The sequence below is a fragment of the Chiloscyllium punctatum genome, chromosome 23 (assembly GCF_047496795.1).
Source record: "Chiloscyllium punctatum isolate Juve2018m chromosome 23, sChiPun1.3, whole genome shotgun sequence".
Lineage (NCBI taxonomy): Eukaryota > Metazoa > Chordata > Chondrichthyes > Orectolobiformes > Hemiscylliidae > Chiloscyllium > Chiloscyllium punctatum.
In genome coordinates this window covers 92,476,852-92,621,030 of record NC_092761.1, presented here as the reverse complement: position 1 = coordinate 92,621,030, position 144,179 = coordinate 92,476,852, and the positions used below count along the sequence as shown (strand labels likewise).

Here is a 144,179-nt window from a genome sequence, read left to right as displayed (position 1 = left end):
TGCTGGGGATCAGAGTGGAGAGTGTGTTGCTGGAAAAGCCCAGCAGGTCAGGCAGCATCCCAGGAGCAGGAGAATCGACGTTTCGGGCATAAGCCCTTCATCAGGAATGAGGTTTGTGGGCTGGGGGGTGCTGAGAGATAAATGGGAGGGGGCTAGGATTGGGGGGAAGGTAGCTGAGAACACGATAGGTGGATGAAGGTGGGGGTGGGGGTGATAGGTCGGAGGGGAGGGTGGAGTGGACAGATGGGAAAGGTGATGGACAGGTCAAAAGGGTGGGGCTGAGTTGGAGGCTTGGGACTGGGATAAGGTGGGGCGAGGGGAAATGAGGAAACTAGTGGAATCCACATTAATTCTGTGCGGTTGCAGGGTCTCTCATATGTCAGTCATAGAGTCATAGAGATGTACAGCATGGAAACTGACCCTTCAGTCCAACCCATCCGTGCTGACCAGATATCCCAACCCAATCTAGTCCCACCTGCCAGCACCCGGCCCATATCCCTCCAAACCCTTCCTATTCATATACCCATCCAAATGTCTCTTAAATGTTGCAATTGTACCAGCCTCCACCTCTTCCTCTGGCAGCTCATTCCATACACGTACCACCCTCTGCATAAAAACATTGCCCCTTAGGTCTCTTTTATATCTTTCCCCTCTCAGGAATTAATTTGATAAATTTTTGCTGCCCTCTCTCTATGGCAAGAACAGCTTTCCTCAGATATGGATACCAAAGCCACACACAATATTCCAGGTGTGACCCCGCAAATGCCTTATATAATTGCAGCAAGGTATTCCCCATTGCTCTTGTTAGGAAGGCTAATGTACAGTTTGCTTTCTTTACTGCCCACTGCACCCACCCCCTTTTAGTAACTAGTGCATGAGGACACCCCAGTCTCATTACACATTCTCATCTCTCAATTTACAGCCATTCAAATAATAATCTGCCTTTATCACATTTATCTGTATTATAGTTCATCTCTCATGTATTTGCCCACTCACTCAGCCTGTCCAATTCACCCTGATGTATCTCTGCGTCTCCTCACAGCTCACCCTCCACGCTGCTTTGTGTCATTTGAAAATTTGAAGATATTACATTTCATTCCCTCATCCAAATCATTAACACGTTGTGAATAGCTGGGATCCTGGCACTGATTCTTCCAGTATCACACTCGTCACCAGCTGCCATTCACTAAAACAGACAGGCAGGAGCCTGGGAGAACACAGCAAGGCAGGCAGCATCAGGAGGGACAGGCAGGAGGCTGGGGGAACACAGCAAGGCAGGCAGCATCAGGAGGGACAGGCAGGAGGCTGGGGGAACACAGCAAGGCAGGCAGCATCAGGAGGGACAGGCAGGAGGCTGGGGGAACACAGCAAGGCAGGCAGCATCAGGAGGGACAGGCAGGAGGCTGGGGGAACACAGCAAGGCAGGCAGCATCAGGAGGGACAGGCAGGAGGCTGGGGGAACACAGCAAGGCAGGCAGCATCAGGAGGGACAGGCAGGAGGCTGGGAGAACACAGCAAGGCAGGCAGCATCAGGAGGGACAGGCAGGAGGCTGGAGGAACACAGCAAGGCAGGCAGCATCAGGAGGGACAGGCAGGAGGCTGGGAGAACACAGCAAGGCAGGCAGCATCAGGAGGGACAGGCAGGAGGCTGGGAGAACACAGCAAGGCAGGCAGCATCAGGAGGGACAGGCAGGAGGCTGGGGGAACACAGCAAGGCAGGCAGCATCAGGAGGGACAGGCAGGAGGCTGGGAGAACACAGCAAGGCAGGCAGCATCAGGAGGGACAGGCAGGAGGCTGGGAGAACACAGCAAGGCAGGCAGCATCAGGAGGGACAGGCAGGAGGCTGGGGGAACACAGCAAGGCAGGCAGCATCAGGAGGGACAGGCAGGAGGCTGGGGGAGCACAGCAAGGCAGGCAGCATCAGGAGGGACAGGCAGGAGGCTGGGAGAACACAGCAAGGCAGGCAGCATCAGGAGGGACAGGCAGGAGGCTGGGAGAACACAGCAAGGCAGGCAGCATCAGGAGGGACAGGCAGGAGGCTGGGGGAGCACAGCAAGGCAGGCAGCATCAGGAGGTGGAGAAGCCAATGTTTTGGGTGTAACCCTTCCTCAGGACTGGGGTGTGGGTGTGGGGGGGTGGGGAGCTGCAGATAAAGGGGGTGGTGGGGTCAGGTTAGTGAAGTGGCGATAGGTGGAGACAGGTAGAAGGTACGACCTGGTTGGTCAATGGGAGGAATGAATGCAGTTGGTGCCAGGGAGGAGTGGAAGGGAGGGGGTTGGGCTGGGAAGAGAGTTGAGGGATGGGAAGGGAGGTTATTTGAAATTGGAGAACTCAACGCTGAGTCCTCTGGGCTGCCCAGGCGGAAGATGAGGCATTATCCCTCCAACTTGCGCTGTGGTTCATTGTAGCAATGGAGAAGGCCAAGAATGGTCATGTCAGAAAGGGAATAGGAAGGGGAATTAAAATGGGCAGTGACTGAAAGGTCTGGTCAGCCCCCATGGACCCGGCTGAGATGCTCAGTGAGCCGTTCCCTAAGTTAACGTTCAGTTTCCCCAATGTAGAGACGACCACATAGGGAGCACTAGGTTGGAGGAGAGGCAGGTGAGTCTCTGTTTGGGGCCCTGGATGGAAGTGAGGGGAGTGGGGTACCAGCTGGTTTTGCATCTTTTCCAGATGCAGGGGAAGGTAGCTGGGAGGTCAGCTAGGTCGGTGGGGAGAGTGGCACAAACAAAGGAGTGTCAAAGGGAATGGTCCTTGAGGAAGGCAGGGAGGGGTGGGGAGGGGAAGGTGTTCTTGGTGGTTGCAGAGTTGGAGAAAGTGTGTAAGGAATGATGTGTTAGATGTGGAGACTGGTGGGGTGGCAGGTGAGGACGGGGGGGACTCTGTCTTTGTTGCATTTTGCTGGGGGGTTTAGAGCAGTGGAACAGGGAGTGGAGGTGGTGCAGTGGAGGGGTCTGGACGACAGAGGGAGGAAAAGCATGTTGTTCAAAATAGGTGGACATCTGGGATGCTTGGGAATGGAATGTCTCCTCATTCGAGCAGATGCTGCGGAGATGGAGGAATTGGGAGAATGGGATGGAGTTCCTGCAGGATACTGGGTGGGAGGAGGTGTAGTCCAGGTAGTTATAGGAGTCTGTGGGTTTGTAGTAAACATCCTTCTGGAGACTGTCACTGGAGATGGGAATGGTGAAATGGGAAAGGGGAGGGAGGTGTTCGAGATGAAACAAGTGAATTTGAGGGTGGGGTGGAAGTTGTGGGTGAAGTTGATGAACTGGGTGTAGGACACTGCACCGGTGCAGTCATCGATGTAATGACGGAAGAGCTGGGGCACGGTGCCTGTGTAGGGACTGAAGAGGGACTGTTCAATATCACCAACAAACAGGCAGGGGTAGGCGGGGCCCATCCGGGTGCCCATGGCCACCTCCTGGATTTGGAGGATATGGGAGGAGTTAAAGGGAAAGTTGAGGGTGAGGATTTGTTCAGCGAGGCAGAGGGAGGTACTGGTGGAGGGGGACTGGATGGGTCTGTTGGAGAGGAAGAAGCGGAGAGTCTGGAGGCCATCCTTGTGGGGTATGGATGTGTATAAGGACCTCACGTCCAGAGTGAAGATAAAGTGCTGGGGGCCGGGGAACTGGAAGATGCTGCAGAGGTGGATGATATGTTCGGTGTGGTGGGTGTAGGTGGGAAGGAGGAGAGGATGGAGTTGAGGTAGAATGAGGTGGGTTTGGTGGGGCAGGAGCATGCTGAGACGATGGGTCGGCCAGAGTAGATCTTGTGGATCTTGGGAGTAGGTAGAACCCAGGCAGAGCGGGACTATGAGTTTGGAGGCTGAGGAGGGGAGATCACCGGAGACAATGAGGGCACAGACAGTGCGGGAGATTTTGGCCAGATGGGTCATGGTGGGGTCATGGGTAAGGGGGAGGTAGGACAAGGTGTCGGAGAGTTGTCGTTCGGCCTCTGTGACATAGAGGTCCATTCTCCAGACTACAACCATCCCGCCTTTGTCAGCGGATTTGAGGGTTGTTGCACAGTGAGGGAGCACTGCACGTTCAGAGGGGAGGAGGTTGGAGTGGGTGAGGGGGTGTGGAGAAATTGAGGCGGCTGATGTTACATCAGCAGTCAGCAATGAAGAGGTCTAGAGCAAGTACAAGGCCTTCAGGGGGTGACCAGGTGGAGGAGGAAGGTTGGAGCTGGGAGAAGGGGTCATCGGAGAGAGGTTGGGAGTTTCTGTCAATGAACAAGGCACAGAGATGGAGGCAGTGGAAGAGCTTCACGGGGCGACAGATCCAGAATTCATTGAGGTGAGGCTGGAAGAAACAAATGTGAGCCTTTTCCTAAGGACAGACCGTTCGACCTCAGAGAGTTCAAGGTCAGGGATGGCTGATGGGCTAGAGGAGAGCGGAAGGATGATGACATGTGGTGGGGAGTGGGAGAGAAAGGAGATTGGGAGGGGGTTGGGCTGCGGAGTGGGATGGGGGTCTGAGAAGGAGTATGGGGGTGGTGAAGGGGGTGAGGTGAGGGAGAGATGGAGGGGTAGGGTACGTTGCTGGATGGGGGATGGGTGAGGAGGAAGAGCTGGTGTTTTGTGGGGGTGGATGGAGGATGGATGAGGAGGGGGAGCTGGTGTGTTGTGGGGGTACATGGAGGATGGGTGGGGGAGAGAGAGGTGGTGTGTTGTGAGGTTGGATGGGGGATGGGTGAGGAGGTAAGAGATTGCGCACCTTTGGAGATGATCTTTGTGTCCTCACCGTCCACTGGAGTACTGCCAGATGACTGGAGGGTGGCAAATGTTATTCCTTTGTTTGAGAAAAGGAATAGGGATATTCCTGGGAATTACAGACCAGTCTTACGTTGGTGGTGGGCAAATTATTGGAAAGGATCCTGAGAGACAGGATTTGTGAAGAAGCAGAGTTTGATTAGAGATAGTTAGCATGGCTTTGTGAGGGGCAGATCATGCCTCACAAGCATAATTGAATTCTTTGTGGATGTGACAAAATACATTGAAGGTAGAGCAGTAGATGTGCTGTACATGGATTTTACCAAGGCTTTTGATAAGGTTCCCCATGGTAGGCTCATGTGGAAAGTAAAGAGCCATGGGATACAGTGAAATCTGGCTGTCTGGATACAGAATTGGCTGGGTCATAGAAGACAGAGGGTGGTAGTAGATGGAAAGTATTCAGCCTGGAGCTCGGTGACCAGTGACTTTCCGCAGGGATCTGTTCTGGGACCTTTGCTCTTTGTGATTTTTATAAATGACTTGGATAAATGGAAGGGTGAGTTAGTAAAGTTTGTGGATGACACAAAGGTTGGTGGAGTGGTGGATAGTGTGGAGGGCCATTGTAGGTTGCAATGGGACATTGACAGGATGCAGAATTGAGCTGGTAAGTGGCAGATGGAGTTCAACCTGGAAAAGTGTGAAGCAATTCATTTTGGAAAGTTGAATTTGAATAAAGAATACAGGGTTAAAGGCAAGATTTTTGGCAGTGTGGAGGAACAGAGGGATCTTGGGGTCCACATCCATAGATCTCTTAAAGTTGCCACCCAGGTTGATGGGGTTGTTCAGGTGTATGGAATGTTGAGTTTCATTAGCAGATGGGTTGAGTTTAAGAGCCGCGAGGTTATGCTGCAGCCCTGGTTAGACCACACTTGGAATGTTGTGTTCAGTTCTGGTTACCTCATTATAGGAAGGATGTGGAAGCTTTAGAGAGAGTGCAGAGGAGATTTACCAGGATGCTGCCTGGACTGGAGGGCATGTCTTATGTAGAAAGGTTGAGGGAGCTAGGGCTTTTCTCATTGGAGCGAAGAAGGATGAGAGGTGACTTGATAGAAGATGATAAGAGGCATAGATAGAGTGGAAAGCCAGAGACTTTTTCCCAGGGTGGAAATGTCTCTCATGAGGGGGCATAATTTTATGGTGATTAGAGGAAGGTTTAGGGAAGATGTCAGAGGTTGGTTCTTTACACAGAGAGTGGTGGGTGTGTTAAGTGCACTGCCAGTGGTGGTGATAGAGTCAGAGACATTAGGGACTCTTGGATAGGCACATGGATGATAGTACAATGAAGAGTATATAGGTTAGTCTGATCTTAGAGTAGGAAAGAAGGTTGGCACAACATTGAAGACCGAAGGGCCTGCACTGTGTTGTACTGTTCTATGTTCTATGTTAACAGCAATCTGGGTTTGTCTAACACACTGCAACAGTTGTAATGACACTTTGATCTTTCACTTATAAATTCTGTTTCCTATGATCATGCCCAACAGCTACCTGATGAAGGAACAGCTCTCCAAAAGTTTGTACTTGTTGGACTGTAACCTGGTGTGTAATTTTTAACTTTGTACAGCCCAGTCCAACAGTGTATCTCAGAGCAGCAGGACAGACAATGTATACAGTAACTCCTGTCTCAGGCGAGTACTGAGTAAACTCCACCTACTCACTTGTTCAGCCAGGGTTTGGGTGTGGACTGATTCCAGTTTCACATGAAAATAATTGCCCAGCTTGGGGCAGACCTGTACCTTACAGAGTGCCATGGTTACAGCTGTACACTAACCCGAGCATGGGGATAGTGTGATCGAATACACACAGGAGGAGGCTGCCTCTGTAACACACTGAAAAGGATCTCTCCATTTCTGATTGTTTGTGAGAAATATTTTAAAACAAACTTATTGATTTAAAATGGCTCTGGAAGATTTGGAACATCTGGAAAAGCTGGAATTCCCTGTGTTTTCATGTCTTTGTGAGCTGTGTGACTGTGGGTAAGGATGGTTCTAAAATCCTCTTTGTTACATTGACAAGCTCACAAGGAGCATTCCTATATTCCCCTCATGTCTGAACTTACTGGCACTTCCCCCGCTATCCCCTTCCCTCCCCATTCCTACTCCCACATACCCAGTTATCCCAATTCAACTCTAAACCCCATCCCACCTGCTTTGTCACCAAAGCATTTTCCTAACTCTGCATCCTCCACACTGCATTGACCGCTAACCTTGGTTAACTGGTTACTGGTAACTAGTTAACTAGCTGATGCCATCACAATGTCAGTGACATCGCAGAACAATTACCCCCAACCCCTGACAGGGGCTGGGGTAAATTGAGCTGGGATTCCTGCTCCTGAGCAGCCAATGGTCTCGGCTGGAAAGTGCACACTGGTTTTAACGTTGACTGTGATCTCCCCCCACGGTTGAATGTCCTGCAGATCTCAGTTGAGTCGTCCTGCATTGGAACAATGGCTGTTTGAGTGAGTGTCAGACAGAATCCAAGCCAATTGCTTCAGGAGAGGAGGACTGAGAATTTGCAAACTGTAACACATTGGGACATCACTTTAGGTTATCCTGCAGGACGGGACAAGTGCTATATGAAGACAAGTTTTCATTATTTTAGGAATATTACCTCTGACTGTGGATTCCCAGACAAAAACAGCAATAATTCAGATCTGAAATCGGGGGAATACAGACTCTTCCTGGAGATGTTTGAAAACATTGCTGTTAAACTGTGGGAGAAGATTCTATAACAGTTTTCAGCCAATGTTATTTTGGAGGTCCAGCCTGACTTTTATGATGCTGGAGATTAAGGTTTGTGCTCTTGTATTTGAGATTTATAATTTTAAAAATCCTTTCCTGAGATGTTGTCTGGGCCAATATTGTTACCTGTCCCAGTTGCCCTGGTAGTGAGCTGTAGTCACGTGCTGTAAGTGGACCCAGTGGACCCATAAGGTGTCGTTAGGGAGAAAGTTCTAAACTTACAAACAGCTTTTAGAGTTTCCATTCAATGAGTCCCCTGCAGGGTTCCCATTCCCCCCCCTACCCCTCCCACCACCCCGCCTCTAACTCTCTCTCTCTGTCTTTGTCTCTCGCTAATAGAGGAACTAACAGATTATCTTTAATCTAAAACTCAAGGAAGTTGAATCATATGTCAGTTGAAAGCCTCTGACATCACCTGTGGATTAGATGAATTCAGGATCCATTATCCCTTCCATCTTGCATAGAAAGAGGGCACATTAAACTGTTGCTTCTGGGTAATCCAAGATGGAGGACAGGAAAAAATTCTGGCTGTAACAGGCTGCTCCTTTTTTGAGGTATTTTAGGTGTTGGAGGTGATTTCCTCAAATTCCAGGAGCAGCAATTACTGTTTTATATGCTGTTGCATTGTATTGGAACTTTGGGAAAAAAAGTCAAAACAACAGCAGTTTTAAAAGGGAAAAGAGCAGACAAAGGAAGCACATGGTGAGGACAGTGCAGGAGAGAGAGAGAGAGAGAGAGAGAGAGAGAGAGAGAGAGAGGGAACCTGCACAGGTACCGCCTTTGCTGTTTGAATTCGTGTATCGCTGGACATCGGAGTGTTGGGCAAAGTTCACAGCACAGAATCAGATAAGTTAATTGTTGTTTTAAATGTGATCTACAGAAAGTCTGCAGTAGTGAGTAGAGTGGGTTCTTTCTTGATTATATATTTTTGGAGATGTCTCTTGATTAAACTTAAAATATAAGCCATGACTATTAATTTAACTTGGGGCAGTGTTTGTAGAGGAATAAGGCGGTGTTATTTTCTGGGTCTGTAGATTGTGAAGGAGCAAAAATGGCTTTTAATAGAGTGATATGTATTTCTTGTCAGATGTGGGAGTTTAAAGAGAGTTTAAGGGTTACTCGGGATTATATCTGCCATAAATGCTGTTGGCTGTGAATCTTATCAGATCGAGTGGATCGGTTGGAGAGACAGATAGAAGCGATGAGGAATTTGCAACAGCAACAGTATGTGATGGATGGCAGTTATAGGAAGGGGGGAAAGTCTCAGATACAGTCACAGAGATGGGTTCACTCCAGGAAGGGTGAGAGAGGTCGGCACCTAGGGCAGGAGTCTTTTGTGGATATAGCCATTTCAAACAGGTATGCAGTTTTGGAAAATGTAGGGGGTGATGGATTCTCAGGGGAATGTAGCACAAACAGCCAAGTTTCTGGTATTGAGACTGGCTCTAATGCAACGAGGGGTACGTCGGCTTCCAAGAGATCAATTGTGTCAGTGGATTCTCCAGTCTGAGGAACAGACAGATGTTTCTGTGGCCAGCAGAGAAAAATCAGAATGGTGTGTTGCTTCCCTGGTGCCAGGATCAAGGATGTCTCAGAGAGGGTGCAGAATGTTCTCACGGGGGAGAGGGGCCAGCAAGAGGTCATTGTCCACATTGGAACCAACGACACAGGAAGGGAAAAGGTTGAGATTCTGAAGGGAGATTACAGAGAGTTAGGCAGAAATTTAAAAAGGAGGTCCTCGAGAGTAGTAATATCTGATTACTCCCGGTGCTACGAGCTAGTGAGGGCAGGAATAGGAGAATAGAGCAGATGAATGCATGGCTGAGGAGCTGGTGTATGGGAGAAGGATTCTCATTTTTGGATCATTTTGGGGTAGAAGTGACCTGTACAAGAAGGACGGATTGCACCTAAATTAGAAGGGGACTAATATACTGGCAGGGACATTTGCTGGAGCTGCTTGGGAGGATTTAAACTAGTAAGGTGGGGGGGGGGGGGACCCAGGGAGATAGTGAGGAAAGAGATCGATCTGAGACGGGTACAGTTGAGAACAGAAGAGAGTCAAACAGTCAGGGCAGGCAGGGACAAGGTAGGACTAATAAATTAAACTGCATTTATTTCAATGCAGGGGGCTAACAGAGAAGGCAGATGAACTCAGGGCATGGTTAGGAACATGGGACTGGGATATCATAGCAATTACGGAAACATGGCTCAGGGATGGGCAGGACTGGCAGCTTAATGTTCCAGGACACAAATGCTACAGGAAAGATAGAAAGGGAGGCAAGAGAGGAGAGGGAGTGGTATTTTTGATAAGGGATAGCATTACAGCTGTGCTAAGGGAGGATATTCCTGGAAATACATCCAGGGAAGTTATTTGGATGGAACTGAGAAATAAGAAAGGGATGATAACCTTATTGGGATTGTATTATAGACCCCCTAATAGTCAGAAGGAAATTGAGAACAAACTTGTAATGAGATCTCAGCTATCTGTAAGAATAATAGGGTAGTTATGGTAGGGGATTTTAACTTTCCAAACATCAACTGGGACTGCTTTAGTGTTAATGGTTTAGATGGAGAGGAATTTCTTAAGTGTGTACAAGACAATTTTCTGATTCAGTATGTGGATGTACCTACTAGAGAAGGTGCAAAACTTGACCTACTCTTGGGAAATAAGACAGGGCAGGTGACTGAGGTGTCAGTGGGGGAGCACTTTGGGGCCAGTGACCATAATTCTATTCATTTTAAAATAGTGATGGAAAAGGGTAGACCAGATCTAAAAGTTGAAGTTCTAAATTGGAGAAAGACAAGTTTTGACAGTATTAGGCAAGAATTTTCGAAAGCTGATTGGAGGCAGATGTTCACAGGTAAAGGAACGGCTGGAAAATGGGAAGCCTTCAGAACTGAGATAACAAGAATCCAGAGAAAGTATATTCCTGTCAGGGTGAAAGGGAAGGCTGGTAGGTATAGGGAATGCTGGGTGACTAAAGAAATTGAGGGTTTGGTTAAGAAAAAGAAGGAAGCATATGTCAGGTATAGACAGGATAGATCGAGTGAATCCTTAGAAGAGTATAAAGGAAGTAGGAGTATACTTAAGAGGGAAATCAGGAGGGCAAAACGGGGACATGAGATAGCTTTGGCAAATAGAATTAAGGAGAATCCAAAGGGGTTTTACAAATACATTAAGGACAAAAGGGTAACTAGGGAGAGAATAGGGCCCCTCAAAGATCAGTAAGGCGGCCTTTGTGTGGAGCCACAAAAAATGGGGGAGATACTAAACGAGTATTTTGCATCAGTATTTACTGCGGATAAGGATATGGAAGATCTCGACTGTAGGGAAATTGATGGTGACAGCTTGCAAAATGCCCATATTACAGAGGAGGAAGTGCTGGATGTCTTGAAATGGGTAAAGGTGGATAAATCCCCAGGACCTAATCAGGTGTATCCGAGAACTCTGTGGGAAGCTAGGGAAGTGATTGCTGGGCCTCTTGCTGAGATATTTGTATCATCGATAGTCACAGGTGAGGTGCTGGAAGACTGGAGGTTGGCTAACGTGGTGCCACTGTTTAAGAAGGGCGGTAAAGACAAACCAGAGAACTATAGACCGGTGAGCCTGACCTCGGTGGTGGGCAAGTTGTTGGAGGGAATCCTGAGGGACAGGATGTACATGTATTTGGAAAGGCAAGGACTGATTAGGGATAGTCAACATGGCTTTGTGTGTGGGAAATCATGTCTCACAAAACTGATTGAGTTTTTTGAAGAAGTAACAAAGAGGAGTGATGAGGGCAGAGCAGTAGATGTGATCTATATGGACTTCAGTAAGGCGTTCGACAAGGTTCCCCATGGGAGACTGATTAGCAAGGTTAGATCTCACGGAATACAGGGAGAACTAGCCGTTTGGATACAGAACTGGCTCAAAGGTGGAAGACAGAGGGTGGTGGTGGAGGGTTTTTTTTCAGACTGGAGGCCTGTGACCTGTGGAGTGCCACAAAGATCGGTGCTGGGCCCTCTACTTTTTGTCATTTACATAAATGATTTGGATGTGAGCATAAGAGGTACAGTTAGTAAGTTTGCAGATGACACCAAAATTGGAGGTGTAGTGGCTGTACAGGACATTGGTTAGGCCACTGTTGAAATATTGCATGTAATTCTGGTCTCCTTTCTATCGGAAAGATGTTGTGAAACTTGAAAGAGTTCAGAAAAACTTTACAAGGATGTTGCCAGGGTTGGAGGATTAGAGCTATAGGGAGAGGCTGTACAGGCTGGGGCTGTTTTCTCTGGAGCGTCGGAAGCTGAGGGGTGACCTTTATAGAGGTTTACAAAATTGAGGGGCATGGATAGGGTAAATAGGCAAGTCTTTTTCTTGGGGTCGGGGAGTCCAGAACTAGAGGGCATAGGTTTAGGGTGAGAGAGGAAAGATATAAAAGAGACCTAAGGGGCAACTTTTTCATGCAGAGGATGTTACATGTATGGAATGAGCTGCCAGAGGATGTGGTGGAGGCTGGTACAATTGCAACATTTAAGGGGTATTTGTATGGGTATATGAATAGGAAGGGTTTGGAGGGATATGGGCCGGGTGCTGGCAGGTGGGACTAGATTGGGTTGGGATATCTGGTCGGCATGGACTGGTTGGACCGAAGGGTCTGTTTCCATGCTGTACATCTCTATGACTCTATGTCTCTGACCTTAGCCCTGTACCAATCCCCAAACTCATCCCTGCTCTTCCCCCATAGCTCTATATCAATAAAATATTATAATTTTTATTTGAAAACGTACAATGGTCTTTGCTTCACTCACTGACTGCAAACCATGCAGAGAGATTTCTCCAATGAGCTGGTGCTGGGGTCTAATCAATGAATCTGATTGGCTGATAGTATGCCACTGATTTGACAACACCATATTGAATGACATGGTGTGGGGAAGTTGAAAGTGATTAAACCAAAAGAACACAGGATCAGTTCTAAAAAAACTATCCTTCACTCAAACACTTGCTGTCCCTCAGTTTAATCTGAGGTGATTTTAATGTGAGGAATTGGTTGCGAAGCTATTCCAATTAAAGAGGAACCTCGATTATCCGAATTATCAATAATCCGAATATTGGATTACCCGAAGGTCCTGATAGAAACGTTACATCAAAGATGTGTTTCCAACACTGATTGCACCTTTTGTTTACAGTGAACTCAGCTTACTGAAATGCTGCTGAGAACAGACCTGGACATCGATGGGAGATCAGACTCCATCTCCAAATGACTGACCTCCTGCTCTCTCTCTCTCTTTCTCTCTCTCACGCTTCCCCCCCAACACTTTCCCTGGAGTTCTACACAGGGGTGTACCCTGAACCCCCCTTCCCCAGATAATCTCTCCAACGTTGTCCAGGGCAAAGGTGGAACTTGACAAAAAGTTGCAGTAAAAAGTTGTGTGTGTGCGTGTGTGTGGGCGAGTGTGTGCGTGCATGTGTGTGTGTATGTGTGTGTGAGTATGTGTGTGAGTGAGTGTGTGTGTGTATGTGTGTGTTTTGGGTGTGTGAGTGTGTATGTGTGTGAGTGTGAGTGTGTATGTGTATGTGTGTGAGTGTGAGTGTGTATGTGTGTGTGTGAGTGTGTATGTGTGTGTGAGTGTGTGTGTGAGAGTGAGTGTGTTTGTGTGTGAGTGTGAATGTGTATGTGTGTGAGTGTGTGTATGTGCGTGTGTATGTAAGTGTGATTTTGTATGTGTGTGAGTGAGTGAGTGTGTGAGTAAGTGTGAGTATGTGTGTGTGAGTGACTGTGTGTGTGTGTGTGTGAGTGACTGTGTGTGTGTGTGTGTATGTGTGTGAGTGTGTATGTGTGTGTGAGTGAGTGTGAATGTGTGTGTGTGAGTGACTGTGTGTGTGTGTGAGTGTGAGTGTGTGTGTGTGTGAGTGTGTATGTGTGTGAGTGAGTGTGAATGTGTGTGTGTGAGTGACTGTGTGTGTGTGTGAGTGACTGTGTGTGTGAGTGTGTATGTGTGTGAGTGTGAATGTGTGTGTGAGTGACTCTGTGTGTGTGTGAGTGTGAGTGTGTATGTGTGTGAGTGTGTATGTGTGTGAGTGTGTATGTGAGTGTGTGTGCACACGCATCTGCCTTTGGAGACTCACCCCCCTAAGGCAGAAGCAGTCTTACTGTGGGTGTCCAGTTGGGGTGGGGGGAGTGGGGCGTTTGGGGGCACAGGGGGGCGGAATGTGGATGGGGCGGACGGGGGTGGGGTTGAACCGGCAGGATGGGGGGTCGGATGGGGGGTGGGGTCTCACGCATGGTGTGGTGCTGCCTAGTCTCCTAAATGGGAAGCGGACTTAGCAAGTGAACTAATTTGGTGGGGGAGTGAGGGGGGCTTCAGCAATGCTGCAGGTCCCTTACACACAACTGTGTATCTCTGCTCAGAAATACACCCTGAGACAGAGAGACGGAGCAAGGCAGGCAGAGCGAGGAAACAGGAAACTTCCCAAAACTCCAAGCCCCAGAGGAGAGGCACTGAATCAATTAACCGAATAATCAGTTATCCAAACGAAATAGTGCCCGCCCATCTCGTCCGGATAATTGAAGTTCCTCTGTAGTGAATTTTGAGAAGATTTGTAGCTCAGGTTGAGATTCTGGATGTTGGTTTGCTCGCTAAGCTGGAAAGTTTGTTTTCAGATATTTTGTCACCCTACGAGGTAACATCATCAGTGAGCCTCTGGATGAAGCACTGGTGGTCTGGCCCTCTTTCTATTTGTATGTTTAGGTTTCCTTGGGTTGGTGATGTCATTTCCTGTTATTTTTCTCAGGTTGTGGTAAATAGGATCCAAGTCAATGTGTTTGTTGACAGAGTTCCAGTTGGAGTGCCATGCTTCTAGGAATTCTCACACGTGTCTCTGTTTGGTTTGTCTTAGAATAGATGTGTTGTCCCAGTAGAAGTGTTGTCCTTCCTCATCTGTATGTAAAGATACTAGTGAGAGTGGGTCATGTCTTTTTGTGGCTAGTTGATGTTTATGTACTTTGGTGGCTAGTTTTACTGCCTGTTTGTCTGATGTAATGTTTGTTACAGTCCTTGCACAGTATTTTGTAAGATAACAGACTTCTCAGACCTCTTGGCATCATAGTAGCCCACAAACCCACCCACCTAAAACAGCAGCTAATGAACTTGAAAGATCCTATACAGACAACAAGCAAAACTATTGTCATTTACAAAATTAGTTGCAAGAAAAGTTAGCCAACAAGATACATGAACATCAATTAGCCACAAAAAGACATGACTCTCTCTCATTAGTATCCTTACATACAGATAAGGAAGGACACCACTTTGACTGCGACAACACATCCATCCTAGGACAAGCCAAAAAGATATAGCGAAAAGTGTTTTGTTGCCACAGTCCGATGCCATTTTGAGTTGCAAAAAGAATAGTAAGAAATTACATACATAGAGGTCATCTTCTGTACAAGTGTCTTCAAACCCAGCCCAGTAGGGTGTCCCAGGCTTCCAAAGTCCCCACTCCAGGTATAGCTACAATGACCCTGCCAAGAGTCCATGCCTCGGGCCTACTACAGTCAGGAGCCCTCATTCCAGGCCCCTGCCACTGCTGCAGGAAATGACCCACCCAGCACTGCTCTGCCTTCCCCAAGATGTCAGACAATGAAGAAAGAAAGAGAGGAAGAAAGAAAGAGAGGAAGAAAGAGAGGGAGAAAGAGAGGGAGAAAGAGAGAGAGAGAGAGAGAGAGGGAGAAAGAGAGAGCGAAAGAGAGAGAGAAAGAAAGAGAGAAAGAGAGAAAAAATGAAAGAGAGAAAGAAAGAAAGAGAGAAAGAGAGAAAGAAAGAGAGAAAGAAAGAAAGACCCCATTTGGAGTACTATGGTCAGATCTGGGCACCAAGCCATAGGAAGGACAGACTGGCCTTGTAGGTTTCCAAGAAATGAGACCTGGACTTCAGGGATGAAGTTGTGAAGAGCGATTATATAAATTATGTCTGCTTTCTCTATATTTTAGAAGGTTAAGGAGTGATCTGACGAAAATCTTCACGATATTAACAGGTGAAGACAGAGTAAAGATTTGGGGATTCCAGACTGAGGGCATCATCTGAGAATTAGGGCCAGACTGTTCAGGAGAGATGTTGGGAAGCACTTACACACACAAAGGTTGGGAGAGATTTTGAAATCTTTTCCATAAATGGCAGTGGATGCTGGATCACTTGTTAATTTTAAATCTGAGAGAGATAATTTGCTGTCAGCAGAGACATTAGGGGTATGGGCCAAAGGTAAGCACAGATCCGCAATAATCTCACTGAATGGTGGGACAGGCTCAAGAGGCTGAATGGTCTACTCCTGAACACAACTGTAGAGAACTCGGGTTAGACTCTGTCTTGATTCCTCTGTTCAGTTCTGGACTCCATATCTCAGGTGGAGTATATCTCCATATACTTCCCCAAATCAAATTCTGAAAGATTAATTGGACATAGAAATAAAAAAATTGAAGGAAAATACGTGAAAACAGATTTAGTGTGAAAGCTGGGTTCTGAGGAAGGGTTATTAGATCTGAAACATTCACGCTGATTTCTCTCCACAGATGCTGCCAGACTGGCTGAGCTTTTCCAGCAATTTCTATTTCTGTTAGCGTAAAAGCTGCCTGTTTTTGCTGGAAGGTAACTTTAATGGCCTTGTATTGGGAACAGGCTGTTTTGCAGTGACACCTGCATTTGCTTATGACCTACAAGCACTTAGGAATACTTGGGAAAAATACTCCGAGATGGCAATATCAGATTCAGAATGGTATTCATACGGGGGAGCTTTCACCCTCGGACTGACTCCCTGGAAACTGAGACAGAGCACCAATAGGCAGATGTCATGCAGGCTCCCTGGATGCCAGGAGGCAGCGAGGATTACTTGGTGAACATGTCTAAAGTAGTTCAAGGTGATAGATTCACTCATTCATTTGCTTTTATCCAAATTAGATTAAGCTAATAAATTTACTTTCTAGCAAAGCACACGTCTTGTTGTAATCATTCTGATCAGATCTTCAAAAACTCATTATGCACTTTCAGCCTGAGGATTCAGAGATGGTAATGCCATTGAATGTCAAAGGGCAATGGCTTGATTTTCTTGTCTTGGAGGTGGTCATTGCTTGGTGTGGGAAAAGTAAGAATGTTTTTGGGCACGTTTTGGCCGAAGCCTGTGTAACATCCAGATCTTGTTGCATCCGAACATGGACTGCTTCAGTAGCTAAGGACTCACGAATGTTGCTGAACATTGTGCAATCATCAGTGAACATCCCCACTTCTGACCTTATGATGGAGGGAAGGTCATTGCTGAAGCAGCTGAAGATGGTTGGGCCTAGGACACTACCCTGACAGACTCCTGCAGAGGTGTCCTGGAGCTGAGATAACTGACTTTCAACAACTACAACCATCTTCCTATGTGCTGGGTATGACTCCAGCTAATAGAGAGATCCCATCCCTTCCCTGATGTCAAAGGCAGTCACTCTCCCCTCCCCTCTATGTTCCAATCAGTGATAACCATGAGGAAGTAATGACATTATAGATCCACTTGCTTGGTTTTATGAGTCTTTGTTTTTGTTGGATTTATGAGTCTTTTGCGAGATGAATGATGATTTAACAATGTCAGGTGATTAGATAATGACAATACATCTCGAACAATGCACAGGATTACCGATTTGTACTGTATATATTCCTGGAGATTTTATTGCACGACCACTGGCTCATCCAGTCAAATAGCAATTTCCCAACTCCCCAATACTTTCATCAACAAATTGTTCAAACAAAGTGGAAAGATATTCCGTAATTTGTTGTTGATGTGATTTTCCTCTGAGTTGCAGAGTCCAGGAAATTAATCTTCAATTTGTGGACATTGCAGGAGATTCCAGAGGGTTGGTGCCAGGAATATAAAACCTGGGGACTATATGATGGAACTGTGCCTGGATAGCACTAGTTAAGGTATGTCCAAGTTACAGCTCACTAATTAACGCTTCCCTTTCTTCTGCAGTGAACACAAACACCATCAGAACTGTCGGAAGAACACATCAGCTGGAGTCACAGACCCTCTCCTGAGCCATTATCAGTCCACCTTCACTCAGCCTCTGAGTAAGAATCCTGATTTCCAACTGCTTCTAAACTATACCTGGTCTTGGGAAAATGACATCTGCTTTGTCTCTTGCCTTTAGCTTGATGTTGGGTGACAGTGGGAAGTGCAGTGAAGGAGGATCTTGGTGATGAGACTGTGATGGAGGGTGGGTGTTTTGGGGTCTCCACACACACACTATTTCTGGATTCAGCTCGATTGGATAAACATATAGAGGAAAATGGAACAGTGCAGGTTAGATGGGCTTCAGTTTGGTTTCACTGGTCAGTGCAACATCGAGGGCTGAAGGGCCTCTGCGCTGTAATGTTCTATGTCCTGCCAACACTGTCAGTGATCTCCAAGTCCAGTTCTTTTCACTTGAGATGAGAAGGCCGTAGTTCCTCTGCTGTGTCTGATCCACTCTGTCTGAGATTGGTAACTCTAGCACAGCATCCTCAGTAGCCAGTTAGTCTGAGAGGTACCAATTCTTTAGGACTCTACAGTTTAATCATTAATTATCTGGATACTGCAGGAGAGGGAGACAATAGGGAGAGTTGTGAGTTTCAAAATTTTCTTTAATCTAAGTAGTATTGTCAAAAGTCCCATGCATCATAGTAAACAATTTGATTCTAAAGGCCAGTTCACATTGCTGCTTTACAACTAAATACATTTAGGTAGCGCCACCCTTCAAGGCATTAGGCTGGAACATTGACAGAGTCATTGTAAGGTGTTATTGTGGCAGATATTGAAAATCTCAGAATATGAAGTAGGTTTTAAGGAGGGACAGAGGGTTAGGAAGGTGTTAATAGCCTTTAGTGCCTATGCAGTCAAAGATATAGCCACTGATAAAGCATCAAGAACCCAAAGAGCCCAGGGTTGGAGGACAGCTGATATAATGGCGAGCTTACAGGATTGAAGGAGTTTACAGAGAGAACTCCTGGTACCAGAACTGAGAGAGTCAGGTCTTTCTCCCTCCAACAACATTGTGAGGACTGCAGCAAGTTTATAACTTAACAGACTATCTGCTCATTATCATGTTCTTGTTTATGGAATTTTGTTTTGGACGAACTGCCTGCTATGTTTCCTGAAAAATGGGTCTTTGCTGTAAAATGCTTTGGAACATCCTGACGGTTAGATGCTACAGAATTGAAAGTCAAACTCCATTTCTGTCACCCCCATTAACTGGTGCAGAGCAGGATTTAATGAGTGACAATGGAGATTCAAGCCCTTTCTGATCCTTTTCAGATCCCCAACCGCGGAGCAGCAAGAGGCCATTACGCACACCCCCATACCAGAACCCACCCGCCATGCAGGTGGAAACCACACAGAGATCCGCTTTCAAACAGAAACCACTTGGACAACAAGGACAGCTCTGTGCCAAGGTCAGTCATTCCAGCAGCTCATTCAGTGCCTTCACTCTGCAGTCTGTTACCCAGGACAGGGGGCGGGGGAGGGTCAGTTCCCCAGGGTGGGGTAGGGGAGGAGGGACAGTTCCCCAGGACAGGGGGTGGGGGAGGGGGAGAGGGACAGTTCCCCAGGACAGGGGTTTGCGGAGGGGGAGGAGGGACAGTTCCCCAGGCAAGGAGGGGGGGAGGGACAGCTCCCCAGGGTGGGGTGGTGGATGGGAGTGGGGGGTACAATTCCCTAGGGCGGGGTGGGGGAGGGGGTGGTGGGACTGTTCCCCAGGGCGGGGTGGTGGGCGGGAGTGGGGGGGGTACAGTTCTGCAGGACGGGGTGGGGGAGGGGGGGGTGGTACAGTTCCCCAGGGCGGAGTGATGGGCGGGAGTGGGGGGGGTACAGTTCTGCAGGACGGGGTGGGGGAGGGGGGGGTGGTACAGTTCCCCAGGGCGGAGTGATGGGCGGGAGTGGGGGGGGTACAGTTCTGCAGGACGGGGTGGGGGAGGGGGGGGTGGTACAGTTCCCCAGGGCGGGGTGGGGCAGAAGCAGGTTTCCCTTTCTAAAGCGAACTGAAGAGTTTTCGATAACAATGCCCACGGGTTGCATTGTCGCCGTTAAAACCAGATCTTACCAAAGGCTAACACCTGCAACCTTGGGCAATGGTGCACGAGTGTTTCTTCAGGAAGACACACACACAGTTCATCGCCACCACCATCACCACAACCATCACCACCACCATCACCGCAACCATCACCACCACCATCACCGCAACCATCGCCACCACCATCACCACAACCACCATCACCACAACCACCATCACCACAACCATCACCACCACCATCGCCACCATCACCACCACCATCACCACCATCACAACCATTGCCACCACCATCGCCACTACCACCACCACAACCATTGCCACCACCATCGCCACCACCATCATCACCATCACCACCACCATCGCCACCATCATCACCACATCGCCACCACAATCACCACCACCATCGCCACAACCATCACCACCACCATTGCCACCATCGCCACCATCACCACAACCATCACGACAACCATCGCCACAACCATCACTGCCACAACCGTCACCACAACCATCACCACCACCATCACCACAACCATCGTGTAGAGTATAGTAATGGGGCTCAGCACTGGGGAGACACTGATCTCAAAACTCTGTGACCTTGGTCTCAGCTCCACCCTCTGTAACTGCATCCTCAGCTTCCTGACCCACAGACCGCAATCAGTGAAGAGAGATAACTGCACCTCCTCCATGATAACACTCAAAACTGGAGACCCCCAAGGATGCGTCCTCAGCCCCCTACTGTACTCCCTGTGTTGCCAAATTCCAAATGAACATCATCTACAAGTTCATTGATGAAACCACCGTGGTAAGACAGCTATCTAACAACAATGAGTCAAAACACAGAAAGGAGATAGAGGGCTTGGTGACATGGTGCAATGATAATAATTTCTCTCAATGCTGCCAAAACGAAAGAACTGATCAGTGACTTCAGAAAGAAAGGAGGAGAATACGTCCCCATCTACATCAATGGAGAGGAGGGTGAGAGGGTGGAGAGTGTCAGGTTACCAGGAGTGGTGCTAACTGGCAATCTGTCCTGCACTTCCCAAGTAGATGTGACGGTCAAGAAGGCACAACAACGTCTCTTCTTCCTCAGGCAGCGCAGGAAATTCAGCATGTCCATTAGGACCTTCACCAACTTTTACAGATGCACCATCGAGAGCATATTGTCTGGGTACGTTACGGCCTGGTGCGATAACTGCTCTGTCCAGGACCATAAGAAACTACAGAAGGTTGTGTGCACAGCCCAGACCATCCGGAAGCCAACCTCCGATCCACGGACCCCATTTACACGGCTCATTACCACAGAAAGGCAGCCAACATCATCAAATACCCATCTCACCCCAGTAACGATCTCCTACAACCTCTTCAATCAGGCAGGAGATACAGAAGTGTGAACATACACACCAACAGGTTCAGGGACAGCTTCTTCCTGGCCAATATTGGACTGATGAATGGACTCTCTAGCCTCAAATAATGCTGAGCTTGTTAACTTTGATCTTGTAAGCTGTCTGCCTCTGTCTAAGTCTCTTTGATCTGTACATCCTTGCTTACTATGATCTGCCCGTACGGGTCATAAACAAAGCTTTTCACTGTACTATAAGTGACAGTAAATCAATCACTGCCTAGGGTGTTGGTGAGATCCCCCAGTGGGGGTGGGGCAGGGGGAGGTGGGGATGGTAGGAGGGCCTAGGATCTGGGAGGCCCCCTCTCTCTCCCCACCCCCCTCTTTTGCCTTCCCCACACCAACTTCCTTTACCACCTCCCCACCCCCCTCCCCCCCACTTCCTGTACCCCTCCCGATTTCTCCCATACCCCAATCCTGGTGCCAGACATGATAGTAATGTTTAAGAGGCGTCTGGGTAGATTCATGAAAGGAAATAGAGGGATAGGGAAGCCTGGGAAGTGTAAGGCAACATGTAACAGCACATATTTAGTGGGCTGAAGGGCCTGTTCCTGAGCTGTACTGTTCCTTGCACAATTCTACAGAAATCTATTGTATTCTAAGTTAAACTTTGATAATGTTTCTTCCTGGTTTATTCTCTGCTGATTTGAGTTATTTTACAGAAGAAACATTCAGCGGTAGGGCAGGAATCCGCCCGCAGTAAAGCAGTAATGCAGAAATGTTCAAGAAGCAGCAGCGTCCACTCCAGCAGCTCTGCTTCCTGTCACAGCAACAAGAAAGCTGCATTTCCAACAAGGCCTCCTGCTACTGCAGGTGAACCTCTCCAATATTCCTTTAATGGTTCTCTCTCTCCTTTGCTGAAGAAGTCCTCTCCCCAGAAAGCCAAATGCACTCCGATCCTCACTCCCTGTGCACCTAGAGCTGAGGGTTGGACAATTCTGCAGAAACAGGTGACCTGATGTGTCAGGGCATGTACAGAACAGGAAGGGGTGAGAGATCAGGTTTAATGTAACACTGAAGCAGCATCAACTGATCAGAGACTAATAAGGCAGGTGAGGACTCTCTGTGTAAATGTGGACATCCAGAAGATTCTGCATCAGGATCATTCATAAAAATGAGATCACGTGGATTCAGGAAGTGGAGAGGACAGTGGGGTTGATGGGAACCTACTCTGATTGATGGGACGTGACAGCTGGATTATGGTTTGGATGAAAGATATGGGAGATTGGATGCCTTTGCCAATTGCATACATAATTGGTTGAACAGCAGGAGACAGAGAGTGCTGGTCGAGGTTAGTTTTCAAACTGGAGGTCTGTCACCAGCAATGTTCCACAGGGATCAGCTCTGGATCCTTTTTTGTTTGTCATTTATATTAATGATTTGGATGAGAATATAGAAGGCATGGTCAGTAAGTTTGTGGATGACACCAAAATTGGTGGCATAGCACACATTGAAGAAGGTTTTCTAAGATTACAAAAAGATCTTATTCAAATGGTCCAATGGGCTGAAAAATAGCAGATGGAATTCAATTTAGATAAATGCGAAGTATTGCATTTTGGTATAACAAAGGTGCAGGACTTAGACAATTAATGGTAGGACCTTAGGTAGTGTTGCAGAACAGAGGAATGTAGAGGTTCACGGACATGATCCCTTGAAGCTTGCGTCACATATGAACAGGGTGGTTAAAAAGGTGTTTAGTACGCTTGCCTTCATTGCTCAGTCCTTTGACGAGAGAAGTTGGGAATCATGTTGCGGTTGTACAGGACGTTGGTGAGGCCCCTCCCAGAATACTGTGTCCAGTTCTGGTCATCCAGTTATAGGAAGGATATTTTTAAGCTGGAGAGGATTCAGGAATGATTTACCAGGATGTTTTTGGGTATAGAAGGTTTGCATTATAAAGAAAGGCTGAATAGGCTGTGATTTTGTTGACTGGAGCGTAGGAGGTAGAGAGGTGAGCTTATAGCCGGTTATAAAATAATGAAAGGCATAGATTGCATTAATGGTGATTGACTTTTCCCGAGGGAGGTGGATTTCACGATGGGGGCACATTTTTAAGGTGAGAGGAGAGAGATTTGAAAAAGACATGGGGCGGGGGGGGGGCAAAGTTTTTTCACAACTGTTAGTTTGTGTGAGGAATGACCTTCGGGAGGAATAGTGGATGTGGGTATAATTACAGTATTTAAAAGATAGTTGGATAAGCGTATGGATAGGAAAGGTTTGAAGGGATATAGGCCAGGAGCAGGCAGGTGGGACTAGCTTAGTTTGGGATATGCTCGGTCTGGACTGATTGGACCGAAAGGTCTGTTTCTGTGCTGTATGACTCTATGATGCAAAATGAGGAGGTTACAATGGGGAATAATGACACAATAATGAAAGATGGAGAGATAAACCAAACTATAAAAATGAGGTTTGATGCAGGAAAATGTGAAACCATCACTTTGAAACTTAGTGAATATTTTAATAATAACGAGAGACCAGAAACCAAAAAGAAGTAGAGCTTTAGCAAGTGACTAACGGTGAGCAGGGAGAAGGTTAACAAAGGTCATTGGAATGTTAATCTCATTCCACAGGGGTTTGGTTCCAAAGTGAAACTGGTTGTGCACAGCCTTGATAAGAAACTCTCTGGAGACAGCAATATTCTATCCACTGTATATATTTGTAATAACTGCTTCAAAGTTACACACACAGCAAAGAACCAAGATCACAAACATACTAGAAAATAAGACTTTTAATGTTCTATTTCCATCCTCCAGGATCTCAATGTTCCAAATACCAGAAACAAAAGCAGCTAAGTACCACACCAGCGGAAATTGCTGAGAATTCATGCTACAGGGTAGAACGAGGAAAGGCCATGCCAGACAACTTAAAGTTTCAAGGTATGGTGACTCAGAGTCACCAAAAAGAGCAGGATGCCCTAGGGACCCTCGGGAAAGATTGTGAAGGTCAAGCTGCCAGAGTCTGTAATGAGTCAAGCTGAGAAATATCCAGGGGGAACATACACTGCATCAATTTTCATGTAACCTCATATAGTCACATCTGTCTGACTTCATGCAACTTTCATTCCAACACAGCCAATTATTGACTTAGTCCCTCAATTCTTCTCAACAATGAACCCATCCTCCTGAATGACAAAAGATTTTTCCAGGTCAGCTACACAGGGGGGTTTGATACAGAGTAAAACTCTCTTCACTCCTTTAAACTGAAGATAAAGCTTCCTCTACACTGTTCCCATCAAATAGTCCCAGGGCAGGTACAGTCCGCGGTTAGATACAGCGTAAAGCTCCCTCCCTAAAGCCAGGAGGTCAGAGAGAAATAGTTTGAGCACATTTTCTGGAGTTTGTGCCGTTGCTGTGCATCAAATGAATATTCACATTGTTTTACTCTGTTATTAAAGGTGTTCATGATCTGAATACCACTTACGAAATCACATATCAGCCTTTACCCATTGAGAAACAGAACCCTCCCAGCAAGAAACGAGCCAAGCCAAAGTCTGCTACCATTGAGTCGATGACCACCTATCGCAAAGACTATCCCATCTACACAGCTCAGGCTTTGAGACGCCGACCACTAATCTTCCAGGTCGACAACCTGCGCATCAACCGGCATTTACCGTAAGACATGTACTGTCCGTACTGGGTCACACAGTCACACACACGCACCTGAGTCCTCACTCTGGGGATCTGTCCCATCAGTAATTTTGTGACAAATTCTTGATGCTTTGATTCTTTAATTTCCTGTATTGTTCCTTGTCATTTTGATGATTTGTCTAGTGTCTGTTTTCCCCACTTCCCAAAAAACCTACCTGTGATCACTGCTTCCTCCTGGGAAGGCTCAGGAATGAGGCACGCCATGGTTGCATGGCTTGTTGACACTTTTCAGGGGATGAATATGATGTGGTTTTAATCGTCTGGGCTAATAATCCATAAGCCCAGTCTACTGCTGTAGGACTCACTATGGAGCTGGTAAACTTAAATTCCTTTCATAACTAAATGTCATGAAGGTGTAAAAGTGTACTGTACCTTTAAGCAAGTTCAAGTGTTCTGAACAAGGGAACAATGTAACCTCTTGGTCCAGCAGCCAGTGTAGCTGGTTGCCTGGAAACAAAAAAACAAGGTTGAATTGGGCCAACCAGTTTAAATTATCTCCCGAAAAATACTAAACTCTAATCAAGTTTGAATTTAGAATATTGACAATATTAAAAGCCAATGACACACTCTGATGCTTTGGGATGCTTTCCGACCGGGGAAAATTGAACAGTTGAGAGAGAACTGCCAAAAGACCAACAGTACCTGTCCAGAAGAGGAGTTTGAACAGGAAAAACATCAACATCAACCTGGAAGCAAATCTACAGAGGAAGATATAAAGAGAAGATTCGACAGTTGGCTGATTTTGAAATTTGGAAGTTTCAGTAAATCTTAATCAAGGGTTTTATTGGACTAGTTTTATAGAAGGGAAAGTAAAAGATAGGTTAGAGGAAGGAGTTGTAAATAGTTGTTAGTTAATTATTCTCTGTTATACTTTAAGAAATGAAGTTGTTAATTTTTAAGTCGTTCTTGGCCTCTCGAATTTTCACAGATTACTGCACAGGATAAATCTTTTCTGGGTTGCTTGTTTAAATTAAGCAGGAGGGTTTGCCATGTGATTTAACACTAAGTTGGAAATTGAAAGCTGTGACTGTGACTATTGTTTGTGGTTAAAAGCCCATCTGGTTCACTAATGCACTTCAGGGAATGAAATCTGCCTTCATTACCTTGTCTAGCTGACATACAGCTTTAACCCTACTGCCATGTGGGTGACTCCTGTTACCCTCCGACAGTGCTCAGAAAGCCCCTCAGTTCAGGGGCAGTTAGGGATGGGCTAAATGTGACTCTACCAGCAATGCACATATTCCATTCAGCTCTATGCTGTTAAGTCAGCAACGAAAGTGAGGTACTTCACTACCCCGCAGTGTGGTTACGGAGCTGGTGAATTCAATTATTTGGAGCCAGAAGTCTGAGGAACTGAATGGCGTCTGATTGTAAAGGCCAGGATCAGACCCTGTTTACAACAGAATCAAAAAGGTTAGCACCAATCTGTCCCAACATTATCATGTCAGAATATTAATTCAAAACCTGATCATATTCAGAAACGTGCTTCCTCCACAATACACAGTCATCCCAAACATCCTGATAGAATCCCAGTAATGTGGAAACAGCCCATTCAGCCCATTAATCCACACTGACCTTCCAAAGAACATCCCACCAAGCCCGCATTCTACCTTATCCCTGTAACCCTGCATTTCCCATGGCCAATCCACCTAACCTGCACATCCTTGGGCTGTGGGAGGAAGCTGGAATATCCAGAGGAAACCCACATAGACACAGAGAAACTGTAAACTCCACACAGAGAGTTGCCCAAAGGTGGAATTGAACTTGGGTCCCTGGCGCTGTGAGGCAGCAGTGCTAACCACTGAGCCACTATTCCTCCACCTTCCTAAGGCAAACACGCCATCCTCAACTCGCAGCTCTAAGCCAGCAATTCCAATCAACACAGATAGGTGTAATGAAAGTCTCACACTGCTGAGGAGTTTAGAGGTCTTCATACATGAATCTCATAAAGTAAGCTCCCAAATTCAGTGGGTAATAGAGAAGGAAAACAGAATTTAGGTCTTTGGTTCAAAAGGAATGGATTAAGATGTAAGGAGTAAAATAAAACAAAGAACTGCAGATTCTGGAGATCTGAAACAAAAGCAGAAATTGCTGGAGAAACTCAACAGCAGCTGTGAAAAGAAAGCAGAGGTAACATTTTGGGTCCAGTATCCCTTCTTCAGAACACTTCTCTGAGGTTGGCAATAGATTTTTATGTGTGCTCCCAAGGGTGCAGCAATACCGATGGTTCAGAAACACAAGGAAGACACAATGTTACTTCCTAAAATTTGTAAATGGGATGTGGGGGTCGTTGATGAGCCTGGTGTTTGTTACCCATCTGTCGTTGCTCTTTTGCTGCAGTCCATGGGCTGTGGGTTGACCCACAATGTCCTTAGAGAGGGACTTCCAGGACTTTGACCCAGTAACAGTGAAGGAACAGTGATACAGGTCGTTCTGCTAGAATGAGCGTTTTGTTAATGCAAATTCACTATAACACAATTGACAAATTGGGGACGGTATTTCTAAAGCACAAACTTTTAAAGCATGTATTGGTTAAACACGATTCTGGGCCCATTAGTTTCAATAGTGTCACGATTACACAATTTTCTTATAACACGGGATTGCACAAGATGGAACTATTGCATTATAGCAGAACCAATTGCATATTTCCAAGTTAGGATGCAGGGGAACTTGCAGATGATGGTGTTCCCATGTATCTGCTGTCCTGTCCTTTGAGATGGAAATGGTTTTGCTTTAGAAGATGCTATCTAAGGAGTTTTGGCGAATTTCTGCAGTGTATCTTGTAGATGGTACACACTGCTGCTACTGAGTGTCTGATGGGAGGGGGTGATGTGGAAGGTGGTGGATATGACCCCTGTCAAACCAGTGACCTTACATCTCTCTGTTAATTGATGTATTTCCAGTCTGAAGGTGCAATGTAAATGCAAGTTGTTGGTATAGAAAAGCAACAGACCTGACATCCTCAACTCCAATACGTCTTTTCCCTTCTCTCCTCAGTGTGGACTTCAACACGATTCAGCGAGATTCATTCATTGGCTGGGACACTAACAAATACCCCCGACGTGATCCAATCATATTAAAGAACCAGTTGAAACTGGAAGGGACCATTGATACCAACACAGTGACAAAAGTAATTATAAACCAATTATATCTGTACACAATTCACTGAAGAGAAATTCATAGAATTTGCAATAAGCAACGGTCACTCTGCCCATAAATCTCATGCATTCCATAATACGTACAAAATCTCTGAGGTCATGAACTCAATCCCATCCTTTTAATCCTGGTGGATAGATAGAAACATGGAAACTAGGAGCAGGAGTAGGTCATTCGTCCTTCAAGTCTTCTGCACCAGTTAATAGGACTGTGGAAGATCCCATGTTCCTATTTCTCCCCAAGCCCTTGATTCCTTTATATATAAAAATGTACCTACCTCTTTCTTGAAGATATTCAGTGACTGAGCCTCCAGAACCTTCTATGGTACGGAATTATCCAGGTTCACTATCATCTAAGTGAACAGATTTTCCCTCATCTTTGTCCTCAGTGGTCTAACCCATATTCTGAGGCTGTGTCCCTCAGATCTAGGCACACAACTAGGGGGAACAGGCTCCAGGATCTAGTCTGAAGTGTGTACTGCAGATGCTGGAGATTAGAGTCAAGATTAGAGTGGTGCTGGAAAGGCACAGCAGGTCAGGCAGCATCCTGATGAAGGGCTTTTGCCCAAAATGTTGGTTTTCCTGCTCCTCAAATGCTGCTTGACCTGTTGTGCTTTTCCAGCACCACTCTAACCTTGACTCCAGGATATAGTCTGTCCACCCGTTAAACTTTTATATCTTTCAATCCAATCCCCTCTCATCCTTCTAAACTCCATCAAAAACAGGCCCGGTCGATCCAATCTTGCCTCATTGGACAGTCCAGTATCAGTCTGGTGAACCTCCACAGAAAGCAAATATATCCTTTCTTCAACAGGGAGACCAAACCTGCACTCAATACTCCAGGAATAGTGGCAGATTCTTGTTAGGCAAAGGAATCAAATGTTATTGGAAAGGGGACATGAATGTGGATTCCAAAACACAAACAGATTGAATGTTGGATCCAAATGACTTTCTTCTGATCCTGTTCTGAGCATTTACACATTGATCCAAGATTCAACCCCGGTAATGAACATCCTGAACTCTCACTCCTTGCACATCGATGAAGATTAGTTCAATCAGTTCATTGTCACCTTCACTGCCTGGTCTCTACCCTGCTCCTCTTTAATCCTTCATTTGCAGTCCCTGACAATCTACTTCCCTCCCCACGTTTTAGTACAATGGTTTTGTGAATCCAACTATAACTGCTGATATTTATCTCTTCCTCAGCTAACATATACAGAGGAACCATTCAATGACGTGCAAGATCTGAACCGACCCATGACGATGCAGAGTGCTTGTGGTGGTAAATTCCATAGTGGAACAGCTTATACAAACTCCTTCAGGCCTTGGGAGATGCGCTCCAGGGTTCGCCATGGCGACCTTCATGATGGAGCCTATGTGCCTCCTCCAGTAAGCAGCCTCATGGTTTAATTATAGGATAAAGCTTTCTATATGCTGTCCAGCCAAATGTTCTGAAGGCATGTTCAGTCTGGATTAGGTACAAAGTACACAAGGAATTAATCCCCTAGTGGACTGACGGTACTCTTACATTTCCTACTGGGGATATACCTTTCTCTCGAGGGAAATTTCTGATCTTCACCAGTATCCTTTTCATACTGCTCTCTGTTCTGCTGTCACAAGATAATTTCCAGTCAGAAACAAAATCAGAAATTGCTGATAAAGCTCTGGCAGGGTCAGTGAAAAGAAATCAGAGTTACCATTTCAGGAGCAGGGAGCCTTCCTCAGAACTGATGGAAGCGAGGAAAATGTCCGTTTTTATGCAGAAGGTAGGGTAGGGGGACGGGGTATGGAGTAAACAATAGGTTGGCATAGAGCCCAAAGAGAGAGAAGCACAGTTGGACAGACAAGAAGGTGGATAACAATCAGGCCAGGAGCTGATAATGGCAACTGTTAGTGGCTAATAATGGGCATAACCTCCAATCAGACTTTGTCTTTGAGATGAACCTTGATGATTTTGAGCAAATAAATTTTGCTGTTCTTCTATTTCTTGATTTTAAAAGGATATTTAATGACTTCCAGCAGTGGGAAAGAAAAATTATTTGAGAAGCATGTATTAACTGTGATTAAATAGGGAAGCCATGGATTACCACAAAAATAGAGGGATAAAGCGGGGTAATGGAAATCTAGCTAATAATATAAAAAGACAAAAGAAATTTCTATAGAGAAAGAGTAATTGAAGCTAATGAGGGAGTTTGGGAATCTCCGATCGGAAAACAAAGGGATTATGAGGGCATCGAACAGGAATTTTGTGTCAGCCTTCACAGTTAACAAACTTTGAATACTTCCCAAAGATACTTCAAAATCATGAGGTAAACAAGAGAAAAGGATTTAAAATAAATACCTCTCACCAGGGAAAAGTTGCTGGAAAAGTTATTAGACTTAAAGACTGACAAATCCCAGAACCTGATGGCTTGCATCTGATGCTCAGACAACGAGAGGCTGCAGAGGTTGTTAAAGCATTGACATAATCTTATGTCCATTCTTTCATCCACATTACTCCCTGAACCACCCTGTGTCGCACAACCTTTGATAGACCACCTCATCAAATGTCTTCTTGAGATCTAAGCACATTAAATACACAGGCTCTCCTTTCTTCAACTTGTGTCACCTGACAGGCCGCAGTCACGCAAGGCTGACTCGATCATGCAACCCAGACCTTACACTTCTGCAAATCCCAGCATGTAGGGGAGATTTCAGACAATACACTCACTTTACTTTGTAGTTATTTACTCATATTTACCATACTTGCCGGTTAGTTTCACAAAACATTCTAATACATCAATGAAACACATCTTCCCTTTCATAAAGCCACGTTGACTCTGCCTCATTATGCTAGATTTTCTAAGAATCCGACACTAACCTTCTTAATAAGATTCCAACATTTCCCCTACAGTAGGGAGAAAAAGCACAAACTACATTCTGGTTACTGGAATATGGGATAGTTTCACAACAACTGTCGTAAAGGTAAGTGCTGGAATCTTATTAAGGAATTTATAGTTGGATTCTCGGAAATCATTGTATGATGAGGCACAGTCAACATGGCTTTATGAAAGGCAGAATGTGTTTGAGGTCTTGGCTACTTACAATCTATATAAATGACTTGGACAAGGAGAATAAATGTACGATAGGCAAATCAGGAGAGGGAGGAAAGGACGGAGGAGCTGGGGAGTCTGAAAAGGGACGTAGACAAGTTCAGTAAGTGGTGAAAGAATATAATGTGGTGAAAAAATATAATGTGGTAAATGTGAACTTGTCCACTTGGGCAGAAAGAACAGAAAAAGTGTATTAATTAAATGGAGAACTCAGTGATGTATAGAGAGATTTGAATATCGTGGTATTGTTTTTTCAGGCACATATGGGCCCAGCATTTATTGCCCACCTAGCTGACATTGAGGACTTGCTAGTGAGCTGCATGAAATACAAAATGTTAGTGCTCAGGTACAATAAATATTCCTGATGAAGGGCTTTTGCCCGAAACGTCGAATTTACTGCTCCTCAGATGCTGCCTGAACTGTTGTGCTCTTCCAGCACCACTAATCCAGAATCTGGTTTCTAGCATCTGCAGTCATTGTTTTTACCTACAATAAATTATTAGAAAGGCAAACAGAATACTGATGTGTATTCTAACGAGACTGGAATATAAAATGAGGGAAGTTTTACCGCAAATGTACAGGACCTCAGTGAGACCATATCTGGAAATCTGTGTACGGTTTTGGTCTATTTATTTGAAGAAAGATATAATTGTGTTTGTCATTCAGAGAATGTCCACTCACGGGATGAGAAGGTTACGCTGTGAGGAAGGGTTGACAGGCTGGGCCAGCAGAATTTGGAAGAACGAGAGGTAGTTTTATCAAAACTTTTAACATTTTGAAGTGACTTGATGGGATGGACCTCAGGAGGATGTTGCCACTTGAAGGGGTGGGCAGACCCTGAAGACTCAGTTTCAGATTAAGGGGGTCTCTCCCTTTTAAGATGGAGATGAAGAGGAACCTTTTCTTGGACAGTTGTTAGTGTGTGGAATTCTCTTCCCCAGACATTAGTGGAGACTATGTCACTGAATTTATTCAGGCAGAATTGGAGAGAGTTTTGATGGATAAGGGAGTCAAGGGATATGGGGAGTGGACAGGAATAAGATCACAAACAGATCAGCTAAGATCTTATCAAATGACAGGTCAGTCTCAAAGGACCAAATAGCCTAATCCTGTTCCTAAATCTGAGATTTATTTGTTCCTTTATGGTTATTATTGTGAAGACCACCCCGCTCTCCTTAGCTATTGCCCAAACCACCACCAAGAAGGTTGTGGTGAATAACCTTCTTGAACACAACGCAGTATCTTGCTCAGCCATTTCATGGATCAGTTCAGAGTCAACACCATCTGGGTCCAGAGTCACAAATATACCAGACCCTACTGGAAATTGGTGAATCAGATTTGGTTGTTACACACTCACCATTACTGATACTAACTGTCTTTTAATTCCAGATTTAATTAACTCATTGAATTTAAATTTCCCACCTATTATGATTTGTTTTGAATTTGTCTCCCTCGTTCATCAATCCTGCCCCAGTTTATGATTCTGCTAACATAACCACAATCTTACAGTCTGGACTTTACTCAAAATATCAATGCTTCTGCTAACAGGGAAAGATTGACAATACAACAATCACCAAACAAGACTTCACTCCAAAAAATGTCTGTGAGCCAAAGGACTCAACTGGCCAGAAAACCAACAGCTGGACTGTCCGGAAGGAGGCTTCCAGGTAACAAGGAGACACCAACCTCTTGCCATTTATCTGTGTCTTGCTTCAGTCTCACAGATGCACAGAGTTGTTTAAAGGAAGGTTGTGTCTCAATAATTTGTTTGAAACATTTGAGGAGGATTGATGAGATTCACACGTTTGATGTAGACCAAGTGGATTTTAATTAAGCTGTTAACATGGTCCGACACTTCAGACAGGGCCCGTGGCATCCAAATGAAAGTGGCAAATTGGACCTAAAACTGAATCAAGAAGCCAAGGAGAATGATGAATTAGATGTTTCCAGTAGGATTGTTTTTGTGGTGTGGAAAAATGATTTGGACTCAATTGTAGAGAACCTGATTACAATGTTTGCAGACAATTCAGAAAAAAGATCTATCAATGTGATTAAGAGTGAGATTAAAAAACAGCAGATTGCAGGAAGATATTGATGGACTCGTCAGGGCTTAAAACTGATAAAATGGAATGTAGTCCTGAGAAATGTGAGGGTTTGCATTTGGGAGGCGAAGAAGAGAACAGTGTACAGAGCATCAGAAGTGTATGTCCATTGGACCCTTGAAGATAGTAGGACACATGGTTAAGGAAGCGTGTAGCATACTTGTAATCACTGGCCAAGGCACAGAATATGAGAGATGGGTGGTTATGCTGTACTATTTAGGCTGCAGCTTGAGTACTGTCTACAGTAGTGGTTACTGCATTACGCTGGGTTCCCTATTATTCAGGACTGGCTTATTTGTGGAGCCTCCTCCTCCAGTGAGTTGTTTAATCATCCACCACCATTCACGACTGGATGTGGCTGGACTGCGGAGCTAGATCTGACCCATTGGCTGTGGGATTGCTTAGCTCCGTCTATCACTTGCTGCTTACCCTGTTTGGATGCAGCTAGTCCTGTTTGGTGTCTTTACCAGGTTAACACCTCATCTTCTGCTCCTGGCATGCCCTCCTGTAGTCTCCATTCAGATGGGGTTTAACCCGAACGGGAGATCATTGGGGGTGGGGATTCATTCCTTCTGAGAGTGGACACCAGGCCGTAAGGTTTCAGATTGTGGTTGAATATAATTTTATTGCTAATGGCCCATAGTGCCTCAGGGATGCCCAATGTGAGTATCCTCAATGCAAAGATGAGATTTTGTCTCCACAAGGATTTTGCAATGGTCACAGATTCAGTCATGGAAGGGTGCACCTGAGTCAGGTAAATTTAGATTAGATTTAGATTACCTACAGTGTGGAAACAGGCCCTTCGGCCCAACTAATCCACACCAACCCTCTGAAGATTAACCCACCCAGACCCATTCCCCTTAATAATGCACCTAACTCCAAGGGCAACTTAGCATAACCAATTCACTTAACCTGCACATTTTTGGACTGTGGGAAGAAACCGGAGCATCCGGAAGAAACCCACGCAGACACGGGGAGAATGTGCAAACTCCACACAGAGTTGCCTGAGGCAGGAATTGAACTCGGGTCCCGAGCACTGTGAGGTAGCGGTGCTAACCACTGAGTCACCGTGCTGTGGTAAGGGTGAGGACAAGTTGACATCTCCTTCTTGTTGGTTCTCTCTCTCACCACCTGCCATAGGCCCAGGCTAGCAGCTTTGTCCTTTAGACTTAACCAGCTTGGTCAGTGTGGAGCTGCCAAGTCACTCACGTGATGAACACTGAATCCCCCTTTGGTTCCTACTCCAAGTGTTGTTCAACTTGGGGTGATGGTGCCTGTGTGTGTGTGCATGTTGAAGATAGGTTACGTGATTGGACAAGAGCCTGGCCAATGAGATATAATGTGGGAAAATGTGAAATGGTTCATTTTGGCAGGAAGAATAAAAAAGATTAAACCGTGAAAGATTGCAGAGCTGAGATGCAGAGGGATCTGGGAGTCCTTGTATACAAATCACAAAAACTTAGTATGTGGGACAACAAGTGATCAGGAAAGTTAATACAATACAATATTCAATTCCTCCTGCACCAAATGATAACAATACACAGCATTAAGGGAGACCACACCTGGAATACCATGTGTGCAAGTCTCCTTCTTTAAGAGCAAAGTTTAATGCATTTTGATAGTTTAAGGATAAGAGAAAAATGAAAAGATGTAGCTTAAAGAGAAGACTATATACATGGAGTCAGCTCAGAACCACCATTGCCTGACCAGACCCAACTAACATCAGAGTCACTGATTCTCAGGCTCCCTCTTTCACCACAGGGTCTACCTTGTTGTCATCATCTCAGGCTCACCTTCCTCCCCACCAGACTCACTCCCTCTCCCCTATGCCAGGGCTCATTCTCCCCACTCCCTGCTCCCTTCCTCCATGCTGGGCTTACCGCTCACCCCCTCCCCACCAGGGCTCGGCTGCAATCCTCCCCCCCCCCCCCCCCCCAACCCCCCCCCCCAACCCCCCCCCCCCCCCCAGGCCCAGCCCGGCCTGGCCTGCTCTCGCCCTGCAGAAGATGCCGATAAAGTCTTTAAAAGGAAAAGGAGCAAAAGTAAAAAGATTAAAAAAAACACAAAGAGCAGTCAGCAGCAGGTGAGCCCCAGACCGGGAGCTGGAGCCCAGTGTTGTGAGAGGGTTGATAAACTGAGCAGTGATTTAATATAATGGCACAAACTAGGTTTGATGGGAATCCGTACTATCTGTTGATTTTTATCTACAATGTGTCCGTTAAAAGAGGTGTAAGTGGATTCAGTGAAAAGCTTCTAAACGTGGCTATAGTTAGAGTAGGGAAGGAGGACTAAAGACTTTCAGCATGGGACCATCTGATGGGCTGATTGGTCTTGTTTCACGTTCTTATAAAAATGCTTCATGATTTTGAATAATGCATCTCTTCTTCTTCTCCAGTCCAGCCCGTCTCCCCATGTGTCGACTTGAAGCCTACCTACTTTACCAGCGCCTCAAGGGTATGAAGATCTCACGACCCCCATCTGTCGCTATGCAATGACACCAAGACTAGCCCCCAATACCATGATATAGAGACATCCAGCACCAAAGCAGCTCTCGAGCCACCAAGGCATATTGAAACAAAAAATAAAAATGATGAAGAACCAAATGCCTTCAGTGTCATCACGAGTTGAGTCCAAGAACACTCTCCAGTTCTTGCACAGCGTTGATAGGGGAGCCTCACCTGCAGATTGCTGTAATCAGGCCAATAGCTCACAACACCACCTCAGGCTAACAGTGAGGTTCCCAGCTGAACCCCATTATTTCTTCCTGAGAGTAATGAAGGATGTTTATTTGGTGTTGACTTTTTCAATGTCCATTAGTGCTGCAAAGTTCCTTCAAAAGGCGTGGTGACTGTACCTGCTGATTTAGGGCCGATATTCTGTACATTTGATCTTTATCCAAAGACTAACAGCTCTGCTGTGATGCTGCAGAAGCTGAGCTCAGTGTGTTTTTGTCATATTGGCTCACTCTTTGATGTGTCATTAAAATAACTCATCAATTTGTGTCACTGAAAAACTCACTCTTTAGTTTTCTAGACCACTCTGTGAGTGAATCTGAAAACTACTCAGTGCCTCAATACTCAAGCACTGATCTGAACTTAATCTGTTCTGGGCTGGAACTGTAACAGCAGAACTGCTGAAATATTTTGTTAATCCTTGTCGTGTCCTCAGATAATAATACAAGATACAGTACCTTGGAGTTCAGGTGCATGGTTCTCTGAAAGTGGAGTCCCATGTGGACAGGGCAGTGAAGGTGGCCTTTTGGCACAGTGGCCTTCATCAGTCAGGGCATTGAGTGCAGAAGTTGGGAAGTTATGTTGCATTATACAGGACATTGGTGAGTCCACACTTGGAGTTTTGTGTGCAGTTTTGGTCACCTTGCTATTGGAAGTGTGTCATTAAACTGGAAAAAGTGCAGAGGAATTTACAAGAATGTTGTCAGGACTCAACAATGAATTACAGGGAGTAGTTGGACAAGCTAGGACATTTTTCTTTAGAACATAGGAGACTGAGGGGGCATCTTTTTCCAAGGGTTGGGGAATTGAGGACTAGAGGGCATCAGTTTAAGGTCAGAAGGAAAAGAATAAAAGAGAACCTGGAGAGCAACGTTTTTAAAACACAGAGGGTGGTACGCATATGGAATGAGCTGCCAGCGGAAGTGGTTGAGGTGGGTACATTAACATTTAAAAGGCACTTGGACAAATACATGGATAGGAAAGGATTAGAAGGAGATGGGCCAAGTGCAGGGAAAGGGGGTTAGTGTGGATGGACGTTTTGATCGGTATGGACCAGGTTGGGCCGAAGGGTCTGTCTCCTGCTATAAAACTCTGACTCGAGCACTCTAGAGGATGCTTGGATGGGGTAGTTGGGATTATTTGCACAATTTGACCCTTTGACTAATCTTGCTGGAAGAGAGACATTGAAACTACAGGAACTCGAGCCAAATATTTGGAAGAAAGCTTAAACTGTTTCACCCAATCAAATGGAATGTTGCTAAGTGCATGGCATGAAGTCACAGGGTCATAGAGCTGTACAGCACAGAAACAAACCCTTTGGTCGAACTCATCCATGCTGACCAGACATCCTACATAAGTCTAATCCCATTGGCAAGGATTTGGCCCATATCCCTCTAAATCCTCCCTACCCATCCAGATGCCTTTTAAATGTTGTAATCGTACCAGCCTCTACCATTTCCTCTGGTAGCTCATTCCATACATGCACCACCCTCTGCATAAAGAGTTGTGCCTCAAGTCTCTTTTGCATCTTTTCCCTCTCACCTTACATCGATGCCCTCTAATTCTGGACTCCACCATGCCAGGAAAAAGACTTTGTCTATTTATCCTATCCATGCCCCTGTATAAACTTCCAAAAGGTCATCCCGCAGCCTCCGACGCTCCAGGGAGAACAGCCCCAGCCCGTTCAGCCTCTCCCTATAGCTCAAATCCTCCAACCCTAGCAACATCCTTGTAAACCTTTTCTGAACCCTTTCAAATGTCACAACATCCTTCCTCTAGCAGGGAACCAGAACTGCACACAATAATCCAAAAGTAGGTGAATCAATGTCCTGTACAGCCGCAACTCCTGTACTCAATGCACTGACCAATAAAGGAAAACATACCAAACGCTTTCTTCACTATCCTATCTGCCTGTGACTCTACTTTCAAGGAGCTATGAACCTGCACTCAAAGGTCTCTGTTCAGCAACACTCCCCAGGACCTTAACAGTAAGTGAATAAGCCCTGCCCTGATTTGCTTTTCCAAAATGCAGCACATCATATTTATCTAAATTAAACTACATCTGCTACTCCTCAGCCCATAGATCCTGTTGTACTCTGATGTAACCTTCTTTACTGCCCAATTCACCTCAATTTTAGGGTCAATGCAAACTTACTTACCTCTTATGTACACATCCAAGTCATTTATATAAATGACAAAAAGCATGACCCAGCACCGATCCTTGTGACACACCACTGGTCACAGACCTGCAGTCTGAAAAGCAACCCTGCACCACCATCCTCTTATCTTCGAGCCAGTTCTGTAAATAAATGGCTCATTCTTCCTGTATTCTGTGTGATATAACCATAAGACATAGGTGTGGAAGTAAGGCCATTCGGCCCATCGAGTCCACTCCGCTAACCTTGCTAACCAGTCTCTCGAGTCTACCACTTGGAACTTTGTCCTATGACTTACAAGTCTTCTCAAGGGGGGGTATGTAAATGCTGACAGAGATGGTGGGCAGGTGGAGCTAATTTACTAAATCTGTTGGCGTTACCCTGAAGATTTTTTAAATGCCTTCTGTGTATTTAAGGATATGGGTAATTGTAAATAGTATACACTGCCTTCAATATGACTTGGAACATAGAACATAGAACATAGAAGATAGAACAATACAGCATAGAACAGGCCCTTCGGCCCACGATGTTGTACCAAACACTTGTCCTAGCTTAAGCACCTATCCATGTACCTATCCAATTGCCGCTTAAAGGTCACCAATGATTCTGACTCTGCCACTCCCACAGGCAGCACATTCCATGCCCCCACCACTCTCTGGGTAAAGAACCTACCCCTGACATCCCCCCTATACCTTCTACCCTTCACCTTAAATTTATGTCCCCTTGTAACACTCTGTTGTACCCGGGGAAAAAGTTTCTGACTGTCTACTCTATCTAATACCCTGATCATCTTATAAACCTCTATCAAGTCACCCCTCATCCTTCGCCGTTCCAATGAGAAAAGGCCTAGCACTCTCAACCTATCCTCGTACGACCTATTCTCCATTCCAGGCAACATCCTGATAAATCTCCTCTGCACCCTCTCCAAAGCTTCCACATCTTTCCTAAAATGAGGCGACTAGAACTGCACACAGTACTCCAAATGTGGCCTTACCAAGGTCCTGTACAGCTGCAACATCACCTCACGACTCTTGAATTCAATCCCTCTGCTAATGAACACTAATACACCATAGGCCTTCTTACAAGCTCTATCCACCTGAGTGGCAACTTTCAAAGATCTATGAACATAGACCCCAAGATCCCTCTGTTCATCCACCTTACTAAGAACCCTACCGTTAACCCTGTATTCCTCATTCTTATTTGTCCTTCCAAAATGGACAACCTCTCACTTGACAGGGTTGAACTCCATCTGCCACTCCTCAGCCCAGCTCTGCATCATATCTAAGTCCCTTTGCAGCCGACAACAGCCCTCCTCACTATCCACAACTCCAATCTTCATATCGTCTGTAAATTTACTGACCCACCCTTCGACTCCCTTTTCCAAGTCATTAATAAAAATTACAAACAGCAGAGGACCCAGAACTGATCCCTGTGGAACTCCACTTGTAACTGGGATCCAGGCTGAAGAGTTACCGTCTACCACCACTCTCTGACTTCGACCAGTGAGCCAGTTCTCTATCCAACTGGTCAAATTTCCCTCTATCCCATGCCTCCTGACTTTCCGCAGAAGCCTACCATGGGGAACCTTATCAAAAGCCTTACTAAAATCCATGTACACTACATCCACTGCTCTACCCTCATCCACATGCTTGGTCACCTCCTCAAAGAATTCAATAAGACTTGTTAAGGCAAGACCTACCCTTCATAAATCCGTGCTGGCTGTCCCTGATCAAGCAGGGTCTTTCCAGATACTCATAAATCCTTTCCCTCAGTACCCTTTCCATTACTTTGCTGACCACCGAAGTAAGACTAACTGGCCTGTAATTGCCAGGGTTATCCCTATTCCCTTTTTTGAACAGGGGCACAACATTCGCCACTCTCCAGCCCCCTGGCACCACCCCCGTTGACAGTGAAGACAAAAAGATCATTGCCAATGGCTCTGCAATTTCCTTTCTTGCTTCCCACATAATCCTAGGATATATCCTGTCAGGCCCGGGGGACTTGTCTATCCTCAAGTTTTTCAAAATGCCCAACATTTCTTCCTTCCTAACAAGTATCTCCTCTAGCTTAACAGTCCATTTCATACTCTCCTCTTCAACAATACGGTCCCTCTCATTTGTAAATACTGAAGAAAAGTACTCATTCAAGACCTCTCCTATCTCTTCCGACTCAATACACAGTCTCCCACTACTGTCCTTGATCGGACCTACCCTCGTTCGCGTCATTCTCATGTTTTTCACATATGCATAAAAGGTCTTGGGGTTATCCTTGATCCTACCCACCAAATATTTTTCATGCCCTCTCTTAGCTCTCCTAATCCCTTTCTTCAGCTCCCTCCTGGCTATCCTGTAACCTTCCAACGCTCTATCTGAACCTTGTTTCCTCAACCTTATGTAAGCCTCCTTCTTCCTCCTTACAAGACATTCAATCTCCCTCGTCAACCAAGGTTCCCTCACACGACCATCTCTTTCCTGCCTGACAGGTACATACATATCAAGGACACGTCGTATCTAATCCTTGAAAAAGTTCCACATTTCCACGACATCCTTCCCTGACAGCCTATGCTCCCAATTTATGCTCCTGAGATCCTGTCTTACAGCATCATATTTACCCATCCCCCATTTGTAAAACCTACCCTGTTGCATACATCTATCTCTCTCCATAACCAAGGTGAAAGTCACAGAATTGTGGACATCATCACCAAAATGTTCACCCACTAACAAGCCCACCACTTGTCCCGGTTCATTACCGAGTACCAAATCCAATATAGCCTCCCCTCTGGTCGGACAATCTACATACTGCGTTAGAAAAGCTCCGGGACACACTGCACAAACACCGCCCCATCCAATCTACTTGATCTAAAGAGCTTCCAATCAATATTTGGGAAGTTGAAGTCGCCCATGACTACGACCCTGTGGCTTCTGCACCTTTCCAAAATCTGTTTCCCAATCTGTTTCTCCACATCTCTGCTGCTATTGGGGGGCCTATAATAAACACCCAACAAGGTGACTGCACCTTTCCTATTTCTGACTTCAGCCCTTACTACCTCCAAAGGCAGATCTCCCTCAAACTGCCTTTCTGCAGCCATTATACCATTTCTAATTAGCAACGGCACTCCCCCTCCTTTTTTACCACCCTCCCTAATCTTACTGAAACATCTGTAACCAGGAACCTCCAACAGCCATTCCTGTCCCTCATCTATCCATGTTTCCGTGATGGCCACAACATCGTAGTCCCAGGTACCGATCCACGCCTTAAGTTCACCCACCTTATTTCTGATACTCCTTGCATTGAAGTATACGCACTTGAGCCCATCTCTGTGTCTGCAAGTATTCCCTGTCAGTGCTACCTTCTCCACAGCCTCCCCACAGTCTTGGACATCCTGAAAAACAGCTAACCTACTTGCTGGACTACAAGTCCGGATCCCATCCCCCTGGCAAATTAGTTTAAACCACCCCCCTCCCCCGAAGAGTGCTAGCAAACCTACCCCCCAGGATATTGGTGCCCTTCTGGTTCAGGTGCAACCCATCCTGTTTGTACAGGTCCCACCTTCCCCAGAATGCAGTCTAATTGTCCAACTACCTGAAGCCCTCCCTCCTACACTATCCTTGCAGCCACGTGTTCAACTGCACTCTCTCCCTATTCCTTGCCTCACTGTCACGTGGCACCGGCAACAACCCAGAGATGACGACTCTGTCTGTCCTAGCTTTTAGCTTCCAGCCTAACTCCCTGAGCTCCTGAATGACCTCCCCACCCCTCTTCCTACCTATATCGTTGGTGCCAATGTGCACCACGACTTCTGGCTGCACACCCTCCCCCTTAAGGATTCTGAAGACACGGTCCGAGACCTCTCAGACCCTGGCACCCAGGAGGCAACAAACCATCCGAGAGTCTCACCCATGTCCACAGAGCTGCCTGCCTGTCCCTCTAACTACAGAGTCTCCTATAACTAGCGCTCTCCTCCTCTCCCCCTTTCCCTTCTGGGCCTCAGAGCCGGACCTCGTGCCAGAGACCCAGTCACTGCAGCTTACGCCTGCTAGGCCGTCCCCCCTCACCCCCAACAGTATCCAAAGCGGTATACTTATTGTTGAGGGGAATGACCACAGGGGATCCCTGCACTGCCTGCTTCCTCCCCTTCCCACCTCTAACTGTTACCCAGCTCCCTCTGTTCTCTGGCGTAACTATGTCCCTGTAGCTTCTATCTATCACTCTCTCAGCCTCTCGAATAATCTTCAGTTCATCCAACTCCAGCTCCAGTTCCCTAACGCGGTCTGTGAGGAGCTGGAGTTGGCTGCACTTCCTGCAGGTGAAGTCGGCAGGAGCAATGGTAGTCACCCCTACCTCAAACATCCTGCAGGAGGAACATTCCACTACCTGCGCTGCCATAACCCTACACTTAGTCTCCAAAACAAGAACACTAAGTAACTTACCTGCTCAGCCGACTGAGTCCTTGTTTTTTAGGTTAGAGGAGGAGGGAGGGTGGGAGACACTACACGTGTAGTGTCTCGGGTTCCTTCTCCACTCAAACCTCTTACCTTCCCAGAAGCCTCTGTTGACAACTTCTGGGTTCCTGCTCCTAGTTGAAAAAAAAACAGACTGCGAAAAGAAAAACGTCTCCGCTTACCTTCCGGCTCCCCTCTCTGTGCGCCCGCTGTAGCACTTGGTAAGAGTTAGTTCCTGTCTAATTCCTCCGTTGAAGTGCATCAGTTGTTATTGGCAAAGTTGCTCCAAAACAGATTTGTTAAGAAATTTGTGCATCACTTAGATTACTCAACCCTCAAGAATTTAGGTTGATTTGACTCAGTCTCCCAAAGATACAATAAAAGTGTTTGTGCCTGGCACGTAGATCATTTATATCTTAGTGGCAAAAAAAAGGCTCGAGACGTTGAATGATTTCCTCCTGTAAACTGTTAAAACCTGTTGCTGCAGGCATTCAGGGCTCAGTCACCGCTGAGAGAACCTACCTGAGTCAACAGGAGAGGTCCAGTATTTGTACAGCCAGTTCAGTTCGATTTCTAGTCCACACAAGACCTGGAGTTTTGATGGTAGGGAATTCGGAAATAGTTATGCCATTGAAATTCAAAAGAACATGGTTACCTTCTCTCTTGCTAGAAATTATATTTCCCTGACACTTGTGACATAGTATTACCACCATACATCAGCCCAATATTGAAGGTCATCCAAGTCTTGAAGTATTACAGAGAACAAAGTAAATTACAGCACAGGAACAGGCCCCTCAGCACTCTAAGCCTGCGCTGATCCAGATCCTCTACCTAAACCTCTCACCTATTTTCTAAGGATCTGTATCGCTCTGTTCCCGGCCCATTCATGTATCTGCCTAGATATATCTTAAAATGACACTATCATGCCCACCACTATTACCTCCACTGGCAACACATTCCAGGCACCCACCACCCTCTGCATAAAGAACTTTCCATGCATATCTCCCTTAAACTTTTCCCCTTGAACTCATGACCCCAGTAATTGAATCCCCCACTCTGGGGAAAAAGCTTCTTGCAATCCACCCTGTCTATATGTCTCATGATTTTGTAGACCTCAATCAGGTTCCCCCCAACCTCTGTCTTTCTAATGTAAATAATCATAATCTACTCAACCTCTCTTCATAGCTAGCACCCTCCATACCAGGCAACTTCCTGGTGAACCTCCTCTGCACCCTCTCCAAAGCACCCACATCCTTTTGGTAATGTGGTGCCCAGAACTGTATAGTGTTCTAAATGTGACCGAACCGAAGTCCTATGTAATTGTAACATGTCCTGCCAATTCTTGTACTCAATACTCCATCCGATGAAAGAAAGCATGCTATATGCCTTCCTGACCATTCCATTGACCTATGTTGCCATCTTCAGGGTACAACTGACCAAAACCCAGATCTCTCTGTACATCAATTATCCCCAGGGCTTTTCCATTTGCTGTATGGTTTGCTCTTGAATTCAATCTTCCAAAATGCATCACCTCATATTTGCCCAGATTGAATTCATCTGCCATTTCTCTGCCCAACTCTCCAATCTATCTATATTCTGCTGCATTCTCTGACATTCCCTTTCACTATCTGCTACTCCACCAATCTTAGTATCATCTGCAAACTTGCTCATCAGACCACTTATACCTTCCTCCAAACCATTTATGTATATTGCTAACAACAGTGGTCCTCACACAGATCCCTGTGGACCACCACTGGTCACAGTTCTCCATTTTGAGAAACTCCCTTCCACTACTACTCTCAGTCTCCTGTTGTCCAGCCAGTTCTCTACCCACCTAGCTAATACACCCCAGACCCCATGTGACTTCACTTTCTCCATGGGGAACCTTATCAAATGCCTTACTGAAGTCCATTTATATGACATCCTCAGCCCTTGCCTCGTCAATCAACTTCGTCACTTCAAGTTGTTAAGACATGACCTTCCCTGCATAAAACCATGTTGCCTATCACTGATACGCCCGTTTTCTTCCAAATGGGAATAAATCCTATCCCTCAGTATCTTCTCCAGCAGCTGACATCAGGCTCACCAGTCTATAATTACCTGGCTTATCCCTGCTACTCTTCTTAAATAAGAGGAGACATGAGCAATTCTCCAGTCCTCTAGGACCTCACCAGTATTGAAAGATGCTGCAAAGATATCTGTTAAGGCCCCAGCTATTTCCTCTCTGCTTCCCTCAGTAACCTGGGATAGATCCCATCCGGACCTGGGGACTTGTCCACCTTAATGCCTTTTAGAATACCCAATACTTCCTCCCTCCTTATGCTGACTTGACCAAGAGTACTCAAACATCTATCCCTCACCTCAACATCCATCCTGTCCCTCTCCTTGGTGAATACCAATGCAAAGTACTGATTAAGAATCCCACCCATTCTTTCTGACTCTATGCATATCTTTCCTCCTTTGTCCTTGAGAGGGCCAACCCTTTCTCTAGTTACCCTCTTGCTCCTGATATATGAATAAAAGACTTTGGGGTTTTCTTTAACCCTGTTTACTCAAGGTATATGGTGTGTCAGGTTTTATTGGTAGACGGGTTGAGTTCCAGAGCCAACTCTCATTCATCCTGCCTATTATTTCATTCCTACTCTGACTAGCATGTGGCACTGGTCGCAATCCTGAGATTACTACCGGAGGTCCTACTTTTTAAACTTGACTCGGAATTCCCTAAATTCTGCTCGTCAGACCTCATCCCTATTTTTTTAACCTATATCACTGGTGCGTACATGCAGGGCGTCAGCTGGCTGTTCACCCTCCCCCTTCAGAATGTTCTGCAGTTGATCCGAGACATCCCTGACCAGTGCACATTGGAGGCAACATACCACATTTTGCACCCATAAGCAGCAGCAGAGGCACTATGAACAATACTACTGCAATCAATAAACAAGCATCCTCAATTCTGATAGAGGAAAGGTCATTGATGAAGCAGCTGGATGCGACATTTCCCTGAGGAGTTCCTGCAGATCGAAACTCAAACCCTGCCACATCCATTGGGTAGTGGAACATTAAACAGCTCACTGGAGGGAGGGAGGGAGAGCGCGAGTGAGGGAGAGCGCGAGTGAGAGAAAGAGAAGACAGATCCCAGGGCAGCAGGCAGAATGGGTGGAGCTTGGTGCAGAGCAGGGATAGTTGTTAGACTCGGGTCTGATACAGGTGGTCATACCTCCATGTGGAAACTCCTGGGCTGATCTACTGTAATGTTTAAATTTTTAAAAAAAATCTGACTGTAATATCAATCCTTTAACTATGTCTTCTAACTTATTCTTTAAACATTGCAAAGTAATGCAACTTTTCTTTTTATTTCTGTTTTGTATCTAAGATCTGTTCCTAGGTACTTGTACCTAAGATGGTGCCACAAGAGATGACATTGTTCCCTTTTCACTGTACTCCTGTACTTCAGTACCTGTACATGCGAATAAAGGACATTGAATATTAGTTATTTTTCAATCTAAAGGAACTTTTCCTGACTTTGCTAAGCATTAGAAAATTAAAACTAACACATCCACTATTTCTTTTAAGATCCTAGGATGAAGTCCATCAGGACCCAGGGACTTGTCAGCCTGCAGTTTCAACAGTGTACCCCCTGTACTCAGCACTCCTTCCAATTTTTAAGTTACTTGTTCACTTTCAATTTCTGATTTACAGCTGTTTCCAGTTGCTTGGATCCTCTCTAGTGAAGACCAACAAAATATTTGTTCATTTCATCTGCCACCTCTTAATGCTCCATTACCAATTCCTTAGACTCACTTTCTAGGGACCTACATTTACTTTAAATATCTGAAGAAAATTTTAACTTTTTTTCTCATTCTATACATTGTCGCTCATTAATCTTTTAGTAAGTTTTTGCTTTATGTTCCATCCAATCTCTGTCACCTGTCTTTGAACAATGATGTCTTCTTTGAATTTATAGAAGTCATACAACATGGAGACAGACCCTTTGGTCCAAATGGTCGAAACCGACCATAATCCCAACTCAGCTAATCCCACCTGCCTGCTCCTGACTCATATCCCTCCAAACATTTCCAATTCATGTATTTATCCAAATGTCTTTTAAATGTTGTAACTGTATCACATTCCCCACTTCCTTTGGCAGTTCATTTCATACACAGGAGTGTATATAATTACCCTCATGTCTTTAAAAAAGCTTTCTCCTCTCACCTTAAAACATGCCCGAATCTTGAAATCCCCACCGTAGGGAAAAGACATCTGCCACTCATCTTCTTTGCCCCTCATGATTTTATAAATTTCTGTATGGTCACCCCTCAACCTCCTACGTTCCAGTGATAAAAGTCCCAGCCCATCCAGCCTCCCTTTATAACTTGAATCCTCCATCCTAGTAAATCTCTTCTGAGCCCTCTCTAGTTTGATAATATCCTTTCCATAACAGGGTGACCAGAATTGGACACAGTATCCAGAAGAGGCCTTACCAACCTTGTGTACCAGCTCAACGTAACATCCCAACTCTCATACTCAGCGGCCTGAGCAGTGAAGGCTAGTGTGCTAAATGCTTTCTTAATCACCCAGTCCACCTGTGATGAAAATGTCAAAGAATTCTGGACCTGAACCCCTAGGTCTCTGTTCTATATCACTACCCAAGGCATTACTTTTAATTGAGTAAGTCCTGCCCTTGTTTATTTCACCAAAATACAACACTTCACATTTATCCAAATTAAACTCCATCTGCCACGCCTCAGCCCATTGACCTGATTGATAAGATTTTCAAAGTTTGGGAGAAGATTTGTAGCTCGGGTGCTCGTTGTTGTGGTTCTGTTCGCCGAGCTGGGAATTTGTCTTGCAAACGTTTCGTCCCCTGTCTAGGTGACATCCTCAGTGCATGGGAGCCTCCTGTGAAGCGCTTCTGTGCTGTTTCCTCCTGCATTTATAGTGGCCTGTCTCTGCCGCTTCCGGTTGTCAGTTCCAGCTGTCCGCTGTAATGGCCGGTATATTGGGTCCAGGTCGATGTTTGTTGATAGAGTCTGTGGATGAGTGCCATGCCTCTAGGAATTCCCTGGCTGTTCTCTGTTTGGCTTGCCCTATAATGGTAGTGTTGTCCCAGTCGAATTCATGTTGCTTGTTGTCTGTGCGTGTGGCTACTAAGGATAGTTGGTCGTGTCGTTTTGTGGCTAGTTGGTGTTCGTGCATACGGATCGTTAACTGTCTTCCTGTTTGTCTGATGTAGTGTTTTGTGCAGTCCTTGCATGGGATTTTGTACACTACATTGGTTTTGCTTATGTTGGGTATCGGGTCCTTTGTTCTGGTGAGTTGTTGTCTGAGAATGGCTGTTGGTTTGTGTGCTGTTATGAGTCCTAGTGGTTGCAGTAGTCTGGCTGTCAGTTCAGAAATGCTCCTGATGTATGGTAGTGTGGCTAGTCCTTTGGGTTGCAGCATGTCCTCGTTCCGTTGTCTCTCCCTTAGGTTTCTGTTGATGAAATTGCGAGGGTATCCGTTTTTGGCGAATACTTTGTATAGGTGTTCCTCTTCCTCTTTTTGTAGTTCTGGTGTGCTGCAGTGTGTTGTGGCCCTTTTGAATAGTGTCTTGATGCAACTTCGTTTGTCTGTGTTGGGGTGGTTGCTTTCATAGTTTAGGACTTGGTCTGTGTGTGTGGCTTTCCTGTAAACCTTTGTGGTGAATTCTCCGTTCGGTGTTCTCTGTACCATCACGTCCAGGAATGAGAGTTTTCTTCCTCTTTAGTGAATCGGATTCCTGTGAGTGTGGCGTTGATGATCTGGTGTGTGTTCTCTATTTCTGTTTTTAATGATTACAAAGTTGTTATCCACGTATCTGACCCAGAGTTTGGGTTGAAGTTGTGGTAAGACTGTTTGTTCTAACTTTTGCATTACTGCTTCTGCTATGAGTCCAGAGATCGGTGAGCCCATGGGTATTCCGTTGATTTGTTCGTATATTTGGTTATTGAATGTGAAGTGTGTTGTGAGGCACAAGTCCAGTAGTTTAAGTATACCGTTTTTGTTGATAGGTTCAACGTCCTGTTGTCTGTTATGTCTGTCCAGCAGGTTGGCTATTGTTTCTCTGGCTAGTGTTTTGTCGATGGAGGTGAACAGTACCGTTACATCGAATGAGACCATAGTTTCTTTCTTGTCTATGTGTATATTTCTGATGATGTCCAAGAATTCCTGTGTCGATTGTATAGATTGTTTGGATCCGCTGATCAGGTGTTTCAGTTTCTGCTGTAGTTCTTTGGCCAGTTTGTGTGATGGTGTCCCTGGTAGTGATACTATGGGTCTGAGTGGGATGTCTGGTTTGTGCACTTTAGGTAGTCCATAGAATCTGGGGGTGTTGTTGCTTTCAGGTTTCATTCTTTGTTGGTCAGACCTGGTTATCTGTCCGTTTTTTTGTAGATTCCTCAGTGTGTTGTTTATCCTGTTGGTGAGCTGTGGGGTGGGGTCAAACTCCCTCTTTTGGTAGGTGTTGGTATCTGCAAGTAGTTGTGCTTTTTGCATGTACTCTGTTTTGTCTGCTGGTAGTATAATTATGTTCTTATAATTATATTTCTTTGCAATCTTAGATAACCTCCTTCACTTTCAACCAATTTTGGTGTCATTCAGAAGCTTACTAACCATGCCTTCTACATTCTCATTTAAACCATTTATGTAAATGATAAACGTTGACCCAGAACCAACCCCTGTGGAACACCACTGGTCACTGGCCTCCTGTCCAAAAAACAACCATCCACCACCACCCTCTGTCTCCTGCTGCGAAGCCAGTTTTATATCCAACTGGCAAGCTCACCTTGAATCCGATATAATCCTAACATTAAAGTTTGATACCTACATCTTTTTTGTTAATTGACCACAGATGTACGCTCAACTTCCTTCCCAGGAGTCAATTTCTAAATCACAAAAAATCCAGGCAATAATAAAATGCATGGCAAGTATGGGGACTATCTTCCAGAAGAGGTGGGATGTGCACCTGCTGGATCGAGACGTTGATAATAATGGGTGCAGCACAGTAGCCTCTCAAACTGGGACACTTGGCTATGGTAAAGGTAATCTAAGTGCTATAAAACAAAATCCAAAACTGAATCACAAATGGATATACTGGGACAGATGGTCAGAGTGTGGTTACTGCACAAGACATTAGCCCATCATGACTATCCTCATCCACAAGATTAAGATGCACAGAATCCACAGTAATTTGGTTGCTTGGAGTCAGAATTGGCTTGCCCATAGAAGTCAGAGGGTAGAGATGGAAGGGAGTTTTTCTGACTGGAGGTCTGTGACTAGTAACATTCTGCAGGGATCAGTACTGGGACCTCTGCTGTTTGAGATTTACGTAAATGACTTGGATGAAAATATAGCTGGGTGGGTTAGTAGATTTGCAGACAATACAAAGATCGGTGGAGTTGTGAATAGTGTAGAAGGTTGTCAAAGGATGCAGTGGGATATAGATCAGCTGCAGATATGAGCAGAGAAGTAACAGATTTGAGGGGCAAGTCTTTTTACACAGAGTGGCAGGATTCAGCAATGTGCTGCTAGGGTGGAGGTGGAAGCAGATATTTTAAGACAAACACCTGACGATGTAAAGAATGGAGGGATATGGACCAAGGGCAGGCAGAAGAGATGAGTTTAATGTAGCGTCATAACAAGCATCAGCTCTCTGTAGGTACAATCCATCCCTTTCCCCAGTCTCCATCCTCTTCCTGTGGCTCTTCAGATAAACATCACACTCATTTGAAAGAGCCAGGACTGAATCTATCGCCTTCACTTTGAAGAGGGGCTTTTCCTCATGCTGCCAATCACCTTAACTCATTGGTCTCTGACTTTTAACCCTACCACCAAAGGAAAGTTTCCCCTCGTTTAGAACCCTCAACTTTGAGCGCTTCTGTCAAATCTCTCAAACAATAGCAGCTTCTCCAAACTATCAACATAACAAATTTCAACTCTGGAACTATTCACATTAATCTTTTCTACACCCTGTCCAACATCCTAATCCTTCCTGAAGTGTGATCTGCAGAACTGGATGCAAATTACTGACATTATAAAACGCTGGGTCAAACATTCAATAACTTCTTTCGTTCTGTACTCTCTCCTTATCTTTATAAAGCTAGGGCCCCAAAGCACCTTATGCATCAATTTCTCAACCTGTCCTGCTACTTTAAACCATTTCTACATTTGGTCCCTGAATTCGCACAATTCTCAATGAGAATTCCCTTGAGAATTGTACCCTTTGTTTGATAAAGCCTCTTCAAAATAAATCACTTAATTTTTCTCAAATTAAGTTTTATCTGCCACATTTCTACCCATCCCACCATACTGTCGATGCAGTTTTGAAATCTATCACTATCCCTCACAGTTCAAAATATTTCCAAGTTGTGTCATCTGCAAATTTTGAAACTATGCGCTGAACAACTCAGACTAGAACATCAGTATAGACCAGGAAAAGTAATGGCTACACTTAGCACTGGGGTCAATAAAGATTGTTTTGAGAAAAATCTTAAGTAGTGCAGAGAAAAGAAAGGTTTACAAAGGGAACTTCAGAGTGTAGGGCCCAGAGAGCTGATGATGCAGCCACAAATGAGGAGTAATAAAACCTGACAATGACCAAGGGATTATTCTGAGAAGTTGGGATCTTCCAGAGTTACTGGAGGACATTACAATGACACAAAGAGGTGAGGCAACGAATGGATATAGAAATAAGCATAAGGATTTCAACTGGGTGCCAACACAGGACAGTAAATAGAACCTGTTTAGTTAGGACACAGGCAGCAGACCTTTGGTTAATATTAAGTGAGCTGTCGGTATAGTCGAGTCTGGAGATAACAAAGACAATTACAGCAGCTAAGAGGAAGCGGGGAGCATGTTCTGGAAGTAGAATCAAGTGTCCTCACTGATAGTACAAGTCATCAAGTTATATCGAAACATGGCGAACAGTATAATGTCCTTGTTTTCAAACATACTTCCAAAAAACATTTTACTGATTTGCTTCCACTTGGCAGCAGAGAATCGAATGGGGTGTTGGTGACAGGGGAAGAAGAGAGAGCAAGCATCTGACATGAATTGCCTACACAATTAGAACCTCAGGTATTGGCTGTCTGAATGATAAATAATCAAAATGACAAATCTCAGAACAGATTTTACCCATACAGTACAAACTTTGTATTCAAAAAGAACAAAATGTTAACAAGAGTAAAAAGATTTTCATCATAATTGTTCCCAGATATTCAGACCCCACAGTTTCAGTGAAGGTTTTGTACATCTCATTCTGCAGAGAGCGTCAGGAGACCCTGAATCTCGATCAGCAGTTTACATGTCCTCCACACTCCATTTGTATGCAATTTCCTGCACAGCCTTCTTATCTGCCAATCTCGCATAACGTTTCTGTTCAAAGCCATTCGATCTGAAAGTTTAAAACAAATGTTCTTTTATGGGTGTAGTGTGAACAGGTACATTATAACGCATGACTAAATATAATTTTTCACACTAAAAGAACTGCAAATGCTATAAATTTGAAAAAAACAAATTGCTGCAGAAAGTCAGCAGGTCTGGCAGCATCTCCGGTGAGAGAAGCAGAGAATATTTTGGGTCCAGCTCTGAAGGGTCATTGGACCCGAAACACTAACTCTGCTTTCTCTCCATAGATACTGCCAGACCCATTGAGTTTCTCCAGCAATTCCAGTTTTTATGTATCATTTTTACAGTTAGGTTATTTAGATGCAAAGTCTGGACAAGTTCCTCTTGCCTAGAGAGACCTTGGCTGTGCGTGAGAATATTCACAGTTTACAGGATAGTCTTTCAACTGAACTCAATCAGCATGATCATTTTCAAGGATCCACAATACTCCTTACCAACAGTAAAGGTTTCTTGTGTTACTTTCCACACTCTGGATCACTTTTTGTATCTCTTGGCACCTGTTTTGTCAACCGCTGCTGCTCTTTAAATTTGTTCTATTTTCTAAAATCTACCTGTGCGTGTTTCTTTTTGGTTTTTGCTTTTTATTTGGTACGTAGTGCCCTTACCCTTGAGGGATATAAATTTGTTTCAATTGATTCAAACTGTATTTTGAACTCTTCCAACTGGTCTTTTTTTAAAAACCCATAAACAGATTTGCTCGGTTTATTGTGGACAAACTGTGTGATTATTACACTGACAGCAATTTTACCAACATCTGAATCAGTAGTTGCTTCACAATTCTCCTCGTTAAGCATACTGAACATGATCACACTTAGGTTACTATTTGATAAAAGGTCACTGCACACAATTAGGCTGTTAATTAAATTACACATTACAAAATCAGGAAACAACTGAAATTATAAATCATGCTGAACTAGAGACATTTCTTGTTGTAAGCTCATTACAAACTGAAATGAGATGAGCTAGAGATTTTAGCTCCTGATAAACATTGTCAACTGCTGTCCTGCCACCTGCCAATGTTTCAGATAGAGTCATTCCTACACCCTATAGGTCACTATAATGGGCTGTTAAGCTGGCTAAGACTACGGATCACCAGTGACAACTCCGTGATTTCATGTAAGTTTCCAATTGAAGTTATGTCTAGATCAAGATTAAAACAAGCTCATGCCATGGTTAACTAGGCTGCTGAATGAACAGTTAGTGTGTTTAAACCAAGCTTAAAGTGTAACCTGCAGGCAGGATCAGATGAATAACTACTCCCAACTTACACATTTTTGGCGGTACATTGAAATGAAATGTCTTAGTCACAGGTTCAACACTACCCAGCCGTGGCTGCTGATAATCCCCTTCAAAACTGAGATTGAATTTGAGCTCAGAGGTCACCTCGATGAACATGTCACAAGGCAGACATCTGCAACATGGTGAAGAATTGCAGCATGGGTACTGCACTCATGATGGCCTTATACAAGCCATAGCAGTCCCTGGGACTAGGTGCTGCAGAGGAACTGCCTGCTTCGTAGTTTACGGACACATACAAAACACTGACCCACTCTCTCCCACATTCTGAAAACACTGACCCACTCTCTCCCACATTCTGCTTTCCATTGTTCTCAACTTCCATGGGTGATCCAATCTGTTTACCACAAATGATGGTGCAATCAAGCTTAAATGAATTGAATTAGTGGAATGGAAAAATGGTAACCATGATAACTACTGATGATGACCATAAAAACCTATCTGGGTCACTAACATCCTCGAGAGGAAATTGTCAGTCTACATGCAACCCCAGACCCAAAGAAGGTAGTTAACTCTTTACTACCATTCAGTTCAAGGGCAGTAAGATGTGAGCAATGATTGCTGACCTTGTGAGCAACCTCCATCCTCCTGACATTTCCTGTCATTGTGTTGCATTCTGAGGTCTGTACACTGCAGCAGTGTCAGGAACCGGATGTCAGGGTATGGTCTGTCCATCACTGAGCACGGACAGGGCCACACAGCTTACAGTGAACAATACCATGACAGGCACGTCCTGTGGAAGGCTAAATCAAAACCTCGACTCTACTGACCTCCTCCGTGCCCGATTCCTTGCTATTTCAGTAGATCTTTCCCATTTTTATCATTACCCTTCTAATTCAGTAACTTCCAGTTACATTCTGTCCCTTCAACCCATCAGGCATTTCTGGAGCAATTCCTGCTGAACCTGTTCAGAAAGACTGACCACAACAATTTGTTTAATTTGGAATGATACAATTATTCCATCCTACATCTTACTGTACTTTTAAAAGTTGAAGTTGTACTGTTACCTGTCAACACCATCCCAGCGATATCCAGGTTGGAGATTAAACCTGTTTGGAGGGGGCGCAGGGCCACTATACACTGGTCTCGCTGTAAAGTAATTAGACTCATTTAGCAAGACAGTGTCCCAGCCCTGTACTCAGTAAAAGTATAATGCCTAAAATCCAGCCCCCCCCACCACCCTTGGACAGTACCATGTCTAACATCGCCAGTCTTCTCCATATCTGCAGACTGCATCACGTCTAGAACGCCCCTGGTGCTCACCTTCCACCCTACCAAACTTTGCATAAACCAAATCATCCGCCGACATTTCCGCCACCTCCAAACAGAACCCACTACCAGGAATATATTTCCCTTTCCGCCTTGCGCAAAGACCGTTCCCTCCGTGACTACCTGGTCAGGTCCACGCCCCCCAACAACCCACCCTCCCATCCTGGCACTTTCCCCTGCCACTGCAGGAACTGTAAAACCTGCGCCCACACCTCCTCCCTCACCTCTATCCAAGGCCCTAAAGGAACCTTCCACATCCAGCAAAGTTTCACCTGCACATCCACTAATATCATTTATTGTATCCGTTGCTCCCGATGCGGTCTCCTCTACATTGGGGAGACTGGGCGCCTCCTAGCACAGCGCTTTAGGGAACATCTCCGAGACACCCGCACCAATCAACCAAACCGCCCCGTGGCCCAACATTTCAACTCCCCCTCCCACTCTGCCGAGGACATGGAGGTCCTGGGCCTCCTTCACCGCCGCTCCTTCACCACCAGACGCCCGGAGGTAGAACGCCTCATCTTCCGCCTTGGAACACTTCAACCCCAGGGCATCAATGTGGACTTCAACAGTTTCCTCATTTCCCTTTCCCCCACCTCACCCTAGTTCCAAACTTCCATGACTTGTCCTACCTGCCTATCTCCTTTTCCACCTATCCACTCCACCTTCTCCTCCCTGACCTATCATCTTCATCCCCTCCCTCACTCACCCATTGTACACTATGCTACCTTCTCCCCAACCCCACCCTCCTCTAGCTTATCTCTCCACGCTTCAGGCCCTCTGCCTTTATTCCTGATGAAGGACTTTTGCCCGAAACGTCGATTTCAAAGCTCCTCGGATGCTGCCTGAACTGCTGTGCTCTTCCAGCACCACTAATCCAGAATCTGGTTTCCAGTATCTGCAGTCATTGTTTTTACCTTGCATCATGTCTAAACCTATCCCCCACTCCAACCCCAAGCCCTTGGACAGTACCATGTCTAAAACCCCCAGCCCTCCCTGCACTGTTAGACTGCACCATGTCCAAATCCACCCCACCCCACATGCTTGGACAATACCATGTCCAAAAGCCCACCTCTACACCCTTTGATTACACCACATCCTGCCCCACACCCTGAGACAGTACAATGTGGCAGCCATGTTGGCAATGTGTTTACCTGTCGACACCATCCTAGCGATAGGCAGATTGGAGATTAAATCTGTTTGGAGGGGTTGCAGGGCCATGATACAGTGGTCAGGGGAAGACAATGGCCTAGCAGTAGATTTACAGACCCGCGATAATAGAGAGGCAAACGTGAAGACTGCAGATACTGGAAATCAGGTCTTGATTAGAGTGGTGCTAGAAAAGACCTTCACCAGTGCTTTTGCTCGAAACATCGATTTTCCTACTCCTGATGCTGCCTGACCTGCTGTGCTTTTCCAGCACCACTCTAATCTAGACTCTGTTAATCCAGAGACCCAAGTAATGTTCTGGGGATCTGGGTTCAAATACCATCATGGTAGATGGTGTAATTTGAACTCAGTAAAATCTGGAATTAAGAATCTAATGATGACCGTGAATCCATTGATGATTGTTGGAAAAACCCATCTGGTTCACTAATGTCCTTGAGGAAGGAAAGTGTCATCCTTACCCAGTCTAGCCTACACACGAGACTCCAGACCCACAGCAATGTGGTTGACTCTTAACTGCCCCCTGGGCAACTAAGGATGGGCAATAAATGCTAGCCTGGCCAGTGATACCGCCATCCCATGAATGAATAACCAAAACACCTACGCACCATTTTTATTTTTGGCTTCTTTCTCCTTCTTCTTCGCGAGTAGGCCAGCCATTGGGTCTCCATCTCGCAGTTTTTCGCGGAGGAAGCGATCCAGGTCCTTGTCATCGATGTGCCGAGCAAGCGGTTTCTGCATCTCGTGAAGAGCATCCTGGACATTCTTTCTCTGCTGCTCTTCCTGAGCCACTCTGAAACAGAGATCAGAGAGTGAGGGAGGGAGGGGTGGGAGAACAGAGAGCAAAGGGGGAGGGGACAGAGAGCACGAGGTGGGGGAGGGGAGACAGAGCGAGCGAGGGGAACAGAACGAACGAGGGTGGGGAGGGGTCAGAGACAGCGAGGGTGGTGAGGGGGACAGAGAGCGCAAGAAGGGGGGATATTAGGGGAAAGATCAGGGCATTGCTCTTTGGCTGAGGTGGATAAACAGCAAAATGAAATGGTTTGAAAGGGGTTGGGGTGTGAATGAATTGGGAAGAGGGAGGATCCAGGAAGAAACCCAACATTACAAATTGTGAGTGTGTGACAGAGAATAAACCAGAGAGGAAAGTTGGGTAGAATGTTAAAATGTAGAATGGTGGAGAGAGTAAAGCAATTATTTTCCAGAGAAAGCTAAATAGAGCAAACAAAAATGAAAAATGGTGGCCAATGTAAAGTTTTAAAAACTGAAGGCATACAGACTCCTCGAAGAATAAAAAGCAAGCAAGAAACAAATTAAACAAGGAATTAGAGGAGCTAAAAGGGCCATGAATTGTCCTTGGCTAACCGGATTAAGGAAAATCCCAAAATGCCATATACATATGTAAAGAGCAAGAGGGTAGCTACAGAATGGATTAGCTCACCCAAGGACAAAAGTAAATGAATGATGGGAGCCAGAGAAAGAGGATGAGGTCCTTAATGAATATTTTGCATTGTAATTCACAAAGAGCATGGTGGATGGGGAATGCAGAGAGGGGTATGTTAATATTCTGGGACATGTTGATGTATTTAGAAAACAAAAATGGCAAGTGGGTAATTTGAAAAGTATTTAGGTAGGCAGGTCCCAAGAACCTGATGGGATCTATCCAGGGAGGGGAGGGAGGAAATTGATGGGGTCTTCTATAAAATCTTTGCATTCTCTTTTATCACGAGAGGTGCCAGAGGACTGGAGAACAACCAAGATTGTTCCTTTGTTTAAGTAGGGCAACAGGGATAATTCGAGTAATTTCAGACCAACGAGCCTTAAGTCAGTGGTAGAAGAATTATTGGAAAAGGTTCTTAGGAGACAGAATTTACTCACATTTGGAACAAAATGGACTTATTAGCAATACATAGCGTGGCTTTGTGTGGGGAAGGATGTATGCCACAGACTTGATTGAGTTTTTTAAGGACGTGACAAAGATAATTGATGAGAGCAGGGTGGCAGATGTTATCTATATAAACCTAAAGTCCTTTAACAAAGTTCCTCATGGTAGGCTGATACAAAAGGCAAAGTCACAGGGGATCCTCAGTGAGCTGTTCAGATGGATACAGAACTGGCTTGGTCAGAGAAGACAGAGTAGCAGTTGGCACTTCTCTGATTGGACCAGTGGTGCTCGGTCTGTAACAGAAAACTCTATCACAGTTAAATTTTCCCAGAGTTGCCCACAGCTCAGGTAGTGGCCATTGCTCAGATTACATGCTCTAACTCTCACCCTTTGCCCCACTGGGCATATTTTTCTTGCTTTGCTGCTTTCTCCTCTTCCTTCTTCTTACGCTGAATTCTCTCCTGGTCTAAATCCCTCTTTTTTCCTGATTTGTCTCGGAAGACAGTAGTAGCATGCCTAGAATCATCTTCAAAAGCAGAAGAAGAAAAGATTTCAGCATCATCAGACGGTGGCCCTGGCAAATATCCAAAACCCTCATTCCAAGGGACTTCACATTGTTAATCACTGTCATGCAGACAGCAGCAGTGAAACGGTTCAATGTGTGTAGGGAAAATATAGCCCAGGTTGTTCTGGGGTAACAGGGGTGGCAGCTGTCCATTGCTCCCCTTTTTAGGGGCATTACCAACACACACAATCACATTTTCCCACAGCAGCTAGTGTGAAGCAACAACGTAAAATCACGAGTAGACGGGACTGGTCAACTTCCAGCAAATACACACTTACTTCATTACCGCAAGTTTAACTTGCCTATGAAAATTTCAGGTCTTTTCCTGCAACCCTTGTGTAAAACAACTTTCAGATCTCACATTATTCACATTACTCCTGAACAGGTATTTGACTTCACTTAGCTAAAATGACCTCTCCAATTTTCTCATAAAAGACCCTGCCTCATTCTGTGAAATATTGAACGTTCCTGTGTATATAAATGTCTTACAACTTCCTTTTCATTCCTTTTTAAAAGCATAAAATGGATACAGAATAAGAGGCTGCCATTTGGCCTATCAAAACCTTGTCCAGCCATTCATAGTCCCAACCCAACCCTTTCCTCAAAATGGTGGACATTCTTTGTTTTTAGAAAATTATCCAATTCTCTCTTGAAAGCCATGATGAAATCTGCCTCCACTGAGGCTCAGTCAGTCCATTCCTGGGCCTAATTACTGGTTGCATTAAAAAGCTTTTCCCCTTTGGTGCTTTTATCAATTAGCTTTCATTGCTGTATCGTGGTTCACATTCTACCAATGGGAACTGTTTATCTCTATCTTCTCTGACAGAACCCTGATGATTTGGAATATCTCTATTTAATTTCCTCTTCTCTTATGTTCTCCATAGAGAACAGCTCCATGCTCACCAATCTAGCCACATGCTTCACTCCCCAAACTATTCTGGTGTATCCTTCCTTCACTAGTCAAAGTCTTGCCAAAACGCTGCGCCATAACTTTACATAATATTCAGGTAAGGTGAAAGTCATGCATTAAGAAGGTACTAAGTCATAAGCCCCTTGTTTTTTGTATTTAATTGCCTCTCTATTTCTAAAGCCCAGGATCCCATATACCTTATTAAACTCACAATCAACCCTCGCTACTGATTTCCCCCACCTGAGGAGAAACTTAATTTACTAATGCAACCCTCTTCAGTTTCATACCCTTTTTTAAATCTCCTCATTCCCCTGCTCCTGTGAGAACAGTCATCAGGGCTGCAAACAAACTGTATCCCATTCATGGTTTGTACAAGATTTTTTATTACCTCAATCTTCTTGAATATAAGGTACACATTGCATTGGCTTTTTGCAAGACTTCAAGCTGCATTCACACTTTCAAAAACATTACTGATTTAAATCAGTAAAGTTCTTTGTCCTTCCAATCCCTCAGCTTATTTCTTCCATGCACACATTCCTGTTCTCCCTCGCACACTTTTGCCACTTTAAATTGCAACTGCTTCCTCTCTGACCATTCCACAAACCTGGTCGTGTCCTTCTGATGTCTTTAAATAACAATTGTGAGAACAATTAATGTTTCAGTAAACTTCTAAAAACTGCTTAAACCCCTATGCAAGATTTGCCTAACCAATAGTGTTGTTGGGTTAGGCAAAATTACTGAGCTGTATACGAGGTGATATCGGCAGTCTCACCCAGTCTGTGCTGTCAGGGAAGGAAAATTATTGAACAGAAGAGCTGGAAAGGTCAGAAGAACAAACGGATTTTGGGATGCCTGTCCACAGGTCCCTGAAGGCAACAGGACAGGTTAATAGGGTACTTAAGAAGGTGTTTAAGACACTGTCATTACCAATCAGGGCACAGATCATAGATGCGTGGAGGTTGTAATGGAGCTGTACAAAACTTTGGTTTGGCCAACTTTGAAATACTGCATGCAGTTCTGGTCACTGTAGTGCAGGATGTGATTGCATTCAAAGTTTGGGAGAAGATTTGTAGCTCGGGTGCTCGTTGTTGTGGTTGTGTTTGCCGAGCTGGGAATTTGTCTTGCAAACGTTTCGTCCCCTGTCTAGGTGACATCCTCAGTGCTTGGGAGCCTCCTGTGAAGCGCTTCTGTGATCTTTCCTCCGGCATTTATAGTGGCCTGTCTCTGCCGCTTCTGGTTGTCAGTTCCAGCTGTCCGCTGTAGTGGCCGGTATATTGGGTCCAGGTTGATGCGTTTGTTGATTGAATCTGTGGATGAGTGCCATGCCTCTAGGAATTCCTTGGCTGTTCTCTGTTTGGCTTGCCCTATAATGGTAGTGTTGTCCCAGTCGAATTCATGTTGCTTGTCATCTGTGTGTGTGGCTACTAAGGATAGCTGATCGCGTCGTTTCGTGGCTATTTGGTGTTCATGGATACGGATCGTTAGCTGTCTTCCTGTTTGTCCGATGCAGTATTTTGTGCAGTCCTTTCATGGGATTTTGTACACTACATTAGTTTTGCTCATGTTGGGTATCGGGTCCTTCGTCCTGGTGAGTTGTTGTCTGAGCGTGGCTGTTGGCTTGTGTGCTGTTATGAGTCCTAGTGGTCACAGTAGTCTGTCAGTTCGGAAATGCTCCTGATGTATGGTAGTGTGGCTAGTCCTTTGGGTTGCGGCATGTCCTTGTTCCGTTGTCTTTCCCTTAGGTTTCTGTTGATGAAATTGCGAGGGTATCTGTTTTTGGCGTATACATTGTATAGGTGTTCCTCTTCCTCTTTTTGTAGTTCTGGTGTGCTGCAGTGTGTTGTGGCCCTTTTGAATAGTGTCTTGATGCAACTTCTTTTGTGTGTGTTGGGGTGGTTGCTTTCATAGTTTAGGACTTGGTCTGTGTGTGTGGCTTTCCTGTAAACCTTTGTGGTGAATTCTCCGTTCGGTGTTCTCTGTACCATCACGTCTAGGAATGGGAGTTGGTTGCCCTTTTCTTCCTCTTTAGTGAATCGGATTCCTGTGAGTGTGGCGTTGATGATCTGGTGTGTGTTCTCTATTTCTGTGTTTTTAATGATTACAAAGGTGTCATCCACATATCTGACCCAGAGTTTGGGTTGAATTTGCGGTAAGACTGTTTGTTCTAACTTTTGCATTACTGCTTCTGCTCTGAGTCCAGAGAGCCCATGGGTGTTCCGTTGATTTGTTCGTATACCTGGTTGTTGAATGTGAAGTGTGTTGTGAGGCACAAGTCCAGTAGTTTAAGTATACCGTTTTTGTTGATAGGTTCACCGTCCTGTTGTCTGTTATGTCTGTCCAGCAGGTTGGCAATTGTTTCTCTGGCTAGGGTTTTGTCGATAGAGGTGAACAGTGCCATTACATCGAATGAGACCATAGTTTCTTTCTTGTCTATGTGTGTATTCCTGATGATGTCCAAGAATTCCTGTGTCGATTGTATAGATTGTCTGGATCCGCTGATCAGGTGTTTCAGTTTCTGCTGTAGTTCTTTGGCCAGTTTGTGTGATGGTGTCCCTGGTAGTGATACTATGGGTCTGAGTGGGATGTCTGGTTTGTGCACTTTAGGTAGCCCATAGAATCTCGGGGTGTTGTTGCTTTCAGGTTTCATTCTTTGTAGGTCAAACCTGGTTATCTGTCCATTTTTTTGCAGGTTCCTCAGTGTGTTGTTTATCCTATTGGTGAGCTGTGGGGTGGGGTCAAACTCCCTCTTTTGGTAGGCGTTAGTATCTGCAAGTAGTTGTTGTGCTTTTTGGATGTAGTCAGCTTTGTCCAGGATGACCGTCATTCTGCCTTTGTCTGCTGGTAGTATAATTATGTTCTTATCGTTTCTTAGTGATATACCGGCCACTACAGCGAACAGCTGGAACTGACAACCGGAAGCGGCAGAGACAGGCCACTGTAAATGCTGGAGGAAACAGCACAGAAACGCTTCACAGGAGGCTCCCAAGCACTGAGGATGTCACCTAGACAGGGGACGAAATGTTTGCAAGACAAATTCCCAGCTCGGCGAACAGAACCACAACAATGTGATTGCATTAGACAGGGTGTAAAGGAGATTCACCAGACGTTGCCTGGGACGAAGCACCTTGGCTACAAAGAGATGCTGGATAAACTGAGGTTTTCTTTCTTTCGAGCAAGAAGTTTGAGAAGGAACTGATTGAACATTAGGAGGGGCACAGGCAGGGTGGCCAGAAAGCAGCTGTTCCCCTTAGTTGAAGGGTCAATAACAAGGCAGTATAATTTTAAGGGGAAAGGCAGGAGGTTTCAAGGGAACTTGAGCAAAGGTTCTCACAGTGAGGGTGTGGAATACACTGGCTGAGTGGATAGATGAGGCATGCAATCTCCCAACCTTTAAAAAAAATACACGGACAAGCATTTAAAATGTCATCACACTTACGCCCACGTGACTGCAGAGTTAGTGTATCTTTGGCAGTACAAACCCAACAGGTTGAAGGGTCTCTTCTGTACAGTATGATTCTATACTGGAGCTATAGTCAGTCTTAATTATGACGACCAGGCTTTGTTAACACGCAGGATGATTACTTCCAAGGCTGAATATCCAGCAGATACTAATCAGCTTCAAACATAAAAAGTAAGAATCCAAGAGGATGAGATAGGTGTTGAATGTTGGGGAGGGGGCCATGCAGAGATAGGGAGGTCCAGACAGGAAGAATCATCAGGGGAAAGAAGAACACAGGAGGGTGTAACTGTGTGCCTGTGGGGATGGCCTTGAGCCCAGTCAATACCTGCGAAACAATCTGCTGCTCGCTCCCTTTGCCTTCGGTGTTCTTTCTCTTTCCTCAGAAGCTCTGTTGATATCAGACCAGTCTGACCCCCCGAAAGCATCTCATTCCCTTGTGACTGAAACACATTTTTAAAAATTGTCAGTCCATCAAAATTTCACAAATCTGTTTTTGTGTTTATTTATCAAACATAAGACCAAGACCGTCGTGTCTTAACAATCAGCCGCTGATTCAATGCCAGCACCTCCATGCTCCATCAACTCCCTGATCTTCATTTGCAAATGACACAAAAAAAGCCAAGTTGTGAGATGGATACAAGGCGTTCCCAGAGAGTTATTGATAGATTAAGTGAATGGGCAAGAAGTTGGCAAGTGGAGTATAATGTGGGAAAATGTGAAGTTGCTCATTTTGGAAGGAAGAACTGAAGAAAATGGAAGAAAACTGGAGAAAACTGCAACACAAGGTGACTTGGGGAGAATTGTACACAAAACTAGCATACAGGTGCAGCAGGTAATCCAGGCGGCTCACCGAATGTTGGCTCTTATTTCAAGAGGTTTAGAATATAGTGGCAGGGAAGACTTACTGCAACTGTACTAGGTGCTGGTGAGACCACATGTAGAGTACTGCGAGACTTTTGGTCCCCCTATTTAAGGGAAGATCGTGTTTCACTGGAGGAAATTCAGAGAAGGTTCACTGGGATGATCCCCAGTACAGAGGCACTGTCTTATGAGCAAAGATTTAACAGGTTGGACTCTACTCATTGGACTTTAGAAGAATGAGAGGTGATTTCATTGAAAAAAATTTGATTAAGGGGCTTGACAGAGTAAGAGCAGAAAGGATATTTCACTTCAGTAAAGAGTCTAGGACAAGAAGTCATAGAATAAAGGGATACTAATTTAAGACTAAGGTGATGAGAAATTTCTTCTGAGAGTGAAATGCCTTTGGAACTCCTTATCACAGAGAGCTGCAGGGGCAGATTCCTTATGTATATTTAAGATTCTTGATCAGTTGAGGAATCAAGGGTTATGGGGAAAGGGCAGGAAGGTAGACGTGAAGAATGTCAGATCAATCTTCATCTTACAGAATGGTGGGGCAATCTTGCAGGGCAAAATGACCTATACCTGCCCTATTTCTTCTAGTCCTACAGTCACTTGAGTACCTTGTTTGAGAGTAATGGACATAAACAAGAAACTCAATTAATTTATGAGGGTAACTTGGCATCATAAAGTATCTTTGATTTGATCTGAAACCTTTATAAACTTTTTAAGTCTACTTTGCAAAAATATACCGAATTTATTGTACCAAAATCAACTAGGTGGCTTGGCAGCTCCTTGCTGGTGTTTATTCAGCTATACTGCACTGGATTTTTAATGTCAGCCCAACAACATACTTTTATATTTATGTAGCTTCTCCTTACAAGTACAGAAACTATTTAGCTCACATAGGAGCGGGTTCCATATTCTCATCAGTCTCTGGGTAAAGATGTTTCTACTAAATACATTATTGGATATATTAGTGACTGACTTATTTACAGCCTGTGGCTTTGGCCTTGTACACAAGTGGAATCTCACCACTCAGTCTCCCTTAGCAACCACTTTGGTAATTGTGGTCAGGTCACCCTTCTTGTTCCGAAACAGGAGTGTTTAATCTTCCAAAAGGCAGCTCTATCTGTCATGAACAGTCTTCAGGATGGATAAACTAGGGACTGGGAACATGGAGAAATGAACTGGGCCTATAAGGTTTAAAGTAGTAATCCCTCTTAATCCCCAGTTATTGACAATAATAGAGCTTAGCTTCCAGACGGAGGGAGAATCCAACAACGAACCATTAGCATTCTATCTAAATTGTCAACCACACAACATTTAAACAGTACAAACAAGCAAATGACAAATACAACAACAATTCACAAAACTCGCAACAACAATTTGGACTGCATTGTCACAGCCTTGAGGATGTGCCGTCATCCTTGAGGTTTTACATACCTGTTCCTGTGCGTCACCGAGGGATCAAGGCAAAGTGTAGCATAAATATATTTTAAATGTTTCACCCCTGAATCTAGTGGCCATCATTCAAATTCCTTATTTTCTGCTTGTAACTAAGATTCAGTACCTAGGTATCTTTGTACTTAAGATGGACTCGTAAATCTCATTCAATTAAATTCAAATTAGGAACAGGTACATGGCAATGGAGAGTCTCTAAGTTAAGGGAAGAGAACCAGTCATATGAAGAATAGGTCTTACAAAGTAAGACGGAAAACTAAAAGCAACTAGACAAATATTTATGAACACAGTCCTTTTCTTGATAAATAAACCTCTGCCTCAGTAAAAACACTGATGGCATCAGCACTGATCTATTGAGGACAACAGATAGTTTACTTGGTTTTGAGGATCAAATCTATCTACCCAAAGGAATTTGCCTCCAAATCCCATCAGTTTGATAAAACACCCCAAGATACTTCACAGAAAACATCTTGAAAATGCCAAGGTGAGACCACGTTTGCAGTTTCTGCTTGCAGCAGTTTTCCTCACAATTTCCTGTGAAACCTCAACTCTTCAGAGTGACCTTAGAAGTTTATAAAATCATGAGGGGCATGGATATAATGAATGACAAAGGTCTTTCCCTTAGGGTGGAGTTCAAATCGTGGGGACATATTTTTAGGTGAGTGAAGAATTTATAAAGGACATGAGGGGAAACATTTTTATTTTTTAAAAAAAGTGGCTCGTGTGTGGAATGAACTGCCAGAGAAAGTGGATGCAGGAATAGTTACATTTAAACTCAAAAAGGATTGGAGAAATATGGGCCAAACACAGGTGGGTAGGAGTAGTTTAGTTTGGGAATATGGTCAGCGTGGGCTGAAAGGTCTGTTCCCATGCTGCATGACTCTCACCGCTCATCAGTTGACAAGTTGCTCACTGCTTCCAACCACTTACCTTTCTGCTTGGACTCATGTCCCAACTGGCCCCTTGTCCCCTCGAGGAAGCCAGCTTACTGGAAGGCAGGCCATGCCGAGCAGGTGACAGCTCAGAGCCGTCTGAGCAGAGCTTATATTCCGTATCAGCTGCCCCTGGCCTCTTCCTCCGTGGTGGTGACAAGTCAGAGTCAGAAGAACGCTGACCCCTCTTTCGTGGAGGTGAAAGGTCAGAATTAGGGTGTTGCCATCTCCTTGGAGACCCAGTGGTTCTCCTATTCTTTTGTTTGCTGAGGGACAAACCTGGACAGGAAAATTTGCCAAAGAATAAACGTTTTAAGTCCTTTACTTAGAAATACTGCTAAAGCAGCAAGCATATTAACAGCACCCTGCATCATCAACACAAAGTATTTCATTTCCAATTTCATTTCTACAGAACATTTGTATAATTTTTAACAACATATATAATCTGAGTAGGGTCAAGATGTTGAAATGTCTATTCCTACTCCAATTTTGGATGTTTTATAAAATTGTCAAGATTGTGAAACTAATAGGATAGCCCTTGCAAAGAGTCCTCATGGGTACAACAGACTGAATAACCTCCCTCTGCAAAAATCAATGATGCAGCACCCCAAACTTTCCAAACAATTATTGCCAAGTCAGAAAGCCTCATCAGGGACTTGCTAATACTCAGATACCTTGTGCGTTAGCTCCCCTCCTTCCTGCAGCTGTTTGCGAATCCAAGGAACTACTTTGTCTTTTCCGAGGAGGAGACAAGTCAGAGTCAGAAGAGTGTGCAGCATTCCCAGCTGACGAGGAATCTGATGAGTCATGACGTTTACATCGAGCTGGTGATAAGTTAGGGGAACTACTACGAGTTCTTCTAGGAGGCAAGTCTGTAGATTTGATACATTTGTCTGTGTTTTTAGAATGTTTTCTGGGAGGTGAAAGGTCAGGAGAATCGTGGCGACCCCTCCTGGGAGGTGAAAGGTCAGGAGAATCATGGCGACGCCTCCTGGGAGGTGAAAGGTCAGGAGAATCGTGGCGACCCCTCCTGGGAGGTGAAAGGTCAGGAGAATCGTGGCGACCCCTCCTGGGAGGTGAAAGGTCAGGAGAATCGTGGCGACCCCTCCTGGGAGGTGAAAGGTCAGGAGAATCGTGGCGACCCCTCCTGGGAGGTGAAAGGTCAGGGGAAATTCTCCTTGTTTTTCTCTCAGGAACCTGAGGATCAGTTTCAATCTTTTTTCTTTGTGCAGACTCAGAACCTGTTATCAAGCTAAAGAAAATAAAGAACACAGTTTATCAAAATAAAAAGCACAAAATAAAAACTATAAGTTCAATAACATTGTTGTCGATATGAATACTGAGGCACGAATAAGTAGAATGGATGGCTTTGAGATATGTAGAGAAGAGGTGTTGGAAATTCTGGCAAGTGTGAAAATAGATAAGTCCCCTGGGCCTGATGGCATTTATCCTAGGATTCTCTGGGAAGCAAGGGAGGAGATTGCAGAGCCATTGGCCTTGATTTTTGTGTCCTCTTTGTCTACAGGAGTAGTGCCAGAGGACTGGAGGCTAGCAAACGTGGTTCCCTTGTTCAAGAAGGGGAGTAGGGATAATCCTAGTAACTATAGGCCAGTGAGTCTCACTTCTGTTGTGGGTAAAGTCTTAGAGAGAATTGTAAGGGATAGGATTTATGCACATCTGGATAAGAATAATGTGATCAAGGATAGTCAGCATGGTTTTGTGAAGGGCAGGTCGTGCCTCACAAACCTTATTGAATTCTTTGAGAAGGTGACTAAGGAGGTAGATGAGGGGAAAGCGGTAGATGTGGTATATATGGATTTTAGTAAGGCGTTTGATAAGGTCCCCCATGGTAGGCTACTGCAGAAAATACAGAGATATGGCATTGAGGGTGAGTTGGAGGTTTGGATTAGGAATTGGCTGGCTGGAAGAAGACAGAGGGTAGTAGTTGATGGCAAAGGTTCATCTTGGAGTGCCGTCACTAGCGGTGTTCCGCAAGGATCTGTTTTGGGACCATTGCTGTTTGTCATTTTTATAAATGACCTGGAGGAAGGGTTAGAAGGTTGGGTGAGCAAGTTTGCAGATGATACGAAAGTCGGAGGAGTTGTAGACAGTGAGGAAGGATGTGGCAGGTTACAGCGGGATATAGAGAAGCTGCAGAGCTGGGCAGAAAGGTGGCAAATGGAGTTCAATGTAGCTAAGTGTGAGGTGATTCACTTTGGTAAGAGTAATAAAAAGATGGGGTACTGGGCTAATGGTCGGATACTTGGTAGTGTGGAAGAGCAGAGGGATCTTGGTGTCCATGTACACAGATCTCTGAAAGTTGCCACCCAGGTAAATAGTGCAGTGAAGAAGGCATATGGCGTACTGGCTTTTATTGGTAGAGGAATTGAGTTCCGGAGTCCTGAGGTCATGCTGCAGTTGTATAAGACTCTGGTGCGGCCGCATCTGGAATATTGTGTGCAGTTTTGGTCGCCATACTATAGGAAGGATGTGGAGGCACTGGAACGGGTGCAGAGGAGGTTTACCAGGATGTTGCCTGGTATGGTAGGAAGATCCTATGAGGAAAGGCTGAGGCACTTGGGGTTGTTTTCATTGGAGAAAAGAAGGTTTAGGGGTGACTTGATAGAGGTGTACAAGATGATTAGGGGGTTAGATAGGGTTGACAGTGAGAACCTTTTTCCACGTATGGAGTCAGCTATTACAAGGGGGCATAGCTTTAAATTAAGGGGGGGTAGATATAGGACTGATGTTAGGGGTAGGTTCTTCACTCAGCGAGTCGTAAGTTCATGGAATGCCCTGCCAGTAGCAGTGGTGGACTCTCCCTCTTTATGGGTATTTAAGCGGGCATTGGATAGGTATATGGAGGATAGTGGGTTAGTGTAGGTTAGGTGGGCTTTGATCGGCGCAACATCGAGGGCCGAAGGGCCTGTACTGCGCTGTAATGTTCTATGTTCTAACTAGAAATATTATTGCTTTTATTTTAGCTTCCCTTAATCTGGTAAAATCAGTTGGGAAAGATTCCAAATAGAAACTACAAGGCACAACCACACAGAGACTAGAAACAATAGATTAATCACCCCAAACACAGAATTTGCTAAACTCTACAATACAACCTGAAGGATTCTCGTGATACAGTGGTGGTGTCCTTACTGCTTGCTCATGAGATCTGGGTTCAAGCCCTACTTGCTCCAGAGTTGTGTAATTATCTGTCTGAACAGGTTGATTAAAAGTATATATAATACAACTGGCCACTCGGTCCCACTAGTCAATGCCAATATTGATATTCCATTTCTTCTCACCCCTCTTCATCAAACCGAATCAAATATCCTTCTATTCCTCTCTCCATTACCCAGCTTCCCCTTAGACATTCCCTGCTTTTCATCTCAGCCAGTCCAAGTTTCACATTCGCACCACTCACTGAGTAAAGAAATTTCTTCTGACTTCTCATTTGGAAATTTTAGTGACTATTTTTAAATTATACTCCCCCTGGTTCTAGTATGCCCTACAACTGAAAACATTTTCTTGATATAGCCTGTAACCAACTTCCTTCATACAGATGCAAAGATGACAGTGAGCACTTGAATCTTCAAACACAGATAACATAGCGACAGTTATACAGTACTCACCCATCTTGACTTGCGTGTAGGAACACATCAGGATCTTGGAATTCTTCATTTACATCTTTAAAGAAAATAAATCACAAAGCTAATGATGAATGCAACAATGCACTTTTCTGTACTTTGTTTTAAAGAAATCAAAAGACCATTAAAAAGGTGTGGTTGGGCTGGTTTCCATCTTTTTCTCTTATGTAGTGGGAAGAACTGGTCTTAGCTACCAATTCAATTATCACTGAATTAGACTCAACTTCATTCCAGTGAGAACAGGCACAACAAATTTCTCAAACTATGGACAGCAGAGGAGACAACATGTTACTAAATGCTGAAACAACCCTAAAAGCATGTTGCTGACCCACAGAGTTAAAGCTTCCAGCTGCAGAAGCAGTGCTGTGTTAACTGATAACAGCATCAAACTGCTGTTTAAGTATCTCTGCCCTAATAATGTTCAGCCATGTTGCTTCTGCTTATTACTGAAGCAGCATTCCAAAGACTTGCAAACCGCTGTGAGAAAAAGATTCTCATCACTACCTTAACTGAATGATTATTTTCAAACAGTGATCCCTCATTTTAGAATCTCCTACAAGCTCCCATTTGGTGGGACTCCTTCTGGCACTTCATCAATCCTTGTGCTAGAGTCACATGCACAGTGCCGCCAAGGAGATTGTTACAAGATTTGGCACAATTGCTGCTCCACAACTGGTCATCTTTCAAATCTCCATAAACTTCTGGAGCAGTTTTTATAGAATGGAGGGTGGGAAATGTAACCCACTATTCAAGAAAGGAAGGAGAAATAAAGCAAAATAACTGACCAGTGAGCCTGACATTAATAGTGGGGAAAATGCTTGAGTCTATATAAAAAGACATGATAACAGAACATTTGGAAAGCATTAACTGGATTGGCCAAAGCCAGCATGGGTTTATGAAAGGCAAATTATGCTTAGCAAATCTAACTGACATTTTCTGATGATGTAACTAACAGAATTGATATAGGAGGGCAAGTGGATGAGATGTATTTGAATTTTCTGAAGGTTTTTTCAAGAGGTTAGTGGACAAAGTTAATACACTTGGCATAGGGGGGAATATATTGATGTGGATTGAAACTGGCTGGCAGGCAGGAATCAGTGTGAAAATACATGGGTGTTTTGTTTTGAGTGGCAGGCAGTGGTGACTGGTGTATGCCAGTCAATGCCTGGGCCCCAGCTATTTGTAACATATATAACTGACCTGGATGAGGGAACCTAAAGGAACATTTAAAAGCTTTCTGATTACACAAAACTGGGCAGAGTTGTAAGGAGAATAGAAGTTGAGTTAGACAAATTGAGTGAGTTGGTGTTAATATAGTCAAATGTGAAGTTACACACTTTGGCGTGAAAAAAAAGAGTAGGAAGTGTGGATGTCCAAAGGGACTGGGTGTCCTTGTATACCAATCAATGAAAGCAAATGTATATTGGCCTTCATTGCAAGCGGATCGGAGTGCAGAAGTAGCAGATATACAGGGGTTTGAGCTGAGATTGCACCTGAGGTATCCAGTGCAATTTTGGATTCCCTTCCTAAGGAAGGGTATATTTGCCACATAGATTAGATTAGATTCACTACAGTGTGGAAACAGGCCCTTTTGCCCAACAAGTCCACACCAACCCTCCGAAGAGTATTCCACCCAGACCCATTTCCCTCTGACTAATGCATCTAACACTGAGCAATTTAGCATGGCCAGTTCACCTGAACTGCACATCTTTGGATTGTGGGAGGAAACCAGAGCACCCGGAGGAAACCCACGCAGACACAGGGAGAATGTGCAAACTCCACACGGACAGTCACCTGAGGTGGGAATCGAACCAGAGTCCCTGGTGCTGTGAGGCAGCAGTGCTAACCACTGAGCCAATGTGCCGCCATCACTGTATCTCAATACATGTGTCAATAATAAATCAAATCAAAATTGTTTCTCTCTTGTAGGCTGTCATGTCTCATTATACAGTTATTTGGGCTGCTTTATACTGTTCAGCTTTTGCTTTGGCATTTCTCATTGCTTCCTTATTTCTAGGACTTTACATGTAGGTTTGGCTCAGTTTGAAACACTCTGTGTATCAGAAGTTAATTAGTTCAAACCCAAATACAGGCATCACTGCCATTTTGACAGCTTCACTGTCACAGATGCTACCTTTCTAAACAGATATTAAACAAAGGCCTTTTATGTATGCTTTAGTGGAAGAAAAATCATTCCTGATACTTGCATTCCCTCAATGTTCTGCAAGACATTTGTCTCTCATGCAATGTCACAAAACAAGTACAGTTCAATTCGTCTTCACTGTCAACACTCACTTCTTTCATTATTAATGAGTGGGAGCAAGGATACTGAAAACTCTTCACTCTCAGTCTTAGTAAACCAGCAGCAATGAAAAAAAACAATTTGGAATAAAAAAACTAACACTGGCTGATTATGGGCACGGCAAACTTCATCTCTTCTGAGGAAACACGACAAAAGCCAAGCAACTAGAACTTGGGTTTCACTCTTACAACTCAGATACACTAGTAAACTGCAAGTGCCTTTATCTTCTTGACTGTACGACATACACCCCCAGCCTCTTTGTAAAATGTGGAGCTTGAGAAAGTACGGCAGGTCAAGCAGCATCAGAGTCGATGTTTCGGGCAGGAGCCTTCATCAGGACCGAGGAAGGGGAAGTTCATTGTGTGTCTTGTGCACATTCCTTGTAACTTTCTTTTGGTGCCGGGGGTTGGGGGGGGGGTGGGGGGGGGGGTGGGGGCGGGGAGGGTGGCATTGGTAATAAAACTCGACCCTCTTTGCTCAAGAAAATCTTGGAAATGGCTCTCTTCCATTTTTGATCTTGTTAACTATTTTTAATTGAAGTACAATTAAAAAAAACACTTGTTGCAACTGACCAACAGGGTATGAAGACAAAAGAAGAGCCATACCCCTCCTCACCTTGCTGCAGTGGGGGAAATGGGGGTTTGGGGGAAGGAGTAGCCTCTTAGGAGAAGAGAGAGATGGCTATGAACGTGAGGCGATAGATCTCACTTTCACACTTCTAACTTATTTTATTTATGTATGTGATTTCCCAACCTTTACTTTTAAATATTTTTATATCTAAAACCCTCCTCCTGGGTCTGACTTTCAAGTTTCAAATTATTGGTTAAACAACATCAAAAGAAAAAAGTTAAATCCTTTCCAATAGCTTTCTTCCTCCTACATTATATCCTACTGAAAGTAGATACTGGACAACATACTTTAACGCAAATATAAAACATTGCAGTGAAGTTTCACTAGGATGTTAGCAGAGATGGCATGGCTATGCTATGAGAAAGATTGGTAGTCACTTAAGCTTAGAAGGATGAGAGGGAATCTGATTGAAACATACAAACATTTTAACAGGGCTGGTCAGACTAATGGAAGGGAGGGCATTTTCCCCTGGTTGGGGAGGCCAGAGCTAAGGGACACAGTCTCAGAATACAGGCCATTTAGGACTGAGAAGAAACATTTCTACACTCAGAGGGTACTGTACCCGTGGAACACTATCATAGAAGGCTATCGAGGCCAAATCACGGAATATCTTCAAGAAAGAGATCAACTTTTATATTTTAAAGGCATCAAGGAGTATGGAAAAAATGTGAATGTGGCATTGAGATAGAGGGTCAGTCATGATCATACTGAATGCTGGAACAAGCTCAAAGGGCTGAATGGCCCGATGCCGCTCTTTCCTTTGTTTCTGTACTTAAGCTCCTCTGTCAGAGAATGCTTCATTGCCACATCCAGGTCTTTCAGTCAAGTCGCTTTTTACTTTTCTAAAATTTAGCCTATTCAATCATTCCTCATAAGATGACTGCCCATTCCAAATCTTAGTCTGGCAAACTCTATGAACTGTATCCAGTGGCTTTACTCTCTTCCTAAAATAAGGAGAATATAAGACCAGAAGTGGGTCATTCAGCCCATCGAGAATGCCCCACCATTTAATATAATCACAGCTGATCGAACACATCAGTGCCTTTACCCACTTGCCCCATAACCCAGGACACCACTATTAAGCAGAAACCTTTCTCTACATTAAACATGCTCAAAAACCAAGTTTTCACAGTCCTTGTGGTAGTTAATTCCAAAGTTTTACAATCCTGAGTTAAAAAAAACTTTTAATATGTGACTCCTAAGTTGCATGACCCTTCCTTGTAAATTGTGCCTCTGGTGCTGGACTCCCCAACCAGAGGAAACATCGTACCTCCATGTACCCAGTCTATAAAAAGAATGTGGTACGCTTCAGTGAAATCACCCTTCACTATTCAAAAACTCTAGACAATGTACAGACCCAGTTTGGCATCTCTGTCTTTAGGACATTCTCACCATCCCAGGAATAATCTGGTGAACCTTCACTGCACTTCCTTTCTGGCAATATCTTTCATGAGCTAAGGAGACAAAACTGCACACCTGGTCAAACCAAATTCCGACACAAGTGAAGCAAGACTTTACTACTCCAGCACTCAAATCCTCTTGCAGTGAAGGCTAACATTCCACTGGCCTTGCTAATAGCTTGCTGTACCTCCACATCAGCCTTCAGTGACATATTGACAAGGATGCTTAGGTTCCTTTGTACATCTATACTTTATAACTTCTTATCATTTCAGAAAACTTACATGTGTTTCTCCTACCAAACTGGAGGGTTTCAGTTTTTCTTCATTATATCCCATCTGCCATTCTCCATCCTCCCTCACCCACTCCATTTGCTAAACCTGTTCAAATCCTCCTGAAACTATTTTCCATCTTCCTCACAACACACATTGACACTAAACTTTGTATCATCTGCAAATTTGGAAATATTACATTTGGTGCCCACTCCTAAATCATTGATAAGTAGTGAACAGCTGGGACCAAGTACTGTTCCTTGTGGTACCCTACCACAGAGCCTGCCAATGTGAGAATGATCTATTTATTCTTACTCTGCACGTTAGCCAATCCTTTAGCCATGTGTCTTAATTTTGTTAACTGACCTTGTCTTATCATTTTCCAGTCACAAATCCATGCTGACTGCCATCTCAGATTATCACAACCTTTATAACAGATTCCAGCATTTTTCCACCTTGAGATGTAATACAAACAGGCCTGCATTTCTCTATTGCCCCTCGCTCTCTTCTTAACTAGAGTGTCATTTGCTAACTTCCAATCTGCAGGAACCAAAGTAATACTGTACACAGTATTCTATACCTGATCTCCCCAGTGCTTTGTATAACTGATGCACAATTTCCATGCTTTTGCATTCATTTTGCCTTGTGATAACTGAGAACATTCTCATTACTTCACTAATGACCAGATGCACATTCACGCTAATGTTTTCAGGTTCATGTACTAGGACGCTCCGATCCTTGTGCATCTCAGCTCTGCAATCTCGTAATATTTACATAATTAAGTTTTTTTTATTCTTCCTCCCAAAATAGGCATCTTCTTGTGTCCCCATATTATACTTCACTTGCCAGATGACTGTCAAGTGGACTAGAGCTCTGTGGTTCTATGGTCAGATTATTAAATCAGCTCAAAACCCAACAAGGCAACTGACAATTAGAAGTTAGTAGAAAAAAAGTAAATGAAAGTGGTGGATTATTGCAAAAGCCCAATTGGCGAACGCCCTTTTGAGAAGGAAACCTGCCATTCTCACCCAGTTTAGGCCTCAAAGCAGCTCTAGCCCTTCACCAACATAGTGGACTCCAAACTGCCTTGTGAAATAGCCCAGTGAGAGTGAATATATCAAACCACTTGCATCAGCTCAAAGGGGCAGCTCACTACCAGCTTTGTCAGGGAAATGAGATGAATGACAATGCTAGCCTATCCAACTATGTTCACATCCAATTAATATATTGATAATACAATAGCCAATTCAAAATTCACTGCATAGAATGAAACCCAAGTCTTTTTAAAAATGGCACCTCACTACTTACCTCCTAAAATTTTCCACTTATTGCTCAGACGGAATTCCTCCATTTGTTGAACAATTTCAGGCCTTTCATCAATGAACTCTGCCACCTGAAGCAACAGGCTGGAGATCAACACAGAAGTATAATACAACAACAATCTGCATTAACATAGCATCTATCATGTAGTAAAAGAGCCCCAAATTGTTCTCAGGAATGTGATCAAATAAATCCTGACACATGACATTTGGTCAAATTACCAAAAGCCTCGTCATAAAATTTAGGTACAAAGCTGGACCCAAACAGTTCAAAGCACAGCATTATGGAGTGAATGTACACAGTGATAATTTTAAACATCCGCTGTCATCCATTACATCAAACAGCATATGGGCAAGTTCAGAGAATAAGACTCCTTCTCCACTGTACCTATCAAAAAGCCAAAGATTACATACAGTGATGCTCCCTCTACACTGTTCCCACTAAACACACTGAGCAAAGCATTCAAACTCAGCCCTAAGGTCAGTCATTTCCTAATACAAAGCAAGACATTTTCGACAGCAGTCTCACAGAATCTAAGAGTACAGATAGAAGCTTTTATTTCATTCTACCTGTATTGGGTCTATTAAAAACTTATCTAAATTTGTCTTGCATCCTCACTCTTTCCCTCATTATCCTGTAAAACCTTGCACTTTGAATATTTATAAAACTTCCAATGGAAAGTCACTTCTAAATCTGCTCCCAAGACCCATTTTAAAGTATAACAACTTTCTGTATTAAAAAAATTCTCCTGTGACTTCTCCTCTTAAGTGAGAGTTATTGAGTTGGTTATAAGCAAACGTTCAACAAGCGTTAGAGAAACTAGGATTAGCTTTAGAGACTGGTCAGATGGACCGTAAACCTTTTCCAGCTTTGTACTTCCTCCTTTCCCAATCTTGCAGGGTATTGGCAATTGAATTTAAAAAGTCTCGTCATTATTGAAGTAGCTTCAGCAGCATTAACAGTAGTCACAGTGTTGAGTCCTTAGTTATTTGCTGTCAAGCTCTGCAGTCAGTTAGTCCTCTGAATAACCTGTTCCACCTACCACAGGGGCTTCATCATCCTCATCCTCTGCTGCCTCTTTCTCCTTCTCCTTTGCAAGGCTCTTCCAGGTCACATCATCATCCACAATCCGCATTCTGTAATACAACAACACAGGCTTTCAACTGACAGACCTAGGCCCAATACTGTCCCTGATCTAGTACAGATAGAGTACAAGGAACACCTAACATGAGGAAAAAAAGGGGAAGCTGACAATTACAAAAACAAACAAGCAGTGCTTATACAACACCAATCAGACATCATCTGCTGATCTGCTGATAATTTACTGTTGGTTGTGGATGAAGATCAGACCCGGCCCCTTGACTCCCTCCGCCTTTGGCGTGAGGGACAGTGGCCTCACCTACAGGTGAGAACCAGGCCCCAGGCCCCAGGCCCCAGGCCCCAGGCCTCAGGCCTCAGGCCTCTCCCGGTCAGACCGGCCGCTTGCGCTGCTCCCTCTGCGGGCCTCACCCTCCGCCTTTAACCTTCACTTTCCGCTTTCTCCTGGTCTGCTTGTGGTCCGGCTCTGCGCCGCTCAGGTACCGCTTCAGGTATTCCTCCTTACTCAGGCCGGCCATGGCCGCCCACACCTAGGCCCGGGCCCCGCGGTAACTAACCCCGAGGCTGCCTAGGCCCCGCTCTAACGGCGCTAGTCCTCAGTCTTGATCACTCCCCCCTGGAGCTCCCCCGACACCAACGGCCCCGCCCCCACGCGCTAACGGCGCCGGCCCCTCCCCCCACGCTCTGATGACCCCGCCCCCACGCTCTGCCGGCCCCCGCCCCCACACGCTCTGCCGGCCCCGCCCCCCACGCTCTTCCGGCCCCGCCCCCCACGCGCTAACGGCCCCTCCCCCCCAGGCACTGTCGGCCCCGCCCCCCCACGCTCTTCTGGCCCCTCCACCCCATCGCTCTGCTGGCCCCGCCCCCCCCACGCGCTGGCTGCCCCTCTTCCCCACCCCCCCAAGGCGGCCGGCCCCCCCCCCCACCAGGCTCTGCCGGCCCCCCCTACCAGGCTCTGCCGGCCCCTCCCCCTCAGGCACTGCCGGCCCCTCCTCCCCCTCAGGCACTGCCGGCCCCTCCTCCCCCTCAGGCACTGCCGGCCCCTCCCCCTCAGGCACTGCCGGCCCCTCCCCCTCAGGCACTGCCGGCCCCTCCCCCTCAGGCACGGCCGGCCCCTCCCCCTCAGGCACGGCCGGCCCCTCCTCCCCCTCAGGCTCTGCCGGCCCCTCCCCCCCCCGCTCTGCCGGCCCCTCCCCCCCGCTCTGCCGGCCCGCCGCCGCCATCTTGCTGCCTCAGGCCCCGCACGCCCCTCCCCCCCCGCTCTGCCGGCCCCTCCCCCTCAGGCTCGGCCGGCCCCTCCCCCTCAGGCACGGCCGGCCCCCCCTCCCCCTCAGGCACGGCCGGCCCCGCCCCCTCAGGCTCTGCCGGCCCCTCCCCCTCAGGCACGGCTGGCCCCGCCCCCTCAGGCACGGCCGGCCCCTCCCCCTCAGGCCGCCGCCATCTTGCTGCCTCAGGCCCCGCCCCCTCCGCCGTGACGAAGCTGCTGCTGGTGTAATGGCCGCCGTGTCCCGCTCTGTGTTTAAATTATAACAATAACAGCGGCTCCTCCACATCGGGAATGTTGTTGTGAGGGATACGTCCCTGTCCATGGAGACCTTCCGCGGGTGATCAGAGAGACCCTGGGATCGATGGGGTTATCCGTTTACTATGTTCAACTGCATTTATATAGCGCACTTTGTAGAATCAATCACCGTCTGTCTCCAACACTGAGGCAGACTCCAGCCAGTAAAGGAAGACAAACTGAGCAGATTGAAAAACTCAAAATGGGGCGTTCATAAACTGGGACATCAGCAGGAGAATTACTTTTAGCCATTTTATTAATTCATAACACCTTCAGGGTAAGGGGCATCGACGTTTCGGACATAAACCCTTCATCACGAAGTAGGAGCCTCATTCCTGAAGAGGGGCTTATGCCTGAAACGTCGATTCTCCTGCTCCTGGGATGCTGCCTGACCTGCTGGGCTTTTCCATCACCACACGGTCCACTCTGATCCCCATCTGCACTCCTCACTTCCTCCTAATGTCAGGGTAAGTAATACTAGAGGTATGGACACCACCACCGTGCCACAAGGTGCCAGAAGAGACGTTATAGATCAGCATCATTTGTAACTTTATCTCAGTCCCTGATCAGCACCACACTCACACATCAACAATGAATCAATTAGCTAGCGGGCACGCCTGTGGTAGTGCACTCAAGTCAAAACATGTGGGGCTGGAAAAGCACAGCAAGTCAGGCATCACCCCAGGAGCACAACAGTTAAACATTTGGGCAGAAGTCCTTGATCAACAATTTGGGGAAAAGAGGGCTGAGAGATAAATAGGGGAGTGGGTGGAGGTAGCTAGGTAGGCAGGGGGGTGGTAGTGATAGGTCAGATAGGAAGAAAGATGGACAGATTGTACAGTTGGATCTTGGATGAGGTAGGAACTAGGGAGATTTGGAAACTAGTGAAGGCAACGTTGATGCCATGTGGTTGAAGGCTCCCATGATGGAAGATGAGATGTTCTTCGTCCAGGAGTCAGGTGGTTTGGATTTGGCAGTGGAGGCAGCCTTGAACTTGCATCTCCTTGGCAGATTAGAAGGGGGAGTTGAAGTGGTCAGCCACAGGACGGTGAGGTTGTTTGGTGTGTTCGAAGATTTGTAGCTTGGGTGCTCGTTGTTGTGGTTCTGTTCACCGAGCTGGGAATTTGTGTTGCAGACATTTCGTTCCCCTGTCTAGGTAACATCCTAAGGGAGCCTCCTGTGAATACTGGCCACGGGACTCAACTATAACCACAGGGACACCACTCCCTCACCACCAGACGCCTGGAGGAAGAACGCCTCATCTTCCGCCTCGGAACACTTCAACCCCAGGGCATCAAGGTAGACTTCAACAGTTTCCTCATTTCCCCTTCCCCCACCTCACCCTAGTTCCAAACTTCCAGCTCAGCACTGTCCCCATGACTTGTCCGGACTTATCCAACCTGCCTATCTTCTTTTCCACCTATCCACTCCACCCTCTTCCCCCCTAACCTATCACCTTCATCCCCTCCCCCACTCACCCATTGTACTCTATGCTACTCTCTCCCCACCCCCACCCTCGTCTAGCTTATCTCTCCACGCATCAGGCTCACTGCTTTTATTCCTGATGAAGGGCTTTTGCCCGAAACGTCGTTTTCGAAGCTCCTTGGATGCTGCTTGAACTGCTGTGCTCTTCCAGCACCACTAATCCAGAATCTGGTTTCCAGCATCTGCAGTCATTGTTTTTACCCCTATGACCACAGGGACACCAAGACAACAGACTTCCTAGCAGCACTAGAATGCACACTCAGAAACAATGGACTGACAGAAGAGACACAACAAACAGTGAGACAAAGTATCGTACCCCTGATAACAAGGAAAAGACAAACACACAACCTCAACACCAAGGAGAGGGAAGCACTAAAAACACTAAGAAATGATGAGAACATAATCATACTACCAGCAGACAAAGGCAGAATGACAGTCATCCTGGACAAAGCAGACTACATCCAGAAAATGCAACAACTACTTGCAGATACCAACACCTACCAAAAAAGGGAGTTTGACCCCACCCCACAGCTCACCAATAGGATAAACAACACACTGAGGAACCTGCAAAAAAACGGACAGATAACCAGGTTTGACCTACAGAGAATGAAACCTGAAAGCAACAACACCCCGAGATTCTATGGACTACCTAAAGTGCACAAACCAGACATCCCACTCAGACCCATCGTATCGCTACCAGGGATACCATCACACAAACTGGCTAAAGAACAACAGAAACTGAAACACCCTAATCAGCAGATCCTGACGCTGTATACAGTCAACACAGGAATTCTTGGACATCATCAGAAATATACACATAGACAAAGAAGAAACTACGGTCTCACTCGATGTAAAGGTACTGTTCACCTCTATCGACAAAACCCAGGCAGAGAAACAATAGCCAACCTGCTGGACATACAGAACAGACAACAAGACGGGGAACCTATCAACAAAGACGGCATACTCAAACTACTGGACCTGTGCCTCACAACACACTTCGCATTCAACAACCAAATATATGAACAAATCAATGGCACACCCATGGGCTCACCCATCTCTGGACTCATAGCAGAATTCACAGGAGGCTCCCAGGCTCTGAGGATGTCACCTAGACAGGGGACAAAACGTCTGCAACACAAATTCCCAGCTCGGTGAACAGAACCACAACAGTTGTTTGATGTGTGTCCACCAGTGATGTTCCCTGAAACGTTCCACAAGTTGGTGTCCTGTCTCCCTAATGTAGTGCCCTCTTGAACTGTTCTATCCACTCCACCCTATCACAATGCATTACCCCCCATCTGCTGCTACCTCTTGCCTTGCCAGCTGCCTTCTTCCCAACCCCACCCTCCCATTCATCTGTAAGCCCCCTTTCGCCCACTCCACATTCCTGATGAAGGGCTTATGCCTGAAACATTGACTGTATTGATCCTCGGATGTTGCCTGTCCTGCTGTGCTTTTCCAGCACCACACTTTTCATCTCTGAACTCCAGCATCTGCAGTCCACACTTTCTCCTGCTGCAGTTGAGTGTCAGCCTTGCTTTTTAAGCTCAGGTCATTGGGTCAGGCTTAAACTCACAACTTGGACAAAGGAAAGAGACACCATCCAAACAAAGGTTATCAAATCAACAAATTTTGCCATTGCTGCCATGAATACCATAGCTACATTGAGCAATAGCAGATGGAAAAAGGAGACCGGTGATTGAGTCTATTTGGAGCACTTTAGAATTTCCAGTGTAAATGTGCAAGTGCTACCATTTCCCATGATAGCTCTTACCAGGAGTTCACATTCTTCACGATGTCGAGTTTCACGTGTTAGTGTAACTATGTGCCATTTTCTTTTGCATGGTAAATTATAGCATGTTTTAGAAAAAACATATAATGGAGGAGTTTGCAAGAAGTAACAAGTGAAAATTAGAGATGTGAGCAAAATAGCTTGCGAAGTGGAGGATATGTTTTTTGATTGTCCACATAAGCATTTCCCATTAAAGAACTTATGTCATCACAGTGCAGGATTCTGGGGTCTAGCCCAGAATGCACAGAGAAAGGTTAATTGTACAAGGTACATGCTTGAGTCCAGGCTACATAGAAAAGCAAGTATATCAGCTAGCCTGCTTCAAAATAGAGTAGTTGAATTTATTACAGCGTTGCCCAACGTATCATTGAGAGTTAGCATACTTTCTGTGCTATTTCTCTTCACGGGACTGGAATAAATTAAGTATATCAATTTTATTTTGTGTATCTTTCCCAAATTTTCATACACCCACCTAACTAGATGTAAAAACATTGCATTTAGCCAAAGATAAGGGATAATTTTCTGCAACCAACATCAAATCAGTATATTATGTTTCAGTTGTTGCTTCTACTTTTCAAAGGTAATTAACTCACTATAAAGTCATAGTCATGGAGATGTACAGCATGGAAACAGACCCTTCGGCCCAACCCAATCTAGTCCCACCGGCCCATATCCCTCCAAACCCTTCCTATTCAGATACCCATCCAAATGCCTCTTAAATGTTGCAATTGTACCAGACTCCACCACTTCCTCTGGCAGCTCATTCCATACATGTAACATCCTCTGCGTGAAAAGGTTGCCCCTTAGGTCTCTTTTATATCTTTCCCCTCTCACCCTAAACCTATGCCCATTAGTTCTGGACTCCCCGACCCCAAGAAAAAGACTTGCCTATTTACCCTATCCATGCCCCTCAATTTTGTAAACCTCTATAAAGGTCACCCCTCAGCTTCCGACGCTCCAGAGAAAATAGCCCCAGCCTGTAAAGCATCTCCCTATAACTCTAATCCTACAAGGATGTTGCCAGGGTTGGAAAGTTTTTCTGAACTCTTTCAAGTTTCACAACATCTTTCCGATAGGAAGGAGATCAGAATTACATGCAATATTTCAACAGTGGCCTAATCAATGTCCTGTACAGCCACAACATGACCTCCCAACTCCTGTACTGGATTAGTGGTGCTGGAAGAGCACAGCAGTTCAGGCAGCATCCAACGAGCAGTAAAATCGACGTTTCGGGCAAAAGCCCTTCATCAGGAATAAAGGCAGTGAGCCTGAAGCGTGGAGAGATAAGCTAGAGGAGGGTGGGGGGTGGGGAGAAAGTAGCATAGAGTACAATGGGTGAGTGGGGGAGGAGATGAAGGTGATTGTTCAAGGAGGAGAGGGTGGAGTGGATAGGTGGAAAAGGAGATAGGCAGGTAGGACAAGTCCGGACAAGTCATGGAGACAGTTACTGAGCTGGAAGTTTGGAACTAGGATGAGGTGGGGGAAGGGGAAATGAGGAAGCTGTTGAAGTCCACACTGATGCCCTGGGGTTGAAGTGTTCCGAGGCGGAAGATGAGGCGTTCTTCCTCCAGGCGTCTGGTGGTGAGGGAGTGGCGGTGAAGGACGCCCAGGACCTCCATGTCCTCGGCAGAGTGGGAGGGGAGTTGAAATGTTGGGCCACGGGGCGGTGTGGTTGATTGGTGCGGGTGTCTTGGAGATGTTCCCTAAAGCGCTCTGCTAGGAGGCGCCCAGTCTCCCCAATGTAGAGGAGACCACATCGGGAGCAACGGATACAATAAATGATATTAGTGGATGTGCAGGTGGCAAAGTTTCAAAATAGTAGATATGAGGTTAGTTTCAATTACAAAAATGTTGTTTTTGCTGGAAAAGCGCAGCAGGTCTGGCTGTATCTGTGAAGAAAAATCAGTTAACATTTCCAATCCGGTGATACTTCCTCAGATGCTGCCAAACCTGATGAGCTTTTCTAGCAACTTCTGATTTTTTTACTGATTTTCAGCATCTGCAGTTCTTTTGATCTTTAAAGAAAATTTAAATTTTCCAAACCCAACATTTTATTATATATTGATCTTTTCAGTCTCTTTCAAATAAAATGGGACATTTCAAGTTGTCATTGCTACAAATAGTTTTAGGCATTGTCAAACATTCACCAAGGAAGTAAGACGACAAGAATGGCTGATACCTTTCTATGGAGGGCAAGAGTGTGACAGCCTCCAGTCAGTTCACACATTGCGACTTGGTTGATCACTTAAAGGAATTGGAGAAAGTTTCTCCAATTGAACTTTATCTTTTGCCTCTTCCTGCAGATTATGAAGCAGTGTGGGGTAGGAAGGGAATGTATAAAATATAGGCATTCCAAAACTGATCAACAACTTCATATAAACCCCGATGAGACTTCAGTAAAGCACTCTGCTTCCTCAAAGTTGTTTTGTCTTTCCTTTGAATGCAGTGTACTTGCATTACAATGAACACGTACTTTCCTTTTAGGTTGTGCATAAGGACATAACCTTCAATGCCAGAAATTGAGAAAAAGCAAGACAACTGCAAGTTACAAGGTCTGTCAATATATTTATTAAATATACTGTACCAGGATTGAAGATTCCATTACTCTGAATCTTACCAGGGATACCGAAAAAGAGAACAACAGAAAATGCTAGGAATACTCAAATTAGGCAACATCTCTGGACAGGGAAAGTGTTGTCAGTTTAAATTCTCCAGTTGTTATCCAACTGGAGTATTTCCAAAACATTATTTTTGGTTCTCAGTATTTTGCTTTTACTTCAAAGAAATGTAGGATTCCACTCCATTATCAACAACAGAGAATATGAATGTATGCTCAATCACCAACATAAACACCCAACCATTTTGGTTACGCAAGCAATTAGCAAATTATTTGGAATAATACCAATTTCTCAATGTTTTTACGCTTGTTAGAAAAATAGTAAGTTCATGGTTGAAAGCTTCAGAATGTTATCTGAGATTAGGGTTGTGAAATAGAATGATGGATTTGGTGGTTACAAAATGCAATTCTGCTTAAAACAATTCTACGAACATACAACATCCTGGAAGGTACTCAAAACGTGCAGCCAACTTTTCAAGCTACATTGATCCCACAGACTTAATGAGTCATAGTCTTGCAGCACATAGGAACAGCTTCTCAGATTGTACAATCACCAGTCAATTCAAGCATCAAATCCATCACCTCATTCGGACCATCAATTAAATGTGTGGAATTGTATGGAACAATTATACAATATATATTGGGCAATACTGTTTCCTGATTGATTGACTACTTGTAGTTTGGTCACCTCCAGATTGTACAACCCAAAATATTGAACCACAATACAAAAGAGATAATGGAAAGCTGCATTTGGTGCATTAGTTTAACTGATAGCATCTACCTGGTCAGACTTGTGAATCCAACATGTACTGCAATCAGAAGCAAATGACTTTCTGCATAATTTTTTTTATATGAAGTCAGAATGAGTTAGTAACAAAATATTAGATTCAAGCATCAAATGAGTGCATCGAGTGGTGAGTTAAGCTCTCATCTGCCATTTATCCTCATTTCAGTTTAATCAGGAAGACCCAATTGAAGGCTGTGTGGATATTTGCTCCCACCTTGGATGGTTGGAAGAGCCCATAATAAAGGCAGCAATAAATCCAGCAACTTCTTTCACTTTGAATCAACTGGCAAAATAATATTCAGGATCTGTGAATTGTACAAAATGTACTCACATCCACATCACATTCTATTACAAACACTTCAATGATCAACGCTTTTGAGATCACCTTTCCTTTGATGAATATCTATTTCAACATTTCAGATGGTACACCAAGGCATCAGACAAGCTATCCCCGTCCTGACTGAACCCATGCTCTCTGTTTTATTTATCTATTTCTTGCTCCTGATAATTTTCAGTCTTCATGTCATTCAAACCAAGTTCCTCGTTATCTTCAAATGTGCGCTCATACTTTTCAATCTTCATTTCTGGATCAGGATCTGGGGCATATAAATTCTAGAAAGACAGGAAAACAAGCAAATGAGTTAGGAATGCAGCCCAATAATAATTATTAAATCCCAAGCTCCATATTGCACCTTGTACATTGTCTCTGTGTTTACAATACTTTCCAAATTAAAAACAGTTCAAGTTGTCACTACAATATATTTATGGAATCTCCTTTTTCTTATTGCAGTCACTGACTGAAGACAATTCAAAATGAAGAAGGGTTGGGATAACATGAATTAATCTGGATCTGTCAGTTAAAAGGCTTTGGAGCTTGCAAGTGACCAGTCATTTGATATTCATTCTAAACAAAGGGACATGAAACCTCAGTGTAGAGATACAACCAGGACAAAAGCAGTCAGCAGTCTCTGAAACTGCTTCAACACCAGCTGTGCAAATGCCATTTTGATTCCATGTTCTGGGAACAACGGATTATCTCATCCATGGGGATGTTCCTGGGTTTTCTTTGGGGGGGATGGGCAGGCAATCAAACTGTATGTTCAGTTCATTTGAAGTTGCTTTTTTGGACACAGCCTGCAGTACATGAGAGGTTGTCCCCCCATCCTGAGAGTTTAAATAGGTGAAGCTATTCCAGCAGCACTTGCCTGGAGATAACTGTTTCCTGCTGAGTCTTTAAGAATGATATGAGCTTCTCTCCTACCCGCAATAATCTGAAGGAAAAAATAAACAATTAAATTCAATTTTGAAAAGAGAGTTCAGCTAAAGCACAGAAAAACACAAATAGTTGAAAGTTAAGCTGCACAGGTTTGAGGAATCTCAGCCACTGTTGTAGCTCACCTGACAAGGTGCCACACACAGTGTAGGAGCTGCTCTCAGTACAGGTTGTTCTGTTATAATGCAATAGTTGTGTTCCTCTGCAACCTCGCACTATGAGAAACCGCTGTAAAAGATCGCGCTATGGAAAACCCGATATAACCATTCAGCAGGAAGTTTGTGTTATGCAAACAATGTCCACGATTCATCAGTCGTGTTATAGCCAATTCATGCTGACAAAATGGGTTGTAGAAGAACTACCTGTATTGTATTTACACCAGTAAACGCTGTAGCTGCTTCTAAAAATACCATTAATAAAGCAACCAAGTAAAATATCCCAATGACCTTCACAGCAGCAAAGTCAAACAATTTGGTAACAAGCAACATAAGACACTAAGACAGGTAACCAAGAGATGTCTTTTAGGGAGCATTTTAAAAAGAGGAAAATGTGGAGTTGTAAAGGTTGGGGTAAGGAATTCCAGAGCTTAGGGCCTTAGCAACTAAATGTGTTTTTACCAATGGTGGAGTGATAAAATTTGAAGATGCTCAAGAGACCAGAATTAGAGGAGCCAAGAGACATTGGAGGGTTGTGGTACTTTTGGAGATCACAAAGATAGGTAAATAGGATTTTGAAAGCAAGAGTTAGAAATTTAAGTCTTTTTTGTTGCACTATGAGCTATAGAACAATACAATCTGACTTCAACAGTCCTAGTGTTCCACAGAAAAAAATGGGAATAAAATCCATAAACTAAATACCAAAAAGTGTGCCAGTGGTCAAACAGTACACCTAATTCCATACCCACTCATAGTGGATGGAGTATATACATGGAAAGGAGAGACAATGAATGATAAAACTGTCCACTATGCTTTCAGCGATATAGAAGATTAGAACAGTGTTCTCTGCCTGTGAATCACTCCACGTTCTGTTAGTCTACAAAGACTTATTCACCGTCAGCCGTTTTATTCTGATTGTCAACATCCAAAGAGCCAACCATACCCTAAACAGACTCCCTGAACACAATCAATTCCTTACTTCACTGCATTTTACAGTGGAACAGCAAGTCCTGCAAACATGAGAACTGGAACAATATTTACATAAAGTTCAACCATGGAGAAAGGTGCAAGCTCAAGGTCACTACAGTAAAGCATGAGGTTTATTTTAAAATAGTAATTGGTTTTGAATCTGGTTCAGCTTCCAGTCACTGCTCAGTGCCAACAGGATTCACTTGTACAGGGTGAGCTGCAACAGGACCATTAAGCACTGGGCCACAGGCGCAATGGATAATATGCCTGACTCCAGATCAGGAATTATAGCCTCAACTCCAATGTGGCTCAAGTGCAATTCGCACCTTGGGCATGTAAGGTGGCTCAGTGGTTAGCACCGCTGCCTCTCAGCACCAGGGACCCATGTTTGATTCCAACCTTGGGTGGCTGTTTGTGTGGAGTTTGCACATTCTCTGTGTCAGTGTGGGTTTCCTCTAAGTGCTCCAATTTCCTCTCCACAGTCCAAAGATGTGCAGGTTAGGTGGATTAGCCATGGGAAATGCAGGGTTATAGGGTAGGGGGTGGGTCTGGTAGAGTTCTCTTTGGAAGGTCGGTGTGGACTCTATGGGCTGAATGGCCGGGTCCCACATTGTTGGGATTCTATGATTGTGAAACTAGTCTGATGCATACTTCAACCAGTCAGAACTGGAGGATCACTTCATTAGTTCATCTGACGATGAACTCAAGATTTTTATATACAAAATTCACCCATAATACTTTTTTACCTCATCCAACTTCTGCCCAAATTCTCTGAGCTTTCCAGATTTTTCAGGAGCAGAGCTGTCCCCAGCAAAAAATGGATTCTTTGCCATAATCTACAAATAAAAAATAAACAGTGAGATATCCCATAGGCCAGTTTTCAAATCTTCAGAGCAACAACTAAGTTGGAGTTCAGCATTAACAGCCAAGATTGGCACAATGTCAGAAACAATCTGCATTGCTTTTCCATTGTGTTGTAAACCACGCAGGATCAACATTAAAGATCTGTTACAGCATTCAGATGAGATGTGCAAATTGCCTACAGCCCTTTAACTCTGTGCAGCTTTAGAATAGTCCCAAACGTGGAGTAACATGTTTTGTGACTGAATCTTTGCGTCAGCACAAACTAAAATTTATTAACCAGAACTATGCAAAAGATCTGTAAATGGGGCAAAAATGCAATTCAAAAACTGAATGCAGAGAGAAGAAACAGCCACTTCTCGAAGTCAAACATGTTTTACAAGCATTCCTGATAGCAGAGTTGGTACATTTTGAACAAGAGAATTACTTGCTTATTCCTAATACTTCCCAAAAACACAACCCACAATTTTTGCTGCTGTTTCCCATTCACCCTTCAATGTTTTTTATGTGATAGCATGGTTTCCCTGTGGGATTGAGCAGAGGCAAAGGCAAGAGTAAGAATGAGCACCAGCTCTCTACTTTCATTGCCCCTAGACACAGTTGAAAGTATCACAAACATCTGTCATTGTTCCCAGCATTTCAGGCTACAGAGTATTAATAAAATTTAGAAGAATAAACATTTCTCACCAATTCTTTCATATCTGTCAGCAACCCTTCCAAAGTGGTGAACTTTCCTCCAAGAATGCCCATTCCAAGCTGAAATTCCAGCTCTGGAATAGAGACGGTGCAGGTTTCAGACTGCAAAAGGTAAAAAGGACAGAATTGCAAATTGTTCTGTTACACCCAGTAAAAACACAACTCATTTATGAACCATGTCAGGTCATACCCCAAGCCAAGTTGTCCAGTACAATAACAACACACACATCTACCTGGTTATGTGGAAAATTACTCAGGTATGTCCTGTCCACAAAAATTAAGACAAATCCAAAACAAGCTAATAAGCACTGCCCCAGTCTACTCTTGATCGTCAGTAAAAAGTGATGGAAGGTATCAACAGTACTATCAGGCAGCACCTGCTCAGCAATAAGCTTTTCAGTAACGTCCAGTTTGAGTTCCCCCAGTGCCTCAGCACATTACAACTTTGGCTCAAACATGGACAAAAGAGCTGAATTCCAGAAATGAGGTCAGAGGTCAAAGACATCAAGGCTGCATTTGACTGAGTGTGCCATCAAATCGTCCTAGAAAAATTGGAGTTAATGGTAATCAAGGAAAAAAAGCATTTCACTGGTTGGGACAAACCTAGCACAAAGGAAGATGGTTGTGGTTATTGTAGATCAATCATCTCAGCTCCAGAACATCTCTGCAGGAGTTCCTCAGGGTAGTGTCCTTGGCCCAATCATCTTCCACTGCTTCAATGACCTTCCCTCTATCATAAGGTCAAAATTGGGAATGTTCACTCATCACTGAAGAATGTTCAGCAGCATTTGCTTGTCCATATGCACAATGACCCGAACTATATCCAGACTTGGTCTGATAAGTAGCAAGTAACAACACACAAGTACAAGGCAACGACCATCTCCAACAAGAAATAATCTAATCCTCATCCTCTGACTTCAATGAATTTACCATCACTGACTCCCTCATTACTAACATCTGGGGATTACCATTGACCAGAAACTGAACTAGCCATATAAATACTGCAGCTGTAACAGCAAGTCAGAGGCTGGGAATCTTGCAGTGAGTAACTCACTTCCCGACTCCCCAAAGATTGTCCAACATCTATAAGGTGCAAATCAATGGGGTGATAGGATACTCCCTGTTTGCATGGATGTGTGCACTCCAAGAAGTTTGACATCAGCAGAATGAAGCAGCCTGTTTGACTGGCACCACATCCATCACTTTCAACACTCACTCCCTCCATCACCAACGTAATGACAGCAGCATCTACCAGCTACAAGATGCACTGCAACAATCGGTCAGTCACGCCTCCTTCAACATAATCTTCTAAATCCATGATTTTACGAGGTAGAAGAACAAGGGTAGCAAATACAATGGAACACCACCACCTGCAAGCTTTCCTCCAAATCACTCACCATCCAATATATCACCAATCCTTCTGTCATTGGATTGAAATTCTGCAACTCCCTCCCTATCAGCATAGTGGGCGACCCCACACCATGTGGACTGCAGAGTTTCAAGAAGGCAGCTCATCACCATCTACTCCAGGGCAATAAATGCTGATCTTGCAAGCACATCCACGTCCCATAAACAAAAAAAAAATGCCCTGTTTGCAAAGTTTTGATTATTCGTAATTCAACAGGTTCATTTACCAGATGTAAAGAGATCAATAGCAAAACACATTACAAAGCTTATCCATCAGATTACACTGCTGAAAACTGTCACCATGAAGCAATGCTGTACCTTCAGCAGGTCTCTGGTCATGTCAGAAGGATCTGTAATTCGCAGTGTGATTTTAGTGCCCAGAGGCTCTGTGGCACCTCCCGACTTCACCTGAAATTGCAAAATACAAAAGAAACAAGTAATATCATAAAATTCCACCTGTCCTTTTTCTCTCTGCTTACCATCACCTCTGCCACCTTCCCATACAGACTCCTTATAAAGGTGCCACAACATCTGAACTCTTATACTTGACCCAATAACTCTTTCTTCATCTTGGAGCTGTTTAACCATGGTGCACATCAGTCAGACAATAGTTCATTTCTGCATTACAACAGAGGCTTCCCAGCATAAATACTTCATTACCTGGAAAGCACTTCTGATATCTGGTAGGTGTGAAAGGCACAATATAAATGCAAGTCTTTTATTGTTTCTCAGACTTTGCAACTTAAGTCACAAAATAAGGAGCAGGAGCTAGTCCTTTTTCTTGAGCCCAACAGTATAAATGGGACAACTTTAGTACTGCTGCTTCATTCTGAATGGAATGAGCTCAGCACAGGAGGGTTTGGGAGTGCTCTGGCCCGCAGGAACAAACACAAACTTTTATTCAGAACTTTTGCTCAAGTATCAGTTTATCCTACTGCATGATTTCTATTCACAGTCAAATCTTGACTGGTTTTGCTATAATACACAGCAGCAGGTAAGGAATTCCTTTTGCAAGAGCAATACCTGAGTGACTGACAGATCGAGTGTAGGGAAGGCAGAGGGCTGTGTTGCTGTTACATGATTAACAGGGCCACTGTGAATGTATAAACCTGAAACTCTCCACAGTTAACTTGCACACTCTGGGTGCCTTCGGAGAGACAGTTAATGACAGTGGTTGGGAGACCGTCACCCAGGCTAGTCTGATGTCATTCTAGTCTAGCATTGTCAGGAGTCATGGACCAAGGTCATCAGATTATCCTGTTCATAATGATGAGGGCTTAGTGCAGATAAACCCAATGAAGACTCAATTCCCACAAAAGAATGGGAGAGGCAAAATTATTTTTCACAATGCCAGTGTCCATATTTCAGTCTTCTTCCCACAACCCAAAGGCACTCCCTTCCCCACCATGTGATAAATTAGAAAGTTGGAACATTTGAGAGAGTTACCTCATTGGTCCTGTGTCCACAAGCTCCACAGTTTGTTGCCATAATGATCACCTCCTTAAAGTGGGGGATCTCTAGGAATTTTTGATGAAGGGAAACACTGGCACCGCTTAACAGGAAGTGATTGCAAACCCAGAACAGGGTGGCTCTAAGGGGAAGTGAGCACACCACCATTGTCTATGCTATGGATACATTTTGACAACAAAAGAAAGAAATTAAAAAGAATGGATTTGAGAGAGTAATGTTAATTCTTGCCAGATGCATGCTTATATTCTAATCCCACAGGGAATCCGACATGAAATTCAAGGACAACCAATGACTGAGCAAAACAACCCCTGAATAGCAAACATTTGAATAGGGAAACCCTGCTACATTGCTTTTACTGAAGGCCATTCATGGTCATGATGCAAATAATTCCTTTCATAACCAGTTAAGCAGTTATCCAAACCATTTCTCACACTGCTTCAAAAAACCTCAAAAAAAAAGTACAATGTGATGAGTCAATGAGTAATAAACCCCATATCATCCAAAACCAAAGGGGTCATTAGGCTTAACTAAACAGGCCAAGAGTGGAAACTGCAAGTTAGAGAAACTATTTCGATACTGAAAAAGCGCAGCAGGTCAGGCAGCATCCAAGGAACAGGAGAATCGACGTTTCGGGCATCAGCCCTTCTTCATGAATGAGGAAAGTGTGTCCAGCAGGCTAAGATAAAAGGTAGGGAGGAGGGACTTGGGGGAGGGGCGTTGGGAATGCGATAGGTGTAAAGGAGGTCAAGGTGAGGGTGATAGGCTGGAGTGGGGTGGGGGCGGAGAGGTCAAGAAGAAGATTGCAGGTTAGGAAGGTGGTGCTTAGTCAAATCCCTGGAACCCTCACCTAGAGTTCCCTCCACCTATCGCATTCCCAATGCCCCTCCTCCAAGTCCCTCCTCCCTACCTTTTATCTTAGCCTGCTTGACACACTTTCCTCATTCCTGAAGAAGGGCTCATGCCTGAAACGTCGATTCTCTTGCTCCTTGGATGCTGCCTGACCTGCTGCACTTTTCCAGCAACACATTTTCAGCTCTGATCTCCAGCATCTGCAGTCCTCACTTTCTCCTCAAACTATTTCGATAGTCATCCATTCTCTGAAACAGCAATGTAACTGCTCACTTTAAAACACTGACTGACTGTGTGCAGCTCCAGAATGACATTTCTAAATATGACTGCAATTTCTATAAAGTTGCCCCATTCTACCAAGATTGTTTTATTTTGACTGAAATGATGTGAGGTGTTTCATAAGGGAAAAGGATACTATAGAGTAGTGAATTCCTATGGGTTTTAACCTGAATGTTTTTGTTAGAACATTGAATAGTAAACCCTTAGGCCCATGATGTTAGGCCCATTTATCTTAATCTAACATCAATCTAACCTACACACCCCTCAGTTTACTACCATCCATGTGCTTGTCCAGCAGTCACTGAAATGTCTCTAATGTCTCGAACTCTACCACCACTGCTGGCAGTACAGTGCATGCACCCACCACTCTCTGACATCTCCCCTATACCTTCCTCCAATCACCTTAACATTATGACCTCTGTGACAGCTATTTCTGCCCTGGGGAACAGTCACTGGCTATCTACTCTATCTATGCCTCTCATTACCTTGTACACCTCTATCAAGTTACCTCTCTTCTTTCTTCTCTCCAGTGTGAAAAGCCCGAGCACATTCAACATCTTTCCTACAACGAGGCGACCAGAACTGGACACAGTATTACAAGTGTGGTCTCACCAGGGTTTAAGAGAGCTACAGCATAACCTTGCAGCTCTTAAACTCAATCCCCCTGTCAAAGAGAGCCAAAACACCATACGCCTTCTTAACAACGCAATCAACTTGGGTGGCAACTTTGGGGGATCTATGTATGTGGACCCAAAGGTCCCGCTGTTCCTCCACGACCAAGAATCCTGTCTTTAATCCTGTATTCAGCATTCAAATTCGACCTTCCAAAGTCACTTTACATTTATCCAGGTTGAACTCCATCTGCCACTTCTCAGCTCAGCTCTTCATCCTATCAATGTCTTGTCGTACTGTCGAGGGCTGTTGCGGGCTATCTACAACACCACTTCACTGACCTTTGTGTCATCGGCAAACTTACTAATCCACTCTTCTATCCCCTCAACCAAGTCATTTATAAAAACTACAAAGAGCAGAGGCATAAGAATAGATACCTGTGGGACATCACTGGTCACCAACCTCCAGGTGGAATACTTTCCATCCACCACCACTGGCTGTCTTCTTTCGGCCAGACAATTCTGTATCCAGACAGCCAGATTTCCCCGTATCCCACACCTCCTAAATGAGCCTACACATAAACCACATCCACTGCTCGACCTCCGTCAACTTGTCTTGTCACATCCTCAAAGAACTCAATAAGGCCTGTGAGGCATGACCTGCCCCTCATAAAGCCATGCTGACTATCTTTAATCAAACTATGTTTTTCCAGAGTCATAAATCCTATCTCTCAGAATCTTTTCCAGTACCTTGCTTACCACAGACATAAGACTGACTGGTCTGTAATTCCCAGGGATTTCCCTACTCCCTTTCTTGAACAGAGGAACAACATTTGCCTCCCTCCAATTATCCAGTACTACTCCCAAGGAGAGTGAGGATGCAAAGATCATTGCCAAAGGTGCAGCAATCTCATTCCTCACTTCGCGCAGTAACCTTGGATATTTCTGGTCTGGCCCTGGGCACTTATCTATCTTGATGCTGCCCAAAATTTCCACCACATCCACTTTCTTAATATCAATCTGTTCATGTCTATTAACCTGGTTCCACTGTGTTCTCACAATCAACAATGTCCCTCTCTCTAGTGAATACTGAAGCAAAACACTCTTTAGGGCCACCCCTGATCTTCAGGCTCCAGACATAAGTTCCCTCCATTATCTCTGATCGGACCTACTCTCTCTCTGATCATTCTCTTATTCCACACGTAAGTATAGAACGCCCTTGGGTTTTCCATAATCCTTCCCGCCAAGGATTTTTTGTGACCCCTCTTGGCTCTCCTCAGTCCATTTTAAATTCTTTCCAAGCAACCCTGTAATCCTCTAAAGTTGTGCCAGATCCTTGCTTCCTCAACCTAAGTAAGCTTCCTTCTTCCTCTTGACAAGAAGCTCCTCTTCTCTCGTCGTCCAAGGCTCCTTCACCTTCCCATTCCTCACCTGTCTCAGTGGGACCAAGTTATACAACACTCATAACAAGTGCTCCTTAAACACCCCCACGTTTCTGTTGTGCATTTCCCATAGAACAATTACAGTCATAGAGTCATTGAGATGTACAGCACGGAAACAGACCCTTCGGTCCAACTTGTCCATGCCAACCAGATATCCTAATCTAGTCCCATTTGCTAGCAATTGACACATATCCCTCTAAACCCTTCCTATTCACATACCCATCCGGATGCCATTCAAATGGTTTAATTGAACCAGCCTCCACCACTTCCTCTGGCAGCTCATTCCACACACGGATCATCCTGTGTGTGAAAAAGTTGCCCCTTTGGCCCCTTTTATATTTTTCTCCTTTCACCCTAAACCTATGCTCTCTAGTTCTGGACTCCCTCAAGCTAGGGAAAAGATCTTGTCTATTTACCCTATCCGTGCCCCTCATGATTTTATAAACCTCTATAAGGTCACACCTCAGCCTCTGGCACTCGAGGGAAAATGACCCCAGCCTATTCAGCCTCTGACCAGAATTGCACACAATATTCCAACAGTGGCCTAACCAATGTCCTGTACAGCTGCAACATGACCTCCCAACTCCTGTACTCAACACTCTGGCCAATAAAAGGAAAGCATACCAAAAGCCTTTTTCACTATCCTATCTACCTGCAACTCTACTTTCAAGGAGCTATGAACCTGCATTCCAAGGCCTCTTCGTTCAGCAACACTCCCCAGGACCTTACCATTAAGTGTATAAGTCCTGCTCTGATTTGCTTTCCCAAAATGCAGCACCTCACATTTATCTAAATTAAGTTCCATCTGCCACCTCTCAGCCCATTGGCCCATCTGATCAAGATCCTGTTGAAATCTGACATAACCTTCGTCGCTGTCCACCCACACCTCCAATTTTGGTGTCATCTGCAAACTTACTCACTGTACCTCCTATGTTCGCATCCAAATCATTTATATAAATGATGAAAAGTCATGGACCGAGCACCGATCCTTGTAGCACTCCACTGGTCACAGGCCTCCAGTCTGAAAAGCAACCCTCCACCGCCACCTTCTGTCTTCTACCTTTGAGCCAGTTCTGTGGCCAAATGGCTAGTCCTCCCTATTCCATGAGACCTAAACTTTAACCTAACCTTCCCATGAGGAACCTTCTTGACTGCCTTACTGAAGTCCAAATAGATCACATCTACTGTTCTGCCCCCATCCATCCTTTTTGTTACTTTCTCAAAAAACTCAATCACGAGAGGTGACCTTCAGTTTCTTAGCAGCAGTTGCAGTGGGAGGAGGACCAGAGGTCCGATGGGAAGGTAAGCTTAAAATATAAAAGCTTACCTTGTGTATAGGCAGAACACACGCTGAGCAGGAGTGCACACTGGACTGCTGGGTAAGTGAGGCCTTACATCTGGGCGGTTGCTTTACCCAAAACACTATTCAGCTAGCGTCTCCCACCCATCCTCCTTCTCAAATTAAAAAAGGGTTCTGTGCGGCAGATTGGTAGTGACTAGTTTTTTTTTTAGTTTTTCAGTAGTCTTGTTGGGAACTTAGAACAGTGGGATTGGAGGTTAGGGCAGATGAATGTTCCTCCTGCAGAATGTGAGAGGTGAGGGTCACCACTAGTGTCCCTGCTGACTGCATCTGCGGGAAGTGCACCCAACTCCAGCTCCTCGAAAACTGCGTTAGGGAACTGGAATTGGATGAACTTTGGATCATTTGGGAGATGGAGGGGGTTATTGAGGGGAGTTACAGGGAGGTAGTCACACCTCAGGTGCAAGAAGGTGGGAGATGGGTTACCGTCGGGGACAGAAAAGGAACCAGCAGGCAGTGCAGGGATCCCCTGTGGCCATTCCCCTCAACAATAAGTATACTGTTTTGGATACTGTAAGGGGCAACTTACCAGGGGAAAGCAGTGGGGTATAGATCTCTGGCACAGAGTCTATCCCTGTTGTTCAGAAGGGAAGGGGAAGAGAAGCAGAACATTAGTCACTGGGGACTCCATAGTTAGGGGGACAGAGAGAAGGTTACGTGAGAACAAGAGACACTCACGGTTGGTGTGTTGCCTCCCAAGTGCCAGGGTTTGTGATGTCTCTATTCATGTTTTCGGGATCCTTGAGGGGGAGGAGGAGCAACCGCAGCCCCAAGTCGTGGTCCAAAAAGACACCAATGACATAGGTAGGAAAGGGATGGGGAGTTAAGGCAGATATTCAGGGAGCGAGGGTGGAAGCTTAAAGCTAGGACAGAGTTATCATCTCTGGTTTGTTGTCCAATGAGGCAAGGAAAAGGGAGAGAGGGGAGTTGAACATGTGGCTACGGGGATGGTGCAGGGAGGGTGGTTTTTGGATTCCTGGATAATTGGGGCTCTTTCTGGGGAAGGTGGGACCTCTACAAACAGGACAGTCTTCACCTGAACCAGAGGGGTACCAATACCCTGGGGGGACATTTGCTAATGCTCTTCGGGTGGGTTTACATTAATTCAATGGGGGGGGGGGAAATGGGAACCTGAATTGTAGTTCAAGCATACAGGAGGTTAAGAGTAGTGAGGTCAGAAATAAGGTTTCAAGGACGCAAGAGGGTACCAACAAGGAAGAGGTTGGCTTGAAGTGTGTCTATTTCAATGTCAGGAGCATCCGGAATAATCTGGAACTTGCAGCATAGGTTGGTACCTGGGATTTTGATGTTGTGGCCATTTCGGAGACATGGATAGAGCACAGACAGGAATGATTGTTGCAGGATCCAGGATTTAGATGTTTCAGTAAGAACATAGAAGATGGTAGTGGGTGGGTGGGATTGTTCAGCAAGGACAGTATAACAGTTGCAAAAAGGACGTTTGAGGACTCATCTACTGAGGTTAGAAACAGGAAAGGAGAGGTCACCCTGTTGGGAGTTTTCTATAGGCCTCCGAATAGTTCCAGAGATGTAGTGGAAAGGATAGCAAATATGATTCTCAACAGGAGTGAGAGAGACAGGGTAGTTGTGATGGGAGACTTCAACTTTCCAAATATTGACTGGGACTACTATAGTTCGAGTACTTTAGACAGATCAGTGTTTGTCCGTTGTGTGCAGGAGGGTTTCCTGACACAGTATGTAGACAGGCCAATGAGGGGTGAGGCCACATTGGATTTGGTACTGGGTAATAAACCTGGCCAGGTAATAGATTTGGAGGTAGGTGAGCACTTGGGTGATAGTGACCACAATTCAGTTATGTTTACTTAAATGATGGAAAGGGATAGGTATATACTGCACGGCAAGAGTTATAGCGGGGAAAGGCAATTATGATGCGATTAGGCAAGATTTAGGATGGGGAAGGAAACTGCAGGGGATGAGCCCAAATCAAATGTGGAGCTTATTCAAGGAACAGCTACTGCGTGTCCTTGATAAGTATGCACCTGTCAGGCAGGGAGGAAGTTGTCAAGAGCGGGAGCTGTGGTTTACTAAAGAAGTTGAATCTCTTGTCAAAAGGAAGAAGGAGGCTTACATTAGGATGAGACATGAAGGCTCAATTAGGGCGCTTGTGAGTTTCAAGTTAGCCAAAGGAACTAAAAAAATGTTAAGAGGAGCCAGGAGGGGACATGAGAAGTCAATGGTGGATAGAATCAAGGAAATCCTTAAAGCTTTCTATAGGCATATCAGGAATAAAGGAATGACTAGAGTAAGATTAAGGCCAATCAAGGGTAGTAGTGGGAAGATGTGTGTGGAGTCCGAGGATATAGGAGAAGTGCTAAGTGAATATTTTTGTCAGTATTCACATAGGAAAAAGACAATGTTGTCGAGGAGAATACTGACTTACAGGCTACTAGACGAGATGGGATTGAGTTTCACAAGGAGGAGGTGTTCGCAATTCCAGAAAATGTGAAAATAGATAAGTCCCCTGGGACGGATGGGATTTATCCTAGGATTCTCTGGAAAGCCAGGGAGGACATTGCAGAGCATTTGGCTTTGATCTCTATGCTGTCATTGTCTACAGGAATCTTGCCAGAAGACTGGAGGATAGCAAATGTTGTTCCCTCGTTCAAGAAAGGGAGTAGAGACAATCCTGGAAATTATAGACCAGTGAGCCTTACTTCAGTTGTGGGTAAAGTGTTGGAAAAGGTTATAAGAGATAGGATTTACAATAATCTAGAAAGGAATAAGTTGATTAGGGATTTCACAAACCTCACAAACCTTATTGAGTTCTTTGAGAAGATGACCAAACAGGTGGATAAGGGTAAAGTGGTTGATGTTGTGTATATGGAGCTCAGTAAGGCGTTTGATAAGGTTTCCCATGGTAGGCTATTGCACAAAATACAGAGGCATGGGATTGAGGGTGATTTAGCAGTTTGGATCAGAAATTGGTTAGCTGACAGAAGACAGAGGGTGGTGGCTGATAGGAAATGCTCATCCTGAAGTTCAGTTACTAGTGGTACACTGCAAGGATCTGTTTTGGGTCCACTGCTGTGTCATTTTTTATAAATGACCTGAATGAGGGCGTAGCAGGATGGGTTCATAAATTTGTGGATGAGACTAAAAGTCGGGAGAGTTGTGGATAGTGTCGAAAGAAGTTATGGTTACAGAGGGATATAGATAAGCTGCAGAGCTGTGCTGAAAGGTGGCAAATGGAGTTTAATGTGAAAAAGTGTGAGGTGATTAACTTCGAAGGAGCAACACGAATGCAGAGTACTGGACTAATGGTAAGGTTCTTGGTAGTGTGGATGAGCAGTGAGATCTCAGTGTCCAGGTATATAGATCCCTGAAAGTTGCCACAAGGGTTTATAGGGTTGTTAAGAAGGCATACGGTTTGTTAGCTTTTATTGGTAGAGGGATCGAGTTTCTGAACCATGAGGACACGTTGCATCCGTACAAAACTCTTGTGCGGCTGCACTTGGACTATTGCGTACCATTCTGGTCGCCGCATTATAGGAAGGACGTGGAAGCTTTGGAAAGAGTGCAGAGGAGATTTACTAGGATGCTGCCTGGTTTGGAGGGAAGGTCTTATAAGGAAAGGCTGAGGGACTGGAGGCTGTTTTCGTTAGAAAGAAGGAGGCAGGTTGAGAGGTGACTTATTTGAGACATAAGATAATCAGAGGGTTAGATAGGGTGGACAGTGACAGCCTTTTTCCACAGATGGTGATGACTAGCACGAGGGGACATAGCTTTAAATTGAGGGCTGATAGATATAGGACAGATGTCAGAGGTAGTTTCTTTACTCAGAGAGTAGTAGGGGCATGGAATGCACTGCCTGCAACAGTAGTAGACTCGACAACTTTAAGGCCATTTAAATGGTCATTGGATAGACGTATGCACGAAAATGGAATAGTGTAGGTTAGATGGGCTTCAGATTGGTTTCACAGGTCGGCACAACATTGAGGGCCGAAGGGCCTGTACTGTGCTGTAATGTTCTATCTCACAAACTCGGTTCCTATCCCCCTGCCAAACTAGTTTCATCCCTCCCAATGTACACTAACAAATCTCCAGGCCAGGACATTGGTGTCCCTCCAGTTTAAGTGCAACCTGTCCTTCATGTACATGTCCCACCTTCCCCAGAAAGTATCCCAATGACCTACATATCTGAAGTTGCTCCTCCTACACCAGCCCTGTAGCAACGTGCTTAGCTGCACTCACTTCATGTTCCTCACTTCACTGGCATGTGGCACCAGTAGTAATTTGGAGATTGCTAGTCTGCTCATCCTGCTTTTTAGCTTCCAATTCAACTCCCTGAAATCACTTTTAAGATCGTCATCCATTTTCCTAGAAATGTCATTAGTGCCAATGTACACCATAACTTTTGGCTGTTCACCCTCCCCATTCAGAATCTTGTAGACTCGATTAGAGACACCCCAGACCCTGGCACCTGGGAGGCAACATACATTCCGGGAGAAAGTGAGGACTACAGATGCTGGAGATTAGAATTGAGAGTGTGGTATTGGAAAAACACAGCAGGTGAGGCAGCATCCGAGGAGCAGGACAATCGACCATTCCGGCCGGAGCCTTTCATCAGGAGTCCTGTTCGCGAGCACAGAATCTTCTGTCCATATCTCTAACTATTGAGTCTCCTACCATTAGCCCTTTTCTATTCTCCCCCTTCCCTTCTAAGCCACAGGGCCAGGCTCAGTGCCAGACACCTGGCCACTATGACTTTCCTCTGGCCAGTCCCCCTCCCCAATGGCATCCAAAACTATATACATATTATTGAGCATCCCCAATGAAGAACCCAGACTGTCACTGTACAGAATCCACGGAGTTGAGGTGGAGTGCACAGTATATCACTGGTCTGAAAAGCCCCCCACCAGAACGATCAGGTTTGGTGCAGGAGATACAGGACACCCAACCTACCTTCCACATGACTTAGCCCTCCCCTACCAGCTTCTTGATGGTCAAGAATCAACAACTGAATTGTACGTGTAGAAAACATCAGGAACACTTGATACCAGTTACATTAAACAGCCTGTTATCAGTTATTGGCCAGACTCTCACAAGGAACAAACCCTAAACCAGGCTTGACATTCACAGTCAGTGTATTCAGTGAGTGACGGCAAGAGAAACAGAACTGCAGCAAAATGACCTCTGCGCCTTAAGATTTCCACATTTTAACCTGCTGTCTAACTTGATGGGGAGCTGCTTCTTTAACTTTGAATTTCTACCTGGAATCAAGCAATCTTTCAAATTTGACATTTGTAATTCCTGTACAAATAAGCTGGGTTCTACTGGAGCTGTCTCCCCACCTACTGTTCCATCACATCAAACACTACGTAAAAGGATACGCAGTAACTTCATGTTGGTTTCAGCAGGTGCATTGCACTCTGGACAGTTGGTACTGAACTGTAACACCTATCAAGAGAAAGAAACACATAGTTAGCAACACATAGTTCCCTTTGTGAAAATCACAACTGATTTTAGGTTCAAATATTAGACTGAATTAGATTACTTTCAGTGCGGAAACAGGCCCTTCGGCCCAACAAGTCCACACCACCCGCCGAATTGCAACCCACCCATACCCCTACATTTACCCCTTCACCTAACACTACAGGCAATTTAGCATGGCCAATTCACCTGACCTGCACGTCTTTGGACCGTGGGAGGAAACCGGAGCACCCGGAGGAAACCCACACAGACACGGGGAGAATGTGCAAACTCCACACAGTCAGTCGCCTGAGGTGGGAACTGAACCCAGGTCTCTGGCGCTGTGAGGCAGCAGTGCTAACCACTGTGCTATCATTCTTCAGGTCAGTCTGGTCATTGGATGCAGAGTTAAGATACTCCCAAATTTCTCCTAATCCTAACATCAGGAAAACCTCCTTTGAATTATTGTCTCTTATTCTTTCATGCAATGTGGCGTCACTGGTGAAGTCTGTATTTGCTGCCATCTTAGTTTCTCTGGAACTGAGTGACTTGCTAGGCTATTTCAGAAGGCATCGAAGTCAACCACATTGCTATGGATCTGGAGTCACATGTAGGCCAGACTGAAAAAAGGACAGCAGACTTCCTTCCCAAAAGGACATTAGTCTACCTATAGTTTTTACAATTATCAATTATAGTTTTGTGGTCACCATGAATAAGATTAGATTTGTATTCCAGATTTATTAATTGAAATTAAATTCCACCAGCTGACAATGTAAAAACATTGCTGAAATCTAGAAGAGTAACTGATAAATATGAAACATACACATCCCCTTTCATTCTGACACACACACACACACGAGAAAATAAGTTTCTGACATCTAAGAGACCAACATCATTGTTAAAGCAAAGGATAGCAATCTGTCACTAGGTTGGGGGGAGGTGCTCGAAGGGTTGATAAGTTGCAACTGAAATCATCCTTTCAGCGGCAGCAGGGGAATGGGGTGGGTGGGAAATATAAGTTGGAAAATTAGAAATGCAAGGCAGACATTAGAATAACAGGTTGCAGAAATCACCACACTGAAGGTGGCTTTTCATCCCAACATCTCCACAGCAGCTCTCGAAGAAAGCTCTGCCAGTCTCAGTGCCTATCCTCTCCCCCATAGCCGGTTCCTGTTGATTCTAAGTGCTCTCAAGCAGCACATTGCAGATTCTAACCACTTGCTGTGTGAACATGTTTTCCCTCCTGTCACTGTTACTTCTTTTACCAGTCACGCTAAACTGGCGTCCTCTGGTTCTTGAACCTTCCACCAATGGAAAAACCCGTTTCTTCCCATTTGCTCCAGATTTTGGCTACCACTTCACACATCACTGCTTATTTTTCCCTATTCAGAGGAAAATAACTTCAACTTCTTGAAGTTGTGTAGCTGAATTTCCTCATTCTTGAAATTATTTTCCTATACTCTCTCAAAAGCTTCACATCCTTCCAATGTTGTGTGCACAGAACCAGACAGTATTCTAGCTAAAGCCAAACCTGCGTTTTCTGCAGGTTCATCACACTCCCGTGCCTCTGCACTCTTAAAACCCACAATTTTGTATGCCTTCTTAACTACACTCTCAAACTGTCTTGCTACCTTCAAATAATTTGAACACAGACCCTCAGGTGCACATTGCTGCATTTCTTTAGAATTTTATCTTTGCCTTTCCTCACAAAACATTTCATTTTGCACTTCTCAAATAAATTTCAGAAAACTGTTCACTGCCACTAAGTTTCTTGTCACTCAGCCAATCCATGCTGTCATTCGCCCTTTTATTGCATGTGGTCCAACTTTGCGGTAAGTTAATCACGTTCCTGGTGATGAAATGCCAGTTGGAAGTCCATGTTACATCAACTACATTGCCCCCTTAAAAGTAAATCAAGCCAGTCACAGTTGAACATGATCTACCGTCAAATACATACATTCTAAAGGGTCAATGATCTTGAAACATTAACGGCTTTCTCTCTGCAGATGTTGCCAGACCTGCTGAGTTTCTCCAGCAACCTCTCTTTTTATTAATATATAGGCTTTTTACAAATTGTCTACATTCCATATCATTTTGACAAGTTTTTCCACCACAGAGTGGAAAGAATCTCAGCATCTACTTGCCATCAGACATCACATAGAACAGTGCAGGCCCTTCGGCCCTCAATGTTGTGCCAACCATTTATCCTACTCTGAGATCAAACTAACCTACATACCATTCATTGTACTAATCATTCATGTGCCTATCCAAGAGTCGCTTAAACGTTCCTGATGTCTCTGACTCTACTACCACTGCTGGCAGAGCATTCCATGCACCCACCACACGGTATAAAGAACCCATCTCTGACATCTCCCCTAAATCTTCCTCCAGTCACCTTAAAATTATGCCTCCTTGTGTTAGCCACTTCCGCGATGGTAAAGTCCCTGGCTACTCACTCTATCTATGCCTCTCATCATCTTGTTCACCACTATCAAGTCACCTCTTATCCTTCTTCGCACCAATGAGAAAAGCCCTAGCTCCCTCAACCTTACTTCACAAGACATGGCCTCCAGTCCAAGCAGCATCAGCATCCTGGTAAGTCTCTTCTACATCCTTTCAAAAGCTTCCACATCCTGCCTATAATGAGGCGACCAGGACTGAACACAATATTCCAAGTGTGGTGTAACCAGGGCTCTATAGAGCAGCTGCATAATCTCACAGCTCTTAAACTCAATCCCCCTGCTAATGAAACTCAACACACCATACACCTGTTTAACAATTCCATCAACTTGGGTGGCAACTTTTGAGGGATCTATGGACATGGACCACAAGATCCCTCTGTTCCTCCACACTGCCAAGGATACTGCCTTTAACTCTGTATTCTGCATTCAAATTCGACCTTCCAAACTGAATCGCTTCACACTTTTCTAGGTTGAACTCCATCTACCACTTACCAGCCTAGTTCTGCATCCTGTCAATGTTCCGTTGCAATCTACAACACCTCTCCACACTATCCACCACTCCTCATCGACAAACTTACTAACCCACCCTTCAACTTCCTCATCCAAGTCATTTATAAAAATCACAAAGTGCAGAGATTCCAGAACACCACTAGTCACCGAGCTGCAGACTGAATACTTTCCATCAACCACCACTCTCTCGTCTTCTATGGGCCAGCCAATTCTGTATCCAGACAGACAGGTTTCCCTATATCCGATGCCTCCTTACTTTCTGAATGAACTTACCATGGGGAACCTTATCAAATACACCACATCCACTGCTCTACCTTCATTAATGTGTTTGTCACACCCTCAAAGAATTAAATAATGTTTGTGAGGCATGACCTGCCCCTCTCAAAGTCAACCTGACTATGTTTAGTCAAGCTTTGGTTTTTCAAGTAATCATAATCCTGTCTCAAAATCCTGTTCAGTATTTTGCCCAGCACAGACTGATTGGTCTGTAGTTCCCAGGGTTATCCCTATTTCCTTTCTTGAACAAGAGAGTAACATTTGTCACCCTCCAATCAGCTGGCAGCACTCCAGTGGACAACGAGGCTGCAAAGATCATCGACAAAGGCACAGCAATCTCTTCCCTCGCTTCCTGTAGTAACCTTGGGGATATCCCATCTGGTCCAGGGGACTTATCTACATAAAATGTTTTTCAAAATTTTCAGCACATCCTCTTTCCTAACATCAACCTGTTCAAGCATATCAGTCTGTTTCACACTGTCCTCACAAACAAGCTTCCTCTCACTAGTGAATACTGAAGCAAAATATTCATTAAGGACCTCCCCTACCTCCTCCAACTCCAAGCACAAGCTCACTCTGGCCATCCTCTTGATCCTCACAATGTAGACTGCCTTTGGGTTTTCCTTAATTCTACCTGCCTAGGCTTTTTCATGCCCCCTTCTAGCTCTCCTAAGTCCATTCTTCAGTTCCTTCCTGGCTGCCTTGTAGCTCTTTAGAGCCCTTTCTGATCCTTGCATCCTCTACATTAAGCAAGCTTCCTTCTTCTCTTCACGAGATGTTCCACATCCCTTGTCACCCAAGGTGCTTTCAACCGACCATCCCTTCCTTGCCTCAGTGCGATAAACCTGTCCAGCGCTATCAGCAAGTGCTCCATAGACAACCTCTACATTTTTGTCAAGTATTTCCCCGAGAACATCTGTTCCCAATTTAGGTGCCCCAGCTCTTGCCTAATAGCATTGTAATTTCCTCCTCTCCCAATTAAATACTTTCCCATACCGTCTGCTCCTATCCCAGAGTACAGTAAAGGTAGAAGAGTCGTGATCACTATCACGGAAATGCTCTCCCACCTCCTACTCCAGCTCTGCAGCCACATGGTCATCTGCATTTACAGTCATAGAGATGTACAGCATGGAAACAGACCCTTCGATCCAACCCATCCATACTGATCAGATATCCCCACCTGCCAGCACCTGGCCCATATCCCTACAAACCCTTCCTATTCATGTACCCATCCAAATGCCTTTTAAACATTGCAATTGTACCAGCCTCCACCACTTCCTCTGGCAGCTCATTCCACACAAGTACCACCCTCTGTGTGAAAAAGTTGCCCCTGAGGTCTCTTTTATATCTTTCCCCTCTCACCCTAAATCTATGCCCTCTAGTTCTGGACTCCCCGACCCCAGGGAAAAGACTTTGCCTATTTACCCTATCCATGCCCCTCATAATTTTGTAAACCTCTATAAGGTCACCCCTCAGCCTCCGACGCTCCAGGGAAAACAGCCCCAGCCTGTTCAGCCTCTTCCTGTAGCTCTAATCCTCCAACCCTGGCAACATCCTTGTAAATGTTCTCTGAACCCTTTCAAGTTTCACAACACCTTTCCGATAGGAAGGAGACCAAAATTGCATGCAGCATTCCAAAAGTGGCCTAACCAATGTCCTGTACAGCCGCAACATGACCTCCCAACTCCTGTACTCAATACTCTGACCAGTAAAGGAAAGCATACCAAACGCCTTCTTCGCTATCCTATCTACCTGCGACTCCACTTTCAAGGAGCTATGAACCTGCACTCCAAGGTCTCTTTGTTCAGCAACACTCCCTAGGACCTTACCATTAAGTGTATAAGTCCTGCTAAGATTTGCTTTTCCAAAATGCAGCCCCTCGCATTTATCTGAATTAAACTCCATCTGCCACTTCTCAGGCCATTGGCCCATCTGGTCAAGATCCCGTTGTAATCTGAGATAACCCTTTTCACTGTCCACAATACCTCCAATTTTGATGTCATCTGCAAACTTACTAACTGTACCTCTTATGCTCGCATCCAAATCATTTATATAAATGATAAAAAGTACAGGACCCAGCGTCAATCCTTGTGGCACTCCACTGGTCACAGGCCTCCAGTCTGAAAAATAACCCTCCAACACCACCCTCTGTCTTCTACTTTCGAGCCAGTTCTGTACCCAAATGGCTAGCTCTCACTGTATTCTGTGAGATCTAATCTTGCTAACCAGTCTCCCAAGGGGAACCTTGTTGAATGCCCTCCTGAAGTCCATATACATCACATCTACCGCTCTACCCTCATCAAGCCTCTTTGTTACTTCTTCAAAAAACTCAATCAAGTTCGAGACATGATTTCCCACGCACAAAGCCATGTTGACTATCCCTAATCAGTCCATGCCTTTCCAACAGGATTCCCTCCAACAACTTGCCCACCAGACAACAGGGTGACTGGTCTATAGTTCCCTGGCTTGTCCTTACCACCCTTAAACTGTGACACCACATTAACAAATTCCAGGCTTCAGGCACCTCATCTGTGACTATCAATAATATAAATATCTCAGCAAGAGGTTTCTCTAGCTTCCCACAGAGTTCTAGGGTACACCTGATCAGGTCCTGGGGATTTATCCACCTTTATGCGTTTCAAGACATCCAGCACTTCCTCCTCTGTAATTTGTACATTTTGCAAGGTGTCACATCTATTTCCCTACAGTCTACATCTTCCATATCCTTTTCCACAGTAAATACTGATGCAAAATACTCGTTTAGTATCTCCCCCCATTTTCTGCGTCTCCACACATAGGCTGCCTTGCTGATCTTTGAGGGGCCCTATTCTCTCCCTAGTTACCCTTTTGTCCTTAATGTATTTGTAAAAACCCTTTGGATTCTCCTTAATTCTATGTGCCAAAGCTATCTTATGTCCCCTTTTTGCCCTCCTGATTTCCCTCTTAAGTATACTCTGTTTTTAGCCTCACTAGCCTGTCACAATGGTACCGATCCTGAGATTACTACTCTGCCTCATCCTGCCCTCTAGCATCCAACCTAACTCCTTATATTCTCTTATCAGGTCCTCATCCCTTTCCCTACCTATGTCATTGGTACCGATGTATGCCATGATGTCTGGCTGCTCTCCCTCCGCCTTAAGAATCTTGTAGATCGGACACATCCCTGACCCTGGCACCCGACAGGCATCATACCATTCGGGAATCTTGTTCACAACCACAGAATCTCCTGTCTGTTTCTCTCACCATTGAATCTCCTATCGGTGTACATATTATTGGGGGAATGGCCACAGTGGGTGCTTGCACTTTATTAACACCTACAATTGTACAGTCCTTTAGTGTCACCCATGTACCTAAACGGAACTTGAAAAGTTGTGGCCTTCTTCTCTGCAATTTTAACATTTACTTCCCCAGTTATCTTCAGCTGCATCAGACCTTGTTCTGGTGCCTGATCAAGTTTATCTACAGTCAGCCATTCTACCATAGTCTCTTTTCAAATATTATAGTCCTCATGGAACACTTACCTCGTTCCTTAATTCGTCCAAGGTGGCTGTGTGTGTCTCCTCTTCTGTAGCCTTCTGGAAGGATAGTAGACAAGAAATTAAAATGTTGTTGAAAACAAAGTTCAACATTTACTGCCATAGTTAGTTTTCTCTCAATCACGTAGATCGCATTTCCTACAACTGGGTTCCTTCAATGGCCTTTTGAATTTTACGCTTGGGCAACCCCAGCAATGACAGCATTTGCTAAGCCTCCTTACACAAAATGGCAACCGAATAAATCCTGGTTAAATCAGACCATTTGCATACACCTGAGATAGCCTACCTGCAGTCCCAACATACTGTCCTGATGAGCATCTCGTTTGTAATGAGTAATTGTTAATGCCTCATCTTTCTGCGGGGCGTGGGGATTCTCGATGAAACTGTTTCCAGATGGATCATCAATAATCTGCATAAAGAAACCAGATTATGTGAAACAAGAAAGCAAATACAGTTGAAAACTACACTCTCAAGGAGGTAACTCATTTCCCTCATTTTGTCCCCACAAATTACAGCATAGGAACAGGTAATTGAGCATTTATCCTCCAGTCAGGTAGGACACTGATCTTGTTTGGTGATCCACCCTAATTCTTCAATTGCCTAATTTATTCTGAGATGTACCCATGGTCTGTGAGTCAATCACTAACTCCCATGGTGCATTCCAGCACCTCAGAAACCTGCTTCTGCTTCAACCCCTTGGGAAACAGCAGGCTTTTATCGAGCTGAACCTATCTTTTTATAACTTTCAAGCAAATGATCTCTGTTCATTGTAACAATTGAGCTCAAATGCTCATGGAAGCTCACCTTCTCACTACCTTCTCAAAAGAAAATTAAACAATTTTCTTTTAAAAAGCCTCTTTTTCCACACACCATTTTGTCCAACATTCAATTACTCTCTTTTTTTAAAACCTTACATTTCCTGACACCAAATTAATTCTGTCAACTCTTGACCTGTTTACTATTAATACCTCCTTGAAGAAGTTTACTTTGGACCTCTGAATTATTTACTATGCAACCCAGCATTTAATAATCTGGGCATCTTTACCTCTATTACCACAGCTAAAACACCAATGTACACCTGTTTCAGAATTAGTCTGCGTGACCAGTCCAGCTTACATGTGTATGAACAGCTTGCCCCCTGCAACTATGTGTAGAATTCACGTTTACAGAACAACAGCAGTGACACACCAAAGCAGAGAGAAAAAGGGTTAACTACCAGTGTAAATGGCATGTCAACATCTTTCAACTTCTTTAGTTTTTCAATAAATTCCTCAATCTTCAAGGCGACACTGGGATCCATTGCCTGGGATAGACAGCAACATTAAAGGTATTTTGTTAGGTCACATTTCTGCGACAGATGGAAAAAATACACATCAAGCCTAAAGCACTAATTATCATTTTCAAAATGAAAAGGGAGGGATCAAAAATTACAATGACCAGAGAAGTAGTACTGAGTAAATTGTTGAAACAAATTGACAAATACCCAGGCCCTGAAGAATTTCATTCTAAGGTCTTAAAAGAAGTAGCCAATGAAGTAGCTGATGCATTTGTTTTGATTTTCTAAAACTCATTAGATTCAGTGAAGGCTCCTTTAGATTGGAAAACAGCTAATGTAATTCCTTTATTCAAAAGAGGCAGGCAGAAAACAAACTACAGGCCAGTTGGCTTTATACATCTCATAGGAAAAATATTAGAAGCTATTAAAGATGTTACAAAAGGGCACTTGAATAGGTTTAGATTAGATTAGATTCCCTACAGTGTGGAAACAGGCCCTTCGGCCTAACAAGTCCACACCGACCGTCTGAAGAATAACCTATCCAGACCCATTTCCCTCTGACTAAAGCACCTAACACTATGGGTCATTTAGAATAGCCAGCCCACCTAACTTGCATATCTTTGGACTGTGGGGAGGAAACCGGAGCACCCAGAGGAAACCTACACATACACGGGTAGAATATGCAAACTCCACACAGTCACCCAAGGCTGGAATCGAACCTGGGTCCCTGGCGCTGAGAGGCAGCAGTGCTAACCACTGAACCACCGTACCACCCGAACAAGGGTTCTAGGATTCTGAGAATTAAATTGTGCTCTAGATAAAGGGGAAACAGTAGATGTATTGCTCTTTATTTCCATAAGATATTTACTAAGGTGCCATACTAAAAGCTATTGTGGAAAATTAAACCTCTGTGTAGGGGGTAATGTACTGAAATGGATAGATGATTGGCTGGCTAACAGGAGGCACAGAGTAGGAACACGTGGGTCTTTGTGGGCTGGCAGGATGTCACAAGTGATATGTCACTGGGGTCATGCTGGAGTCTCAACTTTTTACAAATGATTTGAATGAAGGGTCAAGAGTAGGGAGTTAAATTTGCTAATTTCATTTTCTGATAGATAGGAAGGCTAGTTGTGAAGAGGGTTAAAAGGCTTCAAATGGATATCATTAGATTAAATGAAGAAGCTAAGATCTGGCAAATGTAGCACAATGTGGGAAAGTGTGAAATTATGTCCATTATGACAAAGAATAAAGCAACCACATAGTATCTAAATGCTGAGTGATTGCAGAGCTTTGAGATGCAAAGAGCTCTGGATTCCTTAGTCATGAATCACAGAAAACCTGTGTACAGGTACAGCAAGCAATCAGGAGAACAAACAGAATGTGATGGATTGTTGCAAAGGGAATTGAAAGCAAGAGGAGGGAGATTATGCAGCAGTTATGCAAGGCATTGGTGAGACTGCACCTGGGAGTACGTTACTAGCGATCATACTTACGGATGGATGTTAATGTGTTGAAAGTTGATCAGTAAAAGGTTTAATAGCCTAATGGCTAGAATGAAAATGCTTTGCAGGTTAGGCCTGTATTTTCTGGTGTGACTTAAGTGAAACATAAAAGCCTCTGAGGGGTCTACACCGGGTGTATGAGGAAATAATGTTTCCCCTGCTGGGAGAATCCAGAACGAAGGATCATGGTTTAAAGATAAGCAGGTGTCTATTTAAAACAGAGGAGGAAACATTTTTCTCTCAGAGGGTTAAGTGTCTTTGGAATTCCAGTCATCAAAAGGCAGAATCTTTAAATATGTTTAAGGTAGAGGGAGATAGAGTCTTGATGACTAATGGGGTGAAGGATTTTCAGAATATACAGGAATGTACAGTTGAGATTAAAATCAGACCAGCCACGAACTTATTGAATGATGAAGCAGGCTGTAATAAGCCAAGCAGACTATTCTTGCTCCGTGTTTGTACACTTGCATATTTTGAATGAGATACTGAAACAACTATGAGTTTCTGCAAGAGGAGATAGGTGTGTGGAGCACAAATTCAACGCTGTTCCAGAATCAGAGGCAACCAGAATTTGAAGACAGGAGAAAAGTAAACCATCTGTTACCTTCCGTGTGGGCTGGTCCTGCTCTAGTCCAGCTACAGCTCTGTCAATCAGACCCTCAACAGTAGAAAGTGCTGCAAAAACAGAAACAGCCCAGTCTAAGAAGCTAACTCTTCAATCTGCTAAACACAGCAGCAAAATATGTTCCAGTACAGGCATTACCATCAATCTATCACAGGCTACAAACAATATCCATTTAAAGAAGCTCTAAGTGGATACCTCATACTTACAGTTGACATTTAGATTCAAGCTTTTAAATTCTCAGCTGTCAACAATATGCAAACAGAGTACATGATTAACAATCATTCCTGGTTTTACAACAGATTTTGAGATCACTAATATAATTTAAGAGGTGTCATATTTACAATTCGAGACTGGATTTTGAACAAGTTGCATGTGGGTTTTCATCTGCGAGTTAAAGGGCTTAAATGATTAACCTGTCAAGATTTCTGAAGATTGTTTTTTAAAATGTCTGAGAGATTTTCTGGAATGATAATGGAAACTTGTTTATACTGGTATAAAGTTTCAAAACTGGATAAAGTAAACATTGAAGATCAATAGTTTGTTTTCAGTTAGAAACATCAGGAATTGATTTGGTTCAGTCTGGGGGAAACAGCTATAGCTTGGAAAGCTTCTGTTCTGATTGAAACTGGATATATAAAAACAATTTCTGCTACAGAAAGGAGTTAGTTCATAACTGTTAGGAAATAGGTCACTTCAGTGCAAGGGTTTTAGTGTGAAAGTTTCCAAGCAAACGTGTTTGAAAAGAACCCTGAAGGAGATTCTCAAAGTTGAGAAAAGATTAAGCTCAGCTGTGTGACTACATAAGGAAGCAACGATCAAATTCTCAAAATCCAAAAAGAAGAAACATCAGCAGATACGATAAGAGGGAATTCTCTCTGGTGATTGAATAAAGGGACATTGTTGGAATAAATGGAATATTGTATTTTACTGTTTCAAAATTTGCCAAATTGCCATAATGTAAATAGCTTAGTTTATTATATTTTATCATCTTTACTCTTGCATAATAAACTTATTTTATAGTTAAAATTATATCTGCAACTTGTGAGCTTGCGTTACAGTGAAAGACCATCCTGTTAAACTTTAAAAACAATCTGTCAAGTAGATTTCAATCTGGGATCTGAATAATATCATCAGCTGGGATCATAACACTACGTTGTTTCTTGGGATTATCAGAACAACAGTTCAAATCTTTACAACTGTCATGTCTCTACTGGCAGCAGTTTGATTTGTTGGTTTAAAGGGACCAGGCAATTATTGGTGGTCTTTCGATCATCTCATACTGGATCATCACATCAGACAACACTCGGAAATGTCAACACGTTACAGCATGTGTTATAAACATACAGAAGCAGCAAACAAACTCATCAAGAACACTGATGTGAAGATGGTGTAACCACCTGTTTTGCTGATCCTCTCCTTTAACCACAGCAGGTGCAAACACAGGAAACGCCTCCAACGTCATAAGAAATTGTGCAAAGGAAAGCCCACACTGTTCGCCCCCCACAAGCAGAGAATACTTCATATCTCATTAACTTCATCTAAATCGCATTTTATCACATTCACATTTTTACTTTGAGTATTAATTTAATCTTTTATCAAAAAGCTCTTCACCAAACATGCTACAGAAAGCAATGACAAAAGATTCTACCTGGCATTCAGCCAATACCTTTCCCTACCATTCCAAAAGTCACAGGCAATTTCCATTCCCAAATAACCCACCTAGAATAGGTCACTCCAATCCCTAATTTTTATCACCATCATTACATTTCCTCTCAGCCTGTGTTTAAACAGCCCCAAAGTTAATATTATTCAGATTAGCCTCCCTCATCAGTTACACCAAAGCCCAGAAGGTGGGGCTTTCACACCGGTGGCTCAGAATGCCTCCAGCTGGCTGCTTACCTCCTTTCTGTGTGAATGGTGGAATCTCAAAGTCAAGTTCAGGGATTCTGGTCATAGCGCAGTCAGCTTTCACAACTTCACGGTTCAGATCCTGCACAACACACATTCACAGCATCAGACAAGATTCATGACAGATCATCTAAAAATACTGAACTGGCAATATAAGTGAGCATTCAAGTCCAAGTTTAACAGAATGACTTTGCAAGCGTTGTGATTAATTCCTGTCTCATCTTATCAATTTGTGCTACAGAGCCATCATTGTGAAAATACTAACATTTAAGGAACAGAATCCTTTGTGTTTGCTACATTTGATCATTCCAAACACTGGTTGCATTCAATTTTGCCTAGAAATCGGATCGAAACAACAAAAAATGCAGGTGCTGGAATCCAAAATAGACAGGCAGCAGGCTGGAAGAACACAGCAAGCCAGCAGCATCAGGAGGTGCAGAAGTTTACATTTTAGGTGTAACCCTTCCTCAGGACTGGATGTGGGTGTGGGGGGAGCTGCAGATAAAGGGTGTGGTGGGACAGGGTGGCGAAGTGGGGATAGGTGAAGACAGGTAGAGGGAATGACCTGGTTGGTGGCAGGGAGGAGTGGAAGGGATGGGGAGGGGCTGAGAAGGGAGTTGGGGGATTGGGAGGGAGGCTATTTGAAATTGGAGAACTCAACGTTGAGTCCTCCGGGCTGTAGGCTGCCCAGGTGGAAGATGAGGTGGTGTTCCTCCAATTTGCGTTGTGGTTCGTTTTGCCAAATGCAATTAGAAATTGGATCAGCATTTGGTAATACATCATTCAAAACAGTTCCAGGGCCAGGTGGTTGGAGGAGAGAAGCCAACTCCCATGTTCGGCAGGCCTGCATTAACTGAATTACATCGGTTCTGTATAGTGGGTGCTCAAGGAAGTCCTATTGCAGCTGAATAACTGTGTAGTGAAGGGTCAGGGAAGACAGGAAAGATTTAAAAGGTTTAAGGTGAGAGAGAAAAGATTCAAAAGGGACCCGAAAGAGGTTAGAATCAGAAGTGTACAGCCTGGAAACAGACTCTTCGGTCCAACTCGTTCATGCTGACCAGATATCCTAAACTAATCTGGTCCTATTTGCCAGCACTTGGCCCATATCCCTCTAAACCCTTTCTAATCATATATCAATCCAGATGCCTTTTAAAGGTTGTAATTGTACCAGCCTCCACTACTTCTTCTGGTAGCTCATTCCATACACACATCAGGCTGTGTGTGAAAAAGTTGCCACTTAGGTCCCTTTTATATCTTTCCCCTCTCACCGTAAACCTATGCCCTCTAGTTCTGGATTCCCCCACCCCAGGGAAAAGACTTTCTCTATTTATCCTATCCATGCCTCTGTAAGGTCACCCCTCAGCCTCCGATGCTCCAGGGAAAACAGCCCCAGCCTATTCAGCCTCTCCCTGTAGCTCAAATCCTCCAACCCTGACAATATCCTTGTAAATCTTTTCAGAACCCTTTCATGTTTCACAACATCCTTCTGATAGGAAGGAGACCAGATTTGTACACAATATTCCAACAGTGGTCTAACCAATGTCCTGTACAGCCACAAGATGACCTCCCAACTCCTGCACTCAATACTCTGACCAATAAAATAAAGCATACCAAATGCCTTGTGTGTGTATGGAACGAGCTGCCAGAGGAAGTGAAGGCTGACACAATTACAACATTTAAAAGGTACCTGGATAGAATAGGAAGGGTTTAGAGGGATATGGGCCAAATGCTGGTAAATGGAACGAGGTCAGATAGGGATGTCTGTTCGGCACAGATGAATCAGACTGAAGGGTCTGTTTCCGTGCTGTATGACTCTATAATTAATAGTCATGTGGATAAATATGGGTAATCTAGGGAGAACAAGCATAGGTTTCAGGGAAAGTCATGTGTGACTAATTTGCTGAGTTTTTTTAAGAAGAAACAGAGAGGATTGATTAGGTTAATGTCAATTTGGTGGACATGGACTTCCAAAAAAACTCTGATACAGTGAACACAAGGCTTGAAAGAAACGTTATACATCATGAAATAAAAGGGACAAGAAACAAATGTGATATATTAAACTGGCTGACAGATAGAAAAGAGAATAAAGGACATTTTTCAAGCTGGAGGACTGTTTGGAGTGGAGTTCTCGAGGGGTCAGTTGAGACCCTTGCTTTTCCTGATATATATGAATCAGCTGGAATAGTGATTGTTGTGCAGGGAGCAATTTAAAAATTTGCATTTGATAGAAAATTTGAAAAAAATGGAAACTTTGTAGAGGACAGTATAGAATTTCAAAAGGCTCCTGTAGTGCACTGGTAGTGTCTCTACCTCTGAGCCAGGGAGTTCAGGTTCAAGCCCACCTGCTCCAGAGGTGGGGAACAATATCCCTGATAGGTTGACTAAAAAAAATCTAGAACTTTAAAAAAGTTGGAGTGGGTGGCAGCTGATGTTCAATGCTGAAAAACGTGAGGGATGATGCACTTTGGTACAAAGAACATGGAGAGATACTACAAGAATACTCCTGTGAAGGGTGTGCAAGAGCTGGCAGACCTTGGTAAGAGGATCTGAGCTATGGGGAGAGGCTGAACAGCATCAGAGGCTGAGGGGTGACCTTATAGAGGTTTATAAAATTATGAGGGGCATGGATAGGATAAATAGACAGTCTTTTCTCTGGGGTTGGGAAGTCCAGAACTAGAGGCATAGGTTTAGAGTGAGAGGGGAAAGATATTAAAGAGACCTAAGGGGCAACTTTTTCACACAGAGGGTGGTACATGTATGGAATGAGCTGCCAGAGGAAGTGGTGGAGGCTGGTACAATTGCAACATTTAAAAGGCATTTGGATGGGTATATGAATAGCAAGGGTTTGTAGGGATATGGGCCGGGTGCTAGCTGGTGGGACTAGATTGTGTTGGGATATCTGTTCGGCATGGACGGGTTGGACCAAAGGGTCTGTTTCATGCTGTACATCTCTATGACTCTATATCTGGATAAGTCATTAAAGGTGGCAGGTCAGATAGGAAGAGCACTTAATAGAGCATATAATATCCAAGTCCTTATTAATAGCGGCACTGAGTACAAGAACAGGAGGTTGTACTGAACCTGTATAAGACAATGCTTCAACCTCAGTTAGAGAATTGTGTACAGTTCTAGTGTTGGACTTGAGGAAGGATGCGAGTACATTGTAAAGAGTACAGAAGAGGGTTAGCAGAATGATTGCAGGAACGTGAAGCTTCAGTTATGAGCAAAATTAGGAGAAGTTGGGACTGTTTTCCTTCAAGAACGAGGCTATGAGAAGATGAGTGGAATTTTAAAACTTTAAGCAATCTAGAGAAAGCGGATAGAGAGAAAGTGCTCTCACTTACAAAGTACTTAAAACAGGAACTGTAAAGTGAACTGTAAAAAGGGTTAATTGTGATGTGAGAAATACACAGCAAATGGTTCAGGTCTGGAAGTGTGGAGGTTCAATAAGCTGTTTCAAGGGGACAGTAGATGATTATTTCAATAGTAATAACATGCAGGGCTCTGGGAACTGAGAAAACAGCACCAGGTTACAATGCTAACTTAGAGTGTCAGTGCAGCCATGATGGACCAACAGCTTCCTATGCACCATAACAAGTCTGAGATTCTGTGGAAGCGAGTGACTAGAAAGGAAGCGGTGTACCCTTCAGCCTTGGTTGTAGATGAAGAACTCAGTAATGGAGATAAACAAGATGACTATCTACACTCTACATGCCAGTGCTCTGATCCATACTGAGCTGTAATTTCACACCATCAGAACCTTCAACTGTTTTAGTAGAACAGCCATTCTGCATATATCAGTCTAAAGGTAAATAAAGCACTTGTACAACTCAAAGCATTACAGCCAAAATGATCCAGCTGTACCTATCTGAATATCTCAATATTCAATTGCATAATTCATTATTTTACTTTACAGTTTACAAAATGCCTCCTACCGAATATTATTTACTCGGGACACTGAGGTTAAGAAAATATAAATTCTCTAAGGGAATTCCAAACAGCAATGATCCTCAGAAAGAAAATTCTTCTGGAATTTATTCTTAAATGGAAAGCCTTTATTTTGAAACTGTGCCCCCTCGTTCGAAGTTAAAAATCACATAACACCAGGTTATAGTCCAACAGGTTTAATTGGAAGCACTAGCTTTCAGAGCACTGCTCCTTCATCAGGTGGTTGTGGAGGAAACAATCGTAAGGCACAGAATTTATAGCAAATTGGGTCCTCCGCTACCACCTGATGAAGGAGCAGTGCTCTGAAAGCTAGTGTGCTTCCAATTAAACCTGTTGGACGATAACCTGGTGTTGTGTGATTTTTAACTTCGGACACCCCAGTCCAACACCAGCATCTCCAAATCACGACCCCTCGTTCTAGATTACCCTATGAGGGGAAACATCCTGTCTTTACCCTGTCAAGCCGCCTCAGAATCTGATATTTTAATAAGACCACACCTCATTTTTCTGACCGAAATCAAGGCCAACACTTGCACATTATGCTCAGGAAGGTGATGAATCAGAAAAGCATTCCCACTGAGATAGAAATAAATATGTGAACTTAAACAGCAGCTCATGTTGTCATAAACTCACCTCTTTGGAGGAAACACAGAGCGTGTACCGGACTCCTTCCTCCTGTATCTTTCCAGCTGACTGAACCTCATTATTAACCCAGCCACAGCTCTCACAGGTAAAAGAACTCACAATAATTTCTTTGAAGAATGGAATTTTAGTCAACAGCAACCGGGTCATCCCCTTTAGAGAGAGTAAAAGGGGAAAAGAGATGATAATGCACATCAATAATTCCACTAGGCAAGGTAGATAAAAAGATCTGACACTCAAATGAAAGCAAAATACTGCAAATTCTGGAAATCTGGAAAAAAAAACAGGAAATGATGGAGAAACTCAGCAGATCTGGCAGCATCTGTGGAGTGAAAAATGAAGTTAATGTTTTGAATCCAGTATGACTCATCTTCAGAACTGAAAGCTGTTGAAAAAATTTCTTTATACATTCTTGTCATAGGCAGGAAAGCAACAAGATGATGGTGGAGAGGCCTACTGTAACAACCTCTTTGTCTTTTCCTTCCTTCTCCACTCTACCCTTTCCCTTCCCAACCCATTCCCTTTCTCTCTCACCACAGAGAATCCTACAGTGCAGAAAGTGGCCATTTGGCCCAGTGAGTCTGCATTGACCCTCTGAAAAGCATCCAGAGCCATCCTCCTACCCTATCGCCGTAACCCTGTATTTTCCATGACTAATCACCCAATCTGTACATCCCTGAATACTTTGGGCAATTTACTTAGAGACACAGAGTTTTACAGCATGATCAAGACCCTTCAGTCCAACTAGTCCATGCTGACCATGATCCCAAACTAAACTAGTCCCACCTGCCTGTGTTTGGCCCATATCGCTCAAAACCTTTCCTATTCATGAACTTATCCAAAATGTCTTTTAAACGTTGTAACTGTATCTGCATCCACCACTTCCTCTGGCAGTTTATTCCACGCATGAACCACTCTCTGTGTAAAATACATTGTCCCTCATGTCCTCTTTAAATCTTTCTCCTCTCACCTTAAAATTATGCCCCCTAGTTTTGAACTCCCCCACCCTAGGGAAAGGACCCTTGTCATTTACCTTATCTCTGTCCCTCATGATTTTGTATATCTCAATAAGGTCATTCCTCAACCTCTCACTCTCCAGTGAAAAACATTCCCATCTTTCCAATCTATGTTTATATCTCAAACCTTCCATCCCAGGCAACATCCTGGTCCCTCTCCAGTTTAATAAACTTTCCTATAACCTCTTCAAAGAGCTTCAATAGATTGTTCAAGCAGGATTTTCTTTTCACGGAACAATGTTGATTTGCCTGATACAGGGCGACCCATGTATCCACGAATTGTTTTTGCTGTTTCAGTTTACCGCAGCCTGAACATATTATAGGGAACCTTCTGGAACCAGAGGGCTGCTGGGAAGGTAAATTTCCCATTGAAATGAATGGGTTCGCTCGTTGGTTTCGGGTTTCTGCAGGAGGCCTTAGAATATATCCCCCGTGGGTACTGGGGGACTACTATATTCTTGAACTTATCGAAATGCCTTCCTATAACATCAACTGCATTTAACATTTTCCCATAATAAGTGGTGGAGGCTGGTACAATTGCAACATTTAAGAGGCATTTGGATGGGTATGTGAATAGGAAAGGCACAGCAGTTCAGGCAGCATCCAAGGAGCAGCGGAATCGACGTTTCAGGCAAAAGCCCTTCATCAGGAATAAAGGCAGAGAGCCTGAAGCGTGGAGAGATAAGCTAGACTTCAACAGTTTCCTCATTTCCCCTTCCCCCACCTCACCCTAGTTCCAAACTTCCAGCTCAGCACTGTCCCCATGACTTGTCTGGACTTGTCCTACCTGCCTATCTCCTTTTCTACCTATCCACTCCACCCTCTCCTCCTTGACCTATCACCTTCATCCCCTCCCCCACTCACCCATTGTACTCTATGCTACTCTCTCCCCACCCCCACCCTCCTCTAGCTTATCTCTCCATGCTTCAGGCTCTCTGACTTTATTCCTGATGAAGGGCTTTTGCCCGAAACGTCGATTTCGAAGCTACTTGGATGCTGCCTGAACTGCTGTGCTCTTCCAGCACCACTAATCCAGAATCTGGTTTCCAGCATCTGCAGTCATTGTTTTTACCTATATGAATAGGAAAGGTTTGGAGGGATCTGGGCTGGCTGCAGACAGGTGGGACGAGATTGGGTTGGGATGTCTGGTCAGCATGGGCGAGTTGGACTGAAGGGTCAATTTCCATGCTGTACATCTCTATGACTCTTTTGGTTACTGCTTTCTTTCTTCTTTCCTTTTTGAATAAAACAGTTATCTTCACTATCTTCCAACTGAATTGTACTATCCCTGATGCAAGGGAGTTTTGGAAAATTTAAACCAATGCATCAAATACCTTATTGACCACTTCTTTTAAGTCTATAGGATAATATCCAGCAGGATACAGACACTTGCCTGCCCATAGTGCAAACAATTTACTCTGGACCATTTCTCTGGTGATTGTGATTTCCCCTTCCCCATTCCAAAGTACTCCCTCCTTTCTATTTCTTGCTTTATCTGTATTTCTGAGAGGTTTTGTATATCCCTAATTGCCCAGAGGGAGATAAGGGTCATTGCTGTGGGTCTGGAGTCACGTGTAGGCTAGACCAGGTAAAGTGGGCAGTTACCGTCCCCGGGGGACATTAATGAACCAGATGGGTTTTTTGACAATAAACATTTAAATTATGGTCATCATTCGACTCATGATTCCAGATTTTATTGGATTCAAATTCCAACACCGGCTGAGGGTGAGATGTGAACCTGAGCCCCCAGAATATTACCCGAGTCTCTGCATTAAATAATTAATTAACAATCCACCCCCCCAACACTCCCCACCCCTCACACTGCCCCCAAACCCCACAGTCCCCACCCCTCACCCCATCCACCTCACACACTCCCCACACTCCCCCCCCTCCCACTCCCCCCCACACTCCCCCCCCTCCCACTCCCCACACCACCCCCCTCCCCACACCCCCCACTCCACACCCCCCCCAACACTCCCCACCCCTCACACTGCCCCCAAACCCCACACTCCCCACCCCCCCAACACTCCCCCCCCTCCCCACACCCCCACTCCCCCCTCCCACTCCCCCCCCACTCCACCCTCCCACTCCCCCCCCACTCCACACCCCCCTCCCACTCCCCCCCCCACTCCACACCCCCCCCCACTCCCCCTCCCACTCCCCCCCCACTCCACACCCCCCCCACTCCCCCCCCACTCCACACCCCCCTCCCACTCCCCCCTCCCCATACCCCCCTCCCACTCCACACCCCCCCCACTCCCCCCCCACTCCACACCCCCCCCACACCCCCCCCCACTCCCCACCCCCCCAACACTCCCCCCCCTCCCCACCCCCCCAACACTCCCCCCCCTCCCCACACCCCCACACCCCCCTCCCACTCCCCCCCCCACTCCACACCCCCCCCCCACTCCCCCCTCCCCACACCCCCCTCCCACTCCCCCCCCCACTCCACACCCCCCCCACTCCACACCCCCCCCACTCCACACTCCCCCCCCCAACACTCCCCCCCCCCCACTCCACACCCCCCCAACACTCCCCCCCCCCCAACACTCCCCCCCCCACTCCACACTCCCCCCCCCACTCCACACTCCCCCCCCCCCCACTCCACACTCCCCCCCCCCCCCACTCCACACTCCCCCCCCCCCCCCCACTCCACACTCCCCCCCCCCCCACTCCACACTCCCCCCCCCCCCCACTCCACACTCCCCCCCCCCCCCACTCCACACTCCCCCCCCCCCCCCACTCCACACTCCCCCCCCCCCCCCACTCCACACTCCCCCCCCCCAACACTCCCCCCCCCCACTCCACACCCCCCCAACACTCCCCACCCCCCCCCGCGGCCTGACTCACATTTTTCAGGCAGTTCATGCACAGACTCTCGATCAGGTTCGGCCCTGCATCCTCTCCCCCTAAATCCGGGAAGAGCGGCCCCGGACCCGGCCCCGGCCCCCCGGGGGCCTCGCCTACAGACACCGCCATCGGCCTCGCTCCTCGTCCCGGTCCCCGGCCTCGGGCCCGCGCTGCCGCTCCCGGACACGCTGCTGCTGCTGCTGCCACCTCCCGGTGGGAGGAATGGACAACTGCAATAACTGCATTTCTGTAGCGCCTTCCATGGTCCGACTGGATCATTCTGGTGTTTTCATTTTTGTCTTCACCCACTTAAAACATAAAAACAAAAAAATTTTCAAAGCACTTAAATTTTATAGCAACATTTGATTGCCTTGAATTTACTATCCACCACATGCGCAGCATGTTTAAAAGTGCTTTTCTGAAACGTTGTCATGATCAAAGCACACAGCAAGATCCCAGAAACACCAAAGGATAAATCAGAAAATGCCGGAAATACTCCTCTGGTCAGACACTGAGATAACAGATGGAATCATGTTCTCACATTGGATTGGGGGGGGGGGGGGGGGGAGTGAGTTTTTTGTGGGATGGTGGGGTCTCTAATCTGCTGTCGAACCATCATGCAGGAGACTTGTGCTTTCACTTTACAGCAAATCCCACTGTCAATCAGACCTACCCTGGTGTCATGAGCAGGACCAGCTGCCAGAGGCTCCAATAGCTTATGATCTTCTGATGTATTTTATGCTAAGAAGGAGGAAACATTATTTTAGCTTCATTTTTCTGGAGGTTTTAATGTACTTTCTGTTGGGATGCTTGGGGACTTGTTTGTGTTCCCACATTTTCAGTGAGGTTTTACAACCCTCAAAGTGACGAGCTGTGAGTGGGTTGTACAGGAGGGCCTCAGTTAGCAGGATGGTTGGTTTGTGATGCAGAATACACGAACAATTTGGGTTCAATTCCCACACTGGCTGAAGTTACTGTGGAGAACCGTCCTTGTCTATCTCTCCAATCACCCTGAGATGTGGTGTCCCTCAGGTTAACCCACCACCAATCAGCTCTCTCTCTAATGAGTCATAGAGATGTACAGCAGGGAAACAGACCCTTCAGTCCAACTCGTCCATGCCGACCAGATATCCCAACCCAATCTAGTCCCGCTTGACCCATATGCCTCTAATCCCTTTCTATTCATATACCCATCTGGATGCCTTTTAAATGTATAATTGTACCAGCCTCCACTACTGCCTCTGGCAGCTCATTCCATACACACATTACCCTCTGCGTGAAAATGTTTCCTCTTATATATCTTTTATATCTTTCCCCTCTCAAGCTAAACCATGCCCTCTAGTTCTGGACTCCCCCACCCCAGGGAAAAGATTTTGTCTATTTATCTTATCCATGCCCTCATGATTTTAAAAACCTCTATAAGGTCACCCCTTCAGCCTCCGACGCGCCAAGGAAAACAACCCCAGCCTGTTCAGCCTATCCCTATAGCTCAAACCCTCCAACCCTGAGGTTGAATCCTTTTCTGGTATTCATAGTGAAATCTTTCCAACCTATTTATCTGTTGTAATGTAGTTCATGCTTTCCTTGTTTAATAAAAGTTTTATTGCTTGTCTTAAAGCACACTTAAGGCACTCTTGTGAATGTGTCCAGTAACTGGCTTGAAGGATTAAAAAAAAAGTCCCAGGTATGGTTTATTGATGCAGTTTTCAATCAGGGATGTGTCTTTTTCAGCATTGCCATCAACTGGGCTCAGAGACAGGGAGCACATGGTACAAGAGCTCAGACACCTCATTTCCTCTGGTCACGGGGGTTTTACTCTAAAAGCAAAATACTACATTACTCAAAATCTAAAATCAAAGCAACTCTAAATATAGATATAGGGTCACCGAACTGGAGGGTGTAATGAGACCCAAATACAGAAATTGCTGGAAAAACTCAGTAGATCTGGTGGCATTTGTGGAGAGAACTCAGAGTTAATGTTTTGGATCTAATGACCCTTCCTCAGAAGTAATGAGAGAGGCCGGAGGAGTGCTCTCTCTCTCTCTCTCTCTCTAGTCCCGCTGCTGCCACACCCACATTTCAATGTCTTACTCAATTACCAATGAGGCCAGTTAGAGATTTTGGGTGGAACTTTCCCAGACCCCGAACAACGTGGTCTATGGTGCTAAGGCTGAACAACTGTGTGAGAGGCTAATTGAGGAGAGATGTCAGGAGCTGCAAGATGAAACATCTGTCAGAGTTCTGGGCAAGAGCAGCAAGAAGTGGATTAATGGAATTGTTGTTCTTTATCAGCTTCAGTAACATCACCTCATTAATATGCAGCATCTGCAGGATAGAAACTAGACTGTGAGAATTCCTGATGGGAAAGCCGGAGCGGTTATAGGGAGACTCTAGAAACTGCTCACATCCTGCCCAGTCTGCAGGCCCGTTTAGACAAGGCTGGCAGTGAATCACTGGGAGGAGCATTCAATTGAAGGGAAGTTTAAACCTTCAAAAACAAAACATGAGAGTAGAGGTGCGAGGTAATAAAGAGGGAAATGATCATCAAAGTCTAACAGGATGGGGCAGAAAATAATAGACAATAGAAATCAGAACAGAATATCTCAGCAATCTCATCAAGGCTCTTTCTCTGAATAGATGCGGCATTTGTATAAAGATAGATGGGTTGATGGCACAAATTGAAATAAATGAGTCGGACTTGATAGCTATTACAGAGCCTTAGTTACAGGGTGACCAAGACCAAGTAGTCAATATTCAAGCTGTTCAAAATTGCAGAAGAATAGGCAGAGGGAAAAGGAGGTGAGGTCACTTTGTTAATGAAGGAAGGTATAGTGTTGTGGTAGTCGTATCGTAACTTGTGGAGTGCCACAAGGATCAGTCCTAGGGCCTCAATTATTTACTACCTGTATGAAGACTTGGTGGAGGAGCAGAATGTAATGTATCTATGGTCATTGATGTATCCAAAAATAGGTGGGAGGGCATGTTGTGATGAGGATATAAAGAATCTGCACAGGGATTTCGATAGGTGGAGTGATTGGTCAAAAACTTAGCAGGTGGAGTTTAATGTTGGAAAATATGAAGGTATGCATTTTGCTGGGAAGAATTAAAAGGCAAACTATTAGTTAATGATAGACTCCAAAACAGAGCAGCACCAAGGAATCTGGGTTTTCTTGTGCATGAAACAGGAAGTTAACTTGCAGCTGCAGCAAGTAATGAAGAAGATAAAGGCAATGTTGACCTTGAAGAGGGAAGTCTTGTTCTAACTGTACAGGCTGTTGGTGAGGCTGCACCTGGAGTACTGTGTAGAGCTTTGGTCCCTGTATTTAAGAAAGGATGGACTGGTATTGGAGGCAGTTCACAGGAGATTCACATGGCTGATTCCTGGTTGCCATCAAACACAGAAAGAACAAAAACAGAAATTGATGGAGAAACTCATCAGGTCTGGCAGGACCTGAAGAAAGAAACATATTTAATGTTTCGAAGGGTCACCAGACTCAAACAATCCCAATATCAGTATAACTGTGAATTAGTATAGGAGCTGAAAATCAAAACTAAAATCAGCAAACTGGGAAATACTCAGCAGCTCAGACAGCATCTGATGTGGAGAAACAGAGTAAAAGTTTTGGAATGCTGTCCCTTCATCAGCACCGGAAAACATCAAGAATATAACAAGTTTTAAACACATCTAGAACCAGAGAAAGAGGGAGAGGAGGAAAGAGCTAAAGGAAAAGTCTTTGATAGGACACAGAGCTGAGGAGATGAAATGACCATTGGGAAATCGCCACGGTAAAAGGATGTATAATGGGAGAGGTAAATACAAACGATGTTTCGTGAGCTGCAGATTGGCAAAAAAAACTGTAACCTCAGCAGTGTCTTTCCTAAGTAATGTTTTAGCCTCCATTATTGTATCTGAAAATTGAGCAGATGAAATTATGTTTGTTACTTTAAATCCTTATCCTAATCCTACCATTTAAAGTAATTTTCCAGAGATTTTATCATACTTTTATTCCATAAGACCATCTCTCAGGCTGATACCTGTCCACTCTTATTCTCCGTGACCTGAACTCATGAGGTCAGCAGAGGTCACTGTCTCTGAGCTACCCCAATGCTTCTCACTGCCAAGGACAATCCAATAACCACCCAGAGCAATGTCTAATACATTGTGCACAAATTCTGCTTCCAGGATTTCTAACCCATAATTAAATGGTTAATTAATAAATACTGTCACTGGGCTTTGTGGATCTCAATGTTCAGCTTCCACGTTGTGTGTGTGAACTTTAACCCATCGTTAAGTAAATATCCACGTGTGAAGTTTATTTTCTTGAATTGAATTCCTGCCAAATGTTTATCTGTAAAATTAGCACTTGTAACTAGTCAGCAAATTCCATTGTTTGACGCTGAACAACAGCAGTACAATGTCTGAATGCTCATTCTGTCGTTACTAAAGAAACAGAGAGAAAGAGAGAGAGAGACAGACAGACAGAGAATGTGTTCCTTTCTTTGGTCAGGGGCTGTGGGCAACTCGAGCATGGTTAGAATTTGTTTCCATTGCTTACAGCCCTAGAGAGCAATTATCAATCAAGATGGGCTGTACCAGAGAAGGACATAGGAACAGGCATTGTCTAGATGTCCCTTTCAGCCTGTTCAGCATTCAGTATGATCACAGCTAATCCCTTCTCTCAAATGTAATATTCCCGCTTTCTCCCCATACACCTTGATGCCTTTAAAATCTGAAATGGTACCTATCTCTTTCTTGAATATATTCAGGGATTTGGCCTCCACAGCATTTTGTGGTAAAAATTTCTGCATTCATTACTCTCTGAGTGAAGACATTTTTCCTCATCTTAGTCCTAAATGGTCTATCCCATATCCTGAGGCTGCCCCCCGGTTCTAGATTCCTCAACCAGGAATTACATTCACCCTATAGTGCATCTAGCCCTGTTAGATTATTTTATGTTTCAATCAGACCTTCTCCTTCTAACCTCTAATGAATACACAATGAATCCCTATGGTGTGGAAGTAGATCATTTGGCCCATCAAGTCCACCTTGGCCCTCCCCACACTATCCTGGCAACCTTGCATTTTCCATGGCTAATCCATCCAACCTGCATATCTTTGGACTGTGGGAGCAAACTGGAGGAAACTCACGCAGACACCGGGAGAAGGTGTAAACACCCCTACCGACAGTCTGTCGGAGGTGGGAATCAAACTCTGTAAGGCACTGTAAGGCAACTGTGCTAACCACTGAGCTACTGTACTACTCAGTCAATCCAATCTCTCCTCATTGGACAGTCCTGTATCCCTGTATCAGCCGAGTGAACCTTTGCTGTGCTCCCTCTATTGCAAATACAGCAAACATTGTTTTAGCTGGCATCTTATGAACTGGCATTCTTGATAAACTGGCAATAATATATCCCTCAAATACCACCAAGTTTACAATATTATTTGGTCCAATTATTACAGACTTTTAATTTATTTTCCTCAATGTAAGTATATTTGTTGCTCAATTGAATAGCCACACGGAATATCGACAGTTGATTCAATTTCGAGTCAATTTCTCCTCAAATACCGCAGTTTGCCGCGATGTCTGAGTCAGTTGAGGGTGTGAGTGGGAAGACTTTCTGCCAGTAAGTTTTATTTAAGGTGGAGTTGCATTATTATTTAAGTGAGTTGTGCTGTAAACAAAGTACAACAGTGATGTGTATACCCCAACATCAAGTTTCAATTACATTGTCTGTGTTTGTACACTGATATGTGTATCTTATGATTATCCAAATATTCAGTCAACCAGCGCATTCCTGCTGTAAGTATTATTCTGGGTATGCTCTCACTAAGGCCCTGTATAACTACAGTCAGAGATCCCTACATCTACACTCTCATCCTCTTGCAATGAAGGCCAATATACCATTTGCTTTCCCTGTTGTTTGCTGCACTGGCCTGTCTACTTCTATTGACTGGTGTACAAGGATATTCAGATCCCTTTGGACAGTCACATTTTCCAAATCATCACCATTTAATAACAACCTGCCTTTCTGCTTTTCACACAAAGAGTATAACTATACATTTAATATAAACATACTGTATCCACTGTGTATTTTCCCACTCACTCAACCTGACTAAATCGCCCGGGGAGGTGGTGGCCTCATGGTAAACTGTTAATCCAGAGACCCAAGTAAAGTCCCAGGTTCAAATCCCGCCAAGGCAGATGGTGGAATTTGAATTCATAAACATCTGGAATTAATGATGACTGGGAATCCATTGCCAATTATCAGGAAAATCACTAATGTCCTTTAGAGAAAGGAACTGTCATCCTTACCTGATCTGGCCTCCATATGACTCCAGACCCGTAGCAACATGGTTGACTCTTAACCCCACTCTGGGAAATTAAGGATGGGTAATAAATGCTGTCTCGTCGGTGATGCCCTTGATGATCCCATGATGAATTTTAAAAAACCTTGGAGCCTCCTTGCATCCTCCCCAACTCTGCCCATCTTTATGCCATCTAGAAAGTTCCCTCATGAATAGCTGGGGCCTTAGCATTGATCTGAGTGCTACCACACCAATCACTTCCTGCCACTTTCTGTTTCCCACTCTCTGTTTCCACTATGTTTCTTGTCTGTCAACCAATTCCCCATCCTTGCCAAATATTAGCATCTATCCCAAGTACTTTAACTTTGCCCACAAATCTCCTAAGATGGACTTTATCAAAAGCCCTTTGAAAATCCAAATACACCACATCCACTTGTGCTCCCTTATCAGTTCCACTAGTTACATCCTCGAAAACTCCAGTAAATTTGTTAAATATGATTTGCCATTTATAGAACCATTCTGGCTTTCTGCAATCCCATTGCTGCTGAGACATCTTTTATAATGGACTCTTACCTTTTCCCCCTATAAAGGTGACACTCACTGGTCTCTCCCTCCCTTTTTAAATAGTGCATTCCCCACCCTCCAGTCTGTATGAGCTGCTCCAGAGTCTGTACATTTTGGAAGATGACCAACAATGCATCTGATCTTTCCTGGACCATTTCCTGTAGGATGGCAATTTTCCAAGGGGTAGTCCATCAGTGAGTTTTTACAACAATCACAGTGATTTCATGATCAACCATCATTGAGACGAGTTTTGAATTCCAAAGTTTATTTATTGAGTTTAAATTTCAGCAACTGCTATGGTGGGACTGACTCTGTGACCCAGAGCATTAGCCTGGGCTTCTGGGTTCCTGGTTTAGTGACATTACCACTCCATCAGAAATATATATATATATATATATATATATAGAGAGAGAGAGAGAGAAACAGAAAGACAGACAGAAATATGTAGATGGAGAGAAAGAGAGAGTGATAGAGAGAAAGAAAAAGTAAAAGAGATAGATAGAGAGATAAAATAAATGAGTAAGTATGTGAGTGAGAGAGGCATTGACTGGTTCCTGAGGGTATTCCACATCCTCTGGGAATGTGGTTCTCAGCTCCTAGTGGCCTGGACAGATACTAATTGCTGCTGCAAACAGCCACCAGAAATCCACAGCCTGAAACATAACCTGTACCCGAATCAGCCAGCCTTGGGAAGCAAGACTATTCATTTTCCAATAGAAGCAGCAGGTCATGTTCACCCACCTGCTCCAGCCTCTCTCAATATTTAATACAACACACAATGATCAGACAGGCTGTTTATCACCTCAAAATGTCCCAAAGATCTCTCAGCTGCTGAAGTGTCTTTAATGTAGCAGGAAACACTGTGGGAAGTATCTCTGAGGACAGTATCTGGTGGGCTACACTGAAGTTTCAGTCGGTTTATAAGATGTTGTTTGTTTAGGTGCTAAGGGACCTTATCTCAAAAACGCTTGATGCAAAATGTGACCATTTGGCCCATTATGTCTAACTCACTGAAAGTTCATCCACACCCTGTCTCCCATGGCCTCAGCTCTTTGCTCAGGGCCTTCACAGTTCTATCCTCAAATACTTATCCATTTCCCCTTTTGGAAGTTCCCATTGAATCTGCTTCCACCTCATTTTCAGCTTCTTAGAGTCCCCAGATCATAGTCACTAGCTGTAAACTGCACCCCACTAACCACTCCGCCATGCTTTCCCAGATCCCCTCACTCTGTGCCCCTCTGGTTACTGACCATCCTGCAACTGAAACAGTTTCTCAGTGTTTTCTCTATGAAGCCCTTTATCATCTGTCTCTTGACACTACACGTGTTATTAAATTATGACCTTTGCTCTAAAAAATTAATCCGAATTGGAATTTGGCCGCTCATTAGAGTTGGGATCACATTTGAGCAAATGTACCACAGTTCACAGTGACAGAGATGTTGGAAGTTCCACGTTTTCTTGGGATCAGTGGAGAACCTGCACAAACAGACCAACTCCTTATCAACGGCTGATAAGATTCGGCTTATATAGAGCAAGTGCCGGTGAGACTGGGACACGGAGCTCTCGGATCAGTAGAAGCAGGTGAGAGAAACACTTGCTCAAGCAGCTGCTATTCTCAACACTGCAGCCTGGGGTTTAAACAGGGACAATGGCTCAGCAGATGTATCTGTGTCAGGTAGTACAGTACATGCATCAACCAATGGTCAGTGCTGACAAATGATGAGAATACTGTGTTTGTAAATAATGTTGCGGTTTGTATGTAGTTAATAACACTCAGATTGTGCTGCAAACATATGAAGGAGATTGTTCACGGGAGCAAAGTTGCTTCCTGGAAGCAATAAATGGCACTTAAAGATTTAAACCTCAGCCTAACTCTGATATTTGTCTTTTCACAGAGCAGCTGTAAAGAAGAACAGAAATTGTAATTAATTTGCACGAAATCCAGGATGTTTCCCAGAGTGATCCTTGTACTTCTAACTGCTTTCTTGGTGTTAGGTAAATATTTTATATTTTCTGCTGTGTTTGGAATATTTTGTGCTATAGGGTTTTTCTGTCTGTCACTGGGGTCTGTGCTGCGTCTCAGACTTTTACAATTTATATCATTGACTGAGATTAGAGGGAAGCAGAGGCATTCTAAATTGATTCATAGCTGACACACAGATAGGTCAGAGAGTATGTTGTGTAGAAGACATCAGGATAGTGCAGACTGGGATACGGTTAGGTTTCAGTCAGTGGGTAAACACCTGGCAGATGTGGAAGAATGTAGAATTACAGAAAGAATAATAAAGTAAAATATTGCTTAAATAGAAAAGGACTGCAGATTGGGAGGTGCAGAGGAATCTAGTTATTCTAGTGCTAGTTTGCAGATACAGCACGTAATCAAGGAGGCCAGTGGAATGCTGTTCTTTATTACAGGAAGAATTGAACATAAAAGTGAGGACGTTATGCTTATACAGGGCATTGATGGGGACCACATCTCAAATACAGTGTAGTTTTGGTCTCGCCTTTTTTTAAACAAGGATGTAAATACATTGGGAGACAATTCAGAGGAAGTATACATGATTGATACCTGGGAATGAGTGGGTTGGCTCTTGAGGATAAGTTGGACAGGCTGGGATTATTTCCATTGGAATTTAGAAAAGTGTGTGGAGTAACTTGTCTTGTATATTAGATCTTGAATGGTCTTGGCGAATTGGGCATGGAAAGCCTGTTTCTTTATGTGAGTGAGTCCAGAATTAGGCAGCACTGAATAAAAATTAAGATTTGCTTTTTCAAGACAGGGGAGGAGAAATATTATTTCTCAGAGAGTTCTGTTCCTTCAGAAGGCTATGGAAGCAGTGTCACTGAACATTTTTAAAGGCAGAGATGATAGATTCTTGGTAGCAAAGGAATCAAAATTTATCAGGATAGATAGAAATGAGGATTACAAAACACAGACACGGTGATCTAACTGGCTGGCAGAGGAAGATCGAAGTGCTGAATAGTCCACTAACTGCTTCAGTTTCATGTGGAAAACCTCACTGCTTTCTCCTGAAAGGATGTCAAGCTTCTGGAGTGTTGTTGGAGCTGCACTCATCCCGGCAAGTAGGGACTATTCCATCACACTCCAGTCTTGTATCCCAATGGGCAGGCTTTGGGGAGTCAGGAGATGAGTTACTTGCTGTAATATTCCTACCTCTGACTTGCTGTTGCCGCCACTGTGTCTACATGACTGGTCTAGTCCAGTTTCTGGTTAATGGTAACCCCCAGAGTTGTTGGTTGTTGAGGGCAAACTTGCATCACCTGTTTATTTGGATTCATTTTAATCTTGTCTTAAGTAGTTAAAAATAATGGTTTAACACAATGACCTGTTTATTTGTGCAGTCAGTGATGAACGAGCAGTAGTCAGGCTGCATTGAGGTTACTCTTTCACAAGCTATTGTCTCTCGAATAACCAAGAAACACTCTCATTTTAATTGTTGTTTCCTTCCTCCCCTAGGCTCCCAGGTTCAGGTCCACGGAGATGAGGTCCAAGATGCTTTCTGGGACTACATCAGTCAGTTGACCAACAATGCCAAGGACAATATTGACCAGATCCAGGGCTCAGAAATCAGCGATCAGCTCCGGTGAGTTTGGAATGTTTGGTAGCATTAAAAATGTGTTGCTGGAAAAGCACAGCAGGTCAGGTAGCATCAAAGGATCAGGAGAATCGACATTTCAAGAAAGCATGTTTGGTAGCATTGTCAAGACAGCTGGAGGCTGATGCAAACACATTTTACTTGAATCTTGGGAGCAATTAGAGTGAGGATTTCTAACCAATCAGGAATGAGATTATAGATTGGTTGGTCATGTGGGTTGAACAATGGTGAATGGAATTTAATCTAATAATTTAATTAAAAGTGTCAGGTGATGGATTGTGAGAGGACTAACAAGGTAGGGGGAGCACATTGAATAGTAGAACCCTAGGAAGTAGAAGAGGATCAGGTTGCTTAGTGTGCAAGTTCATACATCCTTAAGGACAGCCAATAAATAAGATATTGTCGATAAAAAGTGGTTAACAAGTTATTTGGAATACTGTTCTGATCAACTATTTGTTACACTTGAACCAATATCTTTGACAAATAACCCAAATGTTTGAAATCCACCCTAACACCAGAACTCTGTTAAAGATTTGTATATCTCCGGTTTCCTCTGCTTCGTGTCACGTTATGTGCCCAGTATGAATATCCTTTTTGAGTCCCATACACAGAGGAGGCCACATTGCCCAATCTTATGTCTGTCCCCTCTTGATTGTTGATGCTAACAGCAAGGGAAGGATTGAAGGATGTAGGAATTGTACTCTGTCTTCCACAAGATAGTTCAGTGTAACATCCTTACTCCTGTGTAATAGCTGTCAGAGAATTGCACTTGGTCAGTATTCCCTCTTGAAATAGGCAGGAGCAAATCCAACAAAATGTGTTCAAAATGTCTCTATCTTTTCCAGTGATTTCCTAAAGGATAATGTGGAGACTGTCCAAGACTACACTGAGAATCTCCACCAGAAACTGGCTCCCCTCACAGACGAGCTGCATCTGAAGGTGACATTTGACAGTGAGAAACTTCGGCAGACGATCAGGCACGAGCTGCAGGACCTGAGCAGGAAACTTGCTCCTTTTGCTGATGGAGTCCACCAGAGCCTGAGTAGAAACCTTGCAGAATTCCACCGTAAGCTGACACCTTACAATGAGCAACTCCAACAGCAGCTGAGGAATAATGCTGAGGAACTTCGCCAGACACTGGCTCCCTACACCAAAGCTCTTCAGGACAAACTGAGCGAGAATGCTGAAAACCTGAGGGGTGTTCTCACTCCCTACGCTGAGCAGTTCCAGATGGAGATTCAGGACAATGTTAATCATCTCAAGCAGAAGGTGAGTGTAAATGCGAGGGAATTCCGCAGTCAGCTAGATGAGAAAGTGCAGGAGCTCCGTGATAGCCTGAGTCCTTACGCCAGTGATATCCAGAACAAGATGAACCAACAGATCAGTGAAATGACTCAGAGGGTTGCACCTTATGCTGAGGAGCTGCAGACAAAGCTGGATGAGAATGTGGAAGTTCTGAAGCAAAGGCTAGTCCCTTACATTGCAGAACTGAAAGTGAAACTCAATGAGAACTTGGGAAGCATGAACCAAAATCTGGCTCCATACATTGAAGATCTCAACAGCATCATTAACCAGAACATTGAAGAGTTCCACCAGAACATCACCCCCTATTCAGAGGAGCTGCATCAAATAATCAGTCAGAATGTCCAGGAGATGCAAGAGAGACTCGCACCATACGCAGAAATTCATCAGGATCTTCAAAATCCGACTTTCAGCTTTATGGGACAAATTCCGTCAGAACAAGGAGAACTGATTGAGAAATGGAAAGTTATTCCATCAGACTGTGTATCAGGAATGCAGAACCTTGTTGGAGGACAGAGAACTGTTTGATTATAAATATTATCATGTATTTAAGCCACTAATGGCATGTTAAATTATGGATGAAATGTCTTGAAATTACTTCGGTATTGATAATATTTTCATGTTTCCGTTCCTTGTGAAGTTCAAATTAATAAATATCTTTTTTTGGAAGACTATTTATCCATCAGCAAAGTTCCTGACTTTGGAATTTCACCTGGTGATCCCTATGAGTTCAGTCACAGCTCTTTCCTGTTGGGAGACACAAGGAACAATAGCACAGGACCCACACTGGACAGTTTCGGTATCCCACCGTGACCCACACTGGACAGTTTTCGGTATCCCACCGTGACCCACACTGGACAATTTCAGTATCCCACCGTGACCCACACTGGACAGTTTCGGTATCCCACCGTGACCCACACTGGACAATTTCAGTATCCCACCGTGACCCACACTGGACAGTTTCGGTATCCCACCATGACCCACACTGGACAGTTTCGGTATCCCACCGTGACCCACACTGGACAGTTTCAGTATCCCACTAGCCATTTTTCATTCAGTATGCATGGGTATTGCTGGTGGTTAGCATTTATTGCCCCATCTCTAGTTGCCCCTTGAGAAGGTGAGGTTGAGCTTCCATCTTGAACTGCTACAGTCCATGTGCTGTAGATAGACCTACAATGACCTTGGGGAGTGGAGTTCCAGGATTTTGACCCAGTGACAGTGAAGGAACACTCATATACTTCCAAGTCAGGATGGTGAGTGGCCTGGAGGGGGATCTTCCAGGGGATGGTGTTCCCATGTATCTGCTGCCCTTGTCCTTCTGAATGGAAGAAGTTGTGGGTTTGTAAGGTGCTGTTTGAGGATTTTTGGTGAATTTCTGCAGTGTATCTGGTCAATGATAACACTGCTTCTCCTGTGTCCCCTGTATCTATCTCATGTGATGAAAACTTAAAGGGTGGCTGACTAGGAACTGGATTTTGAGTGATGATTTTCCAGTCAGTTTCCAGCTCCATAACCTCTCAGCAGCAAAGTGTCAAACTATCCAATCCTCTCAGCCCCCTCTCCATAAGCCTCACTCAGTCAATCCCCTCTCAACCCACCTCCCTCACCAACACCATCTATCCCTCAACTACTCCTCCCAAACTACCTGCCACTCCAAACCTTCTCAATAAAACCACCATCAACCTCTGACTTCATCTGCAGGTGTGGGCATGACATACATGTGTACAGAACATAGAACGATACAGCACAGTACAGGCCTTTCAGTTCTTGATGATGCTGGGAAACTGATCTGAAGTCCATTGAACGTACACTATTTCATTACTATCCATATATTTATCCAATGACCATTTAAATGCCCTTAAAGTTGTCAGGTCTATGCCCCTACAACTCTCTGATTAAAGAAACCACCTATCCTATATCTATCACCCATCAATTTAAAGCTGTGTCCCCTCATGTTAGTCATCACCATCCAAGGAAAGAGGCTCTCACTGTCCACCTTATCTAATCCTTTGATCATCTTGTATGTCTCTATTAAGTCACCTCTTAACCTTCTTCTCTCTAACGAAAACAGCCTCAAGTCCCTCAGCCTTTCCCCATAAGACCTTCCCTCCATACCAGGCAAGATCATAGTAAATCTCCTCTGAACCTTTCCAATGATTCCACATGTTTCCTACAACGTGGTGACCAGAACTGTACATAATACACAAACTGCAGCCCGCACCAGAGTTTTGTAAAGCTGCAGCTTGACCTCATGGTTCCGAAACTCAATCCCTCGATTAATAAAAAGCTAACACACTATATGCCTTCTTAACAACCCCATCAACCTGGGTGTCAATTTTCAGGAATCTACGCACATGGGACACCGAGATCTCTCTGCTCATCCACACTGCCAAGAATCTTACCATTAGGCCCAGTACTCTGCATTTCTGTTACTCCTTCCAAAGTGAATCACCTCACACTTTTCCACATTAAACTCCATTTGCCATCTCTTAGCCCAGCTCTGCAGTCTATCTATGATCCTTTGTAACATGCAATATCCTTCAGCACTATTCACAACTCTACCGACGTTAATGTCATCCGCAAATTTACTAACCCATCCTTCTATGTCCTTATCCAGGTCATTTATAAAAATGACAAAACAGCAGTGGCCCCAAACCAGATTCTTGCAGTACACCACAAGTAATCAAACTCCAGGATGAACATTTCCCATCAACCACCACTCCGTTGTCTTTCAGCTAGCTAATTCCTGATCCAAACCGCTAACTCACCCTCAATCCCATGCCTCCATACTTTGTGCAATAGCCTACTGTGGGGAACCTTATCAAACGCCTTACTGACATCCACATACAGGGGAACCTCGATCATCCGAATGAGATGGGCGGGCGCTATTTTGTTCGGATAATTGACTATCCAAACAGACCCCACCACCAAGGATATATTTCCCTCCTCACCCCTATCAGCGTTCCAGAAAGACCACTCCCTCCGCGACTTCCTCGTCAGATCCACACCCCCCACCAACCCAACCTCCACTCCCGGCACCTTCCCCTGCAACCGCAAGAAATGCAAAATTTGCGCCCACACCTCCCCCCTTACTTCCCTCCAAGGCCCCAAGGGATCCTTCCATATCCGCCACAAATTCACCTGCACCTCCACATACATCATTTACTGCATCTGCTGCACCCGATGTGGCCTCCTCTATATTGGGGAGACAGGCCGCCTACTTGCGGAACGTTTCAGAGAACACCTCTGGGACACCCGCACCAACCAACCCAACCGCCCCGTAGTTGAACACTAACTCCCCCTCCCACTCCACCAGACCATGGCAACATGACACCTGGAGGAAGAGCCACTCATCTTCTGCCTAGGAACCCTCCAACCACAAGGGATGAATGCAGATTTCTCCAGCTTTCTCATTTCCGCTCCCCCCACCTTTTCTCAGTCCCAACCCTCGGACTCAGCACCACCTTCTTGACCTGCAATCTTCTTCCCGACCTCTCCGCCCCCACCCCCACTCCGGCCTATCACCCTCACCTTAACCTCCTTCCACCTATCGTATTCCCAACGCCCCTCCCCCAAGTCCCTCCTCCCTACCTTTTATCTTAGCCTGCTTGGCACACCCTCCTCATTCCTGAAGAAGGGCTTGTGCCCGAAACGTCGATTCTCCTGCTCCTTGGATGCTGCCTGACCTGCTGCACTTTTCCAGCAACACATTTTCCAGCTCTGAATTGATTAAATGCCTTTCCTCTGGGGCTTGGTGTTTTTAAAGACTGCTCCCCGTGCAGGACACTGCAGCAGCACCCAGCACGCAAGGCACCCCCCCTCCCAACACAGCCCACACCGCCCACCCCCCATAAACCCATCCAACTCCACCCTTGCAACCCCACCCCCCTCCAAAACCACCCCCACCCCCCAAACCTATCCAACCCCGCCCCAACCCCTAACCCATCCAACCCTGCCCCTGCCCCCAAACTCATTCAAGCCCGCCCCCACCCCCAACCCATCCAACCCCGCCCCTATCCCAACCATATCCAACCACGCCCCCACCCCAACCCATCCAAAACTGCGCCCGCCCCAACCCATCCAACCCCACCCCTACCCCAGCCATATCCAACCCCGCCCCCACCTGCAACCCATCCAACCCCACCCCCACCCCAACCATATCCAACCCCGCCCTGACCCCAACCCATTCAACCCCGTCCCCGCCCCAAACCCATCCAACCCCTCCCCCGCCCCAAACCCATCCAACCCCTCCCCCGCCCCAAACCCATCCAACCCCGACTCCACCCCAAACCCCAACCCATATAACCCCACCCCTGCCCCCGCCCCAACCCATCTAACCCCACACCCACCCCAACCCATCCAACCCTGCCCCGCCCCCAAACCCATCCAACCCCGCCTCCACCCCACCCCCTCCAATATCAACACCCTCAAACCCATCCAACAGCACCTCCACCCCCTCAAACACATCCAACTACACCCCCCAACCCATCCAACCCCGACCCCGCCCCTGCTCCCAACCCCTCCAACCTCTCCCCAGCCCCAACCATATCCAACCCCATCCCCACCCCCAACCCATCCAACCCCGCCCCCACCGCTAGCCATCCAACCCCGCCACTGCCTGCCAAACCCATACAACCCCGCCCCCAACCCCAACCCCAACCCATCCAACCCTGCCCCCGCCCCAAACATCCAACCCCACCCCGCCCCAAACCCATCCAACCCTGCCCCCACCCCAACACCTCCAACATCACCCCCGTGCCCCCAAACCCATCCAACAGCACCCCCAGCCCCAGGCCCATCCAAACCCGCCCCTGCCCCCCAACCCATCCAACCCCACTTCCGCCCCGGCTCCCAAACCCATCCAACCCTGCCCCTGCCCCCGCCCACGCCCCCCGCCGAACCATATCCAGCCCCGCCCAGCCCCCAACCTATCCAACCATGCCCCCAACCCAATCCACCCAACCCCCCCGCCCGAACCATATCCAACCCCGCCCCCACCCCAACCTATCCAACCCCGCCCCCGCCCCAAACCCATTCAACCATGCCCCCACGCCTGCAACCCATCCAACCACGTCCCTGCCCCCAATCCATCCAACCCCGCCCCACCCCCAACCCATCCAACCCCGCCCCCGCCTCACCAACCCATCCAACCCCACCCCTCCCCCAATCCATCCAACCTCGCCCTCACCCCAACCCATCCAAACACGCCCCTGCCCCCAACCCATCCAACACTGCCCCCACCCCCAAACCCATACAACCCCATTCCTGCCCCAACCCAGCCAACCCCGCCCCCGCCCACCAACCCATCCAACCCCGCCCCACCCCAAAACCATCCAATCTCGCCCCCACCCCAACTCATCCAACCCCCCCCGCTCCCCCAACCTTATCCAGCCCCGCCCCCGCCCCCTCCCCCTCCGCCTCCGCCTCCCCAACCCATCCAACCCCGCCCACACCCCAACCATATCCAATCCTGCCCCCACCCCAAACCCATCCAACCCCTCCCCCGCCCCACCCACCCAAACCCATCCAACCCCGCCCTCACCCCAAACCCATCCAACCCCGCCTCCACCCCGAACCCCAAACCCATATAACCCCACTCCTGACCCCGCCCCGACCCATCTAACGCCACACCCACCCCAACCCATCCAATCCTGCCCCGTCCCCAAACCCATTCAACCCCACCCCTGCCCCAACCATATCCAAACCCGCCCCCGCCCCAACCCATCCAACCCATCCAATCCATCCTCCCCCAACCCATCCAACTCTGCCCCGCCCCAAACCCATCCAACCCCGCCTCCGCCACACCCCCTCCAATATCAACACCCCCAAACCCATCCAACAGCACCTCCACCCCCTCAAACACATCCAACCACACCCCCCAACCCATCCAACCCTGACCCCGCCCCCGCCCCCGCTCCCAACCCCTCCAACCTCACCCCCACCCCAACCATATCCAACCCCACCCCCACCCCCAACCCATCCAACCCCGCCCCCACCGCAAGCCATCCAACCACGCCACTGCCTACCAAACCCATTCAACCCCGCACCCAACCCCAACCCATCCAACCCCACATCCACCCCAACCCATCCAACAACGCTCCTGACCCAACACATCCAACCCCGCCCCCGCCCCCGCCCCCGCCCCAATCCCTCCAACATCACCCCCTTGCCCCCAAACCCATCCAACAGCACCCCTAGCCCCAGACCCATCCAAACCCACCCCCGCCCCCCAACTCATCCAACCCCACCCCCTCCCCGGCCCCCGAACTCATCCAACCCTGCCCCTGCCCCCGCCCACGCCCCCGCCCCCGCCGAACCATATCCAGCCCCGCCCAGCCCCCAACCTATCCAACCATGCCCCCAACCCAACCCACCCAACCCCCCCCGCCCGAACCATATCCAACCCCAGCCCCCACCCCAACCTATCCAACCCCGCCCCCACCCCAAACCCATCCAACCCTGCCCCCACGCCCACAACCCATCCAACCACATCCCTGCCCCCAATCCATCCAACCCCGCCCCACCCCCAACCCATCCAACCCCGCCCCCGCCCCCAATCCATTCAACCTCGCCCTCACCCCAACCCATCCAAATCCGCCCCTGCCCCCAACCCATCCAACACTGCCCCCACCCCCAAACCCATCCAACCCCGCCCCGCCCCAAAACCATCCAATCTCGCCCCCACCCCAACTCATCCAACCCCACCCCTGCTCCCCCAACCATATCCAACCCCGCCCCTGCCCCCTCCCCAACCCATCCAACCCCACCCACACCCCAACCATATCCAACCCTGCCCCCACCCCAACCCATCCATCATAGCCCCCGCCCCAACTCATCCAACCCCGCCCCCGCCCCAACCATATCAAACCGCGCCCCCTCCCCAGCCCATCCAACCCCGCCCCCGCCCCAAACATATCCAACCCCACCCCCCAAACCCATCCAACCTCGCCCCGCGCCAACCATATCCATCCCCACCCCGCCACCCCAAAACCCATTCAACCCCGCCACCGCCCCCAACCATATCCAACCCTGCCACCGCTCCCAACCCATCCAACCACGCCCTTGCCCCAACCATATCCAACCACGCCCCCCGCCCCAAACCCATCCAACCCCAACCCAGCCCCAACCATATCCAATCCTGACCCCGCCCCAAACCCATCCAGCCCCGACCCGTCCCAACCATATCCAACCCCGCCACCGCTCCCAACCACATCCAACCCCACCCCCACCCCAACCCATCCAACCCCGCCCCGCCCCCAAACCCATCCAACCACGCCCTTGCCCCAACCATATCCAACCACGCCCCCGCCCCAAACCCATCCAACCCCAACCCAGCCCCAACCATATCCAATCCTGACCCCGCCCCAAACCCATCCAGCCCCGACCCGTCCCAACCATATCCAACCCCGCACCGCCCCAAACCCATTCAACCCCACCCCCGCCCTTGCCTCAACCATATCCAACCCCGCCCCACCCCAAACTCATCCAACCACACCCGAGCCCCAAACCTATCCAACCCTGCCCCCGCCCCAACCATATCCAATCACGCCCCCATCCCAAACCCATCCAACCATGCCCCCTCCCCAACCATATCCATCCCTGCCCCGCCCCAAAACCCATCCAACCCCGCCCCCACCCTGCCCCAACCATATCCAATTCCACCTCCACCCCAACCCATCCAACCCCGCCCCTGTCCCAACCATATCCAACCCCGCCCCTGCCCCAAACCCATCCAACCCCGCCCCACCTCAAACACATCCAACCCTACCCCCGTCCCCAACACATCCAACCCTGCCACCAAACCATTCAACCCTGCCCCCACCCCAACCATATCAAACCCCGCCTCTTCCCCCAACCCATCCAACCCCGCCCTTGCCCCAACCAGATCCAACCACTCCCCTGCCCCAAACCCATCCAACCCCAACACCGCCCCAACCATATCCAATCTTGACTCCGCCCCAAACCCATCCACCCCCGCCCCGTCCCACCCATATCCAACCCCATCCCCGCCCCAAACCCATTCAACCCCACCCCCGCCCTTGCCCCAACCATATCCAACTCCTCTCCCACCCCAAACCCATCCAACCCCGCCCACGCCCCCAAACCCATCCAACCCTGCCCCCCGCCCTAACCATATCCAATCACGTTCCCGTCCCAAACCCATCCAACCACGCCCCCTCCCCAACCATATTCATCCCTGCCCCGCCCCAAAACCCATCCAACCCCGCTCCCGCCCTGCCCAACCATATCCAACTCCACCTCCGCCCCAAACCTATCCAACCCCGCCCCCGCCCCCGCAACAAACACATCCAACCCCGCCCCCGCCCCTGCCACAACCCATCCAATCCCGCCCCCATCCCAACCCATCCAACCCCGCCCCGCCCCGCCCCCCAAATCCATCCAACCCTGCCCTTGTCCCAACCATATCCAACCCGCCCCTGCCCCCCAAACCCATCCAACCTTGCCCCCGTCCCAACCATATCCAACCCCGCCCCCAAATCCATCCAACCTCTGCCCCGCCCCAGGCTCAACCATATCCAACTCTGTCTCTGCCCCAACCCATCCAACCCCGTCCCCACCCCAAACCCTTCCAACCAAACCCCCACCCCAACGATATCCAACTCTGCCTCCGCCCCAAACCCATCCAACTCTGCTCCCGCCTCCACCCCAACCATATCTAACCCCACCCACGTCTCAAACCCATCCAACCCCGCCACTGCCCCAACCATATCCAACTCCGGGTCCTCCCCAAACCCATCCAACCGTGCCCCTGCCCCCAACCAGATACTGCCCCCGCCCCACCCCAAACCCATCCAACCCCGCCCCCACCCCAAACCCATTCAATTCCACCCCTGCCCCGACCCCCAAACCCATCCATGCCACCCCCACCCCAAACCCATCTAACCCCGCACCTACCCCAACCCATCCAACCCCACCCCCACCCCAACCATATCCAACCCCGGCCCCAACCCCGGCCCCAACCCCACCCCCTCCTCAACCATCCCCGCCCCCACCCCAACCCATCCAACCCCGTCCCCGCCCCAAACCCATCCAACCTGACCCCACCCCCACAACCCATCCAACCGCGCCCCCGCCCCCAATCCATCCAACCCCGCCCCCACCCCCCAACACATCCAATCCCACCCCCGCCCCCAAACCCATCCAACCTCGCCCCCGCCCCAGGCTCAACCATATCCAACTCTGCCTCTGCCTCCAACCCATCCAACCCCGCCCTCACCCCAAACCCATCCAACCCCGCCTCCACCCCGAACCCCAAACCCATATAACCCCACTCCTGACCCCGCCCCGACCCATCTAACGCCACACCCACCCCAACCCATCCAATCCTGCCCCGTCCCCAAACCCATTCAACCCCACCCCTGCCCCAACCATATCCAAACCCGCCCCCGCCCCAACCCATCCAACCCATCCAATCCATCCTCCCCCAACCCATCCAACTCTGCCCCGTCCCAAACCCATCCAACCCCGCCTCCGCCACACCCCCCTCCAATATCAACACCCCCAAACCCATCCAACAGCACCTCCACCCCCTCAAACACATCCAACCACACCCCCCAACCCATCCAACCCTGACCCCGCCCCCGCCCCCGCTCCCAACACCTCCAACCTCACCCCCACCCCAACCATATCCAACCCCACCCCCACCCCCAACCCATCCAACCCCGCCCCCACCGCAAGCCATCCAACCACGCCACTGCCTACCAAACCCATTCAACCCCGCACCCAACCCCAACCCATCCAACCCCACATCCACCCCAACCCATCCAACAACGCTCCTGACCCAACACATCCAACCCCGCCCCTGCCCCCGCCCCCGCCCCAACCCCTCCAACATCACCCCCTTGCCCCCAAACCCATCCAACAGCACCCCTAGCCCCAGACCCATCCAAACCCACCCCCGCCCCCCAACTCATCCAACCCCACCCCCTCCCCGGCCCCCGAACTCATCCAACCCTGCCCCTGCCCCCGCCCACGCCCCCGCCCCCGCCGAACCATATCCAGCCCCGCCCAGCCCCCAACCTATCCAACCATGCCCCCAACCCAACCCACCCAACCCCCCCGCCCGAACCATATCCAACCCCAGCCCCCACCCCAACCTATCCAACCCCGCCCCCACCCCAAACCCATCCAACCCTGCCCCCACGCCCACAACCCATCCAACCACATCCCTGCCCCCAATCCATCCAACCCCGCCCCACCCCCAACCCATCCAACCCCGCCCCCGCCCCCAATCCATTCAACCTCGCCCTCACCCCAACCCATCCAAATCCGCCCCTGCCCCCAACCCATCCAACACTGACCCCACCCCAAAACCCATTCAACCCCGCCACCCGCCCCCAACCCATCCAACCACGCCCTTGCCCCCCCAACCATATCCAACCACGCCCCCGCCCCAAACCCATCCAACCCCACCCACACCCCAACCATATCCAACCCTGCCCCCACCCCAACCCATCCATCATAGCCCCCGCCCCAAACCCATCCACCCCCGCCCCGTCCCACCCATATCCAACCCCATCCCCGCCCCAAACCCATTCAACCCCACCCCCGCCCTTGCCCCAACCA

The 144,179-nt window shown here is 45.6% G+C and overlaps 5 protein-coding genes across 10 annotated transcripts; 3 read left to right on the top strand and 2 right to left on the bottom strand.

Moving 5' to 3' along the window:
• Nucleotides 1-6,679: 6,679 nt before the first annotated feature.
• Nucleotides 6,680-35,523, top strand: LOC140494010 (uncharacterized). Its single transcript, XM_072592942.1, has 9 exons — nt 6,680-6,751; nt 17,496-17,593; nt 18,816-18,952; nt 21,631-21,781; nt 24,363-24,579; nt 27,613-27,745; nt 28,977-29,159; nt 32,411-32,529; nt 35,360-35,523. The coding sequence occupies exons 3-9, from the start codon at nt 18,878-18,880 to the stop codon at nt 35,457-35,459; spliced, it is 978 nt and encodes a 325-aa protein (XP_072449043.1). The 5' UTR covers nt 6,680-6,751; nt 17,496-17,593; nt 18,816-18,877; the 3' UTR covers nt 35,460-35,523.
• A 15,903-nt stretch (nt 35,524-51,426) lies between these two features.
• Nucleotides 51,427-76,808, bottom strand: bud13 (BUD13 homolog). Of its 2 annotated transcripts, XM_072593535.1 has the most exons (11): nt 76,596-76,808; nt 76,129-76,222; nt 75,075-75,159; nt 69,150-69,204; nt 66,198-66,775; nt 65,522-65,802; nt 62,595-62,709; nt 57,722-57,860; nt 56,058-56,242; nt 54,021-54,102; nt 51,427-51,703 (listed from the first exon to the last, which is right to left on the bottom strand). In XM_072593535.1, exons 1-11 carry the CDS (start codon nt 76,700-76,702, stop codon nt 51,610-51,612), a joined length of 1,815 nt encoding a protein of 604 aa, XP_072449636.1. In that variant the 5' UTR covers nt 76,703-76,808; the 3' UTR covers nt 51,427-51,609. The 2 variants fall into 2 exon arrangements, with proteins under 2 accessions (XP_072449636.1, XP_072449637.1); XM_072593536.1 differs by lacking the exon at nt 57,722-57,860.
• Nucleotides 76,809-77,687: 879 nt separating this feature from the next.
• Nucleotides 77,688-134,258, top strand: LOC140494261 (uncharacterized). 5 transcript variants are annotated; one of them, XM_072593527.1, is made up of 5 exons: nt 77,688-78,212; nt 83,507-83,574; nt 130,566-130,665; nt 132,149-132,275; nt 133,133-134,258. In XM_072593527.1, exons 3-5 carry the CDS (start codon nt 130,617-130,619, stop codon nt 134,115-134,117), a joined length of 1,161 nt encoding a protein of 386 aa, XP_072449628.1. In that variant the 5' UTR covers nt 77,688-78,212; nt 83,507-83,574; nt 130,566-130,616; the 3' UTR covers nt 134,118-134,258. The 5 variants fall into 5 exon arrangements, with proteins under 5 accessions (XP_072449628.1, XP_072449625.1, XP_072449629.1 ...); XM_072593524.1 differs by lacking the exons at nt 77,688-78,212; nt 83,507-83,574 and adding an exon at nt 130,150-130,251; XM_072593528.1 differs by lacking the exons at nt 77,688-78,212; nt 83,507-83,574 and adding an exon at nt 130,223-130,251 and having other exon boundaries at nt 130,571-130,665.
• Nucleotides 78,929-82,304, top strand: LOC140494265 (uncharacterized). Its single transcript, XM_072593534.1, has 2 exons — nt 78,929-79,044; nt 79,446-82,304. Exon 2 carries the CDS (start codon nt 79,660-79,662, stop codon nt 80,383-80,385), a length of 726 nt encoding a protein of 241 aa, XP_072449635.1. The 5' UTR covers nt 78,929-79,044; nt 79,446-79,659; the 3' UTR covers nt 80,386-82,304.
• Nucleotides 83,568-122,091, bottom strand: zpr1 (ZPR1 zinc finger). Its single transcript, XM_072593514.1, has 14 exons — nt 121,798-122,091; nt 117,923-118,084; nt 113,333-113,423; nt 111,413-111,483; nt 109,247-109,333; nt 108,317-108,439; nt 108,016-108,069; nt 101,168-101,234; nt 91,234-91,304; nt 90,106-90,195; nt 88,372-88,482; nt 87,570-87,659; nt 85,632-85,697; nt 83,568-85,038 (listed from the first exon to the last, which is right to left on the bottom strand). Exons 1-14 carry the CDS (start codon nt 122,074-122,076, stop codon nt 84,907-84,909), a joined length of 1,494 nt encoding a protein of 497 aa, XP_072449615.1. The 5' UTR covers nt 122,077-122,091; the 3' UTR covers nt 83,568-84,906.
• Nucleotides 134,259-144,179: the final 9,921 nt, after the last annotated feature.

Bases quoted from the DNA above. Each gene is read 5' to 3' on its own strand.
- LOC140494261 (XM_072593527.1), top strand. From the start codon at position 130,617: ATGTTTCCCAGAGTGATCCTTGTACTTCTAACTGCTTTCTTGGTGTTA. The intron at 130,666-132,148 runs GTAAATATTTTA...TTCCTCCCCTAG, and splicing joins AACTGCTTTCTTGGTGTTAG to GCTCCCAGGTTCAGGTCCAC. The intron at 132,276-133,132 runs GTGAGTTTGGAA...TATCTTTTCCAG, and splicing joins GAAATCAGCGATCAGCTCCG to TGATTTCCTAAAGGATAATG.
- LOC140494265 (XM_072593534.1), top strand. From the start codon at position 79,660: ATGACAGTCATCCTGGACAAAGCAGACTACATCCAGAAAATGCAACAA.
- LOC140494010 (XM_072592942.1), top strand. From the start codon at position 18,878: ATGCAGGTGGAAACCACACAGAGATCCGCTTTCAAACAGAAACCACTT. The intron at 24,580-27,612 runs GTAAGACATGTA...TTCTCTCCTCAG, and splicing joins CGCATCAACCGGCATTTACC to TGTGGACTTCAACACGATTC. The intron at 32,530-35,359 runs GTAACAAGGAGA...CTTCTTCTCCAG, and splicing joins GTCCGGAAGGAGGCTTCCAG to TCCAGCCCGTCTCCCCATGT.
- bud13 (XM_072593535.1), bottom strand. From the start codon at position 76,702: ATGGCCGGCCTGAGTAAGGAGGAATACCTGAAGCGGTACCTGAGCGGC. The intron at 66,776-69,149 runs GTGAGTACTGTA...TATTTTCTTTAG, and splicing joins CTACACGCAAGTCAAGATGG to CTTGATAACAGGTTCTGAGT. The intron at 56,243-57,721 runs GTGAGAGTTAGA...TCTCTGTTTCAG, and splicing joins TATGCCCAGTGGGGCAAAGG to AGTGGCTCAGGAAGAGCAGC.
- zpr1 (XM_072593514.1), bottom strand. From the start codon at position 122,076: ATGATCCAGTCGGACCATGGAAGGCGCTACAGAAATGCAGTTATTGCA. The intron at 108,440-109,246 runs GTAGTTAACCCT...TTCTTTATGCAG, and splicing joins TTGACATGCCATTTACACTG to ATTATTGATGATCCATCTGG. The intron at 88,483-90,105 runs GTACAGCATTGC...TACCTTTTGCAG, and splicing joins TGACCAGAGACCTGCTGAAG to TCTGAAACCTGCACCGTCTC.